This window comes from Falco peregrinus, chromosome 5 (genome assembly GCF_023634155.1).
Source record: "Falco peregrinus isolate bFalPer1 chromosome 5, bFalPer1.pri, whole genome shotgun sequence".
Classification (NCBI taxonomy): Eukaryota; Metazoa; Chordata; class Aves; order Falconiformes; family Falconidae; genus Falco; species Falco peregrinus.
In genome coordinates this window covers 13,707,963-13,849,316 of record NC_073725.1, presented here as the reverse complement: position 1 = coordinate 13,849,316, position 141,354 = coordinate 13,707,963, and the positions used below count along the sequence as shown (strand labels likewise).

The following is a 141,354-nucleotide window of genomic DNA, read 5'->3' as shown; positions in this document are numbered from 1 at the left end:
AGAAATTCCGCAACTAGTTCTAAGAGACATCGCTGAAATATCACAAGCAATGTCTCTGCTTAACTGTGGCAATTCCTCAAGTAGGCTAAGGACATGATAGGGCAGTCATTGACTATAAAAATAGTTTAAAATGTTATCACTCTCCTAAGTTTTTGTTGACTTCCCTTAGCTGGATCTAATAAAAAGGATAGTGTGATCTCCCGATTTAGCTCAGCATGAAGTTGCCTCAGCAACTTTAATTAGTGTTCAAAAATGTTTTAGACAAAGTAGTACATATTAATGTTAATGGAGTTATATTGCTTATTGTATCCCAGCTAGAACTTTCAGCTTGGACTGTGCAGAGTTTGCTTACATACTTGGAAGAGCAGGAAAATCTACAGGCCTTCCACAGCCAAACAGCATAATAATTAAGTAACTAAGTAACAACCACTTAGCTCTTGGAGTAGCTAAACTCTGAAGAGGTTTAGCAGCCTTTCTGTGTAAAACACTATTTGGGGACTGAAGATTGAATCCACACTGATGAATCCAATTTTCCTTCTGTACTTGTGTCAATGCTTTACACTCGGATGAGGTGGCTGGCAAGTCAAGACCCAAGTACCACGTATGTACTGCTTTACGGTCAGGGGTTTATTACAAGCAATGCTGACAGTTGCCCCCTGTAAGTACCTACACCTCACTGCATTTAGTTTTCAATGTTCCTCCTTCATCATTTCAGAATAAACGAAGGATTCATGCACCTGCCTAAGTATTACTCAGCCTGAGGCCTATCACTTGGCAGCGAAGTAGCTTTATGCCATGTTCCTTCAGCTCTTAAAACTGCTAGAACACTTTCAGCTTTTACGTACACTCTAACTTCTGGTTTTCTGCAGAAACCTATAGAATCTGTTAAGGAAGGTAGGAATCACTGTAACAAAGAAGGATCCACATCAAGTATTCCGCCATTTACCAACAAGAAAATACCAGCATGTACGACACCCTTTTGCAACTTGGAATTTCTGTTGTATCAGTACAAGACTTCAGAGAGAAAATACCACAGAATCATAGAACGGTTTGGGTTGGAAGGGACCTTGAAAGATCACCCAGTTCCAACCCCCCTGCCATGGGCAGGGACACCTTCCACTAGACCAGGTTGCTCAAAGCCCCATGCAGCCTGGCCTTGAACATTTCCAGCGCTGAGGCATCCACAGCTTCTCTGGGCAACCTGTTCCAGTGTCTCGCCACCTCACTTCACAGTGAAGAATTTCTCCCTCATACCTAACCTAAAACTACCCTTTCAGTTTAAAGTCATTACCCGTTGTCCTTTACTACACACCTTTGTAAAAAGTCCTTATCCAGCTTTCCTGTAAGCCCCCTCTAGGTGCTGGAGGGCTGCTATAAGGTCTCCCCAGAGCCTTTGCTTCTGCAGGCTGAACAACCCCCAACTCTGTCAGCCTCTCCACAGGAGGCATGCTCCAGCCCTCTGATCATCTTCAGGGCCCTCCTCTGGACTCATTGCAACAGGTCCATGTTCTTCTTATGTTGGGGGCCCCAAGAGCTGAACGCAGTACTCCAGGTGGGCGTCTCACGAGAGTGGAGCTGCTGGACATAGAGCTTAGACAGACCACCCTGTAGTTACCCCGGTCTTTCTGCACACACACACCTTTAAAAATGGGGGTTATGTTTCTCCTTTTCCAGTCTGTGGGAACTTCACCAGACTGCCAGGACTTCTCAAATATGATGGGTAGTGACTTAGCCACTTCACCCACAGATACATCTCATCAGATCCCATGGATGGAAAAAGACAATGAAAAGTGAAAAGCCTTGTCTCAACATTTCCATCTTATATATTCCACAATTTAACTTCTTTGACCAAGGAAGCAGGTGAAGGCCAACCCTTCTTCCCTGATAGGCAGCAGGAATAATAGGGCATAGAGGTAGTCCATGCACATTGTAATGTACTGCTGTCTCATGCACCCTCTGGAGCACCAAGAGAAACTGCACATTCCTTGTAAGGCTTCCACTACAATGAATGTCATCTGTTTGGCTCCTTCCTCATAATACCCAGCAGCATCAAGCATACATGCTCATACTGTATTAGAATATAACAGTATCTGTTATATATATAACAGAATATAACAGTAATCTGTAAATATGGAAAAGATCCACATTTTCCAACTGCAGCTAGCAAAAGTCGTATCATAAAGAACTGCACTGCAGGAAGTGGTCAGATCACCTTATGTAAGTCACAGCCTTTTCTACAGAGGAGGATACCTTTATTTCATGCATTGGTATTAAGCTGAACTTGGGTTTCCACCTTGTGCCCTTGGTCACTGGCATTTTTCACAAAACAAAGCAAATGCTGACACTTTATGGGCTGTAAGGGAAAACAGCTGCTAGTTATAACAAGGGTTTCAAGAGCACTTGGTCAACCAATCTTCATAGAACGTTTAAGTACCTCCAGACTGTATCACATCTGTCAAAAGCAGCAAAACCAACATGAAATGTAGAGTAGGTCCAATTTTTAGTGTGTCAGTAGAATCAGTCTGCAGTTATTTTTAACTGCCTTGGAAAGCTCAGCAGGCAGATACAGTTAATCCTTTAAAGGATTTGCAGGTATTCATAGCTTAATAAGTAAGCATAGTGGATTAAGCCAACAGAAGATTGTAGACAGTCAAAGACAACCTTTACGTGCTAACATTCAAAAAATAAACAGAGTAGTTTCTTTTTCCTGACAATCACTCTCAATTGTTGATACCTGTCAGAATCCCATACTTCAATTAAATAAAAATGTTAATTAGAGCCATTAAACTTCAACATGTAATAATGAAATAATCAAGTAGTAGTGAATTTCTGTTGTCTCCTTTTCCCATTATCCTATGAACCCTTTTTGAAAAGCTGAACTACATAATGAAAATGGATTAAAACTGCATCTACTTATGCAATAAATAAACAATGAAACAAAAATGGTAAAAATTCATTTTAGGAAGAAGAAAAAAAGGATAAGTGATTTTTATAGATCAGAGTTTATATTGCTTGTATTCTTTTCTTCATAACAAAAATATTCACACTAAGGAAGTATCAGGATTCACTGACATAGGCTCAACTGAGAGATCTGGGCCCTTCAATATATTCATAAACAATGTGGAAAAGTATACATGTAGTAGGACAAAGAAAAAAAAATAATCAGATGACACAAAAGCTGAGGAAATTAAAACTGGCCATGAAAAGCTTCAGAGGACAGTTCAATACTGAATGGGTGATAAAATGCCAGAGGCTATTCGGTGTCAGTAAGTGTAATGCACATCAAGAGAGGAAGGGAAAACACACATATATACATACATACACAGAGTGTTAGTCAGAATCACCAGGAAAGCAATCTGAAAACACTTGCTGCTTTAAAAACATAACAGAAACTTAGGAATTATTTAAAAATTAACAAAGAACAAATGTGAAAGGTCTGCCCTGTATACCTTCAGGCCACAGACACGTTATAAATACTGTATGCAGTTTTGGTCATTCCATTATCAAAAAGGTTATGGTAGAATTAGAGAAATATCTGAAGAAGGATAGGATAGAGATGCATTACGTCATGAATTTTATGAAAAAGGTGAGTTGGAAACAGTTACTCACTAGTTTTCATAACATAAATACTGGAAGGCATGCACATTTTTTGGTAATAATAAACTAAACTAATTTTCATTAGATATTGCAAGGCCCAAACTGTACATGGATCCAAAAAATCATGACTTAATGAATTAAGCAGTTCTGTTCAGTAGGTCAGCAGCAACTATTAAACAAAAGAGTCTCCTAGCCACTGAAGGCTAGAAGAGCATGACGGAAAAACCCCTGTAAGCATGACTGCCTCTGTACAGCTTTTCCAAAAGTATCTACTTATTAAGACAGGATATGAGGTTAGGTGGACTTTTCATCTGGCTGAATTCAACAGTTCTCAATACTCATGACAAGAATGACTGAAATCATGATGTAAAAATACACCAAACAATGTATGAGAAATTAGACCAGGACCTCCCTGGTTCCATCACCGTTATTTAAAAAGAATCAAGATTAAACAAAACTGTTTCATTAACTGTACAACTGGAGAAGCCAAATTCCCTAGACATTTTTCAGGATATATACTCTGGCTACCAGAGAACCCATTCCTTTCACCCCTCAACTCTGCTAACTGAAATATATACACAATAGTTGAAATATATGCACAAAGATAAGAGCAGATTATCACTCCACAAGGTTGTAATTAGGATCTTGCTCTTCCCAGATCATTCAATAGCGGAATTTATTCGTGGCTCTGTCACTTCAACAGAATTGTGAGAGTAGGAGTATAGGACTAGAAGGGAACTCATGAATCACTGCAAATGATCCACTCTTACATTCGCAGTCGTATCACTTAATCCCTTTCAGAAACTGATCAAATCCCCTTTTATAACTACTTGATCAGGTAGATGGCAGTCTCAAAGCTTCTCTGCCCTGGCAGGAAACTCTTTTTGATTTTTAGATTCAATATATCCCTAGCCAGTCAATGACACATGCTCTCCTACTAACACTGTCCATTAGTTTAAGCAGAGTTCTACTTCTCTGGTGGTACACTCAGAGAAAGAAATCCTATCTTCTGTTAATACATGTTTTGCCTGGCTAACAAAGTCAAGCTCTCTGACAGCACGTCTATCTCACAACACGGCATGCAACGTGAAGAGGTTCAAGCCGACTGGGACACCATGCCAGTCACTGCAGCACACTGCAACACTCTATACCCACATGCCCCTGGTTCTAAGACCTGTATAGATATGCTAGCACATTCCTTTCAAGCCGATGTGCCCCGTCACCAAGATGGCCAGCTTTCCTCAATATGTATTCAATGCCGAACTAATATGGCTGTACTAATTCACTTCTGGAAATAGTTTAGTGGTGGTTAGATCATTTATTTCTATACCATACTTCACCGTGCAGTGTAATTATGCTCCTAATCTCACACTGTACGATTCTAATCCCATTGATCACCATACCTTTTCTCCTAACAGACTCTGTACTCGTTTGCCTTTGTGGAATGCAGAATTTCCATAGAAAAGACTCCCATTTTTTCATACACATCAAAGTCTGTGATAATCTTTGACATGCAAACTGAAAAGATTTCCAGAGTTTGCAATGACAGCTTGGCTGGAGTACCTAGCCCTAAAAGTTATCACAATGACTCTGAAGTTTAGTGACAACTCTATTATGAGAATGACATCGCTTTTTGGAAGAAACATCTCCTTAATATAGTAATGGCAGAAAACTGGTATCATCATCAGAGATCCTAAGAGACACCTGGAAGGGAAGAAATGCAGTTTAAAGAGTAGGACATGAAGACTGATAGAGCACTTGACAATGATTCTGCACTTTTTTGCCTTTTTAAGAACAGTCTGTCTTAACTTCTCACACATTCCAGTGTTTCCCCTGTACAACCAAATTTGCCTAGCTAGCCTGGACATCTTTAATTCTTTGTGGTTTTTCTGGCTCTGTTCCATACTGCAGATTTGTTACTGCAAGTCACTCTTACTAACAGACACTGCACAGAGAATGTGGTTCCAGGAAATCTACCACTTATCCGACTAAATTCTTCACTGTCATATTAGTTAGCACTTCTTTTGAACTGAGGAAGGGCAGGGCTTTAGGAATGGGAATGAGAGCAACTGCTTGGACAGTGGACTCCATCCTGACACAAGCATGAAGGGAAGACCAACACAAAGATCAATATAAATCTTAAAAAAGGATCTGAGGGCTGAAAAGGGCTCAAAAACACAGGGTTGTAGGAAGAGCTTTATCACAAAGCAAAGAAAACACGAGAAGCTCCAGGACCCTAATGTCCCAGAGTGACTTGGTGGATGAGGGGCATTCATGTTCTATAGATGAATTAGAAATGGTGAGAGGAAAAGAGCTGTGAAAGACACAATGGATTAAGAGAAACAACATACCAAAAAACATTTAACACTGAGAATTTTTTTAAAAACGTGTGGCCTTCTGCACAAATTTATATTTAGTTATTGAATATAACCACACAACAATAACAGCTGTATATGCATATTTAGTAATATTTTGCCTTGCTTTCATAAGAAAAAAGTCAAATATACAGACTATATGTATTTACCACAATATGAAACAACAAAATGTTTATTTCAAAGTAACATATACTTTAACATAAATTTTGGAAATCTGTAACGCTGTCCTGGTTTCAGCCAGGATAGAGTTAATTTTCTTTTTAGTAGCTGATGCAGTGCTGTGTTTTGGATTTAGTATGAGAATAATGTTGATAACACGCTGATGTTTTAGTTGTTGCTGAGTAGGGCTTTCTCTAAATCAAGGACTTTTCCAGTGCTCTGCCAGTGAGCAGGTGCACAAGAAGCTGGGAGAGAACAGAGCCAGGACAGCTGACCCAAACTAGCCAAAGGGATATTCCATACCACAGGACGTCATGCTCAGCATATAAACTGGGGGGAGTTGGTTGGTCTCTGCCAGTTGTTGCTTGGGAACTGGCTGGGCATCAGTCAGGTGAGCAATTATGCTGTGCATCACTTGCATTTTTTCCCCTGTGTTTTTATTCCATTCTCCCTCTCCATCACAATTATTACTGTTATTGGGGGTGAGGGGGTGTTGTTTGGTTTGTGGGTTTTCTTTATTTCAATTACTAAACTGTTCTTATCTCAACCCACAGGTTTTACCATTTTCTGATTCTCCTCTCCATCCCACCAGGGGCAGAGGGATGTTGAGTGAGTGGCTGTGTGATACTTAGTTGCTGGCTGGGATGAAACCACCACAAACATATATCTGAAATCCCAAGATGTAATTAGAGAGAGAGCTGTATTTGCTTAGCAGAGGAGGCAGGGCAATGGTACTTCCTCACCCCCTTTCTGCCATCACCATAGAGGTCCTATTGCCACGGTACCTGGCTCCTGTGTTCTTCACATGCTGAGGGAACAGCTTGCAGAAAGCCTCTGTGCCTGACTATCTCTCATACTCATTCTATGCTGCCGCAGTACCTCTGGCTTAAGAGAGATTTCACTTGATTTAGTTCAAGTTAAGAGAAGAACCAGCCCCAAAACACACCTCCCCACCACTGAATCCATATACCTATGCAACAAGCCCTTAACATTCCTGACTAGCATTTTGAATGTCTGTCCAAAGGCAAAACAAAGCAACCAGAGACTTAGATGCAATTTGCCTGTAATGTGACGTGAACCAGACAACAAATTCTTCAACTGAAGTGCCACTGTTAATCTCTTTCCAAAACATGGAACACTGCATTAATAAATATCAATACTCATTTCAAAGCCTTCAGAGTACCTAACTAAAATACTTTTACTGTATTCCTACAGTCAAGGATCAGCAAGCTTCCACCATAAGTCATCATCTTAACGACAGATACTACACTGGCAGTTTGCAAAGAATTTGAAGAAAACATTCAACCAAACCCAGCAACCCCCAATGAGAAACAGAATGCTGGACAACTATCAATAAACACTTTTTTGACAAAAAAAGTATCTGAGTTTCTCATAAAATACACCATGTTGAATAAAACAATAATCTTTCTTTCCTTTATATTTCATTTGGTGCTTTTACTCACTCAGGTATTCTTGCTGTGAATGTTTCATAGCACAGTACTTCCCTGAAGTAAGATTTGATCCTTTTTCCTTACCCTGACAAGATTCTTACCAAAGTAATGAGAAATTGCTTTTATTAGCCATGAGGTGCAAGATTTATTCCTTTATTGTGAACATATAAATCTAGAAAATATTCTGGTTTTTTGTTTGTTTTTTTTTTATATATATATATATAAAAGCCTGGATCACATACTTTTAAATGCAGATTAAATTAACATTATTTTAAAAGATCAGTTAATCCTCAGCTACATCCATGGACCTGCTCCCTTCACATAGGGATTAAGAATTAAACAGAGGCTTTTCACTGAGAAAAGGGCAGGGATAAGAACCTGGGAGGCTGCTGTGAAAGGGACAAGAATGCAGCACCTGCTCCTGTATGGATTTTTCACTCCTCCTATACATTAAAGGGAGATATGTATATGAAGTGTGTACAGTGTTTATTTTTAGTCAGTCAGGCAAAGGGCCATCACATGGCCCTGTCCCATTACTCTGTTTATCTCGAGGACAGCTACAAATGCCTGGTGCTGAGATCTGATTTTCTCCACTCATGATTTGAGGTTTCTCCCCCCACCCTTTTTAAACATTGCCTTATATGTTGAAATGTGTCTGGACAATACATCTTCTTGGCACTCTGGGTACAGGTCTGCTAATTGTTTTTGCACTTAGCATCTCTTACTACAACAAGGATAGATTTTGTCAGGAGTTAAATAAAAGCCAACCTCCCCCCCCAAAAAAAAAACAACAAACCAAACCCAACAACAGGCCTCCTTCCACTCTAAATAACCTTTGTAATTCTGTTTACTGAATATACTATTTCTTTAAGGTTTGCTTTCAAGTGAGAACTCCTACCACCAGTATTTCCCCTCTCATCACATTAGTAACTTTTTTCTTAAAAAAAACACCATCAACAACAAACATTCTAAGACACTATGAGGCTATTCTAAAACAATTCTCCACATTGCCAAATTTTTATTTTTCTGTTTGGGCTACATTTTTCTATCAATTCACAGAAAGTAAAGTACAGGTTGGTCTTATATTCATAACTTGATTATACTTACCAAAGTCATCCATTTATGCATTTCTTGAGGATGCTTTTAACAGGCAGTTTTACTGGAAAGAACATAATCCTTACCAGAGATACTACTTGCAATTCAGAAAGAGAAATGTGGAAAAGAATATCCTCCTCCAACATATGAAACAACACATCACTTAGTTAAAAATAGCAATTTCTGTTTGTGTGTGTGTGTATATATATTTTAAAAAGAACTCTGTAGACCTTTAATGACTAGAAATTTAAAGGGAAAAATGGAGGGAATCACATGAGTTTGTGTAAGTAAATAAAACACATTCCAAAGTTTTTGCTTTGGAAACAGAGATGTCTTTTGGCAAGTAAAAAAACTAAGTAATCTCTCCTGTGCAGGATAAAATGGGAGTAGGTCTCAAGATCATTAAGCTGCTGAAATGATGAAAACATAAACCCAATATATTTAATACAACACTCACATAACTAGACTATTTTTTTCCAAGCTAAGCACTCTAGAATGCTTACTTAAGTGGCAGCTAAAAACACTCAGTGTCTTCCAAGGAGGGCTCCAGGTTTTGAAACATTGGCCCCTTTTAAAGTTTTTATAAATAGTTTTGGAAATACCACCCAAGGACTGGGCCAGAGGGAAACGATCAATTAGAAACCAAGTCCTGTACAAGAGATTCTCAGAGCACACAACAGAGCAGTTGGGTGACAGCTTGGCAGCCCCTGCTTAGAAGGGCTTGTTTATATAAATTATTGCAAGGTAGCCTGAGTACAAGTTTACACATTTTTAGCTACTCTGCAGTAATTGTTTCCATGAGCACTCTTATTTTACAGTAAATGGAAGATATCTTACCTTATTCCTACTGAAGACAGAGGAAATACACGTTCCTTCACAGATACCTGGAGACAACATTGACCAAGTAGCTACCACTCCAAAATATCCTTCCTTGTTTTATGGTAACCTATCCAAGCAGCCATGCCATGTGACAACCAAAAACCAGCATAAAGCAAACCAGCTACATAAGAAGCAGCCACTCGGCTCCCTGAGGTAAAGAACTGACTAAAAAAGCAGAATTGTAAATAATGCACAAGGAAGTGCCTGCTGCTGACTGCCTCTAGAGCAACCAGAGAAATTATTCATTTGTATATTTTTTTTGAACAAACAGCACTGCATTAAAAAAAACACAACCATATAAGACATTTCTCTCTTTAAGGAAACCATACTGCTCAAACTAAAGGAACAATCATACTTATACCATGTGGCCCTGAAAGAGCTGAATGTGCCCTGAGAGGGCATATACCTGGTCTCCCAATGGAAAGTAAGGGCATTCAGCTCTCAGCTGCTCAGATCCTGCATAGTTATCTTCTATAAATGCATAGAAAGCACATATCAGCCAGACATAATCACCAGCCAGATATGTAAAGCACATTTTAAATCCCATTGATTCCAAGTAAATTTAAGGGTGTACTTAAATATGTTTAAGGTGCTGCGCTGCACCTGCTGCAGAATGGTAACAAATTTAGATTAAAGTAGTAAAGCATTGTCTCTGTGAAATAAAACAGTATTTGTCCCTTCTGCAGCAGGCCATAATACTCTGCTTCATAAAATTAGTTAGCCCTGCACATTCTTAAAAATTGACAGTGCAGTATGTAGAAAATAAATTTACAAGTGACACATTGCTGCATGGTCTGCAGAGCTTATATTACCAACCAGCAAAAAACAGAACTGGATGAGTAACAAGACTTATATTCAAACAAACGAAAAACAGAATTGTGATTCTATGATTCTAACTGGTCAGTCATAGTCTAATTAATGGGATGAATCCATAAGAAATTAAGTCTCCTAAAATGTATTTGTTATTCCTAAGTATTATCCATACAGTTTATATTAACAAATTTCAGCATACAGATTGAAATACAAATTATGTTGAAATTATCCATTTGCAATTTGTGCTATTGTCAACTACTGAGCAAAGTCATACATTATTTTTCCATTTCCTGACAGAATAACTTGAGCATTGTAAACAAGAAAACAATCAGTAATTCACTTTCAAGATTGTTTCAGATGACTAGCTGTTAATACTACAATAAAGGCACTTTCAAAATCATTACCATCTTCACGAATGCTTTCTGAATATTAATGGCACACAAATTCAGATCAACAAATAATGACAAATCACCTTGTCTTTCTTTCTTTAAGGTTTAGTACCATACTCTTTAATAAACTACAGCCAAAGGCAACAAAACATCTTGTCAGAAATTGTATGTATTCCATTTCTTCATTGCTGCCTTTTCAAAGAAGTGCTTTCTGCACAGTGAACTACTAGTCCATATTGAGCTCTGTGACCTTTATGATTTTGGTTTCAATGAGGTCAACATCTCTAAGAAGCCAGGTTTGCCTTAAAGGCAAAACCTCTGTAACAACCCAAAACGGATCTTTTAAATGTAATTGAACTATAAAAATTCATTTCCATAGGCTTATGGGAAAAATGCCTTCTAAATTTGTAACCAATTTTATAGTATTTGGCCACTGACAATAGATGCCGACAAAGAAGCTGGCCTGTTACTTTCTGGTTTTCATACAACACTAATTCAGACAAAAGTTTTTATGTGAAGAGAGAGCCAACAAAGATACCTATGCTAAAAACAAGCACAGAAGTACAGAATAATCGAAGCATATCGGAAACTGAAAAGGTACAGAATATGAGAGAAACCAAGACTCCACTCCTGCGATCACTAACCAGCAGTGTGCAGTCCCTGGTCAGCACAGCACAGCTAGCTCGCAGCTACGCAACTGAATGACTCCACGTCAGGGCCTGCACTTTGGCATCACCCCAGGGCAGCTCACAGAGGAATGCAGATCTTACCTATATTAGGAAATGACATTATTTTGCTGATGAGGTGTTGTCCAAGTTTGCCCTTATGTATGCACATAGTTAAGCCATTTGCAATGCTTTTTCAAGTTAAAACTGTTGCTAACAATCAACAGCTGAAACTTATTTCTCATCATATTTGATAGACCTGATTCTTCATTATCTTCCTTTGTCTTGTATAGTCATACCCACCTCTGCAAGTGTAACAGTGACTGGGTATAAGATACTATCAGATCAGAATGGTAGCTTTAAGTAAGAAAACATACTTGAAACCTTACAATTTGATAGTCAGGGAGGACCTTACGTTTAATGTGCCTGGATAAACAGCTACAGGTTGGGTGAGGTAGGAGAAAATAAGGCTTATATGTTTGCTAGGCGTCATTAACACCAGTTCCTGTTCACAGTTACCTTTTGGAAAAGGCTGTATGGAATGGTTGTTCCCATACATTTACAAGATCATTTTGCCAGATAGAAACGTATTTCACCATGGAGGAAAGGAAATAACATCATATCAATCCCCTCCCCCCCACCGCCCCCCCCCCCCCATTTCTATGGTTGCCTCATTACAGGCTTTTCCTAAATTTCAATTTCCTTTCTATCCTGCTGCACAGCTAACTATGAATAATGTAACTGGGATATTGTATTAGCATACTGCAGTTGACAACTTGATTGATTCTCTCAACATTTTTGTTTCCATCTTTTTTTTTTTTAACTCTAACCTGGAAGTATGATGACCAAGCATTTCCATTTTCACCTTCTCTGCAGCTCCCAAGACAGAAATAAAATGGAGAGGAGGCAGAATAGGAGGGAGGGATTACTTCTGGTAAAGGTAGCAAATATACCACACAACCATTATCAGAACTGTTCAGGTCTGACAATTTGTTAAGTGAATCCTCAGAGAATTTTGATTGTACACATCTCTTCCAAAGGAACGCAGCAAAATCCTCCATAACTAGAGGATGAGACAGTGAAAGCCACCTTAAAAAGACTCCAGAGTGAATGGATGTCAGGGGAAGGAGGAGGCGAGAAAGAAAAAGAGGTGGTCTCTCCTTGACTGTGAATAATCTCTGGTAGATTTACAATCACCAGATATTTTTTTTTTCTCAGCTAGCAACATTAGCCTCTAGAAAAGCAGAAAAATTGCACTGTCTTTTCTCAGCATCACTATATTCCCTACCCAGCACAAAACAATATGCTCTTATTATCATTCTTCCATGTAGCTTTTTATTTTCCACTGTTTTCACATATTTAAATATTACTTGCTGTCATACACATACTGGTTTCAAAAAACTCCTAGGGGAATATCATACCTCAATTTAATATAGATCACATGTGAACAACATGATATGAAACATCATTTAAAATAATGAGCAACATTCATGAGGGTTAAAACTACTTATTTTCAGTGCCTTTGTAAGAGAGATGTTAAAAGCTAATTCCTTGAATTCTAGACACTTTCCACTTTTTAGCAAAGCTTCACAAAAATCTCAGGACCACACACCAAGATAAATAGCCATCTGTTTGTCAAATTGTGTTAAAACCAATGTTAACCCCTTTGTCTGAAGCAGGTCACTGAAGTTTGGACTCTTAGAAGTTGTTTCAGTTAGGAATTTGTTGGAGGGGGTTCCTTTGTTTTTTTCCGTTCTCTCAGAACTGCAACTTGACCTGCAGCTGAGCTGACCTAACTGTTTACTGTCACTGAAAGGGCATTCTCATCCCACTATTTCCAAATTCAAACTCCTGTCTTTCTTCTGCTCTTCCTTCTCTCCTTATTCTCTGGTCAGTTCTGTTCCCCACCCTTTGTTCTAGCTCTGTGACTTATCAAACCCTTTCCACAAGCTAGTTCAACTCACTAAACAGGAAGAGCTCTTCCACCGTTCTAGTAATACATTTTCTTCTATTTTAGTGATTTAAATCAGTTGACCCAACACTATTGAATACCAGAGCTAACAGAAGAAGGGAATTCATAGCAGGCCAGAAGGAGGCCTTGTGGGTCATGCAGCAAGTGTTTTTTTCTTGGTGGCTTTTCAGCAGCATTCCTCTATTCAGCCATCACTGTTTACTGAATGACACATCTCCACCAAAACATTGCCAGTTTTCTGCATCTGCATTCTGTCCACAACAAAATACTTCTGACCAATAACTGTCCATCTGTTATGACAAATACCTGTAATTCATTATATGGCTACCATCATTTCACCTATTTTATACCTAAAGGACCTTACCGAAATTTACTTTCATGAATGGTGACCTACAAGTGCCAACACTTGATCTCTGCTAAAAAAACACCTGCAAGGAACATCTGTAGTTTTGGCTGCAAAATGAAATTAAGCCACGGAAACAAATGGATTAAAAAAAAAAAAGTGTTTATTTTTCCTGTTTTAAAATACTAGTTAAAAAGCAGTCTTTTCTGGGGAAAATAAAATTTCAACACAGCAGCAAGAAAAAAACTTAAGTTCAAACTGCTGACATACATAAGTTGCTAATGTTGCCACTACCTTTCTGTGCATCCAGAGGCTCTGGGAATGCGCATCCTTTGCTTGAAAGAGGTACACAAGGAAACATCCCCGTGTTAGGTTTTCTCCAAATCGAATTGGCCAAACTCGCCCATCGAATTTTTATAGACTGAAAGCCAATCGCGCGTTACCATAGCAAACGCTATCTCTGTAAACTGCGGGAAGAGAGCCGACGTGCTCGCTTGTTTCTTTTGCACCTTCCAGCAAGCGCTGAGTTGTGAAAGTGCTGGCGATTTGACCCGTCTTTCTGGGACTCCGCAGCGGTGCCCGTGAGAGCACACGTAACAGGGAGGCCTCTCGGAGAAGACAGGCCCACCCTGTCCTCCCCAGAAGACCCGTCTCCCCCCTACCGCACTTACGTTTCTGGGGTGCAAGGTGCTTCCTTCAGGGCTGGGGCTGCCTGCGGAGCCAAGGGCCCGCGCCCCGCGGCAGCACCTCGCGGCGGTAACCGGCCCAAAGGCAGACGACGGCCGCTTCACCTCACCTCAGCGGGGCAGCCCCGTCTGCGGGGCTGGGACCCGCACCGGAGGCACTCCGAACGGAAGGGCACTTGCTCCCCCGCTCACGGCCTCCCGCTCCTCTCCCGGGGCGGCTGACAAAGCTTTGAGCAGCGGGCGGGAGCGCCGGGCCACCCCCGGCGGGCGGGCGGGCAGGCGGCTGGGCGAGCGAGCGCGGCGCCCTCCGCGGCACCGCTGAGGGGACTCGCCCGCGCGCGGGACACCGGCAGCCCCCGCCGCGCGCCCCCGCCCCGGGCCCCGCCCCCCCGGCCTCCCAACATCCGGGTTCCTGCCAGCCGCCGCCGCGCCGCCGCCCGCGCCGTGTCTCGGGGAGGCGGCGGGGCAGGGCGGAGGCAGTGAAGATGGCGGCGGCGGGGAGAGCCGGTTCTTTCGGCTCCTCTTCTTCTGGGCTCGGTTCGGCTGCTGGTTTTCCTTCTTCGCCCGCCGCTACGGCCACGACCAACAACAATGTGGAGCTGCGGGCAGGCGGCGATGAGGACGATGGGCAGAACCTCTGGTAACGGCCCGCCCCGCGGCCGGGGAGCCGGGCTCGTTGGCCGTTACCGCCCTCGCAGCGGCTACCTCGCCTTGCAGGGGGGTGAGGGGCGGGAGGGCTGGCTAATCCCCCCTTCCTGGCCTTCGGTCCCTCGCGGTCAGCCAGCGGGGGGGGAGGGGAGCGCTCCTCTTGGCGGTGGGACTCCCGCCCTGCCCCCGTGCGCTCCCCCGCCGTAGTGGGGGTGGGGGGTGGGGGGCCGGGGTTGAGCGGGAGCCCCCGCCCCCCCTAAGCGCTGTCGTTTCTCCGCGCCAGGTCCTGCATCCTCAGCGAGGTGTCCACGCGCTCCCGCTCTAAGCTGCCTTCGGGGAAGAACGTCCTCCTGCTGGGTGAGGAGAGCATCCCGACCCTGCCCGCCGCACCCGGGCGCGCCGCCGGACCCTCCCCTGCGCGCCCGGAGCTTCCCCCGCGTAGTGCCGGGGCGGGCGCGGGCGCGCGTGTGGATGGTGGCGTGGGGCTGGCCTGACTCTCGCGTCTTCCCTTGCGTGGTTTGGCTCCGTTCTGTATATCCGATATCTGGAGATGCTGTAGGTATCCCCCTCACCGTTAGGTACCTCGCCATAATACCCGTACTCTCTTCCCCCCACCCTAGTCCCTCAGGTAGAGGTGGCGTGCAGGAGTGGTTTTCATTGTCATTCTCCCCGGTGAGTGCTGACTTCGGGGCGGGGGCGGGTCCTTCAGCCTTTGCCGAAGCCTCCTGCGTTCGTGCCTTGCTGGTCCTTACGGGCTGTGCGTCTTACGAACTCGAAAATCGCTTCCGTGGCCCGAGCGGCATCGCGGAGGCTGCGCCCTGCGGGCCGGAGGGCGGGGTAGGCTGCGGGCTGGGGCTGCGGCTGCGGCCTGCCCACACGCACCGCGCTTGTCAGCAGCCGTGCCACGGGCAGCGCGGCATCCTGCGCTGCTGCTGCCGCCTTCCCTTGTGTTATCTCCACCCAGTGCATTAGTCCAACCTTGCGGCTGCCAAGGGTCAGGAGTTACGGAATGGAACTTTGACAGGGCGTTAGTGAGAGACCCAGCTATTACGTGGTGTTGAGGCAAAGAAGGACAACGATACGTCGAGCAAAATTTAAAACTTCATGGGGGAGGGGGAGAAATGGGTGTGCTCAAGTGTGTGTGTGTGTCTACATATTGCTGCTATTATTAGTGGTAGGGGGGGTTGGCTGAGAGACTATTAAATACAATTACTAGTAGACAAATCTTAATGAGTCTAAGCAGATGGATTTGTTAACTAGCTGCTTCTTCCCCCCTTTGACAACCTACCAGTCCCCAGAAGGATCTGTGGGTTAGTATTTGGAAACGTGGTTAAAACCCAGTAAAGATATTCATGTGGACTCTGTGCACACTGTGTTTCTATGTAGACTTATGGTTTGGCCTTTCTTGAGGTTTTTCAGCTTGTTTTTTTTTCCTCCATAGTCCTAAAGCAATCACTGTGACCCTTGTTTTCCTGTTTTGATAAGCGGAGTGGTGACTAACTATGAAGGAGAAAACTGCAAAGATGATGGGATGGTCTAGTGAACCTTTTAAAAGGCTTCCTGCTCTTTAGTTTGTTGCTTTTTGTGTTATGTAATTAAGTAGGATATTGAGACTGGAAGTTCTGTTGATATTAAAGAAAGATTTCATAATGATTGACAGCTTCTAATGTGATACTTTAAAATTAAATTGGACAGCTATCCTTGTTGAAGCTGGAAGATTCTTGGTCAAGCTGTGGTCCTTGTCAGGAAGACTACGCTCTTGTTTTTCCTCCCTTCATAGCCAGGCAATCCTTAGTATTCAGTAACTGAAGACTGCTTTCTTCGGAACTAGAGAGAGCATGACAGAATGCTTCCAAATGCTCATTTAGTTTGTGATGTTTAATTTGTTGTATAGAAATTTTCTCTTTTACCTGTTTATGTAGAGCTTATATAATGACGTAATGTAACACTTCTCTGACTGATGCATATTTTAAGATGTGCAGATTTGTAGAAGAAATCCTAGTTCTTTCTTAGGAATTGTGTTTTCTACAAGGCCATGGTCCAAGGAAAAAGAAAGTTTGGCATGCGTTTAGGGAAAAGAGGATCAGATCTGAGGGCTGGCCATTGAGGACCATGGCCATGTTCTTTGAGAATATCTAATCCATGCATTACACTTTGCTGCTCACTTCTAAGTCGTGATGCTCCTTCTGAAGCACACAAGTACAGGAAAAGGAGAGGTCTTCTCTATTCTGTATTGGATGATGTCTGTAACGTTCTGTCTCTACAGATTCTTGAGCAGTGTGTTTCCAGTTTCTCTGTTATCTCATATTTCCTCTATTTTTAAGCTTTATTTCTTTAACTAGTTTTGTACTTGCTTCTGTTGTTAATACAGATCAGGTCTTGCCATGACTATTGTCAGTTTCATACTTCTTTGAAGACTTAAAGAGGGAGTTGTAAAGCTGACCAGGGTCTTGATGGTTTTCACTCATTTTGTGGTAGGCAAATATTTGCAGTATAAACAATTATATTGGTTAAAACTTCCTAGCTGAAACATGATATAAAGTGACAAATGAATGCTTATTTTCAATACAAAACTGCATTAAAAAAAATAATCCGCTGACGACACCACCACCACCTCCCTCCTCCCTCTAAAAAAAAAAACAACCAACCAACCACCCACGGTAAAACCCACCACTTAGTGTTCTTTTGTTTGCTAGGACAAGTTTTCTAACTTGCCTACAGCATTTATATTTTTCAAACATTGCATATATTTGTATGCCTAGCTGTTTCGGGAACCTGGCTATGTCTGGCATGCTAATTCTGCTATTTCAGTATTTATTTTCACCTATGCTAACATCTCAGTTTTAAGAACCTGGAAAGCAGTTCAAGACAATCACAGAAATAACTAAAGGAAACTGGAATGCCAAATGTTAATCTCTAGATATGGCACATAGTTTTGTGAATTGAAGGTTAATATATCATACTGGTAATTCTCTGCTCAAAATCAGCCCCCAAAAGAATTAAATAATAATTAATGAATGTAGAGCTTTACTTCTCCAAAGCTGTTTCACTTACGGACACTTTTTTTTCTCCAGTAACTATTTTTCTGTGAAGACTTCAAATTTTGATTGGCACCACATGTAGCATAAAAGCATTTTTCTGTTCTTGTATAAACAAATAATAAAAATGTAAGCTTTCCTAAACTTTTCTGTAAGGCAGTATGTGCTGATTCCTAGGTAGCTCTGTCATAGTGACCGTAGATATCTCATTTAGAGAACCGGACCAGCAGAAAATGAAGGATGTCCCTGCTTTCTTAAGGATATTAAGTCCTCTTGGTAACGTTTCTAGCTACTTTTTGCAGATAGCCAAAGGAGCGTGTTGTTGGCTTTTTTTTTTTTGTTGTTTTTGTTTGTTTGTTTCTCCCCCTCTCCTGGACTGTCTCTTCTACTTACTTGTGTAATAAAGGTAGCTGATCAGAGGAGATGCTGTTTGTCGAGTATGGTGAGACAACTGATGCTTTTAACTGGGAGCTCTGTTGTTCATTCCCTTCCCAATGTAATTATATTTGAACCAGCATAGTGGAATAGAGGGAGCAGCTAAGAAGTCACCATTGCAGGTTACAGAGGGAATTCATAGTGGTTTAGAACGTGTGAAGGCTTGGATTCGGAGACTTAAACTAATCATTTATCCAATAAACAGCAGCATTCATTAAAGCAGTAATGTTCACAATCATTCCAGGATGCACAAGAAAACAGGCCTCAAGCTTGCAAGTGAACTGAATAGTTGCTTTCTATCTGGCTTCATATTTCATACATTCTTCTGTCTCTGAAGCATAGTAGATCCTTTGCCTGCAGTTCTAACAATGCCAAACCATCTGGTGACACATGGGCACCTCGCTCCAAGTGTGTATTGCACACTTAATGCTTCTACTGAATCAGTAGCATTTGGTTTTCTTTATGCATTTTACCCCACTTGATGATAAAGGCTTTGAGTTTAGTGGACTGTGAGTGTACAGCTGCCTTATGTCCACATTTTCTCTTTACCCCAGACATCTCACTTTTCAGGGCTAGGCCTGTTTGTTTGAATTTGTGAGCTCTGCTTCTGTCCAGTGGCTGTCAGGATGCTTGAGAAGAAGTTTCCACAGTGTACAGCTAATTTACAGGTACACTTTTCTGTGTGTACGTGTATTGGGAGTGGCTGTTACTGTAGAAAATGGTACATCTTGCAGAGCAGTTTTAGCTTGCTACTTCCTTTTAGTGGACCCATGGAATATAGTGAACTTCAAAATTAAGTTCTGATACAGCAAATTGTCATGAGAGTATATAAAATATAAAATGTGCTTACTTAAATTTGTACTCAACACTATAAAAATTATTCTTCCACTTTATTTTTTCCTATTCAAATAGCTGAAAGTTTTGCTGTGATCACTTCATCATTACAATTGACAAAATACTGCTTGTTGATACTGTTAATGTTGTTCATCTCAGATGTTTCTTGATTCTCTAATGCTGCTGAAGTTAAGTCTGGTAGCTTCTTTTCCTCCTCTCCTTGCAACTTTTTCACCTTTTACAGGCTGGGAAAGACTTTTGAAGGTAGCAAAGTTTTGTTTCAATCAGTAGAGTTATACTTCTGAAGTGTCAGTTGTTTTGGTGGGGTGGGACATTGACCTAGATAAAGTTCTAACTGCTTGTTTGCAGCTATGTTTTTTTTAGAACTTCTTTGTAGTGTCCTTCCTGCTGTAATACCTTTCCAAAAAGCTGGAATCACATGGATGCAGTAAAACTTATTTAGAACAGCACAGGAAGTTCTGAAATTCTTGAATTGCATTTAATTTATCTTATCTCTGCTTTGGCAGAGGTACTGCTGATTACTGGATCTGTCTTGGAAATAGCTCCAAAAGTGAGGAAAGTGAATGGAGTTGTGCTTCTGTGTTTTTCAGGCAGGTTAGTGGCAGGAGTACTGAGAAAGATGTCCATTTGATAGTAATACGGGATTATTCTATTTTGGTAGTGAACCTGGGTAAAATATACTAGATGACTTACTGCTGTGTTAAAGGAGAAGGCTTGCATTAGAGATGTATGCCATTCATGTTCACTATAGAATTCTCTGCAATATTGGCTTTCTCTAATTGGCTTTCTCCAAGCATAAGTAACAGTATTACTGCTGTACCTGTTTCCACAGTCAGGCTGTGTATTCTTGCGGTGCAGGACTTGACAAAAGGCATGCTGAAACAGTTTGTCTGCAATCTGCTTTCTATCATGCTGTAATGCAGAAGTGCAGTTGAGGTGCTCCTCAGAAGTTATTTAATTTTTCACTGCCACAAAGATACCAAATACAGTGTATGTGAGGAGAAAGACTTATCTGGTCAAGTAAAACAAACTCAGAAGTTTTTTGTCCAATGAGTAAATCGTAATTTACTGGCAAGTTATTTGAAGACTTGGTATGGCCTACTTATTGTGAACTTCCATGTTGTTTTGAGGGATCCTGGAGAAGGATCTCATCAGCATAATTAATTTTGTTCTTCAGTTCTCTGAAAGCAAACTAAGTTTGGCTTATACTGATTATTTTGGTCTTGTTCTGCAAAAGGCATTCTTCAATTAGTATGTGTAAACAAGTCTTTTCACTGATATGTGGCTGTGGAAAAGGCAGTTATTAGCTTGTGAGAAATACTTTATCTTGAAAATAGTGATAGTACATGTGCACTTAGTTCCAGTAGGAGGAAGACTGCTATGTCTCCATTCCACTGTATTACAATTCAGACATTCCACACACTGTGGAACAGAGATTGCTCTGTGATTCTGGGAAGGCATCTGTGCCCTGTTTGGTAACTTTGTTCTAGCATATTTAAGTGAGGTGGGGGTTTTCTATTAACAAAAGTATTCAGTATTTTATGTTAGAATACTTGATGTTGTGCATTCTTCTACCCAGAATCTGTCTTTTGTTTTGTAAAAAGTATAAAGCTAGTTCACAAAAATACGCCTCTGGGGGTGTGGGGTGTGTGTGGAAGGGGTTCATTAGGGCCGTTGTCTCTAGTTTTGCTTGGCCTTGCTTGAACATGTGTTTTAGAGATGAGTTGTATAATTCCCATACGAAGCTGAGTTTTAATTGATGGTTTTGAAAAGCAAACAAAAAATCTCCGTCAAGGAACCAGTAGGATTATATATTATACACAGTAAAGTGCATCCAGGGCTTCTTGAAGAACTGTTGAAAAAAAATAATAATATCAGAAGCCTGGATGGAAGTGAGGCAGCAACAATGCTGATGACACACACAAAAAATCCCATTCACTTCTTGCTTCTTTGCCTTGCCATATTTTAAACATACATGGCACTTTACAGTGGAGAAACAATTTAAACAAAGTCACAAGTCCTGTCTGTTCTGGAGGTAACATGTAGATTGCTCTTCCACATACAGACTTCTTTCAGAAGTAAGAAATGTCTTGTTTTAAGAAAAGTGAAAATCTACTTCCGATTTCATTTTCTAAACTGAAAGAAATGTGGAAATACCATGAATAGTAAATATTAATTTTAAAATGTTTACTTGTCACTTCAGAGAAGTTCTGTAATAGAGAACCCAAGTTCTCTCTGACGTGGTAGTTTATGGTTGAACAGTTTAAGTAGTAGTTTATAGATAAGTGCCTGCTTGCCTGCATTCACAGATGGCAATTTAGTCACCTCGTTGCCCATCCTTCCCATTTATGGGTGACTGCTCTGCTAAATTTTGTATTTTAGCAGAACATTTAGTGATACTCCATTTTCTGCTCAATAAGCATACTTTTCTTGCTTGAAGTAGTGAGAAGGGAAGAGGCTGGGCTGGGTTTTATATTATGGCTTTTTATCTCTTTGAGGGCAGCAACAAGAAGGATGTCATCAAACTCTGTAGACAGAGTAGCACCTTGGACAGAGAAGCTTTGAGGAGCACAAACCCAAAATTGAGCTCAGCAGAGGAGTGAAGTGTAGCAGTGTGGCGATAAAAATGAAATGGTTTTACTTCAGTTGAGTATAAGACTTACCATTTTGTTAACAAGATGGTGAAATACTGTGCGTAAGTAGATTGGTTTGGCTTTGTTTCAACTGCTTCCTAGCCTGACTCTTCTGCAAAATTAAATCTGTTGTCCCTCTTTTACGTGTGTTCAGCTTTGATGTATACCGCTGCTTGCTAGTAGCACCACTTCTGTTTCCTCACTGTAGTATTAATATGTGTAGGTGCAGTTTGATGTAATGGAGAATTTTAGTTCTTTAGGATTTACTCTGGAAAAGGAGGACCTTTCATGTTGTTTGCAAAAGCAGGATGCAAAAATCTTAAATTTGCAGCAATCTACCTGATTTTTATTGTACCTTGAAATTGTGTATTGGAAATGTTTTGCTCTGTGAGCTTACCTATAGATGTCACTTGTTAATTTGATTATCACACAGTCAGAAATGAAGAAGCTAAAGGATTTTCCATCTCAATATTTTGGAGGGAAGAGGAGGAAGGTGCATGAGGTTCTGTTTTATGTATTGCTTCCATAGCAGTTTAAAAAAAAATATTTCATAATACTAATGTGCAATGAATCTGAGGAATATGACATTTCCCTTTTGTCTGAAACTAGCAGCATTACTTTTTCAAATACTTCAGAGATATCCAGAAACAACAAAATATGCTTAAATGTCTTACAGTTTGTAATTTCAAATGCCATATAATGCGTGTATATATATGTATTCTTACTGAGGAAAAAAAAAATTTAGGCATATGTACTTTTATATATGTCCCTGGTAGTACTTAATGCTAATTGCATTACTAAGCTGTACATTCTCTATCAAACCTAAAATACCTTACAGACTTTAATTTCCTCACAAATGTTTCCCCCCGTCCTCGTGAAGAGAAGCTTCTATACATACTAAAGGTATTACAATGAAATGTTTGAGTATTGAGAAGTCTTAAAAGCTAGCATTGCGTGCACTTAGAATTAATTTGCTAATGAGATTTGTAATAACTATTCAGGAGTTCTAGATAAGCACTGGTTTAAGCTTGATTTGTATTCTTATGTTCTTGTTGGCGAGTAACTACAAAGCAAAATTATACTGCTGCTCTTTCCCAGCATAACTCAACACATTTGAAGTATGTTGACTTTTCAGGTGTTTTATATTGAAGGCTTTAGGTTGGAAAAAAATAATTAACAACTAGGATAAAACTACATTTGCAGCTGTCACAATTCTAAAAGATAGGCAACAATGCTAAAACCAGAAAGTAGAGGTAAATTGAACCTCAGTCTTAGCACGTGCTCTTGGCCCAGGCCATCTTTTCCTAACTTTTTATGATGAACTGCGTGGGCACAAAGAAGGAAGACATTATGTCACATATAATGGTCCTGGTTTTACTTTCTGACTTCTTCTTCCATAACATTGACTCTAATTTGATTTAAAACGATTGAAAACTCTGGATCTCCTGTGGAATAGGGCACATTCAGCCAGGCAGCTACCTTGCACCCTTGCAAGTGAGTCGTCCTATTTGTAGACTAGTTGGTTTGTGCATTGCTAACTTGTTTGGACCACTTATCAGTATTGCTTCTAACCCTTTTCTCCCCAGATCTTTTAGTTTCTCTTATATCATCTGCAAACTGTACTATTCTCTTCATTTACCTGAGTAATTAAAGGAGTATCAGTCCCTTCAAACTTAATTGATGCATCATTCTGGTGTTCTAGTGAATGATGAGCACTACTCTTTGCATGCAGTAACTTGTATAATACAATTATGTATGTCAGTGATGCACCTACCTGATCTTGGTGTTTTGAGATGGGTGGTTATTTGCTGAGGAGAAGGGAGTAGAGAATCTTCTTTGCAGAACAGATTGAATGTAATTCTGTGACAGAAAGCTGAAATGACTACTGTGTGTGCATGTGTGTCCAAAGGTACTAATTTTAAATCAAATCAACTTGTCTTATGCTATACTGATAAAGTTTTTTCTGTGTAGGGTTTGAATGTAATTACTGGAAAACTTTAGAAGATAAAATAAAATTCCAGCTCTTATTTTGCCATAAAACACTAAACTTAACAGTACTGAACTAAAGATTTTCAAGAATTTGGAAATACGGGGGTGGGGAGGAAGTGACACAACACAGCCATGATAAACAAGGGGCTTGTGGGACATATATTTCAAGCTTGCCTATATTGTTTAGCATGCACTTTTGAACAATAAAGTTGCACAGATACTAGCATTTGCATAAGTATGTTTTAGTTTAGACTGCTTAAGTGTATCTTTTGTCATTTTTAGAACTTCTCATAACCACAGGTATTCCTTACACTTAAGTTACAGCCACTTTTGTTAAGTACTGGTAGATGTACTTTGCAGGAGATAGTAAATTTTCCCAATGCAAACAAGTTGTAATCTTTATTGCCACTTAGGTGAAACAAACTAGTACACAAGAGCACCTAGCTGGAAGTCAACTGTTCTGAGAAACTAAGAAAGCCGTAAAGTGCATCCACTCTTTAAAAGGCATACCAAATGTTGTTTTGTCCTACCTTTTGAGACTTCTGCTGGCACAAATTAATTGAAGCTGCCTATTGAAGAGGGTAAAATAACAGAATGAATCACAGAAACGGTTGGCAAAAGTAATAGCATCTTCAGCAGCATAACATGTCAGTGCAGCAGCTCTGAAATTTGTCACCTACAAGTAACTGGGGAGACTATTAAGAAGCCTGGATAAGTACTGGAGTGAGGGCAGAGGAGGAATTGTAATTAATCTCTGGTGACAAAGCTTGAACTCTTCGCTTCTTGGGTAGAATTTTTATTTAAAAGAATATTCTCACAAGAGGAAAAGCTTGATGTATGAATAGCAGATAGCTGTGCTTTCTAATGTTTAAAACAAGCTATGATTTTTTTCTTAGGCGCGTCTTGATTTAATATAGCTAAGGAAATAGCAAACAAACTCTTAAATGTTGAAAAAGTTAAAATGACATCATTTTTCACTTCTCTATACTTAAGGAGACCTTTAAACTTCAGTTCTGAACTTGTATTTCTCTCCCCGTCCCCCCCGCCTTTTTTTTTTGACTTACTAAAAAAAAGCCTTTTCATTCCATTGGGAAAAATTCGCTGGGCTACTTAGAGTAAACAGTCTTATGCTTTCTGGTAGCTTCTAGACTATTAGTGAAATCTGAGAATAAAGTTGAATTCTAAATTTAAGGCTTCATGCAGTAATCTCGGGAATGATATACTGAGTAAATCCAAAATCAGTCTATCAAAGTATGATTTTTCTGCTCTTCTCTGTGGTTATATCTGTAGTTTTTTTAATGTAGCCATAATATTGTCTGTAAGATGTCGGTCAGTTCCCTTTTAAAGGGAAAACTTCATTATGTTTAGCAGTGAAAATTACTGTCCTTGAGCTTTTCTCTTTGTTACGTAGTTGAAAGCAAGTGTTTATACTCTCTCTCTGTGTAGGAGAGACTTTGGGGAAAAAAAAAGTTTAGCACAAAACAGATAAGGTACTTCTTAGGAACCTGGTTTTAATCTCAATTTTATAACCTGTGAAGCGAGTTCCAAGAATTTCCTAATGTCTAACTGTTATGTACCTATTGTACTACCAAATCGGTGCCAAAGCCCACTTTGTGCCAAAATTCAGCTTGGTTCCTCTTTCAAACTGGAAAAACTGCAGTTTTCCAGCTCTGGGACATACGGCTAGAAACAGAATTTTTTCGAGAATTGTCTCTGGCAATAGTTGAGGTGTTTACACTGTGCTTATGCTCTAAGGTTCACTGGTTATCCAAGCTCCCTTTGGAGTGGAGAGAGCAGGAGTGCATGGATCTGGATTGCAGGCTTGTCACTGTGTGTACCCAAATACATATATACTGTAAGGTAGCGGGTTTACTGTTTGTCACCTCTTTCAAAGGTTTCTTTAGACAGGTAATAGAGAGAAGGTTCAAAGAAACAAAACCGTAAAAACTAAGGAAACAGATTTGCCTTACTCAGCTGTTGTTGTGTGCTGTTTGGTATGAGTGTTCTAAATTTTATTCTTCTGATTGTAAGATGAGCTTACTGTGACTTGAACTGTACTTGAGTAGAGTTCAACTAAGTTGCATTTATCAATAATTAGAAATAAGATTTGAAGCCGAAGCATGCACTTTGAACAGATGGGTGAGTTGGGTAAAGCCCCCTATATTTCAAAACCGTAATGAGGTCAGTCACCCTGTTAGTATATGGATTCCTTCTTGCCCCAGGTGTTTTTTAGTATGTAACTGTGATAAAAGATTGAGCAGTATCTAACTTCTGTCTCTCCAGGTGAAGATGGAGCAGGTAAAACTAGCTTAATAGGAAAAATCCAAGGAATAGAGGAGTACAAAAAAGGAAGAGGAATGGAGTATTTGTATTTAAATGTGCATGATGAAGATCGAGATGGTAAGTTTGTATTTCTGATAGTACCTTAAACCAATTTGAAAGCAGTGGTTCAGTAGTGTGATATTTGGAATGACAGTGGGATATTTTTCTTTGTAATTTGCAGGAGTCCATCTTAGGCCTTGGGTGATCTGTATCATAAGAAAATTTCTCTGTGTAATTCCTTCAGTAGGTATTGTGAATGACCACTTAAGTAGCAGAGGAGGAGAAGAACCAGTCAAAAGAAAAGGCTGAAAAGAAAAGACCAGGGAAATAGTCTTAGCTGCAACATTCTGAACGGATGTGCATTCCTCAGGCCTAGAGGAAAAGGTGCCTCGGCAGGAAAATGTGCACAGTACTAAAGGAGGTTTTAAAAACAACAAAAAACCCCACCAACAACCCAAAAAATTGGAGGAAGGAGAAGTAAAATAGAAGCTGCGTTTCAACTGGTTTGAGTTGGCTTATGGCTAGAATGTTAAAAAAATGTTTTAAGATCCAGACCCCAAATACCTGCAGTTATGGAATCAGTAACTGATGCTTATATATGGGGAGACAAGGGAAGGAGTATGACCAGGTACTGTAGAGGTGTGATGAATTATCTAGAGGCAACACTTAAAGGGAGTGGGGTGTGAATAAGGACATACTGGGAGCTGTGGGGAAAAATGGGAACTCTTGTCTATGCTATAAAAACAAATACAGATAGAAGGAGAACCAGAAGAAATTGGCCCTCCCCCCCCTTTTTTTTTTTTCTAAAATCATCTGCTTTCCTGACTTCCATGTATGGCTGTTGGTCTCAAAGATGACTTGACCAGGGTTAAGAGGATTGATAGTTTGATCTAAATGTTTTCCTCAGAACTTCTGTAACAAGTAATAAAAACTTACTGGAATGCAAAATGTAATTTATATTAAGCTATCTAATTTTGCATCAACAGCTCTTCATTTACTGCGGAAGTGCCTCTGAATATTGGATTATGGTGTTTTTTGGGGAAAAAAACAGTGGCATGGTCTGTTTGTATGGTGATTGCCCCTTTGCAAATCTGAAGAATAACTTTCTTGTCGATTAAGTCCACCCAAGTCATTAAAAACTTGCAGTTCTGCTCCAGCTTTCTGAAGGGCCAAGGTACATTCTGGGCTTTAAGAGTTACAGGCATATCACATCAGCGTTTGGAAGGGGAGGTGGCAGTCCTTGAGAGCTAAGCCTTGAACCCAAAGGCTGAGAAGGGATGGCTGAATTCACCTAATTCCCTCTTTCTAAGTTGCATCTTGAAGAAAATATTTTCCCTCTCTAAAATTGTGAATGTCAATTTCGGAAGTGTTGAATGCTCTCTCTGGATTCTCACTTTCAGATAATGTATTTCAGATCTTTAGTTGTCAGCCATTAAACATCAGGGTTTGGAAGAGGAGGGGCTTGTCTCCTCGAGCTGCAGTTTGTGTTATGTATGACTGAGTGTTAAAATATGTCATCTGCTTTCTGCCTTGTATTTTACATGTCTGAAGAAGATTTAATAGCAGTTATGTAGTGAACTGTTTCAAGTAAGCCTCATAAAATCTTCTTCCTTTTTTTGTAGACCAAACAAGATGTAATGTATGGATTTTGGATGGTGATCTCTATCACAAAGGTCTTCTTAAATTTGCAATGGAGGCAAGCTCTCTAAAGGACACTCTAATTATGTTGGTAGTAGACATGTCTAGGCCTTGGACTGCACTGGATTCTTTACAAAAATGGGCAAGTGTTGTAAGAGAACATATTGACAAGTTAAAAATACCTCCTGAAGAAATGAAAGAAATGGAGCAAAAGTGTGAGTATTCCACAAATGCGTAGGAATCCATTTAAACCAAATACACGTAATGCTTCCTGCACCATTTGATCTCACCATTGCGGTCTTTTTCATTCTTTGGAAATGTTACTTAAAACTAGGAGTTATCAAGTAAGTCAAGCTTCAGATAAGTCTCAAGTAGCTGTATGAAACAAAACTTGTGTTTCTTTCTAACAGAAATACCTTAATTTAGGAAAAAAAAATACCAGAATGAACACAGCTGAATTTACAGTCTTGCTTCTTGCAGATTTTTATAGGTAAGATTGTCCAAGCAAAAAAACTTCTTAGCTTTCAGTTTCTTACTTTATTTATTTTAAAGGCAAGTCACTACATCAGCTTAACTGTTCCTGTAATTAGTCAGTCTAGAGAGTCTGTGGCCTGTTCCCTGCCTACCAAAAGTGTTAAATGTTGAGAGGATTCATGACAGCATGGTAATGTCTGGGCTCTTCCTAGGTGAAGAGCTTTATCATAATTATTATTGACACTAATGCAGCTATATGTTTGGTATGGATGTGATACAGCTCTGTCAGTGTCTTGTCCTTTTAGTTTTAAACGTGCAGAACACAAAGATTTTGCAGGATTCCTTAAGCGATCTGACTGAACTCACTAACGTTATAGCTCCCAATTACTTTTGGGCAACCATTGTATTTCCTTTGGGATACTAGAACATGAGTCCTTCCCATTCATTTCTCAGTGAATTACTACAAGGAAGAGCATTTGAGAAAACTGTGTGGTAACGTCAAATAGCATGATTAAACTTTGTTTCCAAGTCTGAAGTTGCTCTCTGGAACTGTTGCATTCTTAAGCAACCAACAACTGCCAGACTGCTGAATAGTTTTTTCAGAAACGTGGGTTGTAGCTGTGTTGTGGTGAAGTATCCCATAAGGTGACAGTTGTAGGTACTCTGTGGGGAGGGGTGTTGGTTGTTTTGTTTATTCTTTTGAGAGGGGTTCTTCTGAAGGAAGCATCATCCTTGAGTATCCCGTGTTCCATAGCAAGAACTTGTTTAGGAGGGAGGAGCTCAGCTCTTTTGGATCTGTTTTTTGGTTTGGTGTTGTTTTAGGGGAGTAGTGTTAGTACGTGTGTATTAAACACACACCAACAGTTTCAGCTTAAGATTTTACTGGGTGAAAGTATTAAGGATGTAGTATCTCTGATATCAAGAATGTGTAGCTCATGGTTTTGCCTCTTCATTGACGAAGTGAACAGAACAGGAAAACTCTACAAAATCCAGAAAATTCAAGTGATTGAGTCAAAAAAAGCTACTTATTAAAAGCCTTGTCTGCTCTCATATTCTTTTATCATCTTCACCAATATCTGTAATAATTGGACGTCTGCATGTTGGGTATAACAGAAGCCCTGGACACAGTTCAGACATGACTGGAAGCTGGTTTTGTTTTGAACCTCCTGTGATGTGGCCACATGAATTGCTAGGCAGGCAGCAGCTTGATGCTGCCAAAAGGAGGAGCGAGGAATCTTGCTTGCCAGACTCCTGGCTACATGGTCCTACTTTATTCTTGTGGCAGGCTCAGTGTTCCTGAGAGGCTCCTGTGAGCTGACTTAACTTGCTAACAGGACTGAAATCTCCTGAGGGTTTGCATGTGTAGCTCTCTGGAGGTGTGCTGCTGTGTTTGTCTTCCAGTTTTAGCAACATAACCGCTCAAAGATGGACCCTGTGAGGACTAAAACTGGAGGCATTAGGGGACGTAGCAGCTGTGTGTGAAGGGTTGGAATAGCTCTTCTGTTACTGAGTTCATCTGTGTCTAATGAGGCCTTGTGGCCTGGTCACTTTAATTATGTCTCTAAGGGACACCTGAGATTGTATTTGAGCTGTGATATACTACATCAGTCCTTCTTTTTATTGTTTGCTGTACTTGTATAAAGTTTAGTATGTAGTGATCATACGTGGGAATTCTAGGAATCCATTGAGGACTTCTAGTACTGAAGTAGTGTGATTTTTATTTTAGCATCCAGTTATCCCAGAACAGACAGGATGCTGTGAAGGAAAGACTCCCTTGAGTGGCTGGCATATCTTGGTGAAACCTCTGGGTTTAAAACACAGTCAGTTTGGGAGGCTCTTGGAAGCTCTTAGACCAGACTGAAGTAGCAGCATTCCCTGAGTAAGAGCCCAAGTTGACTGTTCAAGTAGAGATGATAATCTGTGCATGTGCTGCTTGTTACTGTGAACTCCTGGATCTGTAGAAAAGTTGAATAAACTTGGCCTAATACCTTTTTTTTTTTTTTTTTGTCTCTAGAGTGTTGAAATAAGTCTTCCTCTTTTAATTAAACTAATGGCTTTCTAGGTATTTTCTTCAGTCAGTTTAGTGAAGGTAGTGGTGGATCAACATAAATCAGGACAAAGCAGTGAGAAGGTACTGGAGTAGTTAGTGGCAAGTGTGTGTGATGCAGCTGAATTTTTGCTGCTTGATTATTTTTTTTGGCTGAATCAGAATGTGCTATTCATGGAAAAGTCATTAGTGGTGGGGTTTGGTAGAATCCTGTTCTGCTGTGTGATGTGAAAGGTACAGACATTTTATCCCTAATATCGCATCCCTGACTTAAGAGTAGTAAGTGACCATGTAATTAGAGGCTTGGGTGTATGCATCGGAACCTGACGAGACTCACAAGTATAACTTTATCTTTTTTCTAATTCTTGTTAGATTCTGACTTACCCTCCTTGCTAAATCTTAAAGTAGTTATCTGATCTATTGTAAAAGCGTACCAAATATTTAATATGCTATAAACTAATTATAAAGCTAGTTAATACCTAATGTTTGTGTAGTCTATTGTTTTTGTTTATTACTACTGTAGATGCACCGTACAGAGAGAAGTGTGGGCAAAGGGTTCTTAGGTAAATCTTGTTATATGGTAGCAGCTAAGCAATGTGTATAAGGCTTAATTCTGTTCTAACAAACTGTTCCACTAATTTTGCCAAGAAGAATGCAAGGAAACTTATGTCCTTTAGGAAACATACTGAACAATAATAGTTAATAGCAACTGCCCATGGTTCCACGGTGAGAAAATAAAACTGGTTTTATGTTGTCCTTATGGACAGTTTTATCTGGGCATGTCCTTGCAGCCGCTGATCAAGCGGGTCTCAGACTCGCTAGTTCTCTCTTGTGGTCTGTAAAGTAAACAAGTAGTCAGCGCTTAACTGTGTATGCTGAATTTTTTTCAACATAAAGAAGCAGAAGTACTATACAATCAACAGTGGTAGAGATCAATGACAGTGGAAATCATTGTTGAAATAATGAAGTAGCTGATCTTATAACTTTTTTTACTTTCAGTGGTAAGAGACTTCCAGGAGTATATAGAACCAGGCGAGGATTTTCCAGCTTCTCCACAGAGAAGAAATACTTCATTACAGGAAGACAAAGATGACAGTGTGATTTTACCCCTGGGTGCAGATACACTAACATGTAACTTAGGCATTCCAGTAGTAGTAGTTTGTACAAAGGTTTGTTTCACATTTTAGGTTTTTTGCATATTTTATTTAAGCAACTCTGTCAATTGTGTATTTGGGGTGGGAAGCACATGGTTATTAAGTCATTCTGAATACCTTGAATAAGAATTCTTTTAAAATGTTTAATGTCAAAGTTGGTTATCTTCTGGAAGCCCTCACTGCACGTTATTATGGGGTTAGTTTTTCCTTTAGTTGTATCAGTTTTCAAGGAATTGAGGAAAACCTTAGACCTGGTTTAGCTCATAAAAGTGAGCTAGTCAGTAAGCAGCTAGAATTCCCTTGATCTCCACAGTCGTCCTTATTCTGCGACTAGTGTTTTAGCATGGTTTTTTATTATAGCTGGTATTTCTTCTGAAGATAAATATATTTAAGGGTTCTAGTTAGAAAAGTGCTGTTCTATTAATTTTCCTCAGTTCTTAGGGTGTTTATGTGATCTGTCTTGGTTTCTGTAGGTATGTAGCCATATTCCTAGTCTAAAGAAAAAACGATGTGGTTCTCTTGTGGCTGTTTTTTTGGTTTTGACTTCCCCACCCCCCCCTCCCTGGCTCTTCAGTTCTCACTGGCGTTAAGCATACTGCATCTGCAGCCTCTGCTAGCCTACAGTGAAAGACTAAACCTTCTGATGCATATGCTGTTCCTTCACTGGAAGGCTAACCCTCTTATTTGAAAAGCACCTTTTTTTCTCGTCTGCTAGGTCTCTGTTATTCTTCTCCCTCCCTCTTCCCCTTCCCCCTTTTTTTCTGCTTCCATATTTCTTGCTTTTGCCTCCATTTGCAAAGGGCTAGTTAGTAACTGGACAAAAAACAGTGTCTTGTAATATCACAGTGTGTAAACAAAAAAAACCCAACCCAAAACAAAAAAAAAAGGGGGTAGAAAATGGTGGTGTCATTCAGCGGGTCAGTCTTCAATAGAGACTGAATTATTGCACTGGCGGGGGGGAATGAGTGAAAAATGGCAATCGCTTTAACTCCAAGTTAGTGCTGACCACAGTATATTCTATGATTCTATACATAGCAATTATGCTTCTAAACTATCTTAGCAGCCTTTTTGGTTTTTTTTCTGTCCCGCCCACCCTACTCCATCCCTGTTGCCCAGTTGTGAACTGGATGTGTAGCAGCACTGCTATTTCAACACATACGTGAAAGCAGTATATTAATTTTGTGTTTATTTTGACAGTGTGATGCCATCAGCGTTCTGGAAAAAGAGCATGACTACAGAGATGAACACTTTGACTTCATTCAGTCACATATCAGACGGTTCTGCTTACAATATATCCTTTAACATGTCATAAAGATGATAATGATTCAATTAAATCTTTGCATTAATTATGATAAGCTTAGAAGAATATTTGCATCTGTGCCGAAGTAGGATGCATCTCCTTTACTGTAACTGGCAGTCTGCTTCAGCTACCCCTACAGGCAGTGCTGAATTAAACTTGTCTGGGGTTTTTTCTTGTTTTTTTCTTTTGTTTTACAGAGCTGCAAGAGTCTAGTATATCCCCTTACCATGAATTTCTTTACTTGCCTTCATTTCCATATATAGGGGTCAGTTTGCATATTAGCACATCTTAGCTGGCAAGCTCCTTAAAATAACAAGATAATTCATTTAAAGTATGATCTTGCTTCAGATACATGTAAACGCATGTTATTCTTTTTCACCCAAATATGCAGTCTCTTCAGTGTTCAGTAATTCCACAGGATGAGGTGATGAGGGAAGGAAAGAAGTATGAATTGCTGTAGGCAAGATCCACTGGCTTCTGTGTTGGTACAGAGACAATGCACACAAGCTGTTGCTGCGCTATTACTATTTTTAAACTTAACTTTTTTAAAAAGAAGCATATAAAATACTGTTTAGTCAGCTAGATGTGCTGAGATCTAGATTTAAAGGCCAGCAGTGTACCTACGTTGTGTCATCATAGCTTGTGCTGTGGTAAAGGGAAGTTTAAATGCTATTGGAGGGACCACAATTAACAGATGAAAAGAATGAATTCAAGAACCTGAGACCATAGTTGAGTACCAAGATGGCACTTCCTTCAAAGGGCTTCCAATTTTTCAAAATGGAGTTATGGGCAATTGTAGTAAGTCTTGCCGATGGAGGAACAATACAAAATACTAGTAGGAATTAGTCTCTGTGATTGTATATGCCATATATGACTTGGAATTCTATTCTAAACTTCACGGCATGGGACTGGGACCCCATTATATAACTTTCATCTAGAATTTTGAATTGCATGCATGTAGAAGTAAATTAGGGGGTTGGCATTTTTATAATCCCAAAGTAAAAATTACTCAAAACTTCCCTGGTTGCTTTATTAATTCTGTGTGTAAGCTGCTTTAATTGGATACTGAACCATGCTGAAATACTGTGCGCTCCCTTGGTCTTTTAGTAACTGATATATAGCACAACTCATTTGCCGCCTTTTTGGTCAAAAGCAGGCACTGTATAATGTAAGAACTTGCTCCCCTAATTTAAAAACCCAGATGGGGAAGCAGAAGATCTTGGCATTTTAGAAGCTACTAGTGTTAATGCTGTAGTGTCTGTGTCGCAGGATGGGATAATGACAAGATACAAGGATGTGGCATGAAAATTTTTGTTCACTAAAAGCAGAAGGCAGTTTAAGGCATCATAGTGAAACTGCTGGTATTGTGAGCTTTGAAAATGAGAAGAGCCTGTACTTTCTCTAAAAGCAGTAGCTGAGCTGGCATAAAAGGAATGAAGAAAGTAAGATTTAAATTACTAAATAGATTATGTAAAAAAATAAGTGTTGGCCATCATTTGACCTGTTTGTATTCCCCCTCTAAATTCTACAAAGTAGTTGACCCCTTTCTGTTAGTTTAAAGGTTACTTGAGTATCTCTTACTAGCCACTAAACTGAGTTTTCTTTAACAAGTTTATTCAGATGGTGCAGCACTTATTTACACTTCAGTAAAGGAGAACAAAAACATTGATTTAGTGTATAAATATATAGTCCAGAAGTTGTATGGATTTCCTTTCAATGTTCCAGCTGTTGTTGTGGAAAAAGACGCAGTATTTATGTAAGTTATCTGCATTATTACGTGTATATGACTACAAACTGTATTTGTGCCAGACTGTAAGACAGCATTCAGAGCTTTTTTGTTTATGCTTTTTCAAGTCCCATTTAACATTCTTATGAGTTGGACTTTGGTGAATGCCAGTAGATTGAGATCATAAATGCTCGCTGCCCCAAAGAAAAGTGTTAAACCCAGAGATTTTGCTCTTCTGTTATGGTGATTCAATGAACCAGTCTCTTAACTAGTTGTACTAATCAGTAAGTGGCTTGCACAGGAGAATGGGAGCTATGAATACTTTCCTGGCTTTCAGGTCTGTACAGTTCAGGCTTGCATACAAGAATAACCTGATGTAACAATAGAATTTAAAGCCAAATAATCCTTCATCTAGTCCTGCAGGTTGGGATAATGACAAGAAGATAGGAATATTGCACGAGAACTTTCAGACACTAAAAGCAGAAGACAATTTTGAAGATATCATAACAAAACCACCAGTCAGAAAGGTAAATTGAGATGGTCTGACATTCAACTTCATATCTGTTTATTCACCTGTCAGTTTTTTGACTGTTTCTCTTTCTTTGAGACTTTGATTCTAGTTTATCATGAGTGTGATAAACCATGTGGAGTTTTTTCTTATTTTATCTTTTAATTTTGTGTTTGAAGTGCTTTAGTTAGCAAAATATCATTATGTATTTCCATTCTGTATAGCTCTTCTCCAGCATACGCTGTTTTTCTTTCTGCCACTGTTGGCGTTGTTCAAGACTACAAATATACCTGTTTTGCTTTCATTCCCAAATATATATTAAAAACTCGTAAGTGTCGTGTAACTGTTGGTCAGGTTGAGTTAGTATTTTAAGAACACTCCATTTTGCTCTGTTGCTGATAACTTCACAATGCTTTCTGTTTCTCTTGGGAGTATTTAAAATAACAAAGCTTGAGGCAGTGTAGAAGAAAAAAACGTGAAAATGGATTCTGCATATATTCAGTATATTTTCTCTCTCATATTATTTAACAAAAGGCTTTGAGAAAACTACATGAAAATGTGTAAGGTTGTTGAACAAAATAGTAGCAGCGGACCCCATGTGTACTGAAGTTATTGGAGACAAATATTTCTATAGCTTTTCTTAACAAAGCTAAGAATTTGAGACTGATCATATTTCAAAGTGTGACTCATTTTAGCTGATAAAACTAGTACTATATCCTTTCTTCAATCTTTAGGGGGAAAAATCAAGACATATGTAGTAGTGTGTTTTAAGTGTCCAAGGAAAATCTGACAGGTTTTTTTGCATGCTTTCAAACTTCAGGCCTGGATTACAAACTTTGATATTTACCGTGCTTGTTCTGGCAAAGTTCTTGTGGTGAGCTTATTTGGAGGGAGAGTGCCTGTGATCTGATACGTAGAACTGGGATCCAAGATGTCTTTGTCCAGTTCCTATACCAGTCTAATGCAATGCAGTTGAAGACTTACTTTTCCTATCCTTATCTATAAAAATAATAGCCATGTGAGGCTTCCAAGTTATTAGAGATGTGAACGTGCTGCAGAGCGTGTGCGTCTGTGAATGTTTCTTACTGATCCTGAGACCCCTGAGTGTGCCTTGTAACAGTTTACTTCATTCCTCTTTTACGGAACACTTTAATGAACTTTTTAATGAGTCTTTCTACAAGTACATCTAAAGACTTGTGCCTGCCAGGTCAAAGGAGATAATTAGAAGTGAAATAGAAGTATCATTAACTTAGCTTAAATGGAATCGTGAGGTAGCAGTTTTAAATATAGAAAACGTGGTCTGCAGTCAACATAGCATTTTACACGTTTATTGCATTACTGAATACCTTGGTCATACTCACCAAGGTATTTGACTGACTTTTAGTCAAAATGATGGTAATGTTTTTGTATTGCAGTTTGTTCACGAAAAAGAAATTGTAGCAGAAGATGACCAAGTGTTTCTTATGAAGCAGCAGGTAACTCTTTGTCTATGAAACAAGCAGCCTGTGTTTCATTTAACAACATTCTCAATACAAATTTGGGTTTGTGTTCTTGGTCACTGCAATATCTAACAGTATACGGATTTGTTTGTTTTTTGCAGTCACAGCTGGCGAAACAACCACCTACTGCTGCAGGAAGGCCAGTGGTTAGTAATAAAAATTTTAAATATCATTACGTGAAAATTACTCACTTTCATGTCTTTAGAGGGTCGCTTAATTGAATACTATTTGAATACTCTTTGATCTATTTTTTTTAAAACTACGTAATATTTACAGTCTACATTGTATACGGCTCTAAAATTGTGACACTTCACAGCTAATTGTGACAACCTGTATTGATGGCAAGGGCTAAATGTCATGCCTTTTACTTTTCATATGTTAGAATGCATCTAAGCACTTAATTGGCTCTCCTTTCTGTCCCAAGAGTGCACCAGGGAGTAAACTATGTTGGCTGAATTGCCTTTAAGCTTTATATTCTAAATTTGGCACTATCTCTCTAGGAATGTTAACACTGGCATAAAATTAAGGTCAAATGAAAACTATGATCTACGTTTAAAATAAAAATAAGTAAAAATAACACAAATTTAATGGGGAGCATGTGATCTTTTAAAGATAGCTTTACCTCTTTAGATGAACTGCAAACATTACTTGTTATCCTTGGAGTAATGAATACTTTTTTTTTTTTTCTCCTGAGCTGTGTTTAGTCCTTTTCACAGTGTTGGTGGTATGTGTGGTCTTCCCAAGAAATTTAGTGTAGTTCCTCTATGATCTAATCAGTACAGTTTTCACTACAGTCAGGCGGTACTGAGTAACAGATGGATTTTCAGGTTTCTCATGGGGATAAAATAAAAAGCTTCACAAGTGCTTTAGTTGCACCAGAGTTGATATTTTTAAGAATTTTACACGAGCGTGAAAAAACTGGTACACAATCAGCAAAATCTAATCCTGTGTCATTTCAGTTGCATAGGATAGTACATTATATTACAAAAAAAAAAAAAAATAATTAGGAGCAGTGATCTTATATTGCATAATTCAATTTTGTGGAAGATTGACCAGTTCAGCTTTCCTTTTTTTTTTTTTTTTTTTTTTTTAATAGGATGCTTCTCCAAGAGTTCCCGGTGGATCTCCTAGAACACCAAATAGATCCGTAACATCAAACGTTGCCAGTGTTACACCTATCCCTACTGGGTCAAAAAAAATTGATCCCAATATGAAAGGTACCTTTTCTGTGAGGGCGCAAATGCAGTTGGGGAAGTAAAGTGGCTGCTTTGCCTCTTTCTTTAATATGCTTATTTAGACCGATTAACACACTAAATCAGTATTTACTTAGAAAATCTGTTTTGTTTTGATTTTGTGTTGTGGGGTTTTTTTTCCTCCCTCCCCTTGTAGCTGGAGCTACTAGCGAAGGAGTCCTGGCTAACTTCTTCAATAGTCTCCTGAGCAAGAAAACTGGTTCCCCTGGTGGTCCTGGTGGTGTTGGTGGCAGTCCAGGAGGAGGCGGCACTGGAGGTGCTGGCAGCAACCTGCCATCATCAGCAAAAAAGTCAGGTATGATTAATGATAAAAGATCAACTCAATCTAAATTGAAAGTGGTGGATCATTCTTAGAATAGTTTATCAGACATATGAACACTGCTATATTTAACCGAATGTTTTACTGGGTATGGTTTTTGCTTTTGTTTTGACAGCAGTTGAGTACTGCCTTTTTAATGGTTCTCAAAGGAAAGCTTCTCATGTAGTCGTTTAAGCATGAATTGTGTCCACATGAGGTAGTCTTTTTTTTCCTTTGTTCCCCACCATCCAAATAAAATGGCTTATGCTATAAGCCACTTCTAATATTATTCAGATATATTGGGACTGGATTTCAACTTTATATTTTTTTAACAATACAGTCGGTGTTAAAATAATGTTATCTTTTGCTAGTGATGTAGCTCTGTGATAAAGGCTTTGATGGAGTTATGTTGCCTATAAAAATACTTACGTATTTTCTGCTGATAGCTTTTTTTAATGATGGATTAATAATTAGTATTAATATAAAAATGTCTAATAGAGACTGCTCTAAAGCTAGACGCAAAACTACTCTGGTGCTTCTTGCTATTTCAGATTAACATGTTTCTGTATTATTTAAGAACATACCTATACAGACATCTTCCTTCCTCACTTCCCCAGAGGTTAGTAATGCTGCGCTTAGGTGAGAATGCTGGTGTTTCATTGGTACTGGACGTGAGCATTTACTTTTATGTAGTAAGAGAAAAGAAAACGCATCCCACTAACGTTTTGTGTAGACTGACCCTGAAAACCTTTTTACATGTGTGCACTTCCCTTTCGTACATGCAGAGCTCAGCTGGCTGGGCAAAGTTTACAAGTACTTTCTAATCTGCTGCAGGCAGAGTCAGCAGTGCTGGTTTGGACGGCATATGGAGACTGTTCCAATGAATGCCGCTGACGCGATATGAGGTGCAGAGAGCACCCACTGAAAAATCCTGTGGGGACTGGCCAGCAGTGGGTTTGGGTGATGCCAGGCAGAAAAGTGTTGTGTCCGGGGCTGTGGCAGAAACTTCAAGGATGAAACTACTAAGGAGCAAAAATGTTCTCAGAAATTTCCTAATATACAGCAGATGAAGGGTTAGGGTGTAGCCAGTTCAACATTGCAAAGGACGAGGTTTTCAAGAAATTACCATAAAAACAAGTAAGTTTGGCTTAGATGTGGTCCCTTCAACTTCCTCGGTATTTGCTGTCTTGTGTATAGGGTTATTTATGGCACTCTTCAAATTGGAAAATTGGATAAAATGGTAGTTTGGGATTTGAGAATTACTTTTCCTCTCAGCAGCTATGGGAAATGCCTCTGCTTATTAGTTGGAATATTAGCTGCTTTGATTCTGATACAGTATTGGCTTTTGTTAAATTATTTGAAGAGCATCATAGTACATCTGGCAAAAATTAGCTTTGTGGATAGTTCCTGTTAATTTGCATTTCCAGAAGGGATGCTGGGGCACTGCTAATAGAACATGTGTGTCAGCATTTTCCTTTACAATCTGAGATAATATGCATGCTTGTCATGGCTTTAGACTAATATTCTGCACTGCCTTTTCCCATATTGTCTCCTCCATTCTTGTGATAGAACATGGCAGGACAGAAACATAGACAGGGGAGTAAGAGTTAGGAGTAGAATGCTGGGGGGAAGAATGGTGTGAATTAAGCTTGGATCAGGTCTGAGTGTGACTGCACAAATGTTTGTGCCATTCTAAGTCAGGGAGAGGGTAAGTGCGTGAGGAGAGAAAGGCATTTGCCATCTGCAGGTCTGTGCATCCATGAGCAGTGGAGTCAGGTTTGTGCTGACCAAGTATGTAAAACTGATTTCATTGGTTTGTGTGAAACCGCTGATTTACATTCAGAATTCTTTAAAATACATATGATGTAGAAAATTGTGTAAAGTATTCATAATTGCTAGCTATAATAGACTTTCCTGTATTTTATACTTTAGCTCTTCATATGCTGACAATTAATACGTAATTATGGAAGCTTCTTTGAGAAATCAGAAATATAGAAGGATATGACTTTCTGTCTACTGTTCCCTTTCTGTTTCTTTTGAGTTTTGGCCTTATGCCTTCACTCTGCACCCAAAGGGTACAGTAACAGTTTTCAGGATTTGTCTGATTTGAGAAGTAAATATACTATAGGCTTTCCCAAAATGTTTCATAAACATGACTGAATGATACACATTTACTTTGCAGGTCAGAAGCCAGTTTTAACAGATGTTCAGGCAGAATTGGACAGAATTTCACGAAAACCTGAAATGGTCTCTCCTACAACACCTACATCTCCCACAGAAGGTGAAGCATCTTGAAGACACCAAATAAAACCAATTGTTCAGTTTTCTGGGATAATTCAAACTTGCCTCTGCCTCTTCCTTCAGTGACTGGAACTAAAGAACTGAAATATCTTTCAGAACACAGTTGATGTCTCTTTCTTTCATATGTGTTGCCCAACTTTACAAAAGGGAGCTGTACAGATGGAAAACAGTTATCACATTATGTAGGGGCACTGTTCACAGTGCAAGAATAGTAGAGTAATATTTTTTTTTCTGGGTTTTGCAGTGTAATCCTGCAAAATTGCAAATATGTCCACTTAAGTGATAGGGGTTGCTTGGAGCAGGAAAACTGATACACACCACAGGCACTTCATTTATATTGATTTCCCAACCATTAAGCAAGTTTAATACCACCTTAAATAGATTAACCTCTACAGGAGAGAACAACTGCTAGGTTTTGGAAGAGAAAATTTGGAAGAGAAAATACAGCACAAAGCTGTAACAACAACAAACTCTCAATTATACTTGAACACTTGATTTGGAGCATGATTAAAAAAATCTGTTTGATCTCCACTGAGATTTAGACTGCATTCAAAAACCCATGCAAAAATTAATTCTAGTAAAGACTCAATTAGTTGCCAGTTTTTTGGTTTTCTCTCTGATTAATTTCAGACACTGAATAAAAGATGTATAAAGAAAAAGCAGAGGTTAAATGTACAGATTATCAGTATCCAGATTTGTCTATATATATATATGGCTCAGCCTTAATGCCCCCCACTGTTTCCCCGTTAGTTATAGTTTAAAATTGGTCATCAAAACTAATCAGTTAATAAAGTATTCTCTGCATTCAAATTTAAATAACTTTCACTGAAGCCATGGTGTTCTTGTTTGTTTACAGTTAAATCTAAGGATGTGGTGTAAAAGTTTTAAAACATGTTTTTATATTTTACTTCTCGGTGAATAATATCGCTGGTAGAGACTTAAACTTCCTTAAAGCATTGTTTCTGAAAGGAAGGGGGTAAGTCTGCAGTGTTTGTTCCTAGGAGTAAAACTAGCTTATCTGACTTGGGTGGTTTCTGCTGTAATGTGTTTTAAAAGCACACTGGTTAACACTAAGGATCCTGCTGCTGACTCCAGTATGTTGTTTAAGAAGTAGCTAACGGAGGTTGGGACTTTACTTGAGCTTTCAGTACACAAATGTTGAGCATCACTTTACTGTTCTGTGTGAAGTTTGTGGTTGCTTTCTACAGAAAGCAACAGAAAGTCACAGAATAGGAAGTGTAAAAAGCATACCCTGATCAAATGATTGCCAAGAGACAACTTTGAGTTCAGATTATCTGGTTTCTTAAATCAACAAATCTTAGGTTAATTTCTCTGATTATTTAGAAGACTTCTGAAACACTGAAGAGGAGAGGGTAAATCTTCATTTTGAACATGGTGGTACTGGTCTCCTCCACCTCCTGCATTCTGTAGGAGTTCTAGTGAATTACCTCTGTGTTTTCAAAATACTTAAATTTACTTAAGAATAACGTATGGGGTTTTGTGCATTGAACTCTCTAAAGTTAAGCATACTTGTTAAAATTTACTCTGAATATTGAATTGTGGACTGACAAGTTTCAGTAGAGGTTCTTAACTATGTATCAATTGTTCAAACTGGAGTCCTTAAAATTTTGCTTGTGGCAGCGATTCAGTAAAGGTGGCATATGGGGAAATGCATGGCCTGCTGATGAACAACTGTATAGAATAAATTATGTCTTGAAGAAAAAAAAATAAGTTTCCAATCATGGATGCATGGCATGCATCAGTATCAGAACAATTCTCTAGATTCTGTATGTAAACTTCTTGAAACAGAATTTGAAGTGTGCTTGAGAGAATGGGTCCTGCTTGTAATAATCACCAGTACGCTTCCTTGTACAACCGCAGTGCTATGGGCTGCCCCAAAATTCAAAAGTTTCACCCTACCAACATGTTAAACTAGCTGGCACTGTCCAGGTTTTTGAAAGAAAACTTGAGCTCCTGCAATCTTTCATTTAGTTCACTTGAGCATCTGCCAAAGAACAACACCCTTGCTATAGCTGGAAAGCTAGAAGAGCTATTGCACTAGGTGCCCTGATTTTTGTGGAGGCTGGGACAGGGGAAAACCTTGGTAACTCCTCATTATAATTTCACTTAAGACAGAGTTGGCAAAATGTCACTTCTGCATATTTAAAGATAGTAAATTTTTCTTCCCTAAACTAAGACAGCTGTTTTGTTGATTTTTTTTTTTTTTTTTTTTTAATTACAAAAAAGCTGTCTCCCTACCACACCTTTTCATTCTGTAAGACTAGGGTAGCCTGCTTCCCTCAAGGTTCAGATTCTCTTAATACTGCTGTCACTATCTATCTACAGTCTGTTCATGCTGTTTGGGGGGTGGGGGGGGAGGGGGGAAAAAAAAGACTTTTAAGATGTCATTACTACACTGCGAAAGGAAAACACATGAGAATGTGTTTCGGTGTAACCTCATGGCTTTGGCTTCTTGTTTCCCCCTGAGACCGAGACTGCTGGGCTGGTTGCTTTGTCCTCTTGAGTTGCAATTCCCCTGACTACTGCTTTGGTAAGAGTAGACAATTAACATGGGATTTCACAGAACTATCATGCAAAATGACTTTCTGTGACAGAAAGCCCTTTTCACAAAACGTAGCGCCAGTAAATCCTTCTCGCTGTTCTCCTTCACCGTCAAGTTAGGCACCAAAACTAAATAATAAATTGGGTAAAGCAGTAAAGCTAATTTGGCAACAATACTTTTTCATAATCCTTTATTGTGCTTTTGTGCCCTAAGCTGTAGATGGGTTAGGTTTGCGATGACCCTAATTTTAAAAGAACACCATGAATAACTTCAATTTTGCTTCTAATCGCTCTTGTGTGCCTTTAATACTTTAGTGTCAATTGGTACGAAGTTTCAGTCTAGTACACAAGATGCAGCAAAGAGGTAATACAAGAGCTACAGGGGATGATTTTTGATAAAGAATAATTCATGCTTTGTGGTAAGAGTACTGCAAAAACACTACAAAATAAACGAAAATTCTTTTAGACTTTCAGGGCTAGTTCTATGTAGACAAGGAGCTGATTTGTTTCAAACGAAACGGGAATTTTATTAATTCCTTCCTTGTCTCTACCATGTTCCTACATTAGCTCTTTAAGTATACCGTTTGTAACAAAGCTGGTCTGCAGATTTTAAGCTTGAAACCTTTGAGTAAATAGCCACTTTATTTCCAGAAAGTGCATAGTTTTCAGCTGAAACTGGAAATCTCTGAAATGTATATGTGACTTTTAGGTTATATGAACTACCATATTATACTAACCTTAAATGTCTAGTGCTACGTCTGAAATGCAAATACCAGTCTGTTTGGCTGCAGCGTCTTTTTGCAGGGCAAACTTAATTTGCAGCAGGACAACTGCAGAACCATTGCCTATTGAATACCTCATAGCTTTATGCTTCTCTGTGCCATGCAGGTGTATGCAGAAAACCACTGACAAGAGTTGGCTTAACCCTGCATTTGGGAAATGTGGAGAGTTGAGCGGGGATTTTTTCTCTTGTGCCATAAGGGATATGCAGAAATGGCTGTTAAACATGCTAATTCTTCATCTTCAGCTGTTTAAAAATCACACGTTCTAGCATGTTAGTATGGTGATCGGGGTTTGTGAAGTTCAGCTGCAATACTGAGGCCAAAAATAGAACCTCAAAGAGCTGAAGAAGCTTCAGTAGATGCAATATGTTGAAGTCTCTTTTTTTGAGCTTTTAGTCGCAGTACTCGGAAGGTTCCATTTGCTAGCTAGTCATCCTGTATTTACTCCATGTATCACATGGGACTAGAGTCGTGAACAAAAGCTGTTGAGATTTTCCCCAGGAACACCAGAACAGAGACCAGGGGGAGAGCTGTGCTTCTGACTGGCTGGCTTCGGTGGAGCTTCCTGAATTGTGTAGCAGCACTAAGCCTCACCACCCTTCGAATGAAACTTGAGTCCAGCTCCTTCACCGGTTTGGGCTTTTAAGCTGCTTTCTCATTCTTCTACTTCCTTCTCCTTTGCCCTCTGAGAAGAAAAGCAAAAAAATACCCAAACCCACAATGGCATTTAGGAACATGGAAAAAGGAGAATATCCATTCGTGAGGTCAGTGGAGCCCTGCTGCTGATTGTGAGCACGAGGGACTTGGGCTTTAGCATCATACTGTAGTGTCAAAGAGCCACCAGGGCATCACTTTATGAAAACAGTAATGCAGCCCTGGCCTGTATCCACCTTATTCCAGTGGCTGCATTTACTCGACTGCTTCAAGGAGCTTCAGTCACACTTTTTCATAAATTATTTCAACGTCGGCAAGGAGTGGTAGCTGTCGTACAGCAACACTGTGTACACTGTATTCTCTCCTAATGAGGTGGCTTTCTCAACTTCATTGGTATTGCTTTTTGGTCACTATGGTGGGTATCTTTGGAGAAGATGTAATGAGGGAGAAAACTAGGTCACTCATCACTAATTTGCTTCCACCACTCTCCCACTCTGCCTGGCTGGCTGGAGATGTTACCAGCAGCTCACAATCTAACTCCAGGGCTGCTTCTCTGCCACCATGTCCTGCCTTTAGCTCTGGTCCCATCATTCCAGCAGAGGCCGTGGAAGGGCTAAGAAAGGCTTCTCCCTTTGGAAAACTTTGTTAAGCGTCGCACATAAACAGAAGGAAATGAATAGATGTGCATCTGGAATGGGATTTCCATTACATCACAGTCAGCTAATGACAGTTATTTGCGTTAAACAGGGTTGTTATTTATTGTAACTATTGTTCTGATTTGCATTCCTTCTTCAAAGGAGAGATACTATACCTGAAAGGCAGTGCTGATGAGAAGGGTGAAGAACACCTGCAGCTTGTGTGAGTAGCAGCATTTCTATGTTTCAACACAATGTTTGATGTTTCTTTAAGCTATTAGGTCCTGTGCTGTTGCCCAGTTTTCATTCCTTCTCCATCACAAGATCTTACCGTTACAGTAGCATTACTGTTGTTTTGCTTTTCCTGCACCTCTTTATAAATAAGTAAATAAAGTGGCCCAAATAAGTTATGCTTTAAATGGCAAGCTAGCCTTTATAATTCACACATCATTGATATGTATTTCCTGGAGAAGGCCTGAACAGAAGAAAACAACTCTCGAAGACAGCAGTAACTAGAAAAAGGCTGCCATACATTTTATGTTTTGTAGGCTTGTCTTGTGTTTCTGTGACACCTTGAAGAGCAACCTCTCCTCAAGACAGTTGTCTTTAGCACTAACATCTGTGTTCATAATCTAGCAATACTGCATTAAGACGTCAGTGAAGATTAAAAAGGGGACAACTATGAAATAGCCTTAGATGCTACCAAACACCTTGAACTGACGATTGCTTCTGCCTCCGTTAATTCAGACCACAGCAGAGCCAAGTCACACACTTTGTGGCTTTGGAGTTATTCAGCCAGTTTTGAGATGTTATCAAGGAAGGAAGCAAAACAAAAAGGGAATTTCCTTCAGAAGAGAGATGCCAGCCTCTGTTCTGTAAACTTATTTATAATGTATTAATGTAAAAAAAAAAACGTTATGAAGGCACTGAGGACTTGTACGTGGTACTAGTAACATTACTGACTACACCTGCCTGCTCAGTCCTGCAGCCTGGGATGCTGCCAGCAGGAGCCATGTCAGACTTGTCATTCCAACCCTGGGCAGCAGCTGGGGCACACCCATGTCGACACCTTACTCAAGCGCAAACTCACATGTCTTAGGAATTATGGAACTTGCCCTACTCCTTTGCCTCTCAAGCAGATTCCTGCAGCCAAACATCGGTTATGGCACAGACAAGTCCGTACCATCCTGCCCAGCTACCCCGCGTGTTCCCTGGTTCATGCTGTCTTACCAGGAGAGGTTACATGTGGCCTGTTGGTACGTGCTTAGCACAGAGCATGGCCTGACTGCTTATCAGGCCCGTACTGCTCCGTCTGTCCAGTGAATGGTGGCCCTTGGTGGAGTTAAAAACGGTGCCTGGCTCGCAGGTCCCTGCAGCGTGGCTCCAAGGCAGCATGGCCACTCTGCTCCCTCAGCGTGCAGTGCGCAGGTGAGGGAAGCAAATCCCCACCTTGTCTATCCATAGATTGCATTCAACCGAACTGAAGCAGGCGAGGTATACCTAACTTGACTATGAAGGACCATAGTTCTTGTGTAGATACTACGTTAATAATATTAAAGTGCACACAACGCACCTTTGCTCACACACAACAGGCCCAATCTGTGCTTATGCAGGTGCCAAAACCGGTGGCTTGCTCTGGGCTGGCCACGGCAGTGGGGCCCGGGGCGCTCGTCTTTTCCCTCACTGACAGCAGGGCATGGAAGCTTTGCCTTAAAAAATCCTTCTGATGTCGTAACCTCGTGTGACGACGGGAAAGCGAATTCCCTTGTAAACCCTTCTGAACGCGGGGCCCTCACGGCGCCGAGACCGGCCCCGGGGCTGAGGCGGCCCCGCCGCCCCTCAGCGCCCCCGCCCCGCCGCCGGGGGTGGCGCTCGCCGCAGGAAGCGCCTCGGTCCCGGCGGGGCCGCTGCCCTCCCTTCCCCTCCCTTCCCCTTCCCTTTCCCGCCGCCGCCCTTTTGCTTTCGCTTTCCCCGCTGCGGGCAGCTGGCGCGGCCATGGAGAACGGCGCCGTCTACAACGCGACCACCGAGCCGCAGACCAAGCCGTCCTGCTGCCCCTTCAGCTGCAGCCTGCAGCACCTGCGGGGATGGCGGCTGCCGACCAAAGCGCTACAGGCGGTGAGTGCTCTCCTCTCTCCTCAGCGCGGCGGGGAGCGCGGCCGGGGCGGCCGTTGCCGACTGACCGCCCGCCCGCCTCCGCAGGCCCCCACAGGCCGTGTCCCCCCGCCGCCGGGGCCTGGGCCGTGGCTCCCCACAGGCCGGGGCCGTGTCCCCCCGCCGCCGGGGCCGTGGCGGGCCGTGCGCGGAGCCAGCACCCCCGGGCAGAGCGGCGGCCCCGAGGGGGCGGGAGAGGCCGCGCGTCCAGCGACAGCCGCCCGCCGGCTTTACAGGTGTCCCCGCTTGTCAGAAGCGCAGCGTCGGTGTGGAAACGGGCGTGTGAAGGTGACCGCCGGCGTTAGGGCAGCTCCCCCCCCCCCCCCCCCCCCCCCCCCCCCACGCCGCTTACTGAACTGCTGCCTGGCAGAGCGCGGGCGGGGGCGCGGCGGCCCGCAGCCGTGAGGGGAGCTCCTCGGGCCGCGGGGAGCCCGGCCCAGCCTGGCTGTCGGGCACGGAACTGCTCGGGCTTGTAACTCGGGTGGAAGGCAGACACACACGGTGTCTTATAACGCCGTCGTCTCTACAGGTTCAGACCATTTTGTGGTGGGGAAGTAACAGGCTTGTGCCTTTTTCACGTGGCAGTTACCAGAGCAGGTGCTGGCATCCGACGACCGTGTGCATCGTGCCACCGAGGTTGGGTGCTGAACCAGCCTGGATTAGCAGCCTGCTGGCGTTGGGGTTGTAAATCAGAGGGAAACCTCACGGAAAGCTTCCTGTTTTCTTCTGAGGGCCACGGTGGATGAAAGCGGGAGGTAGCAGCCTTTGGCTGAGCCTCAGGGTAGAGGCAGGAGAACAGGGAAGGGCTTGCTGGGTTATCAGATCTGGACCTGCCTCTCCTGCGGCCCATCTGTAAGGTGGTCACGCCGCACTGTCTGTGCCGAAATCAGGCTCGTTTCTCCTGTCATTCATGTTAGAAAATTGCGCCAGAAACATGCGGTGTTGGTGGTGGCCCATTGCACGAGACGTCACATTGCATCGCTTTATGTTGGACAGTCCTGTGCCCACCAGGAAATAAAAGGCTTATATTCTGCTTGCTTTTTGCTATCTGTAATGTTACTCCTGAACACATTCAGCAGCTGGGCACATGGTTCAGGCTTCTGCTCTGTGCTCAGTGGTGGGCTTTTCCGAAATGTGCCTGTGTGACTGCTGATAGGGACACGAGGAGCATCATGTAAGTACTGGCAGGGAGGTAGTGAAACAGACACTGGGAAAGGACAGCTGACTGTAAATATCTGTCAGGGTACATTTTTTTCAGCCAACAAAGTGGCTTTTTAGTCAGATGTCTCATGCTCATGGGGATTGTAGGTGATTTCCAACCCTTTCTTATGAGTTCAGCATTGCAGAAAAGAGAACATTTGGGTTTTAAACTTGGCCTTGCGCACAGTCAAGACCCTCAACCAAAAATGCAAGATTCTTGAGTGCTGGCAAAGGTAATAGTAATGCTGCCAAAAAATATGTTTTCTAACAGTGTATAAATAGTAAGTAAGTAAATAAATAAATATAACAGGACGTAAACTTTTATTTCATCTACTGGAGATCAATAAAGTAAGATCTGCTGGCTGTTGCTCCCAGACAAGCAGATGGTTTATGTAAGCAGGTTCACTGACTAAAATAAGCTTTTTCATATGCAAATTTAATGGTGTACCAATGTCTTAAACTACTTACCTGAACAGAAGCATTATTTTAAAAGCTTTCCAGGTAGGGAAGGAAAATTATGATTATCCTAAATAGGATGGACAGCTGCTTGATATGCTCCTAAAGAATTAGAAGTTTATGGCCTGTACCTATTCTTCAACAAAACAGAAGGAGCTTTGGCTGTTTCATATAAGCCTGTAGAGGTCTGCATTTATCCCAGGACTAACACTGATGGATGAAGTGGGATCTCTGGCAGAACAATTCTTGGGAAACTGAACGAAATGTGGAGTCTCCTGGCTTGTTTAAAGTGGCTCATGCATTTATACTGTATCTAATAGCGGGATGTTACTAAAATGCAGATGAATAATAGAGATGATAATCTTCTGACTAATACCAGAAATAACTAGAGAAAATTGAATATTGACTTGGACGAGTCCCACATAGGATTCCACTTGGTAAATTTCATTTACTTGATACTGAACCCTTTATAGCTACTCTTTGAGTGGGATTTCTTTCTGCTCCTTTGTATACTCAGGGTTTGTTTTTTTTAGTTACTTAGATCATACTATGGTTATCTGGGCTTATAAATTCTTTTCAGGGCAGGTTTATTTTCTGTTCTGTTTCAGCCCAGGTGAAAGTGATGGCATTCAGTTTTCAGTGCTGATAAAAGAGAGCTAGAACACTGCATGAAAACATACGCTTTAGCTGACCTTGTGAAAAATGCAAAATTAAAAGTCATTGGACGCAGCTGTAGGCAAATCTTTTGAAATGCCAAAAAATACTTGAAAATTGGAAGTTCAGAGTTCAAAACATTCCTTTGGACAGCCATTGTAGTCACAATTTTAGGTGCGAAGGCTGCTGAGAAGTTTGCCTTGCCAGCTGCTGTGGGAGAGAAGGGAAGTATGTGGAAGCCTGATAGTAATACTGTGTTTCCCAGCTCGGGTTCTTTCCCTTTCTGAGATCCTGTTTACTTTATATGATTGCAGCGTTTTCAAAATATGATGCTTGGAAGTGCCCTTCTGAGGTCTGGCTTAGTGGGGGGAATTTACAGTTCCCACATGCTAAATTGTTGTTCTTAGTTTTACTGTCAGAAAACTGAAACCTGAGGCTGATGGTTATTTTCCAAGAGCAATTCTGAATTTTATAGGGTTTTTTTAAACTAATTTTTTTTAAAGAAGAACTGTCAACCTAATTATTGCCCATATACTCTTACCAAAAATATGATCATAATCCTTACATCAGTCTTCATTTTATGATGGAGCCTGATTCCTACAATGGTTTTGTTTTAATTTGGTGAACTCCTTACTACAAGGATCTATAATGCTGTGTCAATTTTAAGGGATGAAGGAAACTATCAAGAAGTGGCCAAAATGAGAAAATGTATAAATAAAGCAATATTCTTTTTTGTACAATATAACAGTGGAAAGTCCAGCAGCAGATGTATGGTGACTGTACAGGAATTAATTCACGTTCGTTCCTCAAAATATACTGTAGCAGAAGGTGAACATAAGCTTCTGCATAGATTAAACACTGTCCAACATGGCTTAAACATAGTTTAACGTTTTGGTTCCTACAAGTACAGCTGAGCTCCTGTTGTTACCGGGTCATAAGCACTTGAGGCATTAGCTATATCCTCTTTCTCTGAAGCTTTATTGAAGGAGGTAACGTCAGCTGTAAATTTTCAGGGAGGGAGCCGACTGTGTCAATGCCATCCAGTTTCCCCCTCTACCCTGAACCCAAACTCATTTAAAATTAAGTGCAATTGTAAGCAGTAAGCAATAGCATTTTTGCTCGCTCTGAGCAGTATGTGTCTCCACGCTGCCTGCTTCGTCTGCTTCCAACTGGCAAGTGCACAAAACCACAAATTGGGAATCTTGTCTGTCTAATCAAGAAGCCTGTATTTGGCGGTGAGTGCTCAGCTTACCTAAGCGTAGTTTATTGACGAACTTTAACAGCAAGTGTAAACTGTGTCACTATATAATTATTTCTGCCTGTAAGAAAACAGTGTAGAATTTTACCAAGTTCTTTGTAGATTGAAGATTTTTGCTACAGCTGTCTTTATTAATGTTCTTATCAGGCATGGCTGTTTCCTGAAGATGTTAGAGACTGATCCAACTCAAGCATGTTATTTCTTTGCAGATTCTCTCTCTTCTGGCTGTTATTTTTGAAGAAATTGTGCAGAATTGCATCATGTGTGGTGGACTTTACTTCTTTGAATTCGTAAGCTGCAGTGCCTTTCTTTTGAGCCTCGTGATCCTGTGTGTGTATTGCACTAATATATATGAAACACTTGGGAAAGATAAAGTACGGAGAGGGGTAAGGAATTTTTTTTTTAAAACCTTTTCTCGTAAGTGCTTAAAGACTACTGTGGAGTAAAAAGGCTGTGCAGAATGAATCACCTTTTCTTCTTTATTTAAAGGGTAGGTTATAGTTTAAAAATGTGTCAACTTTGAGAGTCCCTTTTATATTGACAACTTTTCCAAAATTGTCATTTGGTTACCTGCAGGATTTTAGGACTTGTGTCAAAGTCCTTCACGCAGACTAATACTACTGCGTAGTCATTGCATATATTACCTATATGGAACGCAGTTTACTGCCAGAATGATACTTGTAACTTGCCTGATTAAGCTATCTTTTCCTACTGGGTGTAGCCTACCTCCTTTTTGGTAATACACTCGTTACAGTTCATGCTTTTATATTTCAGAAGATCCAGGAGTAGCACAAAGTTGCCCTGTAAAGTCAGTAAGAATATTGTACTGTCTTAGTGTCCCTTCCTATTTGTCTTCAGAGCAAACAGTAAGTTTTTTACATGAAGGTACAGATAAGGGAGTGTAGTAAGAGATTTGCATAAGCACATTTAGTTAAAGGTTTCTGATTTTCCAGATGCTTTACATAGGGAATAACATTAGCGTGGTTGACCTGAGCTTGAATTTGATTGTGAAAAAAGTCGGGTGAAATGAATGAAATATTTAAAGAAGACAAAACCAGGGAAGTATGTAATGCAGACTCTTTTAAATAGTTGACAAAGTTGAGTGTTGTTTGGAATGCAGTTGTGAAATGTATTTCCTGAAGCTTCCATTAGCATCAGAGTTTCAAAGCATAAATTCACTGGCAGATTAACTCAGCTGCTGTTGTCATACTTGTTCTTTTTCAGGTAGCATATCTACAATTCTGTAACATTCACTTTTTTATATTTGCAGAATTTGTGGGCCATGCCAGCCATAGGTTTCTGTTTTTTGTTAGCATCAATAGTGCTTGCTGCAACCAGCTCTGGGTCTGCTGTTGAAAAAGTCGCATGTGTAAGTTTTAAAATTGCATGATTTATTTTGTATTTATTTTGTATGTTAATTTCTCCTCTCTTTAAACTCAACTTGCAGGGAAGAAACTGGGCAGGGAATAGAACTCAGTGTGTTGCAGCATTTTAGGAGGAATTAGCTATTTCAGACCTTGCAGAAACTTACTGTAGGAAACCCAAAGAGCAGGCATTCCTCAGGATTGCTGGAAAGCTCTGCGCGCACTTCCAGCTCGCGAGCATTTGCAGCTTGCTTCTGGGGTCCTCAGACTTCACTCCCTTGGCTCTTTATTTTTCCCTGTCATCTGTCACTGTTGCGACGTTGCTGTCTCTCACAGCTTCCCTAGTTCTCCGATACCTTATGTCTGAAATGCCTATTTCTTTCCTCAATTGTCCTTTCATAATACCACCCCCCTCACAAAGTCAGCAAGAAACCATGTCTTTTGCCAGACATTACAAAGCATATGTGGAGAAAGCTGACTTGCAAAGGCTGCAGTAAGAGGAGCGGTTTCCTCAGTGACAGAAATAGTTAGAAGAGCAACAGGGCATCCATCACCCAGGGAACACTGAAGAGGCTCAGGGTAAGGTGCTGAAGAGGCTTTGGGATGCTGTGGATGTGATAATTCTTCACTCATTTGGCACTTCTTTTGAATAACATTTGAATGCTGAATATATTAGTTTGAAAGATCAAATTTTGATTTTATTCTCGATTGAGGAAAAAATGAGTCAGAAAAGACACAAAATAATTCTGTTCCACAGGTGGTGTGAGCTATTACAGATACACACTTTTGTGTAGTCATCTTCTGTGATGCTGATATATTCAGACCTAATAGTCTTGAGTATAAAGTCTTTCGGGTTTTTTCCTGGAGCTGGAAAAACAACAACTATTGTGATTTAAGACTTACTAGTGTCAAATTGCTTTGGGGCAAACCAGTCATGTAAAATTTAGGTAGAAGTTAGAATAATGCATGTGTTTATTTCCTTGCGTGAAAAGAGCTGCTAAAAAAACCCTTCTCCTTACCACTGTCTTGCCATGACTAATAATGAAATGTGTTTAACAAAATGTCCTTCCATCCCCCCTTGCTGACACAGTAAGGACTTGCTTAGGCTCTGCAGATCTTCTCTCCCTTCACCTTCCATGTGTTATTCTTCTTCACTTACTTCCTTTAATCAGCAGCCATCTCTCGGATAAATACTCGGCTATACCACCAGTGCCATGCTTCTTTAATAATTAATTTCTGCAATAAAATTAATATACTTCTACTGTTAAGGGCTTCTTGGAACATATAAGGTTCACACTTGATTAAGGAATGAAAACTGTAAAAACTTTTGCATTACTTGTGCTAGAATTATGATTTCTGATCTGTTTCTAATGTAAAGGGAACTATTGATTTAAGGAGGACTGTAATCTCAATATGTAAGCGTTAACATACATAAATAGTCCAGCAAATCTCTCTAAACAATGTTAGCATACTGTTAATATTTGTACATTTTAAAATCATACATTCCTTTCACTTTCACAGGTGTTTGGATTTCTTGCAAGTGGTGCATTTTTAGCTGAAATGGTTATAGAGCGTTTTCACAGACAGAAAAAAACCGCCAGTGGAAGCTCTGAAAATCCTGGCAACACTCAGAGTGCCACAGAAAATCAGCCATTGAATAAACAAAGCTAACTTTTTGGAATTTTTTTTCTTTTGAATGGAGCAAACTAAAATGAACTTTCAGTGCACTGTAGGTAACACCTTCTGTCTCTCCTTCTAATTTTGTATGCATTGCTCATCACAATTTTTTACGGATCCTTAGGTCAAGTAATGGCATCTTGAGCATCATGTTCTGAGGTAACTGGACCTGCTTATTAACTGGTCCTGCCACCTCTCCAGGTGACATACACTAAACAAGTGGCGTCTAAGTAGAATAACACAAGGACAAGCGTGGCAATTTGATTTTGACAGTTGATACTAAAGGTTAATGTGTGATGCATAAATTCTGAGCTATACCCTGAAGATACATACTTTCTGTATAAATGGACCAAATACTTCTGTTAGGAGTTATAAATCAGTACTGCAGGATTCATTTTCGTACTTGCCAGTCAAAACTGTGAATGTAAAAGGGATATCTAACTGGAGCCTTACAGAAACTCTTATCCTCATCCAAGGGGTTTTGTTTTTTTTTTCACTATTCGTATGTCTCAGTTCTGTCTCTGGAGATCAGCTTAATGGAATAGTGAGTGCAGGGGTTTTATGGGGAGGGTAATGTAATGGTATATTAAGGAGACAGTTTTGTACCCCATGATTGTCAAAGTTTGGACTTGTATGCCAGAATCTTCTTTCAGATTGTTTTGAAAGCTATAAAAGTTGCAGGAAGAAACTTGAAAAGCCAGCTGTGAGAGAAAAAAGATGAAGAATAAATATTTTCATGAAGCAACTCCAAAAGCAGCAATCTGAACATCAATGGGAAAAATGTTACAGCATGTTGGTACTATTCTGGTGAATATTGCTTGCAAGGTTCATACCACATGCAGCTTGTTTATGCATAGATAATGGTAAGTTTTGCCAGAATGGTTATGGACCCCAACATTTCTGTTTATAAATATGGCACGAGCTTAAGATTTCTTGCTGCTGACTATCTTAGTGGGTAAACAGGTAAATAAGCACTTGTACCCTTGATTTGGCTTAAAAGTGACAGGCTGTAGGACTGCAAGAAATACTACTGATGCAACACGTATCACACAAGTGATGGACGTATCAGACCAGATGTTGATGGCTGTAAAAGAAATTAAGCGGTGAAAAGGCATTTTTCAGGTGTCTGAGCTAGAAGCAAGACTGCTAGACCTTGCTTAAGAGGAACGCCTTCAAAAGTAGAGCAAATTGCTGTAAGCCAGATGTTCCAAAATACCAAAACAAATGAGAAGCAGCCGATTATGCAAAAACAATTCTAGTCTGAGTACTCATGACATTTGCTGTGTCTTCCAGGCATTAACTCCTTTTCATCAATACCCTAGTCTGTCAGATGTATTGTCCTGTAACCTATTGTGGCAACACTGAGACTAAGCCCTCCAGAAACTGGCTGAGCAGGCTGTAATTGGAAAAGGATGAGGAAGCTGTTGTAAGACAAAGGACTGTAAAAGAAGGTCAGAGGTTTTTTTCCTGTGCTGCCAATTTCTGATGAACATGAGTTTGATCTTCTCTCTCTAAGGTCTGGGCTTAACCGTAACACTACACTTTGCTTGGAGGATGTAAAATTTTGACAGGTGTTGCGAAGCATCATGTTTAAGCTGTAGCTTGTTTTCAGAGCCATGCATTAAGAGACATAGTTTCCTTTATAGAATTTCCTGCTTTGTGAAGCAGAAAGGCTCTTTGGACTGGCTTTTTTCCCCTCTGTATTTATTAGTGTCCATTTGCACTAAAACCTGATCTCAGTCTAGGTGTACAGAGCTTGCTGTAGCTGTGTCTGGAAACGGGCTAGATTACAGTCATTTTGTTTACAGGCGATGTTACTGGTGATACAACACTTACCTGAATGAGGAGCAACCCTGCTATGATTTGTAGGGTCTTACTTCAAGGATTGTCTCCATATCTGCGATTTAACATTCTAAGGGTGGGTTGTTTGTTGTTTGGTTTTTATTGCTCAGGATTCTACTAAATTTTTTTTCACATCAAAACGTCTGTAGTTTCTAAATCTTGACCTATAATTAAAAGCTGTAAATATAGTGTAACGCTGCTGCTGCTATCTATTAAGCAATGCAGCACCATGACAGGGCTTTTATCTTGAGGTAATTTTTCTCACTTGAACATATGTGAATAGAGTTCTGGGGTTTGGTTGCTTTTTCTGTAGGTATTTCCCCACCTAAGTGCTTTGTTATTGGTGTCCATTCCTGAACTGAAGATACTGGTACCGAAAGGGATCTGGAAAGTCATCTCTCTGCCTTGGCCTATCTGTGATATTTACTGCTGATACTTTGGAGAGAAACTGAAATACAGAGCAAGTTATTTTTATGAAAGCGTGCCACAAGGAGTTGGTGTCAGAAGTTACTCTGACTGAGATCTTCTGACTCCCATGATCTGACTGTTAAGCCTTTTGAAACAAATGCTACCAAACTTTACAGAATGGTTTGATGGATTCTCCTGCTACATCCATGTTGGCAACCCTGGCATGTTTCAGGTTGTTAGAGTGAAGGGGTTTTGGCATGTTTTTTCGTTTTCATTTTAGCTGTTCCAAGTAGGTAGTTATTCTCTCACCGACTGACTGATCCACGTATAGATTTGAGGATCAGATCCCATCTCTGACTGAAAGGGATGCAAGCGTTGCCATCAGCTAATGAAAATGACAAATGGTAGTTCTTGGGAAACCTGTTAGTTTTTTCCCATATGTTACAGGAGCCTACTAATAGGAAGAGTCCTGCTGTTCTTTACAACAACACATATTGTTCCACTTCAGATCCTATTTAGCTACAAGCAAGTCATGCACTGGTTATAGGTTTAAGGCAATTGCTAATTGTTGCTTCCAAACTCTGTTGGCTAACAGTCTCTGCATGGTGGTACTATTAATGCAAGGCTTACAAGTATGAGGTGTTCTTTTTGTTCTGTTTAAAAATAGCTGAGAAGCAGGTTTGCTAGTGTGTATGTTGCTCTCAGCCTCTGTGAGGTCATTTCCTTAACTGCTTCATCAGCTTGCTAAGAGAAAGGGGCAGGTGTGTGTACCTCCTAGCTCTTCTGCCCTCCCAGGCGAGGTGGGGGAGAGGCTTCCTTGCTGCTGTGGCTGAGCAGACTGGTCTCCTGCAGTCTTGACATGCCCCCTTTGATGCTTCTGGTGTCAGATCCAGGCTTTGAGTATCTGTCTTTTGACGGATCCCAGCGAACAGTTTTGGAGCTAGATTAAATGTCGGGTTTTGCAGGAGCTCTGCGCGTGTGGCTGGATGTCTCTTACCCCTCCTGTGCTCCGTCAGCAAAGTGGTCTGCTTGTTTCCCAGCCTGCTTCTGATGAAATCAGCCTTTAAACCAGCTTAAACTTTATTTAAACCAGCTATTAAAATTACTTACATTAAGGTGGCTGCTTTATACTGAAGTGGGTTAGGGTTTAAGGAGAGTGGTGGGAGCCCTGGCAGAAGTGCTGTTACAAGCAACCGTCTTTAAATTTCTTCTGTTTGCAAAGTAACCGTCTCTGTACAGTCTCAACTGGTAGTAAAACCTGTGGAAAGAAGCAGCTGGCCCAGTATACCTATCTGGGGATTGTCTTCTCCCTTCCACAGTGCTTGGCAGTGGTGTTGCAAGCCTGCTCAGACACATTAAAAGCTTTTGTCTTTTCCAGCTGAGTCCATCCAAAAATATTTTAAAGGCTCTGCACCCACTTTCAGGCTTTGTTTACAGTGCCTTGAGAATCGGTGGAGAGGGTTCTCCAGGACGTGTGAGGACTTGTTGTTAAGTGGCTGGACTGTGAGTTTCTGCTCTGAAAAACTGCACTGGCATTGTGTAGATTGTGAATGTTAATGTTTGTGTTTGGTGTTTAGCACACGTTAAAATCACAATGCTACCAGTGTCCTTTGGGTTCTGAATATGTGAAGAAATTGTGCCTTACTGCTTGCACTCTGTGCTTAAAAATAGCAGGGAAGGGTTGTGGTCTACTGCAATAACAGTCCTACCTTTGCACCCTCCAACTTCAAAAAGCAGTTAAGCCATCTCACACAATTCTCAGAGCTCTGCACAAGACATTTTTGCATAATGGCCATCGTGGTGATCCTCGTTCAGATTTGTGCAATAAAAATACCAAGCTTTCTACACTGAAGGGAAATCTTTGTGAAATTTTTGAAAGGTTATATAAATTTGTAATGACTCAAGATGCTGGTAGTGCTTTTAAGATGGAAATTCATCTTTTTAGTCTATTGCTGTAAACATAAGCAGTTCTCTAGATAGTAAATTTTATGCTGTTCAGAACTGTATCACTTTTAATATCTTTGAGAATTTAAGTGACTTTTAATGATTATTAAATCAGGATGATAGTGCAGCAGGGTTTTGTATAAAAATTTTATACAGTTTTGTTGCCAGTGTTGCCTTGAATTTCCTTTTAAATAATTTTGAAATGCTTAAATATTTTTCCATTCTAAACCTGTGGTCTTTTAAAATGTATTATGCTTTTTTGGTCTTAAGAACTTTCTAAAATATTTTGTAATCACTTTTTAAATAAAATAGTAGTAAATAACTTCAGTGGTTTTTGTTTCTGCTGCTATGATTTGGTGTCGCTATGTAGCTCTCCCAGAGCCAGCCACAGGAAATAACATCATTCTTTGTTTGGGGTTTGGAGGAAGGAGCTTGCAATGTGTTTGCCCGTTACTGAGGAAGAGGGTCCAACTTGCAAAGCTGGATATTCTCGCTGAAGTGTTTCCAGGAAGAAAGGTCCGACAAGGTCAGTACTGCCTCTTATCACCGGGTCCAACCAAACTAGTTTGCAATAGCCTTGACACCTACTTCGGTCTATGGGTTACTGTAACAAGCCTAATTCAAGTGCTGCTTTCCTATTGTCTTGATTACAGTGGAACTGGAAAAAATAAAAGTGCCAGATTTGTTAAAGGAATGAGCACAAACTAGCAAAAGGTGTTAAGAGCAAATAATTTCTTCTGGTGTAGAAAAATGCAGGTGACCGAGTTACTGGGTCGAAGGGGAGCAGCTGTCTGATTATCAGTGGTAGGGGGCGAGGAAAAGGAAATAAACCTGCATGGTTTCTGGCAGGGCTGCTTTTTTGTTTCATAATCCTACAGATTGCTCATTATCTGGTGGTTGTCTTGTAAACAGGAGAAGAACAGCACTTTCTGCATTGCCGGCACTGAAGTTGGAATGCCGTGGTGTATTTTATTTATATTGTAACGTTAAAGGGAAATTGTCTCTGATGAAGCTGCCAGAGATGAGTGTAACCATAAGGATTCATAAGGAACAAAGGTCTCTAGGGCTTTTAATTACATGTGAAAACTAGTGGCAAGAAAATGATTGAGACAAAATGTTGTATTAAAAGGGTAGATCAGTGGTGGATTTACACAGCATGAGAAAATAACTCGGAAGTCCTAAGAAAGGTTAATAAAGGTTTAATAATTTGGAGCATGACCACACAGTTTAAGTCATGTTATTGCTAGAACGATGGCAACTCCTTTCTCAGTAGCATAATCCAAGTTAGTTTACTGTAGATGACCAGGATAGTGCAGCAGGGCAGCGTATCTCATAGGCTGGCAGTGTGCAGCTGTCTGTCGTGAGCGCACAAGGCACCACCTGGTCGCTGCTGTCTGCGCATCCATAGTTCAAGGCACGTCTGTGTTTCCTTGCTTTCAGGTGGGCCTCCTCCTCGCAGCAAGGAGCACGGCCGGCCACTTGCTTTTGCTTCGTCACACAGCCTCCGTGCTGTCGGGCAGGAGCCGAGCAAGGGTAACTGCTTGGCGGGGCTTTGGCTTTGACTTATTTTTGGATTCAGAATAGCTATGCTTTGCCTGCTAAAGGAAGCACACGGAAGGCCAGCGACGTTTTTCGCATTCTGTTGGTGCAGTCTGCGCAGCCATCTGCTGAGAAGCTGCAGGAGAGAAGTTTGCCCACAAGAGGGCAAAGATGATCGTGTGATTGAAATTATTTGGTCTTGGACGACTTCACCCGCTTCCCACCTGTATTTTCAGTGGACTTAAAGCCCCCTTGCCCTCTTCTGTCAGTGTGGCTATAAATTGAAGGGTGCAATTTAGTGATACTGCATCCAGTCATTTGCTTACTTCTCAAAATACAGCCTGAAGGCTTTTTCATAATATAATCAGATAGATATTGTCTCAAGGAGATATTTTACCTGAGCAGTTTGAAAGGGTTCTTCATTTTACTCCTTTGGTTTTGTAACCTGTCAAGAGATGTTTTTAAAAATTCAAGTTTCAGCTGCATGACTACACCTGCACCTATAACTCTGTAGTATGGCTTTGAAGATTTTTGTGGTCTGTACTATGCTGTGGCTTTCAATGAAAGGTCTGTGGATCATGGATGAGAGGACAAGGGAATGGGGAATACCTGAGCATTTCCCGGACTCCGGGGAAGTTAAATGAGAGCAGCTTATTATCCAAAAATGCAAATTATACATGCTGGGAAAAAATCAGGGTCCACAAACAGAAATTTTGGCAAACATGTGAAGCGTGCCAGACAGGGCTTCTTGCAATTCCAGTCCTCTCCAGGCACCCCAGCGAAACTTGCTTTGACCAGCCCACATGTCATGATCACTCATTCAGTTTTGTTTCTTATGACCTATTATCTCTTGGCTGAATATTTGAACAGGACTGGGAAAATAAACCAGACTTGGCTGTTTTGAAGTTGGTAAGCCCCGAGGTCAGAGTCAGGGCTTCACAAGGAGGTGACAGTATAAGAACATTCTTCTGTAGCATGATTCATGTGCAGGCAGGACAGCAGATACCCAGTCAGGTATCTGTTGCTAGACGTGCTGCATGAAAGGATGGAGTATTCTGCAGTGCTAAACCTGGGGTGTACGTCAGAATTCTCTTTTCAGTCCTCACTTGGACTTACTGAAAGCCTAATATTGTAAGACAAAAGCATGAGAAGTTTTTTATTACCGTATGCCCTGCCCTTGCTTAGAGTATGGTTTAATGTTGCTCAAAATAATGCAAGTCTGTCTGCACCACAGCCCTCCTTTTAACTATTTCCTTTGCACCAGCTGTCACTCTTCCGAAAATATCAGTGCTGGCACGATTCTGAAATCTCTGTTAATGTTGAGCTGTAGGTACGGAAGGAGGCAAGTTAACTGTTCTGTTGTGTCTGCACCCCACTAACCAAAGACATGGAGCTTAACCCTGGCGTGAGCAACAAGGCACCCTCAGAAAGGAGGACAGACTCTCGCCACTTCTATTTTTATTGTTAACACCACCCGTTTTCACTCTCCTGTGCCTGTCTGCTCCATTTCAAAGGCTGCAGATCACTGGTTATTGATACCTGCGTTGTTAAAGCCCTGCTTCCCATTCCTGTCCCTCAAATCTAAACTAAACCTATCAGTGCAATTCAGAGCGAGGACAGCTTTGGCTAAAGTTCTGCCTACTAGTTTCCCAGAACAGCTGGGATAAAGCAGCTATGGAGGTCTGTCTGAGGGGGTACAATACAGCCTTAGAAACAACTGGCTCATTAATGTCAGTCTGTCTTCTGCCTCATAGTCCTCTTGTTCAGAAAGGCTTGTTTTATGAATGAAAAAATGTTGTCCTTGACTTGATACAGGTTTGCTTTTTTTAATTGTAAATGCTTGTTTCTGGCAATTGTGCCTCTTATTTGAGGGTAACAAGGGCATAATTATTCAGCTGTCGTGCACCACAAACTGCTGAGCATGAGGTATTAATGGAGTGCTGTGCTGCCACCATAGCTTAATAGCTACAGCTGCAGCATTGTGCTCTTGTTTGGCTGGGGTTCATGAAAAAGGGGGATGCAGATCATTAAGTTTTATGTTAAGAGTGATTTACAGATGTAGAAATAACAGTAGGCTGTGCTAGATGGACAAAGCACTCTGATTTAAAAAGAGCCGTTATGCCACCAGAGCTGTGATTTGTACTCGGGGGGGGGGGGTACAGAGAGCCACCAGCAGCACCGGTCTACCTCATACAACCCCCAGTGCTCTCAATAAAAGAAACTGGTGTAATTGTGTGTGCTGGCAGGGCTGTACGCGGGGAGGGAGGGAATCATAGCCTACCACCACAGCTGGCTAGCAGATACAATAAAAGGAAGCTGCAAATGGATGCTTTTGGCTACAGGCTTTGAGGTGATACACAACTCCTAGCCTGGTCTCTTCCCACCCCACAGCTATGATATTAGGAGATGCAAGTGCTGGAATTAGGAGGTCGGTGTTGCCCCAGCTCTGCATGGGAAAGTAAAGGGGGTATCTCCTCAGCCCCACCCTGAGGGGTTCCAGCTGGGAGGCCAAGCTCCCCTGGTAGCTGATGGAGGAAGAGGGTGAATCAGAGGGGGAAGAGTAACTCCTGTGCTCCTGTGACACACTGCTGCTGTGATTCACTCTTGTCCCTTTTTCTCCTTTAACTACACAAAGAGAATGGCTGGGTATTAAGGCTAGTCCCATGCAAATAGCCTCCAAGACACACTGTGCTTTTCCCTGGGAGAATTTACTCTCTTTGGGCTGTAAAAACAGGTGCAGGATGAGTGCTGTCTCTAATTTCTCAGTCTGTCCTTGTACGCCTAAAGGTTAGGTGCCTGCAAGTCTACTCCTGTGGGGTTTCTTTTCCCTCAAGGTTTCTAGCGTCTTGCTACAATTCCTCCTAAGCCAAGAAGGCTGCTTGTCTGCTGTTGCCTTTCCTGCACAAGTGCAAACATGTAAGGAAAGAACAAATGGCTCAGACATACTTAATTTAGCAATGACTCTACATTAGCAGCTTGGGGATATTCACCCCCGCAGGGGAGAAATGCCCCACCACTCTGCTCGGACTTTACCACGTCCTACACACACACATCGGCTCCACTTCAAAATCTGACATCCTGTCTTTCTGGTAGCCCCTTCATCAGCCGCAGAAACGTGCAGGTGTTTGCTTCGCCACCACACATTACTTTTTTCTAAACATACCCACACGTGCAAAGCACAGAGCACTTGGTCTGTTCCTTATCTTCTGTTCTATTCCCTCTTTTTTCCAGGCGGTGCGTTTGCCACATCGCTACCGGTCTCCTTTGCAGGGTGTCCCAGCCTGCGGGCACACCTCTCTAGAGCCACAGGCGAGGGGCTCTGAAGGCGGTATACATGGCAGTGCCCTGCGCCAGGCACGGCTGAACGCATTTTGGGGCCAGAGTAACCTGGGGGCTTTGTAGCACTGAGCGTTGGCACCAGGACACCTGTGCCTTCCTGTGACCCTCCACACTGCTGGCTGAATTCCCTGTCGCAGTGAGGGGGGCAGGACTGCTGCTCTCTTGCTAATGCTTCAGAGGTTGTAGTTTATTCCTTTCAAACGGTTTGCTTTGTGCATTGCTGTTATTCTACGCCTGTAAACGTCTAAAGAGTGATATATGAAATTACATCATCTTGGGCATTTTTAATTTAACTTGGTTCAAGCCAGGATGCACAAAAAAATGCATTTTAATTGATGTAATTTTATCTGTGTCCTAATCCTTCTGCTTCAAAAGCTCCGGCCTTCATGGCTGGCTGGTGCTCCGAAGGACATACTCTGTCGAACACAAGTCTCATCTGAGAACCAATTAGCACTTACCCAGTGACAAAACAGCTCTTAAAAATGTTTACCTTATGCACCTTTCCGTAAAGCTGCAGCTTAGCAAAATGCAAAAGCCAGGTGCTGCTGGAGGCACTCTGAAAACATTAACGCGAGGCCCAGCACTGTTCTGAGCACCTTGCTCAGGAAGTGGCGGGTAGTGCTGCTGCTCTGTAGAGGTCCCCTGACTTCAGCTTCTTCCTCTGCACTCGCTTTTCTAGGGCCACCCTCCTTATTTCCCACCACCCCAAAAGGCAAGGTCCCTCCCAGCCTCCTTTTTATGAGCCCCCGCTGTTGTACTACTGCCCCCCACCCCAGCACATAAGCAGCCACAGCATCGTGCCTTTGAAGCCAAGCTGTCACAGCACTAAACCAGAACAACGTCAAAGATTTCAGTACCTAAATTCTGCCTTCATGTAAAACTGAAACCTTGTGACTGGCAACCATCTCGCCCTTGAGAAAGCTCCTGTGGTGCTGCAACTCATTTTTTTTTTTTCTTTCGTCTTTTAAGCTTCCTACCTGCTCGAAGTGCTGCTTCTGGGCATGGCCAGACAGCTTCACTGTCAGAGCAGCTCAGACAGAAGTTTGGCAGACGGAAAAAAGCAGAGATTTATATTTATTTTTTTTGCCAACTGCCCCAAGGCAGAGGGGCTGGTCCAGGCAGGCAATGAGAGCTTGTTCAGTACTTAATAAATTGGCAAGTCATTAACCCAGTAAACCAGTGCAGATATAAGAGGATAAAGCTACTCTTCATCAGTTGTTTACAAAGATGGCCTTTTTTTTTTTTTTTTTTAATGCAAGCTCCTGGATGGTGGGAACCCACTGTATAGTGGTCAGTCCCTAGTAATAAACAATGGTGCATACTTACCATGAGAAAACAGAGTGCTGACCCAGGGGACTGGCTGAGGCTGATGGGCTCTGAGCTCAAGGACAGGCAGAACAGAAACAAACTCTGCGGCAGCCAGCTGTGGGTGACCAGTGACCTCTAGAAGGGGGACAGGCATAGGAAGGAGCAGCCAACAGCACTTACAGCTTTTCCTGTTATCCAGCTGTCGTGCTGGAAAAAAGTAGTCATCCTTCTCCAGGAGAGGAACAGGACAAGCACCACTGCGACTTTCTGACCTGCTTCCATGTAGCGGGGTCAAACGAGCCCTGGGACCAGAGACCAAAACCAAGAGCTGACTGTTCCTCAGACTGGCTGCCCAAGCGTGCAGCCCTGCACACCTGCAGAGGAGCAAAAGGTAAGCCAAGGGCACGGTGCCTGCACCTGCGCTCCAGTCCAAAACCTGAGACGGCCTAAACGGGAGGGTTGCTTAAGAATACCCTAGAGCTTTGTAATGAGGTCTCTCTCCTGCCACCTGGGAGGAGATCTCTGCAGGCAGAAGGAACAGGACATGGGCTTCCCACAGACCCTTTCTCTTACCCGCTTCTCCCCACCTCACACAAACAGCTGCACCACCAGGATGCCAGCCCAGTGTCAAGCCCATCAGCTGGGCTAGCAACGCGCAGCTCCAGCCTTCCCTGGCTTTCAGATGACAGTCTACAAGCAGGTCTGCACCGCTGCCCCTAGCCGCAGGGCTGGCCAAGGCCACCGGCCAGCGCACAGCCTCCCACACTCAGCAGCAGCATTTTGTCCGTGCTGTCTCTAAGCGCAGCAGAGCCCAGAGCAATTGTTAAGTTCAGCAGGGCAGAACATGCGGCACCTTGATGCCATGTTCTGCAGCCTCTGGGTCAGGTTTAGTGCCCTCCTTCTGGAGCTTCAGCAGAACGTGAAAATCCCAGACATGGGGTATGAAGCGTGCATAGCAGGCCAGCAGAAAAGAGACTTTTCTATCACTCCAGGTAGGTCTGCCCTTTAAGTACGGACAGCCAGAAACTGTGGGTATCCGCCGCATTTCCATTAGTGCATAATGTGCTCACATTAGTTTCTCTTTCACAAGCTTTCTACCAATGTTGACACCTGCTCACTCGTGTCTCCTGCTCCTCTTTGACCTAATAAGCTCTTAGTCCTCTTCCCTGGAGCATTACTCACAACACAACACCTCCCCAATTCATTAGAAGTTATTATTTTCATAGGGTCTTGCTATCCCCTCTGTACCCCACAGTGATTTGTTCCCGAAGCCTTTTCAGGAGCAAAGAACTTATTCCTTCCTAGTTCACACAATGCACAACACGACAATTTCAGAGCAACAGAAGAAGCGTGCAAGCTGTCACATAACCTGCAGTGTCTTCACCTAGCACTGCAGTCCTCAAGCTTTTCAAAGCCACCCTTCCTCTTTTTTTAAGGAAGTTTTTTTTCCCCTTCTCGTCTTCCCAGATTGTACCTGACAAAAGCACTACCCACTCTCTTAACTTACCTTAAGGCCCCAGAGCTCAAACGTCAGGGTTTGGGGTTTTCTGCAATATGAAACTGTTTGTACTATTTTCTTCTCCCAAGGTTTACATACTAATTTTCAGTAAGACTGAACACAAAACTCTACCTGTGTTGGCTCAAAGGATATACTACACTCATCTTGGAGCTGAAGAGGATGGACAGCTTTTGGGTGGGATAGCCAGAGACCAGCAATCTAAACACAACAGCAGGGGAACAGGTATTTCCATGGCTCCTGCCTCTTGTCCTCCAGCTACAGGATATATTCTGAAAGTCCCCAGAGAGAAGGTCACTGCTCTAGTAGAGGAAGGAAAAAAATGAACAAGACAACAATCTGATTCTCAAAGCTCTTACATCATCCAAATAGCAAACATAGTTTATTTCTATAACAGCTGGAATCCCATATTTGACAAAGCTGCAGACAGATGGAGCTTTCAGAACCAGGCTGACACTGAAGGAAACTTAAAATACTTTTGCTGGCAGAGCTACAGTAGTGAGGTGCCAAAGTCCCTGCCAGACGGAGCTGTCATTCAAAGACCCCTGGTAGAGCTGGTGATTACAGCAAAACCTGTGCTTTCCTTGGTAGACGTTTCGCAAGGAGAATCTGAGGGAAGTGAGGAAGCTTTGGCAGCAGACATGTCAGTTTTCCAGCCTGAAAACATACTGCATTAAGAGCATCTGGTGGGTCTACGGACCCAGCGCTGTCGTAACAGCCAAACCTGCAGGCATACCTTAGACCTGTCGATAGGCACAAAAACCAAAAGGGAACTTGTAATTTACTTCTCTTGATCCAGTATAAACAAGTGCACTCGCAGTAAAACATATTATTTGGGTGATCACAGAGCATGGTTCAGAAATTCTTTGGTTGTCAGACTACATGCAGTTTCCCTGATACTTTTTTCCCCTGCGTGGTGACAAGCGACAGAGTGATGTGGGAGGCTGAAAAAAAGGTGCTAGTGGAGTGCCAGGAGACTGGGCACGATTCCAGCAGAGTGGAAACAGCCTTTTCTTCAGAGCAAGCTCAGGCTCCAGCCCCAATCCTTAGCAGGTGCTTCTCCCCATGCCACCGCAGCGCTGAGGTCTCGGCTGCATTCATGCTGTGTGCAGCAGAACATTGGTTTCCCACTGGATTGCCAAGAGAGGTTAAAGCTTGTAGGAATGTGCCTACTACCTGAGGTGGTATCTCAGGAGGCGAAGGAGAAGTAGAGCACTTCTCTTTCCTCTGGGGGAACAGAAGAAGTTGTATCCTTAAGTATCTTACCACGTCAGTCCAAATTAAAGTCAGAGTGCTGGTTTCTAAAAACTCGAGTTAAGTTAGCCTTGGCAGGGGAACTGGTGATCAAGCACCCTTGCTGCAAAAAAATACATACAGGGTGTGGGGGGGTATACCTTCTTCTGCAAGTATTTTCATTCAAAGTGCCCAGAATGAAGTCCCTTGTCATGTATGTCCTTTGGACCAGTCCTGTGCTGGCAGGGCAAGGAAGCCTGAACCATCACTGACGCTGCAGACAGTGCTCTTGTAGCTGAGAAAGATGTCTGTTAAGCCAGAGAGCCTTTGAGGCATGCTCAGTTCAGGTCATTTAAAAGAAAAAAGCAACCCATTTCCAACCAAACACGAAATACATCTTCTGAAAGCATGGGGCAGAAAAGCAGGCCAAAGTTGGACATTGAAAAGAAATAAATAAAAGACAGTCAATGTGAAATTAATAACATTATAACTGCCTGCTATATAGTTTTATTTGAATAATCCTCTATATTAACATCAAAGCAGTTTATCTTGGGAGAGAATGTATCTTAATCCACAAAGAGCAGACTTTTGCACTTTCAAATTATTTCCTGCTCTATGTTGCTGTAAATAGGGCACTTACGAAAAGGAACAGCGAGAAGAATCACAGAAATCGTGCACTGTGTGGTGGGGTATTTCTACCTTTCCAGGTTATCTGTTTAGTTACTTTCATCTACTTACTCAAAATTTTTGACATTTAGCAGTTGGCTGATTTCTCTTGTCCAAGAGGGGTGGGGGGTGGGGGCGGAGCCGGGGGGAAAGCCAAGCAAAGATACATATATTATGGTGACAGAAAAAAATAAGGTGGCAAAAAATGGCAATGTATGATGACCTGCTAATGGGGCACAAAAAGACTTTTCTGAGAGGACCACTATATAGCAGTATTGGCACAGAATTTCAAACAGAAAAATGCATAGCTGGCCAGAAAATGTTTGTTTACCTCCAGACTGGACCCGGTAAACTGTATAAATCCTACTTCTTGCAGAAACCTGCTGCATTCTCATGCGGTTGTCCTGACAGAAGAGACCAACTTACAAGGAAAAGTCCTACTTCACAGCTAGACGTGAAAGGGGAAGCACCAAGGAAGAGGGGCCTGCACTTCCCTTTTTCCTGCAAAGAATTTCCAGCTCACCAGAGGGACTGCAAAAGGACAGAAAGACAAAGGTGCCAAGAAGGCAGAAGCTCAGCCTCAAAGTCACGTAGAACTTCATGACACTAACAGGTTGGACAAAACTCAACTGTTCTGCCTGTCCAGGCTCCCGGCAGAGTCTCCAAAAGCATGGATCCCAGCAGAGGCAGGGACAAGCTGCATGTGAGAGAGAGAAAGCAGCGCATTGCTCCATTCACAATGGGCTTCCAATAAACACCGTTAGACTCCAAAGAGGAGGAATGTGTCTAGCATTTTATAGGAAATGCACCAAAATTTTCTAAAGAGCAGGTCTCAAATATACCCATTTTAGAAAGAAGTATTTGTGAAAAGGAAAAAAAAACACAAAACATTAAGCATATATTCTTGGGTATGTATTTTCCTGTGTTTAGCAGAGTGAAGTTTTCAAGAATAATCTTTGATTGTTAATAACCTGTAAAAATTCATGGAGAAAACCCCCCGATTTCATCATGTAGTATTAGGGCTAGGAAGGAGTGTTCGCAGTGATGTATTCAAGTTGCAGTTCATAATTTTTGATGCTGGCTGAGCTGATGTTAGACAAAGTCCACCTTTCTGATAAAGAGGTAACAAAGACTTGGGTCAGCTTATCCAGGCACAAATCAGTTTGTAGCAGTTCCTTTGTTAAACAAATCACCCTTGAAAGTTAAGAATCAGGTAGGAATTCACAGGATTTCCTTTCTGTAAACAGATGGAGGAAATCAAAAGCAATTTTTCCATCCCTCTCAAAGGAGAACCAAATGGCTCTCCAAATAAGTTTTAAATGCACTTATTGCAAACAGCTAGAAATGACCACAGCCCAGCTTATGAGACAGAAGTTGTCTATCTCTGTAAAGCTCATAAAAAGCAGGCTCTCCATTATAAACTTCTTGCACTGGGGAGGTGGGGGAGCAAACAAACTTTGGTTCACAACATTGTTTAGCATAGGCATTCAAGTAGATCTTCAGAAGTTACCGGGTCTCCAGGCTAGTAACAAAATACCCATGCTCTCTCTTCAGTAGTGCACACTCCTCTTTGGTATCCTTTTTTGTAAGGCAGATGTCTTGCAGAGATGAAGGAGTCATACAGATGCATCTTTGAAAAAGAAGACAGCGTCACTTGCGTTGCCACAAACAAATTCAACTACTTGAAGGAACACACAGGAAACCTTCTTTTGGTAGGGGTTAGGGTAGAAGAGAAAGCACTAACATTTACTATTTGCTACAAGCAAGTTATTTTGCTCTTGTAGTTAGTTGTTAGCAGCCGTCAAGAGCTGTAATTTGTCTGTGTTGACAGAAAATACGGAATTATTGCTTTGTGAGTAATTCTGAGTAACAAGTAACAGGATGTTAATAAATCCTTCCAGGTAAACACAGCAGAAAATATAAATATTCATTCTGGAAAACAAATTTTCTGTGGCAGAAAATATAAATATTCATTTTGGGAAGCATTCTGGCAGTTACTAAGCACGAAACTTACTTGTTGACTGCGTGATGCATGAAACCTTGTAGGATGACCATATGCTTAAAACACAAAGGATCGTAGCTAGGAACCCGAAAGTCTGGATGAGAAAACAAACAAACCACAAATACTTCCAGAACATTAGATGACACATATTCCATGAATGTATGGGCAGTCTTTGTATATCCAGCTACATATTTTACGATGTTAACAGAACGAAAAAAGTTGTATTTCACTCCATTCTGCCAATATACTAAAAATTTAAAAATTTCTGTAGTATAATAGCAGCTTATGTCTTGTCAAAACAATGACTGAAAGATAGAGTGAGTCATATACAAGGAAGGAGGAAAAGCTGGACAGCAGCATAGTCTCACCTTCGAGACTTCTCGCTAGGATTCTGCCAGAAAGAAAAGACTTTTCCTAACACCTCTGATGACTGCTCTTTCACTGCCCCATTCAAACAAGTCTTTCCCTGCCATCTGCCAATAAACAAGTCAGGTAAATCTTCTAGTCTGTTTGCATCATCAGGACTAAGTTTCTGAAAGTAATTCTTTACTCTGGAGGAATTGTAATTCAAGTCCTGCTGCTGTGAAAATATTGCTGCCCACACTCAGAAGTCATGCCTCCCTCTCTAAAGCCCTCCAGCCAACAGAGGCAGAGAGTATCTTCCACGAAGTCAGCCCAGGACTCCAGCGCGTTTTTTCAAGTAATTATCTTGAACAGGGCTCTGCTCAGGAGCAGAAGGCATCAAAAGCCACAGACTGGGGTGAAATCCTTTAGACAACTTCTCGCTGCTACAACAGCCATTTGTCAGAACTGAATTGTCTTAAATCTTCCCCTGAACACATCAGTTCCTATGAGTTAAAGCAGGAGCCTTTGGTTTCAGCTCTCTGACAGGACAAATACCTACTTTAGTGGTGAGTCTGGAGTCTCACTACAGAATATTTTTGTTGGCAGTGTGTTATAGAACATTCACTGAAATGAGCTAGAATGTAGTTTACCCAACCCAGACACAAGCAAGGCAAGTCTGTACGAAAATAAAATTACAAGTAATAGATTTCCAATGCCCTATTTAATATATATATTGCAATTAAAAAAGTGTCGGGACTAATAAGCACAGTCTTACCGCTCCAGCCACAAGCCCAGACAAATTGTAACTCTTGGATGCTGCTACAATCGATGCAATGAGAAGCAGAATTGTGCCAATTAAATAATGAAGAAACTCCTGTAAAGACAAGCACAGCCTGCATCAGAAGGGAAACTTATCAGGAAAGCATTTAAATATGCCTTAGAATGAAAACAAGTTGGCAGACATTACTCAAACCCAGTGGGCAAAACACCAAGTCAAAAAAAAAAAAAAAAAAAGCTAAAAATAAGTAAGAGAGAGAGAAAAAGAGAAAAAAACACCTTACGGGTGGATTTTGTACCATACCTGACTTTACATTCGAAAAAGGAGAGGGCCAATCTTCAGATCTACTAATGTCACTGGAATAAGATCTGCTTACTGCCTACAGACACAATCCCTTCACTTCAACATAGTACATTACGGAGAGTGAAAAATGTCTCTTTACTGCACGAAATACGGACCTTACTTAAAGAGACAGTTCTGGAGGAAGGAAGAAGCCTTAAGGGCATATTTCTGTAGCCTATATGAAATGGCAATAAATGGCAGCAAACAGCATAAATGGAAAATCAAATGCTCCTACTTCTGATAGTCTTAGAAAGGAAGCAGTGGATCTACTGCTAGATTTGCTAACAACTTATATCAACCAAGACTGGAAACAGGAGGGAAGCCCCGAAAAGCACAATCATGCAGACAATGATAACCAACACCTAGGCTCCTAAGTCTGTAAGGGTGGCTACAGCTGTCCTGTGGTAAAACATGATGCCACGAGTTTTTCTGACAGAGCACCACATTTAAGCTGTTCTCTAGTGTCACGAGTATCAGTCCAGGGGTCAATTCTACCTTGTTATAAGGATTTATATGTGGATTTAGATTTTGTATCCTCACAAACCTTATGGCAGCTAATACAGGTGTTTGCAAACTGAACACAGGTTGTTTCTTTTGCATGGTGGGGTGGGCGGGAGGGTATTATTCTGCTTACTTTATCTGCATTGCACTACCAGCATGAGCCAAGCAAATGCCCTGCATAAGGGAGAGGAGGGATTGTCTCAAACCAAAGCAGAGAGAATGCAGCCCCAAAAGGAGATTGTTCAAAGAAATCCCAAAAGAGAAATACTCTATGATAACATACCATGGTTTCCTTCTGCTCAGGTGCTTACCGAGCAGCTGAGGAGGACCTCTGCCACCAAGTGTGCTCTGAGACTGCAACTCATGTACCCTTGTTCAAGTAATCAAGATCTCAACCCTTGCTTTTGCCAGAATAAATTATTTCTGTAAGGAGGCTTCTCTGGCTAGTCCGTGATGCAGCAGGCAAGTCCCTCGTGCCAGTGCCTCCTTAGAGACACCAACTATAGCAGTGTACGCAGGCCACTACTTCACAGGAATCTGAGGGATGGGCCAAAGTGCAAAAGAATCAAAGACTAAATTAGGTGGCCTGGAGAGTGCCCCTCTGGAGAAATACTTCCCGGCTTTAAAAGGTGTCAGTGCTGAACAACCTCTTGAACCCCTGCAACTTCACTGACTGCAAATCACACCCCTGGCTGCAATGTAGAGAACCTGCCAGGAAACTCAGCCCAACACTAGCTGTAGTTTCCCAAAGTCTCCTACAGGTCTTCTTCCTATTCTGTTCTAAAGATACTTAAATATGTGAACCTCCCAAAAAGGAGGTGGGTTGTAAAAGAGCAGCAGTGTTCAAGCATCACATCCCATAAAGCTATCTGAAGCAGAGCAGCCACCAGCTGCAGTGCCTTGAACTCACTAGTGACTCTGCAACATTTAGGAATGACTAAACACACAATAAAAAGCAAAAGCAGCCTATGTAGAGGTCAAAATGGCATAGTCCTGTTACAGCAATGCATACATTAAACGCTGCTTTGGAAAACTGTCATTTATTACCTTATTTCAATCCCTTATTTCAATCCCTGCATCTGTGTTATCTCTGGATAAGGAAGTACTTTCTAGAGACACATAGTGGCAGTACACATTTAAAAAAATAAGAAGGGGCGCAAGACTAACCATATTCTTCAGCTAAAAAAAATGTAATTTTTTCTTTCTGGTTAGAAGTGGATGGATGGACAAACCTTTATCTTAGATCTGTAAACTACTTGCATAGCTTCCATTAAACTCCATCCCAACCACTTCTTGGATTTCAGAATTCGTCTGTATCTCTGCAGCTGGTTTTCTCCATCCCTTTGGTCCTTCCTCTGTGGAACTAACATGTCACCATGCATAAGGGAGACAACCCAAGGTGTTATTAAAATCTGTCATCCCACCCTAGGATGCAGAACTCTTCTGTTAGCTGACCTGACCCAAAGCTACTGAGGAAGTTCGGGTCTCACATTTTCTGTGCTGCTTGTTAATTCTCTGCTAGGACGTAAGAGATGGATGTGCAGGGGAAACGCAGGAATGAGGCAGGAACATCCTGCAGGATATCCCAGGAACGGCCAGGCTATGGCAATCAGGCTGAGGCTCCTATTTCTTGCTATTGTTTAAGTTACCTATAAACGTACCAAAACCAGACACATTTGACTTAAATAGCACTCACAGATTTTATTTTGGGACAGGATGTAGGACATCAATTCTAATGCTATGATCTGGTTGGCAGTCTAGCAATCCCTTAGCTGCTATAAATGACCTGAGCTAGGATCCATCTGCTGAAGACTTGGTCATCGGTACCTTCTTTTCAATTGTCTCAGAATAATGCTATTGCATTCCCTGGAGTAAATCTGGATTTGTATCTGTGTAAAGGAGGGCAGGATCAGATCCAAATCAGCTAAAAAAAATTACAATTGCAGCATCTGCTGAAATAAATACTAATAACAAAAGCAACAGAAGGATTTGCATACAAGGCAAAAAAGAATTACGTGAAAGGCAGCCTATCATTTTGTGTCCAAGGAAATGGACTAAGTAATCAAGACATCAACGCACAAGAGAGACAAGGAACCCAGACTATCTAACAGGCTTACCGCAAGTGGCCAGCTAACGCAAGTGAGCTTCCTGTAGATTCTGAAAATGTGGATAATGTAGAAGAACAAAATCATAACCAAGTCGCACATGGTGACAATCTGAAAGTAGCTGTATGCACTGTAATCCGTCCATGGAGAATTATTTACACTGATGAATCCAATCAGCAATGAGATCTGAAAGGCAAAACGCACATTAAAGATTTTTACAATGGTGCTCAGAGGGCCGTGCAGATAATTTTAACCACAACAAAATGGCACTTAGAACCAAAAGACAAATATCTAATGTATATTGGATGGTCCCAACAAAACGGAGGACAAAGTAACGAGCACGGTAATAATGTTTTAAAATTTGCTGTTAAATGAGCTAAAAGAGCCATTAAGAGCGGGAAAGAGCCAGCTGCTAGAAGGGAAGCAGCAGCTTCAGCCTGAAGAATCCAACCTGAAGAAGCCGCTATGTACAATACAGTATGTCTCAAACACAGAAGAGGCACTGAATGCCTGAAGTTGCACCATTAACTGAAGCATCTAAATCCCACGGGACCTTCAGAAGGAAATCATAGAACTCTGTAACAATGAAGGTGCCCATGAACACATGTACCTTTACTTCCACTTAGTGAGATTTCTGACGTGCAAAATCGGAGGACCTGGCTGCAACCGAGCTAAACGTTTTACCCTTCCTTTTCTATCACCTACAGAGCAGGAGTATTAGCAGACTGTAAGGTAGAATCATAGCAAATAACATAAACACTGGAGGAATTTATTAATTCACCCCATCCCCAATACAACATTCATGAAGCTTTAATATGTTATCATTGTCACATAAAACTACAAAGCATTATTGTACAAGTTTTTTCAGTTGTAGGCTTGCAAAGGACAAAAGCTATTTTATTTTTTTAATCTAAAGCTATTTGCTTATTTTACTGATCTTGCTGCTTCTAACAGCCTGGCTAGCCTGGGTTATAAAAAAAAAATATTCTACCAAGGATATACTCAAATATTTTCTTATTACAGACTTTGCCAATGCGTGCTTTCAGACACTCTAAGTCAGCCAGCAGCAGTAATGATTCATATTTTAAGTGTTTCTCCAAGACATTAAAAAACTATCCAAGGAAGCCAGCACTTCAAGACTGCACCATCCTTTCCTGCACACTCACCTTTCAAACTCCTAACTAACTGCATCCATTATCAGAGTAATTTCCTTAAGATTAAAAGGGGGAAAAAATCCCAACACCCAAACAACATAGCTTAGATTTTCCCTGCTGTAATTTTAACTGCTTTTCACCCCTTAGTTCTAAGTTGACAGGCTAAACACATGCATCCTCAAGGGTGACCAAAAGCCCTGTACACACAAGAACTTCACAAGAACTTGTCAGCTTTGCCAAATTCCATCCAAACAGTCACATCAGTGTCAGGTCAGTGAACCACCTCAAAAAGGTGGTTCCAAAGAGAAAAGTCAGTGCTACAGGATCCTTTCCCACACAAGTGGCTGAGCTGTTGTTAGATCTGGTCCAGGTCCGTTATTTTTACTATGGTAGCCCCAGTAGTTGACATTAGCATTTTAAGTGATGCTCAGTCCAAGCCGGTGACAGGCTTCTACACTAGAGTAAGCTACATCTCGTCTCACCTTTGAAATAGATACAGGGTAGTAAAGGTAGCACTGTGAAGTGCAGGGCTAGAGCATGCTCAGTGCTTCTCGGAAACGGAGGTTACACATGCCTTTGAAAATGTGTGATATTGCTCAGTCCCTGTCTCTTCAGACATCTTCCTGCCCTCTGGTTTGGCAGTGCAATATCATAGCAGCATCCTGCACGTTTAGTGCTTCTGTCCGTTCCGTACCTGTCTTCCGAGTCTCACGACCTAGCCACTAGGGAATCCTAAATGCACAAAGTCTTGCATCTTGTTCATGGCAGAGCTTTATGAGATGCTACATTTCTCAGAAGACAACAAAGCAATCCTCTCTGCAATTCAGCATTTAAAGACCTCTGCCCCAGTTCTTCAATTCTGAGATAATTTTAATGAAGTTTTGCCCAATCTGTGTCTACATATACCAAGTCCACATCAAGCTGTGGTTTCATGAGGGGCCTTTGTCACCTCCTTCTCACTCTGATTTCACTCCATGTCATGTGCTGGCTTCTACACTCATCTGTGCCGAGCCACCTCAGTGTACTAAGCCAGCAGAAAAGTGAACTACTAAGAAAAGCAAATAGCTTTACTCTGATTCCACCGTCACACAAGGCAGGTTCAGGTGAGCAAGGGAGTGTGAGGGAGAAGCTAGGACTGCAATGGGAAGGATAGAAAGGACTGAGCAGGCAGGATGGCAAGAGCCAGTAACCATGCTGGCTCAGGCTGCCATCCACCTCCCTTCCTTGAATCTTAATATCAGTTAAACAAGGAATTGTCTCACTTAACTGTTGAATAACTTGAACAATCAGGAGATCGGCAGGTCATTTACCCTATAATCTAGGAGAACACCTGAAGTGATGCAAGAAACACAGCTATTATTTTCATGAGAATATGAAAACTAAATTTAATGACATTTCATTCTATAGGAAGACTCAACAAGAAGTCACAGCAAGCATTGAATCTTGCTCTTGGACAAAGGTGAGGTGAGGACAACCCTTCTCTAACCATCAAAAGCTAAAACGGGTCTCCCTTATTCAGGTGTCTTCACAATAACCAGTTCTCAGTTTCAATTACACTAGAAGGAAGTGTTAAGTCATAGATATTAAATCTGCCTATTGGCTCATTTCATGTCTGAACCATTGACTTCAGCAACTTTTTTACTGTGTACAAAGGGTAAGGAGGACTGGATCCTTGCAAGTACAACCACCAACTAAATAATAAGCAGTGGTAAAAAAAGCTTAATTTAAACTAGACTCAGTTCTTTCAACTTCATGGAAGCACAGAAGTATTTTTTTTCAGTTAAAAGGTACAAAAAATTGAGAATAAGTATAAAGAAGAATGTGAGCCACCCAAGGACAAGGTCAGAAAATGTAACTGAGGTGTTCTACTCCTCAGAAATTAGAAGATACGGGTACCAACCAGGCAGCGAAGAATCTGCTCAGCTCCTAAGAACAGGGAAGAAATGCGGATTTGAACAAACATGCTTTCCATTTCAAGTGTACTTCAAAATTAAAATAACTCCAATAAAAATTAGTAAAGACTCTCCCTTCTTTGATTTTAGATGTGCCTCAGCACACAGGTAGGAAGAAATCACTGTGTGGTAAAGGTATTTCACAACATGAGATTTACATGGAATTTCTAAAGAGGGTTCTCTGATCAGAGGCAAGTAATACCATTTCACAGGACCGGTGCAAAGGGGACTACATCACCATTTCATATAAAGCTATACCATGTTTGCCACTCTATACTGCCTGCAGGGTTAGCGGGTACAGTCAGAGTTTAAAACTCACCTGTTGAAAAAGAACAGTAACAAATGTAGAAAATAAAGCCACATAATATTATTTGTCCTTTAAAAGTGACAAATACCAAAGTTCCTTCACCAGATACTGGTTTATCATGATATACTGGGTGATGACTGTATTTTTTTTCCCTGCTGGAATTCCTGTTTCCAGAGAACTTGAAATTGAGCAATAAAATGATTAATATGTAACTGTTTGGGATACAGTTCAACATATATCTTGGAATTCAGTTTGTGGCACAGACAGAGAGAGAGAAATGAATGGCAAAGCACTAAAATGATCGAGTGTTACGAGTGTTCTTTATGCATCTGTGCTCAGGGGAGCAGGTTAATACATCCTGAAAATAAAAACTAGAGGCACAAAAAAATTAGGGCACTGCCACTTCCATTTCAGTATAGTATTTCACAGACTGTGAGAGCTGCGGACAGGTAACCCATAGCCAGCAAGCCAGTCAGACCAGAAGTACAGGTCAAACGATAGTCATTAGAAGATTTCAATGTGCTCCACAAAAATATATCCAAGCTTCAGACCTGCATTACAAAAGGGGCGAGGGACACATTGCAGGACACTACCGTTTAAGGGCTTTCTGGTTTCTGAAGAGCAAAACAAAAGAACATATGCATCAATCAACTCCAAAGAAGGATTTCTGGATTTAAATGAAGTTCTGCATTATTACTCTGTTTCACAGAAGTTGATCAGCTTAAACTAATCCACTTCTTGATTTTCCATTGGACCAGATATTTGAAGTGTGTTTGGGAACACTGGTTTGTATCAGGAACTATTTCACAGTGAAGCCAATGTGAACTAAAGGCAGTCAGCAATTGCCAGGAGGCACTCAACACCTTACCAGATGGAACAGACATCATAAAAGGAAGATGGTCAGTCTGCATTCTCTTCTCTATTTTGAGCTGGAGACGAGGCAACTACATCCTCTGTGGAAAATGCTGGCTCTTGAATAACACTGATGCAGGCTCCCAACCCTAAGGTCCATTTTGATTTGAAGTGAGCACAGCTCTACCAAAAATGAAACGTAATTTGCTCTTTCTTGATATGGTCTTCCTTCCAAAGCCAACCCATGGCCTTTAAAAAAAGGGTGAACAAGCACTGATCTTTCAAGGATGTTAATGGGAGATGGGAGAGGGGCTGGGATATCTGATCTTCACAACAAAGAAGGGCCAACAAAGCTGCTGGCTTTAAGGGATGAGGGCAAGGCCTCAAGGCCCTTTTCCCCCTGTACTATGACACCACTCACTCAATGTGCCAGGCATGGCCCTGGTCAACCAGCTACACCTGATCACCACCTTCTCCTTCATGTGTCTGGAAATGCTTTTCAGGAGGATTTTCTTCATCACCTTCTGAGTGCCTGAGGTGAGGCTGACCAACCTGTCGTTCCCTGGATCTTCCTTCCTGCCCATGGAGATGACATCAATCTGTTCAGAATGGCACGCCTTCCTTCTGTACCTCTCAGGCTAGAGAGGCTACAGAAGGGCCGCACAAGAGTGACAAGTTCTCTTTCCCTGTGCTATAAAATGCTGCTTGAAGTGCTCCCTGGAAATGCTGTTCCTTTCTAAAAATCAGCTTTTTTCCTCCCTGTTTCTTCTTGTCCCTGTCAAAGAACGAGCATCTGAAGTCCACTGGTTGCTGATTACACCTAGTAAAAACCAAGGAAAACGTGTACCAAGACTTCAAGGAAGTCAGTCTTCCGCTGCAGGAAAATTCAACACCTTCTTAAGGAGCGGAGCGGAATCGTGCCTTTGTGTTATGAAAAGACTGTATACAGGAGGAAAATCTGACTTCCAGTTACTCCTAAGGCAAATGCACAGTGGAGAAAAGGCGCACGGCACTAGGCCCAGGTGCCATTGTAGTCCCGATTTCAGATGGTCTGAATTCCACCTAACTCCCTGCAGTTACTCTTGGCTGACTGCCGTTCCGCAGGTGTGATTAGGTTGCAGAGAAAGCTCAGCTCCAAACATCCTAGCATCACACGAGTGGGCTGGGCATGGTGCTGGGACCAAGAGCAAGCCAGCCACACGATCCTCAGCCTCTCTGGTCCTAGATCCTCCTACTGTTTCCAGTCCTGTTGTCAGACACATGGGCCACCATGAAACTGCCCGAGTGCTGCCTGCATCTCGGGGCAACAGCCTGGACTCTCCCTCACTAACACAATCGTGCTGGAGTGTACCAGCAAAGACGGAAGAGCCCGGGCCAAGCCAGCAAGTGCAAAGCAGCTTAATAGAGAACCATCTGTTCCAAAGAAGGGGAAGGCAGAACTGCATGCCCACCAGTCAAGATACTAGATACAATTTCCCTCACCATTCATTACCTAAGGGTAATGAAGGAACCGTAACACAAGAAAGGACTTGTCTTGCTCTCCACGTACCCTCAGGCCAGCTGGCACCACCAAGCATTTTCTGATCATGTGGTAGAAGACTGCAGTTTATCTGACCACAGAACAATTTTACAACCCAGGAATCAACCTGTGCAGGTGCCTTTGTATGATCTTTTTCTGCTGTCCTGTTTTAATGGATGTAATAAATAAAGCTCTGGCTTTATTACCAGTACTTAATTATTTTGTAACATTTGAAGGGAACTCAATTTTCCTCAGACAGAGGTACCTGCACAAACATAAATGCAGCACGATCTCCAATAGACAAGAACTTACTCCAAAGGAAAGGCTCATGTTCTGAGCGTTACAGACACATTTCCACAGACAAACACTGACACAACAAGGGAGGAATCTGAATGTCACTGGCTCTTGAATTCTGACCTCAGTTTTGTAACGCTCTTACTGTCTGAACTTCACTATCATGTACTTCACTGCTACAACTCCCCCATTCGCCAGATGAGTACTAATAAATGACTTCATATGCATTGTACTAAATTTTTTTCACCTTCAGAACACTTCAGACATGTAAACAAAGGCAAAAAATGCTGAGCACCACTAATAAACCTCTAGGTCAAGGTGACTGTTTTCCTTTATAGTGTGAATGACAATAGATACCCGCTAAAAAAACAGAAGCCCAAATCAACAATCAACAGATGACAGATGTAACAGACAAGCATGGGTGAAAATATGTGCGGGAATGACCCTAAAAGTTTGGTCTTTTAGGGGTTGCTTTTTGGTTGATTGCTGCCACACCACACAAGATAAACAAAAATGAGCGTCCCAGCTCACTGTAAAATGGGAATTGGTATTTATTTCCTGAGTGTCACTTATTTACTTACAATAGACTTTCTTTATCACGTGTTGCAAAACGACAACACACAAGACTGTGTTGCAGTTTGCAATTTATTTGCAAGAAATTTGCAATTTATTATTGCAAATAAACTGTTTCCTGACTGGAAGCATCACCTTTAAAGCTAAGGCTACTTCACTATTCATCCTCTTGACCATTCCTGACTGTTTTGTACTGTACATTATCACTCACCTGTATCCAGCTGTTCTTTCACAATTCTATTAATGACTGCAAAGCAAGGGTTACCCTTCCCCCTGTGCCTGTGCAACACCCTGCAGAGTGTGATGTACTGGGTGCGGTCAGGAGAGACAATTGTCTTCACAGCAGCTCATACGGTGCTGTGTTTGCATTTGTGGTAAAAACAGTGTTGGTAACACATGAATCTTTTGGCTGCTGCTGAACAGTGCCTGCACAGCAGCAAAGCTTTCTTTTGCGCTTCTCCCTCTATTCACCCCCAAAGCAAGTAGGCTTGCACGTGGCCAAGATGTTAGGAAGCGACACTGCCAGGACAGCTGCCTCCTACTGACCAGGGGGATATTTCAGACCATGTGATGTTGTGTTTAGCGATAACAGCTCAAGAAAAGAAGGTATAAGGGGAAACGTTTGAGGCTATGGCATTTGTCTTCCGAAGCAACCCTTACACATGCTGCGGTCCTGCTTTCCGGGAAGTGGCTAATCACCTGCCTGCTGATGGGGAGTAACAAATGAATTCCTCTTTTTGCTTTGCTTTCATGTGCAGCTTTCTCTTGCCTTATGAAACTGTAATTATCTCAATCCATGGGTCTTTTTGCCTTCCGTTTTCTTCCCATTCTGCAGGAGAGAGGAGTGAGTGAGAGGCTGGGTGGGTGTCTGGCTGCTGACTGGGGTTAACCCAATGCAGGTGGCCCACTCCTTGCCTGGGCCTTCTGGCTGCTGCAGTAATACAAAGAATGATATTAAAAATCTTCATTGCAGAAAGGAACTGAAAGTGGTTTTTGCAAATCCCAAGATCATATACTGAACTGACAGGCTGAAACTGCTGTCTTACAGTGTAACTATGAATAATAAATTTTCTTTTTCTATATAGAAATAATACGTGAGATGCCAGCTCAAGTACAGGGATGAAAGATAATGTCAATAAGAAGCAAAACTGCCTCAAGGTGCTCAGTGCCATAGAAACACTGTAACTCTTATCCCAAAGATAATGCACATATACTCAATACTGTGACACACATATTGTCATGTATAATCCGCCCAGCACTGCGTTAACTTTTCATTGAATTATTTTTCCATGCAACGTACAAACCCATTCTTGTTTTTCTCAGGGTATTTTCTTTTCTTTCGTGACTGCACTCCCCTCTGCTACTCTTTCCTGTAAGAAGTTGTACGATGACTTTTTGTCTCCAATACCTCCTTTCCTTTTTTTCTGCTCTTCATACCCCTTTCCTCTTTTTTCCTCAGCATCAGACTCCATATTTCTTCTCCTTTATATCTCTCATTGTCTCTCATCCAGATTTCCCTCTATACACATGAATGCACCATAATTCCCTCTTTTAATGTTTCCTAGCTATCTTCCCCAGCCCCTTGCACCAGGACATGCATTGCCATTAGCTAACCAAAACTTAGCACCGTTCAGGGAAAAAAGGACAGGCGACAGGATTCAGCATAGTACTATACCTGTACAAAGACTGCAGGCAGCAGCTCTGGTTTACCAGTGTACAGTTGGCAGCTGGCAATACCTGAAACGGCTTTTTCTTTCCATCCTTCTCTAACAATTTAATGCTCTAGCAGACAGAAACAGCTTTGGGTTTTTTTCCCTGGATGCTGTAAAACAGCGTTGAGAAGAGATCTCCATTGCACTTGCTGGAGCACTGATGAACATTGGTACTGCCTTAATGTCCCTCCTCCTGAATCTGAAAAGAGGACCCTGAGAACTGTCCATGAAAATGATAAAAACCGGTGATTTCCACTCTCTTCAGAACTCACCCCAGTTCTAGTGCAAGTGATAGTACAGAAACTGTCTGTCTACAGATCTGGAGCAAGGGACAGCACTGACTCATATCCAGTTTTATCACAGCCTTTAAAAAAACCCAATATAGTAAGAGCTAAATGCTTTTGTATTTGAATGAAAAAAAGTCAAAGTTTCCAGCTTGTGACACCAGCCAAGATAGTAAGTGGAATTTTCCATCCCTAAGGGAGCCAATCGGGATAACCATGCCCCAGAAAAATGTCACTGACTGCAGCTGTACATTTCCGAATGTTACACCTCAACACAGCGAAGCAACACCCATGTATTAAGTACGTATTTCTGGACAGCATAAAACAAATTTTTTTAACAGCTTCCCAAAACAGAAAGATGAGTGAAGCACCAGCCAAGGTTACCACTGTAGTTCATGCAAGACTGGTTCAGCTAATTTAAGCAACAACGTTGACTGCTGCTGTAATTGAGATTTCCTTCTTCCAGGGCGGTGTTGGAAATGCGAGCTGTAACAGCCAAATCCCTACTAGAAAAAGAAGATAAAAAACCCAGTCCATTTAAAACTTCACTAATGACAGATGAAATCAGCTGCCTCCAACTGCATGGTTCTGTGAAGCAGTCAGTCTTTGGTTGCACAATAATCGCTCAGCCTCTGCGTCTGAGCAGATTTCCTTCTTGTCTGGCTGCTTTGCTAAAATGAGGAAGCTGTCTGGCCTCTGATAAGTGATTTCTCTTGTGCACCACCATCCACAGGCTATTTATGGAAGATAAAAATTGTGGGAGGGCAAGAAACGGCGAAATAATCTTATTCAGACCCTCTATATCTCAGAGAAGAGGACAATTCTAAGTACAACCAAGTGGTATTCTTTATCTACTAATAAGAAGTTATCTATCTGCTCAGACACAGGCCTCAGTGGTAGAAAAGGATGTGGGGCAATCACAGAACCAGCATATGAATGACTAAAGATTACTAAAGAGCCCTTGTTACAGGGTGTTAGCCATGATCATGAAAAAGGCAATTCTTTGTGAGGACTAGCTACAATTAAGTCCTGCCTACCAGTGATCACAGTGTGCAATACTTCAACCCCACCACCGCCAGTTTAACTAGCTCCTTACTTTAATCCCCATAGCTACCTAGGCCACCATTGCACCACACTGAAAGAAACTATACAATCCCGTACGTTGTTAACTGAAAGCTAAGGAGTTTACAGCTATATGACAAAGAATATATCATATTCTTATCAGGTAGTGAATTAAAAAAAACCACAAAACCCAAACCACAATACAAGCCTGTTGCAACCAACAACCTCATAATTTTGTTTCTTCTCTCTCCAATCCAATATTAACATTGGATTGTTTTAAACATCAACTTTCAATTTAAAACATTTCAACTGAAAAAGCATTATCAGTAAGTTTTTCCAATCTACATTAAAGATGCACACAACACTCAAAATACTGCAGTAATTGAGTAACGTTGCACAAGTACCATATTCAAGTCACAGACAATTCCCAAACTCACTGCAAACTCAAAACTCATTGCAAAACAGTATTAAAGGCACAGCTGACTGTTGGCATGTCTGCAAAGGACAGCAACAGCATCTTAAACAAAGCAAATGTCCTTGCAGAGTTTTAACTCTGGGAAACACAGCTGCTTTCTCTCTAACTCTCAAGGGGGTGTTTATATCTTTCTAGACACCTGCAGGGACTGAAGGTATTACTCTGGACAAAGCCAGGAGACCCTTACGCTTTGTAAGCATGTAGCTTGTCCATTATTAATAAGGAATGACTCCTCTGTACAGGCAACAGTCCCCACGTAACAGCTAGCCTGCCACCCACTCCAGTGGTCTCTCCCATCTCAAATCAAGTCATAATCCCCAAATCATGGATGAACCTGCTGTTTCAGGTAAAAGCAGGGACACATCCCCTGTAACTAGTTTTCTCTGCAGATGCACAGATACAATCACTGGCTCAGCCTGTGCTCTGTCCCCTCCTCCCAGGTAAGGTATTGGTTGTGGTGCTCATTGGGAACCTGTCCCCCACACCACCAAGCCAACTGCCCATTTAGAAAAATACTACCCGATTGCTGCAAAAAGCGTGCATGCATGTGGCTCCTGCTGTAATTCACTCCACTGTAGAAGACCATGTATCTTGCATGGTAGGGAGAATCCCTGTATCACAACTCAGATCACAGTAAGTAAAAACATTGTAACATCGCAAAAGCAGCAACAGAACTCACCAGCCTTGACTCTGGAGAGGGAGCCCTCCTTGGGAGCAAGAGCTGGCCCACCTCACCTGCCATACCTCCTTTTAGGTGACTGGGAAGAAGAGCTCCTCGTCAGAGCAAGGCACCTCTGAAACCACTGCTCGGAACCATTCTCAGATACATTGTTTGGGTTCTTTATATTGTTTGCCCTTTAAATAGTCAATAAAGTCTCATATTGTCAGTAATACACAATATAGAAAGAGCTTAACCCTTACTTGCGAGCTATAGAGCTCTTATAGGTAAAGTTCACGGCTGTCTAAAAATGGATTTACCAACCATGCAAGGTAATACCACCTACAGAGAAGGAGCCCACGCTGGCTGACCAGCCAAGCCTGGCTCAGACTGGCTGGCTGCTTGAAGCCCAGGGTACACACTGTTTGTTATTAAAAAACACCCACAAACTGCACAGCAAGCTGCAAAGTTACTCCCTTGACCTGGCTATCCAATACATATCCAACAGCATACAGCTACTTAAAACTCAAACAGGAACATAAAACGTAAAACCAGTGCCTCATGGCAACAATCATTCTAGTAGCCTATCAAATTAGATGCACAAAAATTAAAAAGCATGCAATCTCATCTTCCTGAAAGTTGTTACTGAGATAAGCAGCACCTTGTGAACTGCTCAGTGAAGTCTCGATGCCTATGCCTGCTAACCCTCAGCAAGCAATCTGTTCAGTCACTCACCCTCACACATGCTGCTCACACTTGTTCTCACTGTCTGAGGCATTTACGGCTTGACTGATTCAAATCTTCAGTTAACACCTGCCCTATCTCTCCCCGCCCCAGAGAACACCACACTGACATCTGGCAGTCACACAGACAGCAGTTAAAAAGTTTGTATCTGTCATCTCCAGCAAAGGCTTTGTCATTCATGGCAACAGAGCCTTGAGCAAGGTCTCCTCAAATAAGATGACTTGTTTACATCACTGAAGTCCATGTTGTTAGCTGTGGGGGCACATCACAATTCCTATCAGGAAAAAACAGGTGAGAGTTCCCCAAAATGCTAAACATCATGACAGTTTCCAGACCAACTGGCATCATCCCGACCTGGTCGCTGGACCAGACCAGGTCTCAGCATACAAAAGAACGACCTTTTCTAAAGGCAACGCCTGACGCTTGGCAAGGTGCCAGAGGAGTGAAGGGTGATGAATGAGGGGGGAAAATGAGAACAGATGAGATTCCCCAGTGGCACTGTGGCAGCTGACAGCTTTCGCTGACTGCCTGGAGGCTGGCAGGCCTCTCAGACACGCTGGGACAACACCCCTGTTTCTACTGGGAAGCTTCACTCAAGCAATCTACAAAAGGCTCAGTTAGCCAGCGGGTGACAAGCGGCAACTGGGGACTGTGTTTTTCCCAAAGAGATACGAAAGCTCTCAAAGTGGCCTTCCCAGCGTGTGATTACAGACTGGCAGGAAAGTATGCTGATGTTCTGTAGTTCTGCAGCTGCTGCTGGTCACCTCAGGTTAACAGCATACTTCTCCCCCAGCAGTCTGTACTTCTTTCTTGAACTCACTAATGGCATTTAAAAAAAACCACAAACAAACAAACAAGAAACCACCAAAAACATTCTAAGAAAATTGCCCCTTGAAGCAGCTTCTCAATCTCGCCATCACTGCATTTCCATTTTCCATAAGGGAAGCTGTGAGCAAGAGGGGAAGCTGTAAGCATTGCAGCTGCTGCTATCGTTGCAAGAACAGCAGCCAAATTTGCTTTGGCTTCGAAAGCTGCAGTCACCTAGCTTTGACCAGTCAGGCGCACCTGTACTCACCATTACATTCATCTCATCACCAGCACTGCAGTGCAGGGAGTTGTTTCATGACGATCCCTCAAGAATCAGAGTTATGCAAAAAAGAATAAGCTCACAGGTGGGTGAAAAGAAATCACAGCAATTTTCTGTGTACAGAAAGTAGCAATTTCTGCCTGCTGTATACTTTACACCTCACCACAAAACAGGAGGACAAGACCACAGCGGACATGACATGACAACAACGCAAAGGAGACAACTCAGCCGCAGTACTGAATGAGTACCTCACAAAGCCTCCCCAGGGAGGGGAGCGGCGGAAGCGCCCATAGTAAGCAAATACTGTCTGGCTCTGGGGGGCAATACTCCGTTCCCCCGGTTATGCCGAGCAGGTACCCAACACAGCCTCATGGTCAGGCATGCTGCCTTCACTGAGGTACCGCCACAGCTCGTACTGGATCATAGTGAGACACAACATGTTCCAGCATCTACAGCCCTGACCCAGGGAAGGATGCTTGGCATGATGGTCTTTATCATGTACAGGCTCTGAGCAGATGGAGACCGCGCTTAGAAAGAACTGATCCCCAGGTTTCGGTTTCTCTGTGGCAGGAGAGGACGTTCAAAGGGATAGCATCTCCAATGAGAGTGAAGACAGGGAATACACCGCACTTGCACATCTTAAAGAAAAGTTACAGAGCAGTAAGAATCCACACTTCACCCCATCTTATTATTGTGGACACCATGCACATCCAATTAAAACTTTAAAAAGGTGTTTGCAAATTTAACTTTCTGTAAAGCAAACGTGCAGGACACCACTGCCAATACTTCACTCTGCTCTTTCAAGCATACTAAACATGTCTCAAGAGGTACGGTAAATTTCTAGGCTTCATTTCCTTTTTTTTTTGTTTTGTTTTGTTTTGTTTCAGAAAATGTATTTGCTAACCCTTGTTCAACCACCTCTATAGAAAGAGCACTACATGCACTCAGGTTGCCAATGAATGTATTGCAACAAATTGTAATGGACGGGTCAGATGAGCAATGAAAAACAGCTCCAACTATGTGCTTTTAGGAAGCCTCTTTTAGGATATAAATAAAACATTCACTGACACATTCAAAGCAGAAACTCCCTGGTGTTTAACAATGACTATAACCGCCTTTTTACAAAATGTAATGGAGTTGATTTTTCAGCCTTCTAGAGCAGTTTCAACATCAAGAGAAATCACTAGTTTCTTTTTTGCTGAAAGAGACAGAAATTGAAACAGATGGTACAAAACCTTCCCCTGACCAAGAGAAAAAAGGACTACATTCTCAGCTTGTGGTTTGAAGCACATGGAACCACTTCAGGCTTATGTAGTTCCTGCCCTTATATGCCAGGCACTTGCTCTTGATGACAGCACTCTCTATGGCTGCACTGTTCTCTAAAAACTCTTAGGGAAAAAGAAAACTGAAGGAGAGCTGAAGTAAAGCTGCATCAGTTCCCTTGTTTGGTTTACCACGTAACCTTGTGAACAGCTGCATCACTGCAGCTGAGAACGGCTGCGTGGAGGCAAGGCAGAAATGTAAAATTCCTTAAACTGGTGTTGCTTGTGAAGTTTTGTCTCATCAAATGAAACTGTGTCAGCCTACCACCAAGCACTTCTTGGTTAACACACAGAGAACATACTGTTTGCTCCCAGCTCTTACGCAAATACCTGGGCAGAAACTGTAAAATGGCCACGCAGAGCAGAGGCATGGAAAAAATACAACTGGCCAGGACAGCCTGTTTCAGTGATCTCAAAGTGGAAATAACAGGATTTCCCAGACCTGTTGGTTTTAATTACTAGGCTTGGACATTCCTCACTCAAAGTGTTCCTGCTTACTTTGGAGCCATCTAAGACTTAGATAATTTTTTTTCTCTCTTTTCTCAGCATCCCAAGCAAGGTCCTTTTACCGCAGCTTCCAGCAGAACAACAAAAATAATGAGCAGCTACCACACATAGCTTTGACTTTGGCATGAAAATAACTATGTTGCTAAAAAACATGTCCCATTTCTTACTGCTTAGCCAGTAGTTTATCACAGAGTTGCAGACTGCAGACACCTGCACATTCTTGGGGTGGTTTTCCTCAATTATTATTTTCTTTGGAAACGTAAAAGCCTCCTGCAAGCTCAAAATAAGAGATCTTGTATAGTATACCATGACATCACTGACAGCTATTACAGCATTATCTTTCATGTTTGCTGTTATCAGCCAGATGAAAAGTCAAGCAGAACACAAAACTGTTTGACTCTAAGCTTTGTAGTTTAGCATACAGCAGCTTCCACCAAGCTTGTTGCTTCTGGTTGCTATTTTCCTTTGGAAGAACTATAAACAGAGCGAAAGTAGAGGAAAGTTGAAAGCACAGTCTACACAGGAGCCAGAGACATGCTTACAGTTCAGCATTTCTGCACATCACCAGAATCCCTCTCTTCTGACTGAGCAGCATTATTACCATACAGGCAAAATCATGCATCACTGATGCATGCTGCAAACAATTAGATGTTTTTCTTCAATCACCTCCATGGACACAAAGACATTTCAGGCTCAAGATCAAGTTAGAAGATTGAGTAGCTCTCAAGTCATTCCAAGCATCATTTGCCTTTGTGAATTTCCTTTTCCTGTATCAATGGTTTTGATTAGGAATCGTTTTCTTCCACTAACAGATTTTGATTTCTTTTCATATTTTAACTTCTTCTGAATTTAGCTCCCCAGTAAATTTGCTTGGTATCATCCAACACATTCAGAAATTGATCTTGGCTCCAGCAACCCAACTACCAGAATTTTCCAGCTTTCCATGTTAGACATTAATATTCTCTTGAATACTATTATTTAACCACACATTAGTATACAAATAACCCAGAGGGGTTTCAGCACACTTCAAAGTTACTCAGAATTACAGACTGTCTTGTTGGCGATTCACTTGTAAAGTATGTAATTGCTTTTGTCAAGAAATACTTTGGAAATTAAATATATACTCAGCAGAAAAGCTTAAACTATTGCCTTTGCATTTTTAACAAGTTAAAATGATGTTAAGTCAACTTTTATTGAGTTTAGCCTTTTTTACCTTGCAGTTGTTTGTAAGTACTTTCTTCAGCCTTGAGAAGATAATTCTGATTTTCGTCTTTTCTGCATGGAGGAACTGCTCTTTCCTGGTTCGTAATGAGCTGAAAGAATCAGCGCTGTTTTCAGCTTAAAACACCTTGTATTCTGAGGCTGCGCTTACTGTGCCGGAACTATCGTCCTCTTAGTAACAACAGGGTTACCTGTTGTGTGAACAATCGCCTTCAGTCTGAACCGTGGTCAAAGTTAGCTTGGCCCAACCTAAAGGAGGTGAAAGAGGGGCAAAAAAGGCCATGGGCCACCTCTGACCCTCTCAAGAGTCCAGAAACATGGAAGAGTCCAAGAGTTTGAGAAGCCTGAGAGAACTCGCCAAGCTAAGTAAAACAGGATCCTAGAAAGCCCTACAATAAAACAAGCCAGCAGTAGCACGGACACAGAGCAAACGTGCTTCAGATGAAATCAGCACAGTTAGTGTGGCATACCGAAGATTGCCTCGCGTGTTGATTTTGCCAAGCTGGCTAAAATTCAAGTTATTTAGCTTCTCTGGTGCACGCTGATACACACCCACTCACACACTTACTTAGTACACTGCTGCTATAGAACCAAGATGGACACAATGGGATCCTGCATGTATCCCCAAGAATATAAGAGATCTTGGCAAAACTGCAAATACAAAAAAAAAAAAAAAGAAGAAGAAAAAAAAAAAGGAAAAGTTATATTAAGCACCATCAAGTTAAACCAGTTGAAGCGGGTTAGATGTTGAAGATACTTCATAACTTCCTGTTAAAATCACAGCATCAATTCAGACTAGATTTTGGAAATGAAGCCCCTACTAACGTTAGTAATACTCACGCATAAAAAAACAGCTTTCAAACCATCTTACTGCCATGTAAAATCCACAAATCACAGAACTATGTTTTCTCCTCCATTTTATTATCAAAATATTTACAGACCATTCTTTAAACATTAGAAAGCCAGGATCTCAATGCATAAAATGCTTTATCTTTTCAAAGCTATAGTCATTTTGTAAGATTAAAGAAATTTTCCTGCAAAAGAGTAGAGGAATTTGTGTAGGTTTACAGGGAAGAAACACATTTTTTGCATCCTAATTTCATTCTATGCCAGACACCACAGCACCCAGAACTTGAAGAGAAAGCACTGGCAGCATTTAGATATCAGCAACAATTCAGTAATCACCAGATTGTAGACAACCTCTTCATCTTGTCCAAGACTGCTGAATTTAGTCCTTGTGTTACAATCTTTCTTACAGAATAACAGCTATAACATTATCTTTCACTTCCCTCTGTATGATTTTCATGGCGCATGGCTGTCAACCATTAGAACTATTTCATGCGCATACAATTATTTTTTTTTAGCTTGCAAACACTGCAAACAGCCCTTAACGTTACAGGAAATTCCTTCTTGTTCTCCCTCACATCCTTTACTTCTTGGTAAAAGGAATTAAGGAAGAAAGAGAAAACAGGAACAGTAATGTTCCCTCTTCGCAACAACCACAATTCAGAGGCCCAGTACGCAATTTAGCACGATATATGCCTAACCCAGAAGACCTTACCTTTGTCCTCTGCCAGCACAATGGTTCTCCTTCTTAGTAAGACTGCAGTCCCACCAGCCACCTTAACACTAACGCAGGAATGTCTACAGATGTAGCATAAAGAATTCTTTCCTAAAAGATACCGCAAACATTTCTTACTAGGAGAACTAAATAGTAATACAAATGGACCGATGGGTATAGTGGAAATACTGTGTAAAAAGAGATAAAGGAGAACTACAAAAATATTTAGCTCTCCATATTTTATTGGGTACACAAATTAATCTAGAACTAGTCTATTCTGGTTACTCCTACACATCGCAGCACAAACATTTACTTTTCTTAGGGTGTTATTCAAGAAGACAACACTATTGTGACACCATATTAAACGAAGTTCATTTGCCCAGAGTTCCTTGGATACCTGAGATAACTTCTACTGATGTTATCTGCAGGCAAGCTGGAAAGCAGAAAAATGTAAGAAGGTGAAGGTGAAAGAGTGCTAGGGGAACTAATTTACATGATTTTAACTTCTGTTAAAAGTGACTGCAGAAAGCCACTAGCTTGAATTCTGACGAATTTAATATTTAACAGCATTGCTAAAATATTCTTTTATATAAAGCATGTGAATTATTATGTAAGCTATGGAGATTTACACACATTACATAAAAAATGTAAAGTACACAAACACACTTCATATGTGCATCAAAACCTGAAACTTCAGCACAAATAAGCACAGCTGTGCTAGCTGTAAGAGTCACACATCATAGCTGCAAGGACACCACAGCAGGATGGGCAGCAGAGAGGACTAGGTATTTCTAGACCATAAAAGGAACTGTTCCTTCCACACTGGTGAAAGCAAAAGGGTAAGAGCTGATCAGCAAAGGACAATGCAGACACATGCTCCAAAAAAAAAAATTGTCTTCTGAGAAGTTACTCCAGGTCCACACGATAGCTTGGGAACAACCCAAGAGAAGGCAGCAGACAACTGTTCGTACCGCTGCTGACCAGAACTCATACTGAGGGGCAGCTGCGGGGTCTGAGGAGCACGGTGCAGCCGCTCCGCGGGTGCAGGCAGCCATGCCCAGCGCACCGGTGCATCTCTCCTACCCAGCCTCACCTCTGAGGTCACCTGATGGCTGTCAGTGAAGCAGAAGAAACTGGGTGGCTTTTAAACTTTAGGACAACATCATTCCTAACTTCTAATGTCAGTTTAGGGCTCTGGATGCTAATAACTGACACAAGTTTTTTTAAAAAATTACTAAACAAATAAAGGCGGGGGGAAAACAAGGCACTGGGGTTTATAAAAAATGAAGGCAACGACTCCAGCACAAATTATTGTCAGGGGCCAAGTTTTTGTGGGATGAGAACGTATGTGAGGAGGTATCACCACAAGTTGTCTTCCTTGCTCTTCCCTAGGCACTGTTCACTGCCGCCACTGGGATTAAGCTGACAAATCACTCTGTGTGCCACAGCAATGACAGCGCGCTTATCCACCCGTCAACCTCCGCATCTGGATGGAACAAAATTTCCTGCACCGCGTCAAGTTAAGGTATCGGCTCCAAACCTGGCAGCGCTCCACTACTGATCGCTTTCGAGTTTCTGCCTTTCGGCCACACATCTCCCACATCCCCGGGGTCAGCGCCTGGCGGTCCCCGACGGGCAGGGCGCGGCCCCCGCCCCCCGTACTAGGCCAGCGCTGTCCCCGGGAACTTACCCGTGCTGAGGAACGCGGTGCTCCACCGGAGCGCCATGTGCCTTCGCACCACGGTGTGCCCGTTGTTATTAGCAGCAAAGTTGTTGTCAATGCTCACCGGCACCGGCACCGGGGTGCTGCTACCACGCAGGGCGCGGAGCGAGCCGGGGCGCCCGCCGCCGCCTCAGGAACGCGCCCAGGCAGCCCCCGGCGGCGCGGCCCGTCCCCGCACCCTGCCCCGCACCCTGCCCCGGAGCGAAGCCCCGGCGGCCCGAGCCGGACCCCCGCACCCCCCGACGACGCCCGTCAGGCCCGCCCAGCGGCGGTGAGCGCGGCGCCCCCGCGGGCCGAGGGTCCCAACGGTCCTAACGGCCGCCCCCGCCCCGCTCGCCCCTTACCATCTGGGCCACCTTCAGCATGCCGGCGCAGGAGCGGAAATAGGCGCCGTCCATGAGCTCCGCGTCCGAGCCCGCTGAGGAGGCGGCGGTGGCGGCCGGCGGGGCCGCGGGCCCCCCGCTGTTCACCCCGGTGCGGATCACCCGCGCCCCGTGAGACATGGCTCCCTCCCGCGCTGCCCTCGCCGCCGCCCGGCCCGGGACAGGGGGACGGGGGCGGGACGCCGAGCGGCGGCGCCCCGGGGCCGACGGGGGCCGGGCGGAGCGCGGCGCCTCCCCGCCCGCCCTCGCTCCCCGGCTGGCGCGGCCGCGGGGCGGGGGCCGCGGGGGGGGGGGCGCGGCGAGGCCGCGGGGCTTTCCCGCCGGGGGACGCGCCCGCGCGCGGGGGAAGCGGGCCCGGGGCCGCGCTCGGGCAGGCAGAGGGTGGCCGTGCCGCCGCCCCCCGGCGCTCCCCCCGCACCCTCCCGCAGCGGGACGCCCGGCCGTGCCCGCGTTGCGGCTGGGTTGCGCGAAGACGGGGGCCGAAGCGAACGTTCCCCGGCGGGGCGCGGGCACCCGGCTGCCGTGCGGGTCCCGGGAGGGGAGCGCCGCGCTGCACCCGGGCCGCCGCGGCGGGCGGCTCCGCTCGGGGGCGGGAGAGCCCTCGGCGCGCCGGGGTGCCGGTGACAGTCTCGGCGGGGGTCCAGCTGCCGACAGCGTCTGCCCACACAACGTTTATTCTCCCCCCACAACCCCAAAGCGTCTGGTTCGTGATCTCGTAAAAGATAAAACATTCGCGTTAAATGGGCTGCGACGGGTAAAACTGTAACGACCGTCTCACGGCCTCGGCCCCGTTGTTCGAATTACATCATGCAGCGATGCTAACAAAACTCTGCAAAGGAAGCAATGCATTTCCTCGAGTTTAAAAATAACTTGTTTTGCTTTCTGACAAGTGAGGTAACAGCAGGCCTCCGGGCTGGGCACGTGCTGCTTCTGTACATTAGAGCAGTGACCCCATCTGCTGCTCTGTTCTGCAGTCAGGATGCACATTCTCTTCAGATTCAGTATTTAATAGCACCTTCAGCAACTAAAATTGTCTTAGGAGGGGAGACGGGTAAGTTTGAATGACCTCCAACACAAATAAGGGGCCAGCATAAGCCATTTACGTGAGCAAGACGGGTCATTGCCAACACTGGCAATCACCATTACAGACTAAGCAGTACCTGGTTTTGGGCTTCTATTAAGCCAGCTAGTAGCTAGTAGTTACAATATAATGTTACCTGTCCCACCACATTTTATCTCATGTTATTAGATGTCAAAGCTACAATATTGAACACTAGCTGCTGAAAAAGAGTTTTTGTTGGGTTGTGGTTTAGTTTTGTGGGTTTTTTTTTTAAACAGCTGCTCCCCCCCACACACACACTTCTTACAGTTCAAGTTCAGAGGCATGCACGTTTAAAGGTTTCTTGCAAGCCCTGTGGAGGAAGTTTCTAGTAACTTCTGTACTTCCTTGTTAAGAAATAATTTTTTCTTACTGATTCAGCTCCTTCAGTTCTTCTGGAAGTGTGTATGTGCTTGGGGCCCTGCTGATCTGAGTTCAGCCCAGTGAAATATAAATACCTTCAAATTAATACAAGTCGAAGTTGTATTTTCTGGTCAGAAATACAGGCAGCTTCTGTAAACTACTGGCACAAAGTCAGGCTAAACCACTGCTGAATGTGAAGTTTTTATTACAGTTCTCATGCTATTTACTTCATCTTAAGTGCACCATGTATAATGATGATAAGAGGTACTGACAACTGCTTAATAAATGAAATTTGATGGCCGCAAGTTGACATCAGGTACCTTTATGTACGTGGGTGACAAATTTTTGAGAGACTGTTTGTCTGAAACAAGTTATTTATACTGTCAAATACCTTCATTTTGCAAGTCGATTAGCATTTTGGGTTTTATTCTAAATATCTGTATTAAGAATTTCACTACGGATTTCATCACTTACCAGTTGTTCTTTTAAAGAAGGCTTCTTCCAGTCTTATGAAAGCCAAGCAATACCTGTAGCCACAACTCTTGTTTTAATTGTTATATGATAAACCACACCCATCTTTTACCTTCTCTATCAATATTAGAATATACAAAGGCGTAAGTGATAGCTTTCAAATCAGTATTGAAAATTAATGCACTGGAAGAAACAGATAACCTTTTGGTTGCTTATGCCTTTCTTCCAAGCCTGAAATAGGAGTAAACTTCAGAAGTAATTCTCAGCTTGTACAGATTCATCCAATTTTAACTAGATATTCATTCAGAACACTTGGAAAACAAGACAGTTGGTGCCTGGGCAACAGATGAGAGAAATGAGACAGATGATAAAGATCATGGGAAGCAAGGTAATTATCTTCCTAAAAGGAAAGAGCAAAGGAGGTAAATTAAGATTTGGGGGAGGGGGGGGGAAGCAAGGCCAAGCATAAAGTAAATTCTGCCTAGTATGTAATTTTTTTGAAATTCAGAATTAAGGATTCAACTGACAGATTTGCCTTTGGAAGCCATTTCACGTATCTTCCCTTGAGGATCACCACTGAAGACTCAGAGAGGTGCTAGGTATTTTGCCAGAATCATTCTTTATCTGATAATAGTGTGGTTTTGTCCTTCGTTAGTGAGTTTATTCTGACATGTTACACACAGTTCCCACAACAGTTTTTGGTAAACTGTATGAAATGTGTTTCTCTCAGCCCTACTTCCTCTTACAACCCCTATCCACAAAAGTTGTCTGGGTTATGACTTTAGACCAGACCATTGCAATTACCACAAAGTCATGGAACATTTGTGCAAACATAGCCACATTCTTTGAACTTAAAATAGGTACATCAAGTATCATTTAAGAAAGAATTCCTCTTACTACTAAAGCATTTTTATTAGTGAGAAATCACAGATGAGATTTTAATTCTGATTATATTTCTAGTCATGTTTTATCAGTTGACATTTGGATCATTTTTATCCCTTTGATTTTTTTCCAGCAATGGAAAAGAGCATATGGGATTTTAATGACACATTTTATCTGTGTAGATAAATGCATAGTTGGTAGCCCTTCTTCCTTCTCACAACTGGATAATTTTAGCAAGCAGCAGACAGGCTGACCTTTGTTGTGCAGGCCAGATGCAACTTGCAGACAAATATAGGTTTTCAAATAATATCTTGGCTTCCCTTACACTGAAACCCTGTGACTTCAACAGATAATCAAGAACAACACAATGTGATAGAGAACAGAATTAGCTGGCTGCTGATACATCTTCTTTGCTCCCAGGCATGCACATAAGTAAGCACACACCATTTAGTTACAGGGAGAAAATAAAGAAGTTTTTTTAAGCAGTAAGATTTCTCTACTACCATATATAATCCTCTAAGCAAGTTTTAGAAGACTGGAAGAGAGTCCAAACCTTCTTAACCCAGGAATAAAAAAAAAATAAAATATACCAGTAGTTTTAGATGAGGAAAACTTTAAATAATACCACAAAATAACCATGACCTTACACTCTCCACATAAAAAACACTCTCCACTGGAAAAAATTCCCTAGGTAATTTGTATTTGAAAGTGATTTTCAAAAGTATCTGTTTTGAAGGTCATAATCCTCTGTCATACTTCTGCTTGACTCAAAGAGATTTAAATGAACATAAAATTAAAAACTTCATTTGTTAAACTAACAACTGACAGATGATGCCAACAGACAGGAAAGGAAGGAGCAAATTCTTTGTTTCTAGCACTGGCATCTTGACAATTCTACGGATTTAACATTTATATCGTTTAATAAGATTTAGAAGCCCAGATTTTAACTAGGACAGATTAATGGCCTAATCTGAGGAGAAGGGAGAAAAACACGGTCCTCGTCCTCCCCCCAACCCAAATGTATTACCTTTAGTAGGTGTTTTGTGATATTCTCAATAGGTTAAACACTGAGCACTTAAGGGACTGTTGTCTAGCCTTATGCCTTGGAGCCTGCTGGATTGAGAAACCTGTTCAGATAATTCGTTTCAGGTACAACATTCCCTCAGTGAGCTTCAGACCTACAGTAACAGGTTCCAAAAGCAATCGCATGACTGTGAGAAGCTGTTACGACCAGCAAACAGACAGGATCATCAGAATTCTTAGCAAGATATATTTCACTCTGAAAAAGAAATTTAAAAAGCAACCTTCTACTCCCAGTTTACAAACCATGCACAGTTGGGTCATTTTTTATTTATTTTTAAAGTTTTGGGTGGTTTTTTTCTGCACAATGTCACTTTTTGTACATAATAATGAGAGAATATCAATCTTAGTTTTGCTTTGTAGCATTCAGTATCAAAAGTATACCTGTAACATTTAAAAAGTTACATTTACAAAATTGGCACCTTGTCCTAGTAAGATTTATTAAAGCTTTAGCAATAACATCTATACAATGCCTAGAAAAATACCATGTTAATTTTAAAAGAAACAGTATGAAATTTTATTATACAGTATAAAATCAGTGTTAGATGTCTCTAAAGATGGTACTGTATTATAAATAATCATTTAATCTCAGCTTACAATATATTGTGTCAATTCTAACAGAAATGTTCAAAAAGACCTCGATTCCTCTTCCAAGCTTTTGTCGAGTATAATCCTCAAGATATTTTATACTACAGAATTCATTTTAACAGAATATTTACTGCAATGTTCGTGATCGCCAAGATATAAAGCTAAAATACGTATTTCCAGCATAGCAGGAGGTAACCACGAAGGCAAAGAACTGTAGAGAGAGGGGGAAAAAAATATATTAGGAAAAAAAATATATTTGAGACCACTGTCCGTTCTAGGAAAAAAAGTTAGGGGATTTGGAAAAAGGAGAATAACAGGCTGACTAAAATGGCACTCTTCTACCTCCTTGTACTTGCGAGGTCATCACAGACAACACTGTAAGCAAGCTTGTATCATGCGTAGAAATAATGTGCCTAGAGGCATATAAAACATGGCATATTTCAGCTCATAATTCCACATCGTACTGCCTCAGTATGAACTCAGTATGGACTCCCGTCAGTCCTATACTTGCTGCTTTTAACATCAACTGCTGCTAAAGACTGAGGGATGGACAGTGCATGGGACAGTCTGAGCTCTAGCTAACACTCCTGCACTATTGTTCCAGGATTTGCCTACAGCCCACCCCGTACCTCAGTACGGCACACCGTGCATCAAAATAGTTTGTTTACAGAGAAAACTTAAGATTCAAAGGTAGACCCAGACATGTTTTCGAACAGCAGTACTGATTAGGTCACCAATTCCAGAGGTCCTCTACTGATGTATAGAGGTATTCCTCGCTGCAAATAACATGTCACTGTTACATCAACCACGCTAAGATATTACTGCTTTGTCAGAAATTGATTACAGAATAAGCCTTCTACAGCAGGCTAGATTTATTGTACATTTGAAGATTAAAACTACACAGTATCAGTGGCGTTGTACAGCATACGTACACAGAAACCAAAGAACAGCTGTGAACTATTTCAGTTGTACTGATAAAGTCCAATTCAGTGCCAGTGGTTAAGTTCCTGTTAATCACTGCATGTTGTTCAAAATAGACAATGTTCAAAATGGTCTCATGATAAAGACCAGAATATTCTGTGCTGGTAACTGAACCAAATAAAGCTGACACTGCAAACAGGATTAACACTACTTTTCTCAGAGGTGAGCAATGATAGGACAAGAGGGAACAAATGCAAGTTACAAGAAGGGAAATTTCAATTCAATTCAATAGCCCTTCCAGCCTAAAAATGTTTTATGATTCTAAAAATGTTTCTTGCTTATATATTCATCAGCCTGAGTAGGCACTTCAGCTCTGAGAGCAGGGCACTACTAAGTATGCATATAGGCAGTAAATCTAAACCCTCAAACTGAGGGCTCTTGGTGAGTCTTGTCTAATGTAAATTTAATCTGTGGTACCAAAAGTTGTAGACAATGAGGTAAAATATTATTACAATACAAAAGAGTAGCATTCTTCTTTTCCAATAATGTTGTTTCTTATGAAATAAAAGCTCCACCTAAAGTCTTTCTAACAGAGAATGACTGTGGATGATTTGCTAAATCCTCACAAACATCTATCCATGAAACTCTTAATGGATTCAGAAAGCAAGAATCTACATTTAATAGTTTATTTAGACAGTGCATTAGATAAACACTATTAGGAGGTATTAGAAGAGATTCCAAACATCCCATGAGACACTGAGCATTCATGCATTTTGCATAAAACCTGCATCAGCATGGAAGCTGATCTAGCAGCAAGAAAGTTCCTGTCAACAGCAGTGGCTGAGTAAGAGATTGGTAGTTACAAACTGCCAAGGGGATAAGACCCTGAACACCACTGAAATGACAGAGACGTAGCTATCCAATTCCCCAAGACAAAAACAGAGCAGGTGTTCAAGTCTCTGTGTTCATGGCCATATATAATAAGCTTCAGACAGAAGACAGAATCTGTGAATAAAGCTGAGAGGACAACTGCAGAAGCATGAACAGTCAGCAAAGTAGCTGTAATTAGGCATTACTGTATACAATTGAATTTGACTACCGTTGCCATAAAGTGCAAAAAGTTATTTTACAACTCCCTTAGCTAAAGAATGCATTCATCTACTCAGAAAGTGACAAGGCTCTTTAAAAAAAAAAAAAAAAGATTTTTTACCCACTTTGACTGACTGCTTTGGACTTCCAAATTTAAATAATAAGACAGTAATGTCAAACTAATTAATGATTTGTACCCACTTTAAAACATTGGTAAGTTGATTTTCAGGCATTGCCCACCCAACTCATAAGAAAGATTATAAAAAGCTGAGGCTGTATCAGGAAGATCACAGTAGAAATGACATTACCACTTCAGGACCTTGCCAAAGGTGCTGTGTATATGGCTCAGCCAACAAAAAGCTGAATGCATCTGATTCACAGTCATGCAAAGTTAGCCAAGTTTAAACATTTTTGAAGTTGTCCAAGTGCACTGAGCTGACTTGGTGCTCACACAATCTGTTTTGTCTACTCTGATGCACAGGTTATAACCTCTGCCAGAGAGCTAGTAACACATGGTGGCAGGCGAGGGGAAAAGCAGCATGATCATAAAAGCATTACAGCCTTATCTGACATAACTGTCATCTCCTTGTGGCATTTCTAGTCATCTTCAAAAACTATGAACCAAATTACAGCTACCTATAGGTTACGTGTGTGAGCTTCTGTATCAGTCTGCAGCTTTTCAAAATCCAGAACTCGTGCATTTCAACCCACACTTCCAGCAAACCTTCTTTTGATATAACTTTACTGGACAAAGAATTGATGTAAACAAAAAATGAACTCACTGAAGAAGCTGCCCAGCTGTTGTAATTGTGACTATCCAGTTCTTTGGTAACTGAAGATGCATCCACAATGGCAGCAATGAGGTACAAAACAAAGGCACTCCCATTAAAACACAGACCCTGTTGAAAAACCAAACATAACTCATTAACATGCACATGCTTTTGTTACCATTTTCTATTCCAACACTACAAAACTCTCCTCTGAAATATAATGTACACAAGAAATGTGATCCTTAACTATTTTTACCTTCTTCCAAGTTTCTCTCCGTAAGATTATAATTTAACTGCTTATTTTGAAGAGTCATAAACATTAAAGCACATCTTGGACAAACTGTTCTCTCTGTCACCAAATCCAGAAAAGTCTAAAAGCTAGTATGCTGTGACTTTCCAAAAGTGAAAATAAGGATACAGTTCAGTTATCACGATCTAAGTGTTAAGCAGTAAGAGTATGACACTATGTGAAAATAATAAAACAAAACTGAAATTTGATTACATTTCTCATCTACACAAAGATACACTGTAGGAATCAGTAACTCATGGCATATGAACAATATTTATAAAGCTTCTAAAACTTTTTTTTCCTCCGCTTTTGAAGGAGACAAAGAAGGTATATTTTTTTCAGTTGTATTCTTCCATTTTTCAGTACCTTTCCCTTCTGCCTGCTTTTGAGAGGAGAAAGAAACAGATAAAACCAAGGAGAAGATCAGTCTGAACGGACCACATGGGTCACCTAGACTCATCCATGGCAGATGCTGCATTGTCTCTTCCAAGGAGCAGAGTTTATGTCTCAGGGTATCTACGTTCATTACTAAGAAAGACGCAAAGCAGGTAACATTGGTCTCGCATAACACTACAGAGAATAAACAAAACCAGTTTGTTTGGGGTTTGCATAAAAAGGTATAAGGATTTTTTTTTAAAGTATGTAATTTTAATACTGTGTTCTTTACTCACTACTTGGTTGTGGATATAGGAAGATCATCCTTATTTTTAAAAAAATCTTCGAAAACTCTACCCTGCTACTTGTCTCAGGCATATGAATTTGGCCATGAAATACACTTCTTGTTCACTGGTGCCATGTTTCAGTGGAATACCCATGACATGATTTGCACCTAGTTACAACTGCAGGAATTGGTAACTCAATTTAGTCCAGGTCCTAGTGTTATAAATGATCTGCTCCCTTCAGCTTCTGGCCCCGTGTTCACACTCCAGAATGTCACACAAATATCATAACCCTTAACTGTTGGCGCAGTTGTCTCTAAATGATGCCATATTGGTGCAGCTCCAAGTTATTTATTTCCATGGTGTGACCCAGTGGATGCTAGGAATGTAAGTCAATTATTCACCATTTCATTCACTAGTCACCAGCTCTGGTAGAATCTAAAAAAAGAGGTGCAGCCCAACAGGAGAAGTTCAGAAGGCAGCAACAACAGCTGTATCCACATCAGCAACTCCCTCAGCGCACCGAAGCCTAGATCAACAGCTTGAAGTGGTTGGTATGGAAGCTCCTCACATCTATCTCCAGGACGCTTGGTTCTGGCAGAGTTTACTTCAGACTCGGTAGAGTCTGGCCCACTGCCGCACACTCCCGTGACACACAGGGTTCAAAACTTTCTGGAGGGAAGCCACTCCCCAGACACACACTTTCTGAAGCCCCTCCAGAGAGCAGTGTGCTGTGCTGTCATCTGTCAACATGTCAGTCCAGGTCACCACTGCCTGTATAAGATTTCCCATGCAAAAAGCCTTACAGTTTTCAGAGCATACTGAAGGGCACGTACATCCTGCTGTGGTTCCCAAGTCCTTGCAACTTCAGGGCACTTAGAAAAAAGCCACCTACAACACCTTTCCCCAGGGAACTGTCGGCAGTGCCTCAGCACTCAGATCGAGTCCAAGGCCTGGCACTTGGTGTTTAATTCATACATTTATAAATGAGTGGGGTTCATCTCACCTCTGTCAGTTGATCTGATAAAAGGTCTCTATCTACAGATCTCACCTCTCTTGTTTTATCTGGGCATTACAGTAATAAAGTATCAGTTGATTTTAGGATAAAATGCCAACAATTGCCAGGTTCAGGTGAACTTTGGTAAAGCGCTGATTTTCAAACTCTGAAATTTGATTGCCTAGAGTATTTGTTGTTGTTATTTTTAGATTTCCTGTTCCAAAAAGACTCAATTACCCTGGAAAGCTACAAATCCCTGCAGTATCTTGTCATGTAGAAAAGAAAAAAGCACATAATTTTTGAGAAGTGCTGCTCTGGGAAATAACACTGTTGGGGAAGATGGAATGCAATGCAAGCTGATTGGGCCTTTACTGCCAATATATTACTCAAACCAAATGGTTCATGCTAAATTACCATCTGCTTCTTAAATTCAAATCTACCAGATTTTAAAAGCTTCCACTGATTGTTTTAGCAAAGAACTTGCACTATTAAGGAGAGTTAGTTTTGAAGCACATCCTTTGGGTTAATTTGCAGTAAAAATAACTGCATCTTAAGCAATTTGGTAATGTGCTTAACCTGCAAAAAGTGAATTTATGACAGAGAAGTCCATATGTAATTTTGGAGACTGCATACAATAGGCACAATTTGAGCTAACTGTTGCCTAAACAGGCAGAGCAATAACTAGCACAGACTGAAATTCAGGATACTTCAGAGAATAAGGGGATGGTGGGCATAAGCTTCCTCACTCAAAAAGGTGTGTGCATCATGCTCCCTTGAACGAAGACATTAACAACATCTCTCTGAAGAGACCCAACATTCCTCTTGGCCAGCCAGGAGTGGCAGAAGTCCAATTCAAAGGCTGTTCCCAACAGCTCTCTTAATACCTTACAGCAAAACAAGTTGGAATGCAAGCATCTTTTATTTTGCATTGATTTTCTCTTCATATTACCCTTTACTATAAATGGAGACTACCTTTTGGACCTACATTTATGTGATCTTATCTACAATATGTTTGTAACTCACAGCAAGAAATACATTCAATATGAAGTAGAAACAAATTAAATACTCCAGCTTGCCTACCACATAGATCAGGGACAACTCATTTATGTGCAGTTGTTGTCTGATAATAAGTGTTAAACTGATAAAAGAGGGCTAATGACTAAAGCTGTAGCCAAACGGATACAAAGATGCCTTCCCTTTGAATGTACTTCCCTTACATCTAATGCAATGAGGGGGGAAAAAAAACCCCAACACACGTTTAAATGGACCCAGACACATTACTGCTGTAACTGAAATAATACAACATTTCTATAGCACTGTTATATCCTTAATGGTAATTGCTGGTCATGAAACTTGAAAACAGAGAAGCTATCTGAATGTGATCCTGGTGGTTCTTATTAGTAATTGCTATAGCTAGCTATTTATAACAGCAGTAAATGGGAAGAGTGAAAGAAAGAGAGTATTCAATTTTGGTCACATACACGATATAGCTGATAACAAGTGGTTTACAACACAGAAGTCAAATATGCTTTATCATAAAAATAACAGAATTATTGTCAATAACTTTTATCTAGTGGAAAAAAAAAAGAAAAAAGAACAGTATCTCACTGTATCAGATAAATGCAAAGCTAAAATTTATAATCATTCCTGGATGGGCCACAAATAGCCAGGTGGCTGAGATGACAATGACTTTTAGGATCTGTTACCCTGTACACCAGCCTGTTATAAAAATAATGTAAAAATATAGTGTTGAGAGGTACAGCTAGCCAGGCTTGTTCAAACCACAAAAACTGGATCTGAATTTTAAGTGCCTGTGAAATTTTTCTGTAATTACATTAGCTGTTTATCTGATTTCCATTAAGTCTTGAGCTAAAAGCAAAGGATTACATGGCACATATTTTACATATATATAACACTAATTTTCAGCATCATTTTCACAGTAGGCTATATATGGATTGCCAGACTGTTGCTACCTCTGAACCATCTTTGCATTTAGTTTAGCAGACGAAGACTCATGTTTTAAGAGCCAGGGTCCCACTTCCAATTCATGGTGTTGATTCAGGTAGGGATTTCTGCTGTTTAAGCCATATGGCCAGGTCTGTTAGCTCAGAGGCAGCAACAGACATATTCTTCATGGGATGTAATCACTAAACGGAGAAAAAGAGGCCACTGTGCATAAGTATCAGTCACACAGACATTATTAAAAATCAAGTCACTACATCAACTGCTGAACAAAACAGTGAAACATCACAGGAAAAGTGTTTTAGAAGTGTCTAGGTAGTATGAAGGTTAAACACGGCAGGTATGCAGCCACACAGTAATAGGGAAAAATGTGCAAAAAGCACAAGTACTGTTGGTTAACCACATCTACAGAATGCATCAATATTTTATTCTTTTCATAACTCAGCAAACCTGAAAAAAACAAACAATGGGTATATTTACCACCGTGGTCCATGGCACCTGGGGGATCCTGGTGTACGTCATAGTCATGTAGATGATCAGAAAGAAGACTGTGAGAACCCAGTAAAACACAGCTACAAACATCACCCAGCCAAAAGCTGGATATAGAAAGTATTCTGTTCCAGCAATCAGGGTCCACACCAGCAGCCCCAATACCTGCAAAAGTTATGGAGAAGAAACAAAACTGTTACACAGTCTTAGACCTCATACATTTGTTCTAGTTCAAGGATCCCCACCACTGCCATTCACATAGCCACTTAATGAGCTGAGTTGAGATGCTACACTGACAGAATACCAATCTAACAAAAAAGAAGAACATATAAAACTCGTTTTGCTGTGGCAGGGTGTCACAAAGGGAAAGGTAGAATGAGGCATCTCAGTGTTGATTTAGCTTACTTTTAACTATTACGAAGCCACACTTGTAGTGGTCTTACAGCTAGCTCTCAAAAGGATTGCTTATTTTCGCCTATTAGCTTATGTGCATGAAGGTAAATATTTTGCAGTCAGCAAAGTCACTTTAGAAACAGAACCTGTGAAGGGCCACTGGGATCTTCAGGTCCCATCTGCCACTGTCACGAAAACTCAGCAGCTGGGGTCTAGTCCACCTGCCCTGTGGACTGGCAGGCACAAAACAACTCCTGGGACCTTATTATAAAAGGTCAACAAAAGATCAACAGACAGCACCACTGTGACACGCTGCTGGACCAGAGTGGGTCAGGTTCAGAATGTTATATTCCACTGTTCTTAAAACATCTCCAAAGTGACCTGATCCTGAGTAGTAGATAAGAAATCACACTCAAGCCAAGTCCTCAAGCAAACCAATCTGGGGGAAAAAACTTTCTCCTCATCTTGAATCTGGCAATCTGTTCATATCTAAGACATGAAGAATTACATGAACCAAGATTTTAACATACTCTTCTCCAGTTTTCTCTAGTGTTAGGTGATCTCCAATGCATTAAGAGATATGAGGAGCAAACAAAATATAAGCCACAGGAAGAAAAGTTGTGTGTTTCACAAGTTGTCCAGCAATTAGAAAAATCTTAATTATGAAAATAAAGGGCTATTTTATTCCTTAAAAACAAGAAAGCAGAAAATACAAATCCCACCACACACACTTTACTGGAGTCAGATGTGGGAATTAAAATTCTTATATTTGAGACAAGACTTATCTCCTTCTGCTATATGGACTACGGTGAAACTGCCTGGCAGTAAGAAATTGAAGGAAGACAAAATTAAAGCACATAGTAACACACTTATTTAACAGACAACAGCCATATCTGGACAATCTAAAGAACCTTCTAACCCAATATTAGTCTTCAGCAGTGGTTAATAACAAATGTCCAAAGAAATATATTAAGAATAGATCATGCAATATTAATGTTTCCTTGGACTACCTTCCTCAGCTCTCAGGAACGTGCAGTAGAGGGACTTCCTGAGCCTACGGTGGCATCTTTGTAATCAATAGCTCCTGACAGAAGATGACAGTCTTGCTATAGCTTCATTTGCGCAAAAGCTAATCCTATTCCCATGCAAGTTGTTGTCCATGGTCCCATTTACTTTTCTATTGCAGAACTGAATATGTAAATATTAATGATAAAGCTCTAAATATTACATACATGACAAAACTCTAGTGTTAAACAAAAGTGTATTGTAATTGGTCCTGCTAACTTTCAGCAGTGTCCTGGTATATGTTTATTTTGCCTTCAATTCATCCTCCTGCCACCCAAACTTAATTCAGCCTTCTGTTATCTTGCACGTTCAGAGTATATTTCTGTACATTATCTGTACATTCATCCACATCCGCAAAAGCACCACACAAATGTCTGTTCCACTTTTCCTTTTTTTTGGTCTTGTAATAGAGAAGGCACATAATGGTCTTTCTAAGAGTATTTTTCCACCGTTTTCACCAATTCAGGATTTTCTCTCTTAACAGGAAGCCCTAGAACTTGCTCAGACTGGGATAAAAATTCCTACTTTCCACAGCATGCCAGGGGAGGGCAGTATTGCCTCACAAGAACAGTTCCAATAGCATTAACTGGGTAGTTTAAACATACACTATTCTTAAATGCAAAGTTACCAGTTCAGCAATGCTTCTCGTAGTTCATTTAAATTCTAATTCCAACAACATTTAGCAATTCAGTTAATAATGCCTCAAAATGCATGAACTACCCATGATTAGATTGAAAACCAACTCAGTTCCAGTGTTCCAACAGCTTTAAGATTCAACAATCTTGATAGACTGTTTAGCTAACAAAATACCATTTTCTTAGGATACAAAGTTGCTTTTTGTTGTTTCCATCCACTTTAATCCAAATTTAAATTCATAATTCAGAAATTATACCAATGAATAACCGGTCTCGTGCTTGATAAATAATTATTAAGGACAGATTTATCCTAGATATCAACATCTAGTAAAATACCAAGAACAGAAACGTCAAAGATGAGACAAAGAAAACAAATACAATTATAAATCATTAAACACTATAGCCTACTGACAACAGTGCTGGTTTTTAGAAAGCTTTTAAAAATAGAAGTATACTTTCTCATAAAAAGCACAAGACTATGAGAAATGCTTAATACTACATTAAACACAAATAAGGTTGATAAGGACACCTCAGCTTATATAATGGATTATATCTGGTCACAAGCAGTGAATTAGTAACATTAAAAAGGAAAATTTTGAGATTACATGAGACCACTGATCTTACATTACCAGACAACAAAGCTAGCAAGACATTAACTACTGCACTGGTATCCTCACTGGTCACTGCTATTTCCAGTAACATTCTAACCTGGCATTATTACCCCTCTTTCAATCTAATTTTAAATATTTAAGTGGCTGTACTTCTTACATTCCAAATTCCAAATGAATTGCTTTCAATGAATGTTTTTAGCTAGTCCATATCAGTGGCAGAACAATTTATCTAAGCAATTGAGATGCGCCACAGATATTACAGATTTATATTCTTAACTAGTTCTTGGTTCGTATGCATCATAACTTTGAAGGGTTGCATATTAAAGTGCATCTGACATTTTCAGTTAGATCCAGACACTCTTACTGCATATTACTGGAGCTGACAGGCTGAAATAATATTTCAGATTTCTTGATTAGACCTGAAAAGGCCAGATCAGCTCATAGTAAACTATTCACTGTGTGCAGTTAAATGATATGGCAAATGGTTTTATTGCATATGTAAACATACGCAATAAATTGATTTAACGTTCACACTGGCTGTCAGCATCCACAAAGTAACTAAAGAGTCAAAGGAACATAGACATCTAGACAAGTTTTCTGTGATTAGCTTGTCTTCTCAGCATATTAATACTGGGATAGCTTCTGCAGTGTTAAAAGCCTGTCTCATAATATTCTAACTGTCCCTTACATTACAGTTTGCTGCTCAACAGATCAGTTCAAACTGGATGACACTTGTGCATCTGCTGGAGCAGCGAATGACTTTTCCTGCTGATTTGGTAACAAACCTCCCCACTGGGAATAACTGGACTATATTCAAATGCCATCTCAATGAGCATCCAGTGTACAGAATCTGGCAAGTGAGTAATAACTATGTGATACCGTAAAGCAAAGACCAGCAACCGCAACACCTGGGGAGCGCCCATAGTAATTCAGCATGTAGAAAGTACACAGCTACCTTCAGTGCTTCAGGTCAGCTGAAAGACAAGGGAGAAAGTAACTGGGAAAGGCCTCTATCTCATTATAACCAGGTATGCTGAAGTGTACTAGTAATAGCTAAGTATTATATTTTAATTTATGAGCAAGTCAAAATATGCCTATTTAGAATTACAGGAACATACCAGAATCCTGTCAAAAATCACTCTAAGAAAGGAAGGAAAAAGCATCAAGAATGAAGAAAATAATGCACGTGGTAGTCAATGAGAGGGGGTGCTAGGTCCTGAGATTCTAAGGGCTCCACCAACTGGGTCCAGTTTTTCAAGTCAAATGGGAGATAAGGATTTCACTTGCCAGCACATGATAAAGGCAAGCAGTTTGCCCTTGTTTACTGCAATCTCTGATTTCACCTCAGACATCTATTTCGCAATTGTCTGGCTGCTGCTTGATCAGGTATCTCCATTACTAGAATACATTAATATATCAAATGTACTAATGCATACTTCAGCAGTTGGCAGACACCATAAAAAAGAAATAAATTTGTAGCGAAATCCAACATTATTGAGCGTGCAGGTTTAAGATTAGATGCTTAATTGCATATACAAACCCTTAAATAAGTGCCATAATTTTTCCACAGTGCCAAGAATTTCAAAAACATCTGACTATTTAGTTACTTAAAAAAAAATACTTTGTTGCCTAGTAGATGAGACACCTTGTCTCATGTCCCCTTACAGGTCAGTGGGTACGAAAACAGATGTGAGTTTGAATCTGTGTATCCAGTTTTGCTTTCTGAAGCAGCTTAAAAACTGCAGAACTGAATTTGTACTTGCAAACTGTATTTACATAACCTGTGACTCCTCTCCAGTGACACAAGCATTACAAACTCTGTAGCATTCATCTTTACTGGTTAACCCTGCCACACAGTTAAAAACGTTTATGCATCCCTTTCAAAGGAGAAAGAATCTCATTGTGGCAGAATTGACAGGGAGAAAACGCCAAGGCTCATCCAGTTTCATGAAATAAAAAACTCACACCAAAACAACAAAAAACCCCAACTACCTGGCATGTTTGCCTAAAGCTTTTCCTATTCTTTAACCTAGAGATGCTTCATAGGACTGTTTCAGTTCTCTGTATGCGTAACTACTGTAGGATTTATGCAGAGTTGCTGCCGGCACAGATGGAAATGATTGCAGGAGACTAGAAGAGTTCAGCATCTGCAGCAACAGTTGTCTCCTGTATTCAAGCCACCTAAACATGGACAGAATCCAGCAAGTGGAAAGCATGACATCTTGCTTCTCCTTCCCAAGAAAGGAAATTTACAACTAGTAGAAAGAAAGACCATTCTAAATTACTGCACATCATTATTTCACCACTAAATCACGAGTTAGAAGTTACCTCAGCAGCAGTACAAGCAGTCTATGAATGTCTCAGCCTCCAACCTTTTCTTCCCTTGGCAACTCCCTGCAGGCAAAAAAAACCCCATGGAATCTCCTGTGGGCAGTGAGAAGATGAGCATTTCTCATGCCTGCTCCCTAGTTTGTTATCTCACCTTTCATGGCTTTCAGGGACGACAAGGCTGGAGATGCATCAGGCACTAAGACGGTAAGCAAGGATCCCCGAGGGCAGCAAAACTTGCAGTTCAGCACTACAGGGCTCCCCTTATTTTATGTTGATTAGTCAACCACCCCTTGTGGATTTGTAAGCATTTGGTAAGATTAACATTCTTCCAGACCTGACATGAGATGGATCACACACCAAAATGCAGAATCTTATAATGTGAATCATTACCGGGGTGGGTGGATGGGTGGGATTGTATTTAAAGAGAAAAAAAAAGGAGAGGAAAAAAAAAGGGCATTCCTCCTCTATTGTCCCTGTAAGACAAGCCCAGGACAGTCAGTCGTAAGAACAGGCAGATTTAATCGTCTTACATTTGACAGGTACAGAATGATTATTTTTTCCTTGCAGCTATGGCTGGAAGTGGAGTAAATGTTTGCCGTGCACTTAAACAACGTCTTTAAATCAGAGGTTTTGTGCTCTCATAAACGATCTATGAAGCAACATGCAACAATTCCCCTTCTGCCACTAGAGAGAGCACAATCATTGCTGGTTTTAGGAAGCTGCTTTAGACGGGGGCAGTTGGGCAGACTTCAGCTGCCCAGCAGAAACATCGAACGGGCAATTTGTATACCGTGCCAAACCCCTGCAGACTGAAAGGGAATGCTCGATATAAGCGATACATATAAAGAAATCTTTCACAAGGGTGATGCTAAGTTAGAGTGTCTGCACAAAGCAACTTTGACAGGTTCAATTCCATACTGGGTATAACAGTAACATCAAATGTAGGGTTTTCCACAAACTACTGGAAATGAGGAGTATTTATTGTTTTACTTACAACAACAAAACCAAAACAAACTCCACCAAAAGCAAATAAAAACAAAACAAAATAAACAAAACCACAAAATTCTTCCCCACTATTTAGAAAACTGTATTTTAATGTCCATGGAGGAAAAATGCCTAAGAAAAAGTAAGGTAAAAGCCTGCAAGTACTAGATAAATCAAGTATCAGCCCAGACCAAATTACAAATCATAAAAATCTTGTTTGTGCTGCAGTCAGAAAAAAAAGTTGCTAAAAATATTTTTAAAACTTTGCTTTTAAAACTGGAAGGATCCAGTTTGATTCAGAAATCAAAGACTTCTATTAACACTGAGTAAAGATACAAACACAAGGAAAATCAAAAACATCTTTCAGCTACATGTTTTAGAGAGATGGGATCCTTGCTTAAGTATCTTTGAAACGTCAAGGTCCGTGTTAACGTACTCTGCAACGATCTATTCAATACACTGCCTTAGCCTACTGCATCTCTTTCCCATTCCCAAATACTTTAACACAGAACATTACAATGAGTTGACACCAGCGAATACGACCGCCGCTCCCCCCCCCCCCCCCCCCCCACTAGTGACAGTACTGTACTTCACAAGCATTCGGTGTCAGCAGCCATTGGAAGCATTGATTTTGCCAAGAGCTCCTCAGTGGAGGAAAGCTTCGTGATTCACCCTGCCCGTTCGCCTGGTGAGACAATCCTGCAGAAGAGAACTCTGACTCTACATACATGCAGGGAAAACATCCTTTGAGTTCTGCATGTTTTTGCAGGTTGTACACCAAATAAAAGAAAAGGCTAGTGTTTTTGCTGAAACTTTTCAGTGCTTTGCCTTCCTAGCAAAATTTAAAAATCCACAGTGCTCACAAAAAAATGCCAGTGGTCATAACGGATATACAATAAAGTATTTTATCATTAATACAGTACAACTCTTAGTACCAAACTGAGCAGCAGCTACAGATCTCAAGTCTCTCCTACCTTTGAAAACATTCCTATTTGTAATAAAATTGTGCAAAATTCAGTCTCTTCTTACTTTCACAGTATTTCTAAAAATTATCTGAATACCTTTTAAGTTATTTTCAAGCAACCAGTTTCAGTGTTGAACCTTCCCACAAGTCTTCAAACTTTCTGTCATGCTATTGGCTCCATGGCAGCACCAGACCAAATGCAAATGCAAGGGCTCAAAATACTGGCAATACTAAACATCACTTGAAAAAACTCTGCCGCCGCCACTCCCCACCCCAGTTTTTACACCAGATTTCCTAAGAAAACTATTGGAAGCAGCTATGCTCCAGAAGTACATCTTCACTAAAGAGTGAACTATCTTACTCAAGAATTTAGTCCAAATCCTATTACAAGCCACACAGTAAAACCTCCTGACCCAGGCTGGAAAATAGTCAAGGCCTGCTGGCAGACATTTCATTCAATAGGGAGTACACCTATTCTGGAGTGAGAATTCAGCCCAACAGCTGACACATATCTAGTGCCTTTCCCACAGCTCCACAGAGCAGGGAAGTCCTCCCACACATCCCCCAGTTCCCCAGGAAAGAGTCCAAGAGTGCCTTCACCTAAAAAACTGGGGACCAGACCTCCTTACACCTGAGCCTGTAAAGAAGGGCTAGTCCTGATGTTCAGACCTGACACTCATGATCCAGATCAGCCACGCAGCAAGGATGCACTGAACTGGCGTCATGCGTAAATAAGGGTATCGGCTTGCACTTACAAAAGGATTCACACTGAGAGGCAGAGCCAGTTTGCAGGAGTGCCCAAGAAACTATAAAGTCTCATTGGGAAAAGCAGACAGAGGGAGGCAGTCAGTGGCTGGCATGCAAGCAGGAAACTTATTTTTCTGACCAGGATGGGTATTGCCACACTGCAGTGCTGCCTAGGCATAAAGACAATAGTACCTGAGCAAAATGCAGTAGCACACCCCAATTTCATGTCACCTTAAGGAATCTACTGCCTACTAAAATGAATGAATCACAATGGTACTCCTCTAGCCTTCACCGTTGACTCCACTGACTGCACTGCAACTCATGCATGAATCTTCTGCGATACGATGCCCCAGCTCCCTGCAACTGACAGCTGAGAAAAACAACTTGGGGGTAGGAAAGAGTAAGGAAACCATACTGTCCGTTCCAGTAGTGTATTACAATACTCAAGTGTTGCTTCACCTGAGAAATATGCATGGAATGTGTGAGACCAGAGCTAATACAAGTAACGCAGACCAAAAGGAGGTAGCGTAAATTAAAGAAGCAAGAGATGTTTTCTGGAAAACACAGACCACCCCATCTCCCATCAAAACTGTGACATTATTACAAAAGAGTTTATTTCTTACAGTTTCTCAGCAAGTTTTGTCTGAAAAAATAACTAGAGGTAGGGTAATGAATATTCAGAAGGCAAACAAGAAATAATACTGTGTTTGGGTTGTAAATTTTGTTCCATGTGACCTAAAATGTCACAATGGAAAATTAGAAACTGTTAGGAAAGGAATAAAATCATAAAAAACCTCACCAAACAGAACATATCACAGTACTTTATAAATCAATGGCGTACCCATGCACTGAATATATTTTGTTCATCCCTTTCCCATTTCTAACATTATTCAGCTGGATTATGCAAGGCACAGAGAAGGGCTCCTGCACAAAAAGTAAGTTAAAGTTGGAAAACAGATGAATCTATTCCTTCAGTCTATCGAAGACTGAAGGAGGATAATACAGAAGTCTGCAGAATGGCAAGTAGCATGAAGAAGGGAACAAGGACTGGATTAGGAATCATAACACACGCATCCAGCTAAATTATCAGGCAGAAAGTTGAAAACCAGAGAGAAGTAAGTGGTATTAAAAAAAAAAAACCTCAAGAAGGAAAAAACCAATACATAACCAAATCACAGAATTCATTGCCACAGGAAGCATCATACACACTCCTGAAAGACAGGTCAGCCCTGTCTGTATATATTACCTATATAAACAATAGACAAGATGCAACCTTCAGCTCTGGAAATTCCAAAGTGTGCAGTTTGCTAGAAGCTAGAAAACTACAGCAGAGAATCATCTTGCTGTATGTGCTCGTTCTTACATTCCTCCCTAAGTTTTCAGTTATCAGTCATTATCAGAGACTGAATACCAGACCCAACAGACCACTGACCAGATCCATTCCAACCGCTGTTAGTAACTTCTGGTTTTAATTTGCCCTACTTTCCTGCAGGGGACCCTGACAATCGAGTACTGAAGGCTGCAAAAGTGTTGATAGAATAGGATGGGATGGCTACATGCCACATCAATAGACCATTTGTTCTAAAGTAGAATTATGAGGAATAATCTCAAGCAGCGGTGAAGAAGCTGGCTTGAATTATATCATCATAAAATCTATCTTCTTTGCAGAGCAGTGGTTGATCATTAACAGATCATTAAAATGTGTACAAAGCATAAAAATTGGTCCTTGTCCCAGGGCACTTTCCACATTAAATGCTTTAAGGTTTGAGGGCTGCATTCAGGAGCACACTACTGTTTACTGATGCCTGTAAATTCTAAATTAATGCTTGTGTTTTGCCTGAGGATCTGCACACACGAGACATTTATATAGGTTACTGTGCACTATGCATATATTAACTTATGCACCCTTGCTAAGACAGTGCTACCCATCATTTAATCTACACAGCTGCAGCAGAAGATCCAGCCTGATCTTTGCCCATAATGTTCTATTATTCCACTAAAGTACTTTTTTATGCAGAATACTGTGCAACAAACCCATTCCAGGTCAGTCACGCTCAGAGCTGCTGCAGCTCGCTGGAAATGCACTGGCTGCTGTTATCATTGGCTCCATCGGGGACACAGTTTAATAGAAAAATAAAGAGGGGTGGTGCGAAGTGCTACCAAAGACAAACAGCTTGTCCTAAAAAGCACTTACCTTTCCGGAAGGGCACTCAGTTGGAAGGCAATGACCTCCACGGTGCTTAATCTCGAAATGTGACCTCAACGCAAGGAGACGCCTGGCCTCTTATCTACGGATCAAGACGGATGTGAGTAAAAGGAATGCTGCTGCTCCCTTTTCCTTCCACTTCAGCAAGACCTGGCTGCAGCAGGGATTACTCCCACCACCTAGCAGCTCCCCAAAAGAAACACCTTGCTGTTGCGCAGCAGTGCTGTTGATTTAAAATTCACTGTCCACAGATTCCTAACAGAGTTGGGAGAAGTGGTTCTGCTACAGCAAACATCGTGGTAACATGAAGCTGGGAATTACTGAAATTCCTGCTACGTTTTACTCTTCAGCAGTGAAAAAAATGTAATAGTATATTAGATCCCTTAGATCTGTCTTTTCAGTTACTTTCTGAGGAAATTTTCACTTAATGCTGTTTTCAAGTATGAATTATAAAACAGACAAAAATTACAAAGCAAAATAGTCACACAGACACACACGGCACAGGGTACACATTTCTTTGTTTTCTAATGGTTGTTTTGTGCAGCCTCCAGAGGTGGTGTTTCTTGGGGGAAAAAACTTGGAAGACTTGGTTCAAACACCTTCTGATTTAAAACTAGCAAATAATCTAATCATTTTTTCTTTTCAAAAGCTTGGTTATAAATCATCAAGACAGGTGATACAAAGTTTAATGGTTTTGTATTTAACATTCAAATATTAATGCATTTTGGAGCTCCGAGTAAAGTAGCTGATTTCTTCAAGAAATGACATTCACAAGTTGGCCCTCTAAATCCGGTCCCTGTACAGGCAGTAGAGAAACAAAAATACATCCTATATGACCCACATGAAATGCAGAGGTTATTTATTGAGTTGATTTGTGATGAGTCCTATCAACAAATTCATACAATGCTATATGATTTCACTGATTTCAATTTTAAAAGATCTTTATACTACAAAATTACGTGCAGATTTGAGAGCTCATATTCATAGGGAACATTAACTACTTGGTCGAAGGACTTTAAAAGGGCTTGCAGTGCTCCTTTGCAGCAATTTAAATATTTTTTTAAAAAAAAACCAACATACTGGTAGGCTTTTTGAATTCTGATTTTGAGACTTGAAGCCAAGATTTGGACAGAAGACGTTTCCTCACATTTAAACAAGCATTTCAATTGATGATGAATTTCATATCTCCTCTCAAGACAGAAATGATTTCAGGAGTGCAGCTGCAGCTTAACTGTGAGATAGGGTCTGCCCCCCCCCCCCCCAGTTTAGAGTTTTGGGGGGAGTTTCTTGGGTGGGGCAAATGACAAGCTTAACATCAGGGGTCCTCAAACTTTTTAACCAGGGGGCCGGCGCGCGGATGAAGTGGCAGGCAGTCATCTGCGGCTGCTTGGTTTCCCCCCCCCCAGCCCTGGCAGGGGGGTCTGTAAATGCCGGGGGCCAGATTGAGGACCCTGGGGGGCTGTATCTGGCCCGAGGGCCCTAGTTTGAGGACCCCTGCTTAACATACTACCTTTTATTTGCACAGATGTAGGCCCTGGTTCACACACAGGAGTTTTTCTGAGAAGGCTCACAGGCTTTCAAGTCAAGTAGTAGAGACGTATTTCTAGAGATAAAGACCATGGTATAGCCTTTGTGCTCTGAATACAACTTCTCCTTTATAAAGCACACCTACAAACTGCGAGTGCACAAGTTTAACCTGCTGCATACACTGAATACGTGTTTGTTTTCTTACTTTTGGGAAGTGTGTGAGGGAATTATTTCCCTTGCGCAGAAAAATTAGAAAAAAAGACTATTAGCTTCAGTCATGTCTAACTGTCCAGAAAAGCTCAGAGGTAGATTCTGATTCAAAAGATACAGGGTCTTATGTGTCTGTCTGAATGTGTCTTCCCCAATATGGCTATTTATTATTATTTTTATTACTACAACTACCACGTTAATGGAACATGATGGTAGGAAGGGTTTGATACTCTGTTCTAATAAACTCATGTAAAGTGAAAAGTGCTCTTGTACCTCAATCCTGCCTCTTCTATCTAAACAGATTTTTGCTTTGGAGGAAGTTTTATAGCACTCTATCTTCCTTTCTTCCATCTTCACGGAAGGAATACAGCTTCTGATGGTAGATGAATACCAGCTTCCCAATAAATGGCAACGATTTGTGTCATTTACTTATAACATTTGGTGTATGTGTCCATGTAAAATACTCACACCTACAAAGAAAGTCATTCTGCCATCATTTGTACGTTAATAAAGTGAACTATTTTTAAAAGAGAATTCCTAACAATGGTTACTTATGAATTATGACTGATTATTTATGTAGTCTACTTTAAATGGTGTCTATGTTCTTCAAGAGAACAATGCTGTATACAGCTGCTTTATTAATGTCACTGGCTCTTTGTTGCTATTTTTACATCTCCATCTTCCTGTTAGACTGTGTAAATAGAGATGCCTATAATTAGCGGACGCACTGCATTGTTCCACAAATCTTAGCAGCTACATTAAAATAGAAAGCTTATTACTTCTTTGGGAATAACTTTTATTTTATTTTGCCCTATAGTTAAGAGACACAGTTGTAGAGCCAGATAGAATGCAATGGAAAAATCAGAGAGCACCTGCTAAGAAAGCTATTGCTGTATTCTACATCCATTTAAACATAAGGAAAATGTTAGCTGCTCATTCAAAAAATATTTTTTATATTTTTATAATTAAAGTATCTTTTAATTTCCATCTGACCACCACAGAAACTGGTGTTATACAATACAGATTTTTTTTCTTGCTGTGAGACAAAATCCTCTAGTCTTCAAAGGCTGAAACAGTTCCCCTTGCCTGACCAACAGAAGACATGAAAAAATAAGTCTGCATCCAGATCTGCGGTTGCCTGCCTGTCTAGAAGCTTATTGTACCTCTTGACGAATTCTGTATCAAGTCCCAAATACAAAAGTCTGACCCCATGAACCATTATCCATAGTTTTGGGTAAACATTAAGGTACAAAGACTGATCCACACGTTGTAGAAGTATCTCACTAAAAAATTTTCTTCCTTCTCTTGCAAAATTTTCTTTCCTGAATACATTTTGCATTAACAATGTAGAAGAACAGCATGCCTATAAATATTTAATACCTGCATATGCTTTACTGGAGGCATTTGTGTTCAGACTTCACAGTCAGAAAGGAGCATTTTGGCCATGTGGGCAATGGTATAAAGATTTCACCCTACAACATTATTTTTGGAAAGAGATGATGTCTTGGCATAGACATTGCAGTGATAGGATTCATCTTGTCGCTAAATAAGCTGCTATAATGCCTACAACTCTCATTGTTGAAAAACTTCACCCCCACTTCTCATCTGAATTTGTCTGAAGTCAGTTTCCAAGCATGTCCTTTTCTGAAATCTCCGTCACTTTGATATCAGAGATAACTTTGTACTAAGAGCTGTAGTTAAAATTGTTGACAAGACACAACTGAACAAGAGATAATCACAAATACTAACATTGCTTCTGACAACAATCTATGCCTTCCCCCCCCCCCCCCCCGTTTTTTTTTTTTCTTTCTCCTATTTCTTTTCATGCTAGTAGTAGAAAGAGTTTACTTTGAAGGAATCAGCAACAGGGAAAATCCAGAATTAAGTTTTCAATAGAGACCTATTTAAAAGTTGTTACCACTGTCCAACAATTAATGTTTACAAAGAAGCCTAGGGTACAAAGATGAAGAATGATATGCAGGTGAAAATATTAATGCCAAAGGAAAAGAATTATTTGGGCAAACATGTAAAAAGATAATGCAGATCAGTCATGCTTTTAGAGAAGTCCTTGTTACCATGCTCCATAACTTTAATTTTAAGGTTCTGAAGAAAAAGTCCACAACCCTGAAGGTTTTCCCACAGCCTGCCTGCTCTCCATAATAAATACGCAAGCGGTGCATGCAGCATAAGAGAACAAAGTAAAATGCTCCGTGGGATACCTAACACTTGAAATTCAAACTACCAAAGTAATAAATTAAGTATATGTCCTGGTGAGTGAGGCAGGGTATAATGTTCTCCAACTGCTTTAATGGGCCTTGGGTAAACAAAAGAACAGAACAACTAGCTACAAATGCCAGCTTTTTAGTGCAAGGGGGCCAACATAGGAAAAAAATTTCAGGGCCCGAAGACATTGGCTTATTCAGATTTAAATAAATGAGCAGAAATGACTTGATCTCCCTCAGATGTCTGCTCTGCTTTTCTGCCAGAGGTTGCTGCCCTGTGAGGGTGACTGCACACAAAGCTGCACCTGGAATTACTGCACTCCACCACACAGTATATCTGAGGTAAACAACTTGCTGGTTTGGGGTATCACCATATACTACTGAACTCTGAACTGCAGTGAACAGCAAGGCATGGAGACCTTTTCAGCTGTCTGCATTTAAAAGCCACCAACTCAAATTCAGAACTTCTGCATTTACCTCTTGTAGTACACAAACACAGAAAAGTCAAGAAATAAGCAGGAACTCTTGCTGCATGCACTTATGCTTCACTGTCTCCACAATACAGCTAATAGATTTTGGGTTTTCAAGCATACTCAGTTCCATTTCTCCAAATCTGATTTTCCGATACAGTTCACAGATGTCAGAACTGCTGCAAACTACAGGGATTACTATGGATTAGTGGATCTCCCATGCCTGCAAGAGAGGTGTTTAGAGCAATTACACCTCATACTGGAAAGGTATTGCCCACACATTCTTCTAGCCCCTCTCTGCAAGCATAGCTACCACTTTGCTCTGGGAGACAATCATGTTACCAGACTGAAAACTGGTACAACCCTCAAACATACCTAGCAAAGTGTATCCACAGTCCTAGCACAGGCTAGAATTTTGTCCTAAAATTCAGGAAACCTCCTTACCACGAGGTCAAAATATTTGTCTAAAATATAAGCCCTGCTTGCACTCCATCCTATCCAACCTCCCTCCATCACTTGCATTACAGAAGTCAAGTCAACAGATCAGGGCACCAGCTCTACCTCAGGGCATGGTCTCACGCACAGGCAGACTGAATTGTGAGAATGGAGAACAAGGCTACTACACCATCAACCACTGGCAGGTAAGTAAGGCAGATAACTAGAGGGCAGTTACCTTGCCAGCCTTCAGCACCAAATTTGCAACTGCTTACCAGTTAGCTGCCTCTGCAGCACTCAGGCCACAGTTCATCGTGGTTTAAGGCAATGGGAACTGTGCTTGGGTCAGCTGCTGGTTCAGTGGAGGTGGCCACGACCTGACCCAGCAGGCAGCTGGCAGTACCAATATTGAAAAACGCAGCAAGCGACTTTGTTAAAGGCTATCTGCATCCGCACTGCAATTTGTTAGCAGCAAGTGATGCAGCACACACACCAAAGTTATAAGGAGGAGAACTCTAGGTAAGTAACAAAAGCCAGGCAGCTGAGTGAGGGGTTCCAGGCTGAGGGTATGCTCCGAGCTGGCAGCAGGCTCCCTTCCCACCCAAGTGGTTCTTCTGAAAAACCCAAGCCTTTTCCTGTAGTTCTGTTTATATTACACCATCCCAATATACACAACCAACTAAATTATATTTACTTCGCTAACTTCCACACCTTTTCCTCTTTCTCTTTCCTCAGATTTGGATCACAGCTTTCTTCTGCCCAGTATTTTCTTCCCTAGAATGACAAAGATGCAGATACAATAAAGAGGTGTCACCAGCCTTTGTTCAAATACCCTTTGTTGAGTATCTCAGCTATTTACCTCCCACTCAGAAGTTCCTGTTTTCCCACTGAGTGGGGGAAGGGAAAGCTGTAAACCTGTATAGTGTTATGGTGGCTTTTTTGTTTAAAAAGTCTATGTGCAGTCAGAGATATTTAGTATGTTCCCCCCCCCCGCCAGCATAATATTACTAGTTTCAAACCAAAGGGACAATTCATATCAAAGAGGGAAAATTCTTTAGAGAACTAAAAAAAAAACCCACCAAAACTGACTACAAAAGCAGTATTTTGCTGGTACCCCTTTCTTCAAGTTGCCAACTATTGTTATATTAAAATGCTCAAATCCACACACACTGAAAACTCGGCCCTCTATCACAAACTGTGCACAAACACAGAGGCATATAATGTAATCCCCTTCTGCTGACAATATTAGAGCTCTTAGCAAATAAAACCAAGAAAGCAGAAAGGAATTAGGCCACTGAAAGACATCACTAGCTGGGAGCTTTGCTAGTTCACACAAAGGGAAAAGGAAGAACACAGCATGCATAGTGATTTGCCTTTGACACAGGAGAAGCCATATGTGATAATCCAGTGATGAAGCAGGAAAGCTGTAAGACACACTTGTTCGCTGGACTGAAGAAACATGTTTAGATCAACATTTGTGATGCCGAGTTGTTTTGACACTTAGAATTTAATAGAACCATGAGGGTATGGTGATGACTACAAAATGACCAATGCTTCATCATGAAGTAAGATAGCTCCTTGTACTGTGTGATACATGACTATAGGGAGCTTTAAAGAAATATGTAAATTAGACATCTGGGTTATGAAAGGGCATGTCCAAGGAATGGATCTGCACAGCTTCCCCTTTTATCATCTATCAGCTACCCTGTTTAAGACAAAGAAAATGTACATATGAAACTGGTAGACAAACTGGTAGCGCTGACAGCAGTTTGTAGGAATTTGGGGGGGGAGGGGGGGAAATCTTGGTAACAAGTGGTTTAATTATGCCTTTCATTTTCCCAAAGTCAATTTTAGCTCAGTGATCAACACAAAAAAAAAAAAGGTAAGAAGCGTTAATTAGTCTCCTCCTAATCTCCATCTAATTTGACAGCAAGGAGTATTGGAGAGGAAAGGTCTTCAGGGAGGTGATCTCTGTTATTAGACTAATCCACAGTGCTGGGGAAAAAAAAAAAGCGGGGAAAGTTCCTGGGCATACACTTTTCTTCAGCACCAGACGGAAGGAACAACAGAGCCGCCCCTTTACCAAATGCTAACAAGTGGATAGGAAACGACTATCGGAAAGGAGGTGCTGATCTTTAAGAGCCCGACAAACAATATAAGCACCAATTAGTGTGTACAGCCTTTGCGGTTGGTAGGCTTTCATGTTGTTTTCATTTCATCTGCGGATACGTCAGGATGACTGAAGTCAATGGGAAATGTGCAACAAGTTTTAATAGCATCAAGAACTGGTTCACTATAACCTTCTCTTCATAACAATATTGTTTGTGTACATTAGATCTTAATCTGATTCTGTCCCATCAATGCATCTAGACTCTATTTGCACCTCTTCTCAGGGTCTTCTTGTGTACATTGCTGTTTCTGTAAAATTACATAGACAACCACCACACGTCAAAATTAAGTGCTCTTTTAGAATGCACTTCACTTTTTTTTTTTTTTTAACCGATACCTAAATTGCAGAGGCATTTTGAAATAAAGCTCAGTTTCTTAAGTGAAAATTACTTCAGGCATAGTTTGGATTGGGTTGGTTTCAGTTTGGGGTGTGTGTGGGTGGGTTTGGGTTTTTTTTTCTGAGGCTACCATTCCACTGTTCAACTTAATAAGAAAGTAAAAATTAGATGTAACCAAGCTTAGAGAATTCCATCTCATTTATTGCTATTTACTCAGTTTAATTTTAACTTGAGCTAGTAAAACACTTTCCAAGAGACCTCACCTCACCTTTAACACTTTATCTTGACTTGCTTACTTCAGGCAAACATTTGCTAGATATTTCCCTGTTACTGTATTAAAGAGAATGTCAAGTTCTTTGTACAAGTGTCTGGTCATTTTTCATGATTGCCAAAGTCTAGAAAAAAACCAAGTTTGAACAAAATGTTTGGAAACCTTATTCTCCTGGCTAAGATTCCTACCTTTTTTGCTGAGAAAATAAACAGGGAAAATTCTTTAAATATAATGAATGGAACAATGAAGGTATAACTGATAACTTTAAAAGTTATCATTATTCCACTCTTGTTAAGTCTCATCATTCAGTCATAATTCTATAGGCTGTGTCGTATGTTCAAGGCAGGTATTATCCATCTTCAGATGGAGGTCATAATTCAAATACAAAACAAGAGCCATCTCTTCAAGCAGGTAATTTCTTTCTTCTTGCACACTGCCTTTTAAAGTTAAGTCCCATTAATGCAAGAATCTACTCAAAAGAGTAATATAAGGATTGTGGTTTTTCAAAACTAAATATAGTAGTTTCCCAATGACAACTGTCTTTCTGTCCAGTACAAAATTTATTTGGCATCCAGACTCACTCCTGTGCATTAGAAGAAGAAAGAACACTAATAATGTATTCATTTGTACTGTGCTATATCTTAGTAACACCACATGCAAGGAGAAATATTTTCATCTTGGAGGTCAACTGGCAAGCCACAATACTAAATAACTGTTGTAACTGTATTGCCAGTCCAATGAACATGGCTTCAATGAACACAGCAAGGCTTCAGACTAGCAATCAGAAATCCCAACAGAGATCCTGCTTTTCTTCAATATAAGAAGTCTGGGATGCATAGAACTTTTCAGCCTTCTTCTAAAAATCCTTCACAAAGGTCATCACAAGATTGTGGTAGGTTTGACAAAACCCACGTCTCTCCAACCTGCTCTATGCCTATGGCTCAGTCAGAAGCATTTGTTTATTGAAAAGAAAGCACCTTCCACAATGCAGGAACGAAACATGTCACAACATTAACCAATAACCTCCTAAATCACTGTATCACTATCAGTATTTCTAACATAGTTCTAAAATACTACAGTGTTTTTCATAGTTTTGTCCACTTACAGCTTTATGAAACCATTAAAGATGGATGTGTCATATTGAGCAGAGCCTGTTCTTTCAGCGGCCTCACACCTCCTCTCCTAAAACTCCATTTTACCAAATTCTTACGATAGGCACTGCATCTTCTATGTTGATTATCTGTGTCAAGTGAAGTGCAGCAGACTGGATGAAGATCGTGCAAAGCAGGCCTTCAGCAAATTGCCCTGAGCAGCTGGGCAAGAAGACTTGAAGGAATGAAATGACAAAAAAAAAAAACAAACCACAAAACCAAAAACCAAACCCCCAAACAAAAACAAAAAAAAAAAACAACCCCAAAACCAAGCCAACCAGAAAACACACCAAAAGAGTTGGAAAATTAGGACTTGGGATGAAGAAGTAGAAAAGTGGACAAGAGACAGGTACAAACATATGCTGAACTACTTTCAATTAAGTATGCAACACTGCTGGAAGTTCTTCACACATCTTAATTCTGTCATTACTTAAGTATACATTATGGTATAGTCTGTAATTTAATGACCACATACTTTCCCCTTCTCCACAAAACCACCTGCATGCAGCAACAGAAGGGAGAGTCTTCTTCAGAACTAACACCTTCCACTTTGTTTTCTTCTTGTTTACTTGTGTGGTCTGCAGACTTGCTCCCTGCATGCAACTCAGAGCTTTGTATCTGCCTGGGCTCTTTAGAAGTACTTTGTTACCTGAATTATCTCAGAAGTCATCAGTAAACTATTACACACATCTCTGCGAGATAAAGAAATATGGTATCCCAGTTTTACAGACAGTGAGTGCACTAAAATTAAGGTCAAAAGTACTTCTTGCCAAATTTCACTGCAAAATTCTTTTCTCCCACAGCACTTAATATGGTACTGCATTTTACCTCTTCAGAACATAGCTCATACTGACTTCAGCTACAACTGTGAATAATCATTTCTTTCACATCTCAGACCCAAATTTGGGGATCCAGGAAAAAAAGGAAAAAAGTGAGCACACTGAAGTGTAAGTTTCACTTGCCTTATCTAGTATCCCAGAGGAACACTGTGGTGCAAGCAGAAGTCAAATTTTCCAAGGAAAGCAATTAGCCAGGAGACCATCCTTTCTCTCTGAATAATCCTTTTCCTTACTCATAACATGCCTTCCTCCAATGCTGTATACACAATATCCCAGTCACTCCCAGAAAAGCTCTCTTGTGCAACAACCATGACAGAAGTTTCTCAATAAAAATAACATGATTGTGCAGAATTTCACTGGATTCCAGTGTCTGCACACAATCCAATACCAAACCAACACTGCTGGAGTGAACATCAATTCTGGCACTTCTTAATTTCCAAGACCTTTGGCTATAATAGTATTTCTTCAATGGTTTTGTATGTGCCTATACACACGCAAGCTCTTTGAAACGGCACATCATGTTACTGGTAGCAAGGTACATCGTGATTTAGAAATTAAACTAAAACCAAATCAATGCAGACGCTGTCATTTTGGGGTAGCTTTTTCCCCTCCAAGGATTGAACAAAAGCACCACCCTCCCCAGCAGGTATCACAGCTGTGCTCAGAGCCCATAGAGGACAATTGTGCATTTGTTTATGCTTTCTGATCTACAGCAGCGGTAACAGGCATCCAGCCACAGATTCACCCTCACCTCACCCGATCCTTGTCAGTCTGCCATACAGTGGCTGTCTCCAGTTGGAGACAACCAAGGCTGATAGTATCAGCTGAAGTGTCATTTTAAAGGTACCTCACAGAGGTTTTCCTTTTCTTGAAGGCTTTTTTGCCCATTCCTCCTGCCCTTCAGTGTTTAATTCCTGCATGCAACACTGTGCCTCTATTTGTAAGTTTCTCCTAGGGATCCTCATACTTTCCTCAAAACTGCGCTGCCACATTCAGCTACTACCTGCTGCAGGAGCTGCAGCCTTGGGAATAGCACTACTGTTGAATGAAGAGAACAGATGCTAAAATATGTATTAAAGGGACTCTTTCATGTAATCGCTACACACACTGAGTGGCTGTACAACTTCCAGGCTAAATAAATGCAGTCTGCATGAAACAGTGTCACCTGGACATAGCAGTTACATTTAAAGCTGGTGATACAAACTAGTCTTGTTTTCAGTTATGAAGCCCAGGTTCTTGACAGGTTTCCTTTCAAGTTGTGCACATCAGACTATCACCTAAACACAAGCAGCAATTACCGGAGTAGGATCAGAGAGGCTGCTTTCCCCACATGGCCTCTTTCCAGTCCCACCTTGGATTTTTCACTATATTTATTCTTTGTAACTAGATTATGATATCTCCAAAGACTGGCAACATCTAGCTGATTATTACCATGCTTACTTAGTTTGCCTCAGTTCTACAAACTCTGATTTTGACGCATCTCATATCAGACCAGAAACATCGCAGCTGCCCAGAACAAACTGCTGGGACAACAGCCCCCTAATGAGACCAATTTGTTGATTTTTTTTTTTTGTTTTGCTTTGATGATTTTTGTCTCAGCAAACTTGCTGTTGCATCAGCGTCTTCTGTGCACCCATACCTTGCAAAAAGGAACAGTGTGAACATTCAGTATTGTGCTCCAATTTGGCAAAAATGCAGTCATGCCCAGGGGTGATCCAAATCTGTGTAGCAAAGTGATCTGGCAAAGCCTGCATTCAGTATTAAAGAATGTGGAACCAAGACTCCAGCCTCTTTCAGTTCACTAACGTAAGCTTAACACCAAACCTCCCCTGAGCCAGACCCAGCTCGCACTGAAAGCGGTGGGGCTTGATTCTTTCCTTATTCAGTCCCTCCTTCACTGGAGTTTTACCAGTCTTATACCTGAGCTGCTCTTTTCAGAGGCAGGTGAATCAGTGTCAGCAGCTTCCACAGGAACTGGCTCATGCCACATGAAGACAACTACCTTGCCAAAGGTCTGATGGACACTAAAATATATTTGCTATTTGACGCTAGAAAAGAGGGCTTGGTCCTCTCCTCAACAACACACTTGCTACCGCTTTTCTGAACTCAAAAGAGGAGCAAGTGCAGACATATCAGACTGTTACAATACGGAATTTATCCAAAAGAAAAATCAAACTAAAAAAAATACATACCTATGTTTTTTTGTATATATATATAGATAAATAGATAGGACCATTAGAAACTAAATATATGGCACTGTTATTCCCAGGAGAGAACAGGAAAGAACTGCAGGCTGAATGAGAAGGCACTCACCAAACATGAGCAATACATCGTAATTGTCTCTATACTTCCCATTCAGAAGGGTTCAGAGTCCCCAAGAGAATTTTTCTGTGGTTTTGAGAATACAATTTTAAAGAAGAATCCTTGAGCCACCACTGCTCTAACCCTGCTTGTTGCTGCTACGCAGTCAGTGCAGGACATAGGACAGGGCAGACACATGTGCAGGCTCTCCAGGTACACAGCAGCGCTCCCAGCATCCTAGGGCTGGGAGTGAAAGGACCGAAAGGCATCTAGCACTTAATGGTTCTAGGAGTCAGAAACTGGGGGGCCATTTCTGATTTTGCAAGAGTCCTGTGTGACTCAGTCAATTAACCTTTTTGTCTGTACCCTTTCCCTGCTCACATTCTTACTACGCTGCCAGCAAATATATCTCTTCATCACACATGGCATGAAAAATGTTTAAGATAAGCATATACTACTTTAAGATCCTCTAATTTGAGGTCTTAACAGTGTGTAATAAACCATTCCAAGGAGAAAGCAGGAATCCTACTGCAGAAAGAATATAAAAATATAACACAAGGGGAGGAAAAAACCCACAAACAAACCCAACAAAAACAAGTCCAGGATTTGCATTCATTTTAGGGCAAAACCCAGCACCAAGTATCTCCATCATTTGCTGTATCTAACAATACCAGTGGTCTTCACAAGCAACTCAGCTCGCATAGTACGGTTAGCCAGGGATGCAGCTTCCACAATAATTTTTATCGGACCAGCTGGCATAGCTGGTAAACGGCAGTTTTCACAGATGCAGTCCCAATCTCTTTCCAGCCAAATTATCAGCCTTTGTCCTCAGACCATGATGTTTTTAGCCTCAGCACTCACCCTCATGAGTCAAACACCCAGCCGCAGCATCACACTAAAGCTAAGCACCTAGGAAGCTGCACCTATTCCATTAGGAATAATGGGTGGACTGCACATTTCACCAACACACAGACACAGGCTGCTGAAGGCCAAAAATTATTTCAAATTAGCTTTGGGCTGCATAAGGATTTTAGTAGGTACAAAACAAAGAAATTGTTTACTAGAAGGAAATATATTTTATTCACTACACATTCAAGAACAAGGCTGATGTTTAAGTATGCCTTTCAAGCATTCTTCTTATGAAGAAATAATGACATTTCATACATTTTCTACCTTAACCTTGAGATACAAAAAATATTTAGCATTTTTTACATTTTATAAAATATCTGCATTCAGCCTGAGAGACATCTCCACCCTCTTACCATGTCAATCCTTATAACTGTTTCTGTCTACACTTGAAGTATGTTCCAGACAACACTTTCCAAAGCTTCTGTTTTCTTGTGTCCCCCAGTTTTCTCCTCCCAAGGAAACACCCTGATCTTGTCCAACAAACCAAAGACCTTTAAGGAAACAGGACGTTAAGCAACAATATGATCTAGAGGAAGACGCAAATCACATAGATGCATGTATTCACTACACTAGGGATAGTTACACTAAGGGTTAGCAGTGGAACAACAGCACCTGAAGAAAAGGAGAACTGCAACCTGACTTCTGAGAGAGTTTTGTCCCACCGAGAGCAAAGAGCTTAGACTTTATGTCTTCTTATACATGCACAGGAAGATGAAGCTACTGGATGAAGTAACTGACTAGTAGAGAATCCACTCAGTAATTCAAAGTGAATCATTTTAAGACCATGCTTACGTACATCTCCTCTAGGCAAAGCACTTGTTCAACACGTCAGGAAGTGCCTCAGCATTGTCAACTACATACAAGCAGACACACTATGACTGGAGTAAAAGTTGCTTTGTAAGTTAAAAAAAACAACCCCACCACCAACAGAAAAATTCTCTGCTGTTCCTGATGTAAGAGAAAATCTTGCTGCTCCTACTCAGGTGAGTAAAGAGGCTTCATCAAACTCCCTCTGTGCTTCTGAGGGCTGTTCCAAGATCTGGGGGTGCAGAAGGAACATGGGATCTATAAATAAAACTCGGAGCTGCAGTCAGAAAGGGCATAAGACTAAAAGAAAAAGCTGCGTGCAAGGAGAGCTTTAAAAAGATGTAGTACAATTTTTGTTTCACTCTATTACTTCTGCTTTTCTTAACATTTATATGATTCTATTGCTAACATAATTCAGAACTTGAATATCTGGAGGCGATTTTGATGCATCTCTTGGGGGGGAAAAAAAGGGGGCAAAAGCCTATTGAACAAACATTTGGACATGTCCAGTTGTTCTCGTTTTGGTAACTTCAATATCTTAAATCTGACATAACTTTCAATATCTATTTAATATTCTGAGGCTCACCACTCTACTAGAATAAAGAAACTCAACAAGATTTCTTTTCTGAATTAAGCCTTCAAAGGTCTTACATTTGAAGAATAATAAAAACATTATCAAAATTATTTTTATTGTCCAGAAATGTAAATTTGAACCACAATTTTATGTGGTGCCATTAATGTAACCTCCTATCAGGCTTCTATATTTCAAGTACATATCTTATTCTGCGCATTTGACTCAAAGAATAATCTGCATAGAATAGCATGAAGAAATGCAACTGCAATTACAACTTACTAAAATTTACACCATCACAAGATTTCACTTGCAGTAGCAGTGTAACAACCTTCCAAACCTTTTCAAGCTATGTAGTGTTTGGTTTTGTAAACAACAAATGGCCATCACAAGCCTTAAAATTAGTAGGGCAAGTTTTACAAGAGACTGCAACCAGCAACACACTCGTGTGAAGCCACAGTCTGAAGGAATCAATGTCATCATGCTAGAAAGTAAATATTTTTATAACTACACCCACAGCAACCACAAAACTCCATTTCTCCAAAGTGATCCATAATGCCTGATGTGAGAAACCAATTTAAAGCTCTGAGGAGGTATCACTAGCCATCATTTATCTCGGCCATAAAACTCTCAGGAAGACAAATATACAGTCTTTCTGGGCCATCATTGTACAGAAAAGAAACACTCAAAAGACATCTCTGGAAATCACTATACTTGCTTCTTTTGAAACTAGAAATCCTCCTGAGGGGTATGTTAGACTATAGGTAATATCAATTATCTTCTACAGGATGTATTTTTACTGCAGTGTCAACCCAGGTGATTGACATCTGAATTAAAGACTTTCTGTAACAGTGCTTACATCTTACATGCTACTTTTCACCAACAGTTCTCAATGTGTCTTACAAAGATTTGTATCCATATTCCATGAACAGATAAGGCATTCAGAGAAGTAAAAGAAATGCACATGAACTCATTGTCAGTAGTCACTGGCCAGCTAAGGCCTGTGAATCCAAGTCTCCCAAGTCAGAAGCCCCTGCCCTGGTCAGCAAGCATCATTACTTCTGTATGTAACTAATTTGGATGAGCTTCCACACGCCAAAGCTGTGCTCTATGCCAGTTCCCAAAGACCTCTCAGAAATCCAGTGGCATTTCCTATTTCACTCTTTACGCTGAAATAAACTGACCCCAGTTCTTTCCCACTGAGTGGCAGGAAACCTTGTATGCTCTCTCATCAGGGAGGCAGATGTAGAAGGCAATGGAAATCTGTCAGCACCGGGTAATTTAGCCTACACTTCAGGCTGCACTTCTGTTTTCATTCATACTAGATGTATGCAGTGCTAGACCAAACAGCATTACAAAATTAAACTGAACCAGGTTTGGGTACATGACTTCAATACTGCTGAATACGCAGAGTCTATCTCATCCCTGATTTATACTGGCTTTAAAGCAGCTACGTAAAGGACATGTAATACTTGATCCATCATAAAACCTGTCTTTATAAAGCTAACTCATTTTGAACAAATTGGAAACAGCAGACCGAGTTAATAGCAGACCAGTGTTTTGCAACACTGCAAAGAATCTCTTAGTAGTAGATGTTAAGCTGAATTTACTGTGCCATTAAACCACAGCCTCAGTGCAGATGTAGGCTGGCTACCAACACACATGGAAATCCACACAGCAGTAAATTCATCTCCAGAGCATTCAAATTAGGGAAGGAGGAGCAAAACCTGATCAAGATCCTTTATTTAAGGGAGTGGAAGACTTAATTTATGTGGTAACTTCCTGCTTTTCCCTTGTCTTTGGTTGAAGAATAACACAGATTTGCCCTTTGCCTATACAGAGAAGAGAGCTCCAGTTACAGAGCCAGGAATCACAGACTGCACTCTTGCTGCATGCATGTTGCTGACAGCTGCAATAATCAAATATTTATGCAGCCCCACAGCACAAACTCTTCAAACATTTAGCACTGTTGTTTAACACCCCTAGCTTAGTGTTAATGTAGTATCCTAATGAACACTGGATCTGGCAGATGAGTAGCTACAGTGATGAAAGATCCTACTAAAAACAGTCCTCTTCCCTGTCCATCTCATAGGTGTCTCCAGAGCAGAGACAGCAGAAGCAAAGGCATGCTCTTACCACAGCTGCTGCACTTCAGAACTTGCTGCTTCAACTGAAAAGATCTATCAGGCTGCAACTCCTGTAACTGAAATACATAAGAGTTTGTCCCATTTACAGGTTTGCAAATCCTTAGCAGAAGGATCACACTATGAGCTGGGGAATCAGTACAGAGGGTCAGAAATATCCTAAAAAGGTAATCTGTGCAGGCAAGCTCTAACTTTTATATATATAGGATGATCAGAACAGGCAGGGACTGACTGATTTATGGTATACAACTCCATTACTGCAGAATATGCGTGGCCAATTTTGAAATAGAAATCTTGCATAAAGCTAGTCATGCTCTCTCAAAGCACATTTTCTCTCAGAAAAAACAAAGAACATACAGAACTGGTGGGAAAAATTTGACCAAAAACCAATGCCAAACATGTGTGCGTATGTATATATATATATATACACATACACACATACAAACTCACTGGATTTTAATAACTGGTTTATTTCAGTTAATTCTGTATCACAGTATTCACTAATGCGTTTTCCTTTCACTTCACAGAAGAGGAGCTACTCTACCTGCTTTAAAATCAGTGGGGTTAAGAACCAGCAGTTATTTCCTCAAAGGCAGTATCTAGCAATATCCTACTACTGTAGGACCTGCCTTATCGCTTTCAACTTCATATTAAAACTGTTCTCCAGTGTCTCAAATACATCATCACAAACCAGTGTAAGTTCATCTACATTAGAGAGTTCTATCGGCTCCTTCAAGTTGACCAGACTGCATATCTTCATACTGCTGATCAGTAAAAATACGTATGTGAAAGCCTGCAGTGCAGACACAACTACACTAGGCTACAAAGTCAGGTAGCACTGAGGTTCTTTCTGAAACTGGTAAATGTACTTACAAAACTTAAACCAAAGCTGGCTCTAAATGTCAGTATTAATGGACTCAAGCATGTCAGAGTGGTGGCTGAAGAATCGTAACTATTCCAAGAGTCATGAATGGCTGACAGGAAACAAAAGTCGCCCCCCAAAAAGCATCAGCACTCTGTTTAGAAAGGTAAGCTACACAAATACAATCACCTGTCAACACAAACTAGAAAGCACACTTCCAACAAAGAGTAAGAGCCTGTCCATGCCCTGCGGCTATGTAGCTCAACTTAAGCGCAGCTGATGCAGTATTCGAAGCCAGGCTGAATATATGACATTCCAGTAGGGCCTGGGAAAAGCCTTGGGCACCTCTCTAACAATCGATCACTCTTCTGATAAAGTAGAAGAAAGGTCTGTAATTCTGTTGTAATTGGAAATGGAAAAAGAGTGGGAAAGAAAGCAGCTTTTCTTTCAAAAACTAAGGCTTCTTTATTCACAGACCTACCACAATTCTGACAATGAAGCATCCCCTGTATTTAACAGCTGAAGCAAGACTACAATCGCCTACCTACTGAAGACCACCAGAATTCCCAACCACACCAGCATACAAGGTGCCAGCTGGTAGCAGGCACTGACTTCTCACCCTCAAGCCCTACTTGCCCGTGCAGCAGCTGGCATCTCAATGCGCATCCTCTCCCCGACGGCACTGCTCCTGCCAGAGGTCCTACAACACACATCAGCCTGAAGCTTCCCTTGGCTACTTTAACTTTGAAGTCAGCAAAACCCACAGTCATTCCACTGCCGTGGTGGAGCACAATGTTTTTCAACCCTTGAAGATTAATCTGACCAGATACATTAACCCTTCCAGCATCATCAAAGCAAAAACATCACACAGGAAACTCAAAAACTTAGTTGGGGCAACCAGGCCTTCAAGTTCCTTAACTATTGATAACGTAGATGAGCCGAGCGGCTACGGCCTAACACCGGGAGCGCAGGCGGGCCCGCAGCAGGACACCAGCGCTGCGCTGCTCGCTGCCCATCACTGAGCCACCGACCACAGGCCACACTGCCGGGCCACCTGCGCTGTCTGCTTAAACCTCACCGCGTTTCTGCAAAAAATAAAATCACGACCAAAACCAAAAGGTGTTAGATCGTACCCCACCCTGTGCAGGCATAGCTGACCACTAAAAGCATAAGGAAATGGATTTCTATTGACCTACAAAACGAAGGTAAGGTGCCTAATTAACTCTCGGGGCAGGGTTACCTGTGTGCTATGAGGTACAAGGTGTGTACAGCCAATGCAGTTAAAGGAAAGCCTCCCCAGATGGGCTCCCGATCTGCCCCCAGTCATTTTCCCGCTACGCGAGGCGATGCCGCGGCAGACGCTGCGGGGCACCAAGCTGCCTGCGTGCGCGCGGTGTCACCGCTGCTTGCGCCGGCCGCCCCGCGGCGGGAGGGCTGCGCCCCCGCCGAGCCGCCCTTCACCTGCCGGGACGGACCCGCCCGAGCCGCGGCAGGTGGCGGGCTGAGGGGAAACGTCCCAACCGGCAAAGGGCGGCGGGAACTCTCCACAGCGGAGACCCGACGGGCTGCTGAGCGCCCCGCGCCGGGCAGACGCTCCCCCCCACCGCTGGGCAGAGCCCCGCGGCGCACCCCCCGCCCGGCTCCCCCATGGCCGCCGCCCGCCCGGGGCCACTCACGATCTCGGTCACCATGAGGAGCCCGGGCGGGGTCCGCAGGAACTCCCTGTCGTAGGCGAGGGTGCTGGAGCTGGCCGACAGGTTGGCGGTGAAGGAGCTGCTGGTGGTGGTGACGGTGTGGGACCGAGGGCGCGGCGGCTGCTCCTGAGGCGGCGGTACCGGTGGCTCCATCTTCGGCGCCGCGGGGCTGCCCGAGCCGGCCGGCCGGCCCCGGGCCCGGCGGCGGGGCGGGGCGGGGCGGGGGCGGCTGCCGCCTGACGGGTGGCGGGAAAGGCGCCGCCGCGCGCCGCTTTGTGTGGCCCCGGCGCCGCGGGCAGCCCCTCGGCTCAGCGCCCCCCGGCGCCGCGGGGGAGGCGGCCCGGCGCCCGGGCCCAAGCAGAGAGGCGGGTCCGGGGGCCGCCCGCCCCGCCCGTAGCTGCCCCGCGGGGCGGGAGCGGGGCTGCCGCATCACGGGGCGGGCGGCAGTGCGCTGAGGGGGGGCGGCGGGGGACCGGCCGGTATAGGGGACGGGGGGGGGGGTTGGTGCGAGGGATCCCCAGCGCTAGAGAAGGGCCCTCCGAGGGGGCAACGCAGGGCCCCTCTGAAGCCATTTCCTGGCCTCCCGGGCTCCTGTGTCCCCCACAGCGGCCTTGGGACAAGGAGCCAAGCTCAGCCACCTGCGCTCTGGAAGAACGTGGCGGGAAGCCATTGCCCTAAGCTCCTGGTTGCGCACGGTTTGAGGTGTCCGACCCCTGCCGCCTGCCATCATCATCTGTCTGGACTGTCACCCCTGGCTCCATGGGCAGCAGCCATCAACAGGAGATGTGCTTTTGCGGCGGGTTGTTGTCCCCGCTGGCTGCCATCGCTCATCAGCCTCACGCTGTTGGGAGAGGAACCACCACAGGGTGCCACGGGCAGGGAACAAGAGGCTAGGAGATGGCACAGCCCTCTTGGAGCTGGAAATGGGGATTTAGCTGGGAGCTGAAACCAACCAGGAGTCTCTGCAATGCAAAAGACTTTTTAAAAGCCATGAAAACTATGGGAAGTATGAGGTCATTATTGGCCTACTACCTGACAGTGTCAAGCTGTTCCGTAACCTATACTTCTTAGCACTTTCCCAAAGTGTCACATTAAAAAAAATATTTTTTCTGGGTCATTTAAGAGCTGGTAAAGTAATCTTCCATGCCACAAAACATACGGTGTTTCAACAACAAGAAAGCAGGTTATAGTCTTTTTTAATGCTCAGGAATTCTCATTAGCAAAGCATTTGCATGTCGCAGCTTAGTAAAAATGAAGTGTTTTCCATATGTCTGGTGGCTATTGTCCTCAGATTGTTTACTGCTGCTCTCCTACTGGCTAACAAAGAATGGATTTTGCAGTATTACTTTTCAGCAAGGGACTGAATTGGCTGGGAAGGGAGGAGGAGGATGGCAGAGTTTCTCCCAGAAATACAGGAAACATTAATTACCCAAAGAAACTGGTTCTTGTGCATGATTGTGCCTCCACTCACAGTGTAAGTGTGTTGCAGCACAGGCTGCAGGGGCTTCTTGCAATGTGTGTCTTGGCTTGGGCTCTGTGGAGCCTCTGCATACTCACAGGCACTGGTGAATTTTTTGTTTAAGACAGCAGAAGAAATGTGACAGAGTTTTGCAAACATGAACTGCAGGTCATCAGAATGAGATACCAGCTACTCAGAACGAGATACCAGCTACTCAGCATGATATGATATACAAAACATGTAATTTCTTGGGGGGGGGGGGGGGGAGACTTAGCAAACCACACACTCAAACCATTTAACGCAACACCACAACCATGAATGAGGAATGTTACACTTTTTGGCAAAACCGTCATTTTTTGTGGTTACCAGCCATTCTGTATTGGTTGCATTCCTGTTTTATCCCCTTCTCTTAAGTAAGAGCTGAGATTTTAAAGGCACAGAACATATCTGTGCACTGGTTTGTTTAGAGACCTGCTCCAACTGGCTTGCAACTAAAAAGTGCTTTATCTGATTGTTCAGCACTGCCAGGCTTCCTTCCAATGCCAGAGCTGTTTTGAGATGCCCCTGTTGCTGTTCATGAGGCTCCGTTGTAACAGCATTGATTTTCTCCTCTGAAAGACTCCTGTCTTTTCAGTTTCCCACCTAGAAGATCAGTAAGCAAAGGTGAGTAAAGGTGGGGCTAAATTTCACACCAATAGTAAAATTAACAAATTTCAAAATGGTTTGAGTCATTCACATCACTTTTCCTTTGACAGCTGATTTATTTTACACTGGATGTATATTCTCACCATGTTTCCAGGATGTTATTCAGTGATCCCAGGTTTGATACATAATTCTAAAACTCTGTATTAATTTTGCTCCCTAAAATTCTGGAGGTCAGCGCTGTATCTCTTTCAACCATCACAATCAGAGCAGTAAGTTTCACTGCTTTTGGTCTGCACATCTATCATTTGAGCATCCCAGGTCCTGTGGAGGGGAAAAAAAAAAAGAAAAAGTAAACCAAAGACACAGATCATGAAACACTTGTTCCATTACAACTACTATCTGTTTCAACAACAATCTATTAACATAGCATATGTTTTCAATGTCTGTTGTAGAGGTCTAGTATCATGACTAATTCAACAACAACTGGATGGCTATGTTTCTGGGTAATTTCTCTGAACACTGGCTGCCACTCTGACTTCCTTAGCACATATTTCTCCAAACATAGTCGAAGAATGAGTTTCACTAAAAAAAGGGCAAATGCTCCAGAAGGTTATCTATATCACTGATATTCTGGGAAGCAAATTTCATTCTTTAACTTGACAACATAATACTTTATATTTTGAATGCTAACTGTGAGGCTCTGATGTTTTATTTTGCATCCTTGCACTGAAGGCTAGAACTGGAAGGCCTGCAGGGACCATCTGAGTTTAGCTAGATTTTTTTACATGTAGATAGCATCAGAAGCAAAATAATTGAATGCTGCTGCTGGAACAATCAACCTTTTATATACAGAACTACCAAGAGAGAAGAAGGTGGCCCATTTTCTCTATTTTAAATTAACCTTTCAATGGAAGGATTGGAGAGACTTTTAAACACCAGTCAAGATCGTAACCTCTTTCAACTATTATAATGAAGAAAACTGTAGTTAGAAAAATAACTTGGTGAAGGCTTTCAGTGTAAACGTTTTAGTAAAAGCAAAATAGCCCGTACAAGTATCATCAGGTTTCTAAGTAAAGGGTTTATTCCTGAACGTCTAGATATCTGATTAGCAGATTCTTCCATTTAAACTGGTCTGGTTCTCAAATCCTGAGGTATCAACATTTTTGAGATTACTGATCGAGCTCTCTAGAACTACCGCCTTAGCAACAATCTGGACAACTGGAAGTGCTAATTAAAGTAGACTCACAGGCCCAAGGAGCAGAGCTGACTGGAATTTCCTGAACTGGTTTTCTGTTTTTGAAATACAGCTTCCCTTCTCCCCTCCCAAATCCTAGAATTTTCAAATGTCAAAGTTATTTGGACTTTTTTTTTTAAGTAAAAGAAGTAAACATATAAAAGGAAAGGTGATTGAGATTTTTCACTGGTCATCAGCAAGCTTTCAGTCAACAACAAAAACTTCCTGTTTTTAAACCACCTAGGAACGATCTAAGAAAGTTAAGGGAACTTACTCTGCAGAGGGAAAGAAAGGAATTGTACTTCCCGTGGAACCCAGGTCATACATAAGGAACATGGATTCTTGTCGAATGTCCAGAACAAATATTCTCACCCTTGACATCCCACCGTGCTAACCTGAGGATGAGATATTTTTAGTTAGCATTAAATCAAAAAATGTTTGGAGTATTTCCTAATGGCTTTTTGGAATCTGCAAAGTGTAGGCTTTGAGCTACAAACATATTTAAGTAAATAATTAATAACATATATTACTCTTTGATGGCTTACAACTGTACAGAAAAGCTGATTTATACTAACCCAAACCAGAAATACTTGATTTGTACTTTGGTAGTGACATGAGCTATAGGCATGCCTAATGATCAGTCAAGGCAAATGACTCTGTATGAACCAGTATTTTGCAAAGTAAAGATGGTTTTCATGATTGAGATACTTAGATCTTCCAATGTTGCTGCAACAAAGAGAAAACAGATGAGATGCCTATACTTTCAAAACTGCTGTTCTTCTGCAAATCTGTAGAGGATCTATGTTTGTACGTGGAGTTATTGAACACGAGGCTTGTTTGGTTTTGCAGCTTGGGCGCCCCAAAACCAACAAACGTAATATCAATACCAATTGAAACTACAGTCCAAGTAATGACAGTGCATGGGATTTGATCATCAGATATGTAAGGTACTACCCTAATGCTAGAAAATACAAAATTTAGCTGTTTATGTTCTGTACTCCTTTTCTCACAAGTATTTCTTTCTTTACGTGAAGTTTACTTGAATTATATGGACAAAGGCCTGACTGTACACATGCAGACATTTTACCTGCCAAAAAGCTGTCTCAGAACATATACACTGCCACACAGAGAACTGACTCCATGCTGCGAACAGTAATATACTGACTTTAAGGTTTTTTAAAAACTCCTTTTTCCCAGTTTTGAAACCCATTATCATGACAATAAGGAAACGGCTGCGATCCTGCTAAGAAGTGAAATCACAAAGTACGTAAGCCATGTATTTTCCATGGATTAGCCTTTCACCAGCTGTTTTATCTGCTCTGGGAATCTAAAAATCCTTCCCAGCCCTGAAACGCAACCGTGTCTTCGGTGTTGTGCTGAAGAAAAATTGCTTACTTCCTCCAGAGCCGATTTGTACTTAGAGCACTGTCCCTGCATGCTGTACACATATGCTTAACTTCAGGGCAGAGAGTACACCTACTCAAATTAAGGGAGGAGTTCGTAGTGAGAAGTCTACGTACAAATCTCAGAACGGGGGTTGTGGTTTTCAGGCTTTGGGGTCAAGGACCTAAAATCTGTAATGCACCTGCAAGACTATGCCCATATCGTATTTCACAGGCTGCTCCTCAGCTGCCTGCCTTTAGGGCAAGCCTGCAAGCACAGCTCCAAGCACAGCTGGTGGCCATGCCTTCTCACACATGCAAATCACCGGCCACCCGAATTGTCGAGAGTATCCGGTGTCATGCGACCCGAGGAAGGAGTTTATTCTGCCTCTGGGCATGTCCAGACGGGCTGTCCTAGAGGCACACTCATAAATACTTTAATTGGGGTCATCAATCCTCCATAGACCTTTAAATATTACTATGGTACAAACACATCCTGGTGATCACAGTGCTTCAGAATACAGTCATTTCCACTGAAGACATGTAGGTTTTTACTCATTAAGGATGGTGCTTGCCTAAGTGTTTATGTAAATCACAGCAGGTAATGTTTATACAGCACTCAAGCCCAGTGCAAAACAGCTGGAGGAAAAGATCACCTTCAAAATTGTCAATGCTGTATTTGTTTTTAGATAGCTAATGAAAGACCGAACAATTTCATTGTGGTTTCATCACAGCATCATCCACGATTAAGGAGAGAGTTTACAGCTACCTCATAACTTCTGCCATCAGCTTGCTTGCAGGCTTTATTAACAGACAGCTATCATGCTCTGCTGTGGTTGGGAGAAGAACCTGACACATGCCTGAGACCAGAAGTGCACCTTATATTATGCTAAAATGTTAGGAGGTGACTTGAGCTTGCTGTGTATATATACACACAAATATACACAGAGAGAAGGCATCCAGTAGCTGGCAGGCAAAAACCTAACCAGATACCACAGCTGGAAGCTGAAGCTGAACAAATTCAGACTGAAAATTAAAAAAAAAAAAACACACCATCGCTGTTTGGGTTTTTTTAACTTATGTTTTTAATACAGCCTAATTGGATATTTGAATAATTTATTAAGTAAAGCAGTAGACTCTTCATCATTTTAAATCTATAATTCAAAGCTATGGATTTATTTAAAAGATACGCTTTACCAAGCTTACACTGACCAATTTTGTGGTCTGTATTACATAGAACATGACAAGAGATGACCCAGGTGATTTGAAAAACCATTGAAATGAATTCCAATTAATTCCATAAAGCATAATCTTGCTAATGCTCTGGTCACCCAGCTGTACAATATACATGCAGTACCAATGCCCAGCACATCACCTCCTTGTCCTGAAGCAGTAGCAGAATAAAGGTTTTCATGAATCTCACTGGCTGGGCTGTGCCTGGCCCATGGCAGGGCGATGAAAGTGCTGTACAGGGAGAATGAATCAGTTTTATGCAGGTGGGCTGCAAGGTTTAAGGGTGGAAATATTCATCCAGTGAAAGAAAAAAAGGCCAGTGGGCTGAGTGCAGGATCTGCTGAGAAAGGCCGGAGCTGGCTGGGGCGAGGTACAGGAGTGCGCACGCCCTGCTGTAGGGGGCTGAAGGGCGGGAGAGGGGAGCTGGGAGCCTGGCAGAGCACCGACCTGTGCCTTGGAGAACGCAACAGTGGAAGGTATGGAAGCATTAGTACGGGATAAAGACATTCAGCATTTATCCGTTAACAGGAGGAGAGCAAAATGTTAACAGAGAAACACATTATACCATGTAATGGTCTGAAGTCTCCAAGTGACTGACTGATATGCTATCGCTATTTTCAAATCAGCAATTTATCTTTGTAATTAGACCAGTGCCAAAAGACTTCTGTGAACACGAAAGAACAAAATGACCTCGATATTTTTATTCATAGAACAGTCTTAGTCCTGAAACAAAACAAAACTCCCTAGCACAAAACACACCCAAGTTCAACTCAAAGCAGGACACAGAGATGCAGGCACCAGTGTTTTAGAGTAGACAGAACACTTCTCATGACTATAAATAATTACTGGATGCTTTCGTAGCATTAGTGTTACAGATATGCACAAAACCAGCATGCAAAGCTGCTGATACCTGGTAAATCTTGCATCAGTGCATGAAAAAATAGCTGCAGTGATGCAAAGCACTTAGTGCGTTCATCAGTTCCAGGTTCCTGAAAATAACTATTGCAAGAGAAATAGGAGCCCGGAGAAACAGGAAATAAAATAGAAGAGAGAATGATTTTTCTATTGTGGCTGCATGTATTTACAGGGAACAGAGTGTGTCGTCTGTTGCCAGTCTAGAAAAACCTGCTGGGATTTTAAAATGAATCAGAAAGCCAAATTTTGTTAAATTGCTCAATTCACTTAGTCTGCCTTAAAAACTGCAGGCTTTGGGCTACATGAGAACAGTGCATGGTATCAAACTATAGAGCGGTCAAGGGGTGGATGATGGGCTGCCTTTTGAAGGGACCAGGATTTTTTCAGAACAAAGGCTTATCCTATTTATGACACGTCTTGAGAAAGTTTATCCCGTCAAGTCATTTATCACCCTACTAACTAGCTACTGAGCATGGATAATGCTTCTTTGCTAGATCGTTGAAGGAAAAGAGAATTGCAGAAGAAAGGAAGATTTTCATTTGGGGATTTCAGGAGATTGGGGAGAAGAGCTGACAGGAGTTAGCCTGTCTAAGCTCTTTGAACCAGGAGAAAAACATACCAAGAAGGATTTTACTAAATGCTCATAGTGCAGCTTAAATACAGCCTTTTCTACTGAGAGCAACCTCATTATATAGGTATTTCAATTATGCGAATTGGCACAGCCCTGTGGTTTGCAGTATTAGATCTGGACTAAGCAGAGGATGCTTTGAGATGG

General features: G+C 41.5%; 4 protein-coding genes and 2 long non-coding RNA genes across 9 annotated transcripts; 4 read left to right on the top strand and 2 right to left on the bottom strand.

Moving 5' to 3' along the window:
* The first annotated feature begins 14,812 nt into the window (after positions 1-14,812).
* Positions 14,813-41,367, top strand: DYNC1LI1 (dynein cytoplasmic 1 light intermediate chain 1). Its single transcript, XM_055804439.1, has 13 exons — positions 14,813-15,064; positions 15,356-15,429; positions 26,306-26,422; positions 27,967-28,197; positions 31,503-31,672; positions 32,855-32,950; positions 34,580-34,713; positions 35,099-35,210; positions 36,607-36,666; positions 36,792-36,836; positions 37,787-37,907; positions 38,080-38,238; positions 40,424-41,367. Exons 1-13 carry the CDS (start codon positions 14,910-14,912, stop codon positions 40,534-40,536), a joined length of 1,587 nt encoding a protein of 528 aa, XP_055660414.1. The 5' UTR covers positions 14,813-14,909; the 3' UTR covers positions 40,537-41,367.
* LOC129784490 (uncharacterized) lies at positions 15,436-17,693 on the top strand. The gene is made up of 2 exons (XR_008747280.1): positions 15,436-15,744; positions 16,514-17,693. It is a non-coding gene; the product is annotated as an uncharacterized LOC129784490 (long non-coding RNA).
* Positions 41,368-47,096: 5,729 nt separating the features above from the next.
* Positions 47,097-58,459, top strand: CMTM6 (CKLF like MARVEL transmembrane domain containing 6). Its single transcript, XM_055804440.1, has 4 exons — positions 47,097-47,293; positions 51,107-51,283; positions 52,168-52,266; positions 53,783-58,459. Exons 1-4 carry the CDS (start codon positions 47,171-47,173, stop codon positions 53,930-53,932), a joined length of 549 nt encoding a protein of 182 aa, XP_055660415.1. The 5' UTR covers positions 47,097-47,170; the 3' UTR covers positions 53,933-58,459.
* Positions 58,460-68,623: 10,164 nt separating this feature from the next.
* On the bottom strand, positions 68,624-93,456 carry CMTM7 (CKLF like MARVEL transmembrane domain containing 7). 3 transcript variants are annotated; one of them, XM_055804445.1, is made up of 7 exons: positions 93,158-93,287; positions 91,091-91,201; positions 90,098-90,180; positions 73,819-73,992; positions 70,856-70,954; positions 69,748-69,829; positions 68,624-69,363 (listed from the first exon to the last, which is right to left on the bottom strand). In XM_055804445.1, exons 4-7 carry the CDS (start codon positions 73,906-73,908, stop codon positions 69,350-69,352), a joined length of 285 nt encoding a protein of 94 aa, XP_055660420.1. In that variant the 5' UTR covers positions 73,909-73,992; positions 90,098-90,180; positions 91,091-91,201; positions 93,158-93,287; the 3' UTR covers positions 68,624-69,349. The 3 variants fall into 3 exon arrangements, with proteins under 3 accessions (XP_055660420.1, XP_055660419.1, XP_055660421.1); XM_055804444.1 differs by lacking the exons at positions 90,098-90,180; positions 91,091-91,201 and having other exon boundaries at positions 93,158-93,456; XM_055804446.1 differs by lacking the exons at positions 90,098-90,180; positions 91,091-91,201; positions 93,158-93,287 and adding an exon at positions 92,781-92,956.
* Positions 93,457-94,846: 1,390 nt separating this feature from the next.
* Positions 94,847-134,056, bottom strand: CMTM8 (CKLF like MARVEL transmembrane domain containing 8). Of its 2 annotated transcripts, none has more exons than XM_055804442.1 (4): positions 133,706-134,056; positions 104,847-105,020; positions 100,472-100,588; positions 94,847-97,890 (listed from the first exon to the last, which is right to left on the bottom strand). In XM_055804442.1, the coding sequence occupies exons 1-4, from the start codon at positions 133,862-133,864 to the stop codon at positions 97,807-97,809; spliced, it is 534 nt and encodes a 177-aa protein (XP_055660417.1). In that variant the 5' UTR covers positions 133,865-134,056; the 3' UTR covers positions 94,847-97,806. The 2 variants fall into 2 exon arrangements, with proteins under 2 accessions (XP_055660417.1, XP_055660416.1); XM_055804441.1 differs by having other exon boundaries at positions 133,694-134,051.
* LOC129784489 (uncharacterized) lies at positions 128,324-132,623 on the top strand. The gene is made up of 3 exons (XR_008747279.1): positions 128,324-128,616; positions 131,104-132,183; positions 132,493-132,623. It is a non-coding gene; the product is annotated as an uncharacterized LOC129784489 (long non-coding RNA).
* Positions 134,057-141,354: the final 7,298 nt, after the last annotated feature.

Bases quoted from the DNA above. Each gene is read 5' to 3' on its own strand.
- CMTM7 (XM_055804444.1), bottom strand. From the start codon at position 93,316: ATGTCTCACGGGGCGCGGGTGATCCGCACCGGGGTGAACAGCGGGGGG. The intron at 70,955-73,818 runs GTAAGCCTGTTA...TTGTCTTTACAG, and splicing joins GCGTTAGCTGGCCACTTGCG to GAGTTTCTTCATTATTTAAT. The intron at 69,830-70,855 runs GTAAGACTGTGC...TTTCTCATCCAG, and splicing joins CTGGGCTTGTGGCTGGAGCG to ACTTTCGGGTTCCTAGCTAC.
- CMTM8 (XM_055804441.1), bottom strand. From the start codon at position 133,864: ATGGAGCCACCGGTACCGCCGCCTCAGGAGCAGCCGCCGCGCCCTCGG. The intron at 105,021-133,693 runs GTGAGTGGCCCC...TAACTTTTGCAG, and splicing joins TCCTCATGGTGACCGAGATC to GTATTGGGGCTGCTGGTGTG. The intron at 100,589-104,846 runs GTAAATATACCC...GTTTTTCAACAG, and splicing joins AGGTGCCATGGACCACGGTG to GGTCTGTGTTTTAATGGGAG.
- CMTM6 (XM_055804440.1), top strand. From the start codon at position 47,171: ATGGAGAACGGCGCCGTCTACAACGCGACCACCGAGCCGCAGACCAAG. The intron at 47,294-51,106 runs GTGAGTGCTCTC...ATTTCTTTGCAG, and splicing joins CGACCAAAGCGCTACAGGCG to ATTCTCTCTCTTCTGGCTGT. The intron at 51,284-52,167 runs GTAAGGAATTTT...TTATATTTGCAG, and splicing joins AAGATAAAGTACGGAGAGGG to AATTTGTGGGCCATGCCAGC.
- DYNC1LI1 (XM_055804439.1), top strand. From the start codon at position 14,910: ATGGCGGCGGCGGGGAGAGCCGGTTCTTTCGGCTCCTCTTCTTCTGGG. The intron at 32,951-34,579 runs ATCCTTTAACAT...GTTTATTCAGAT, and splicing joins GACGGTTCTGCTTACAATAT to GGTGCAGCACTTATTTACAC. The intron at 37,908-38,079 runs GTACCTTTTCTG...CTCCCCTTGTAG, and splicing joins AATTGATCCCAATATGAAAG to CTGGAGCTACTAGCGAAGGA.